Genomic DNA, 144,179 nt, shown 5'->3' with positions numbered 1-144,179 from the left:
TCACAACAGTACCACTGGATCATATTGAGAGCCTTGCATCCTCACATAAGTCTGCCGGTCTACAGTTTGTGGTCTTTATTTCCTGCACTGACACTGACGAAGTGAAGATGGACAGAGAGACAGCAGGAGTCCATCACGTGGAGCTATGGGAGGAGACTTTGCACATGCACTTGTGCTATTGATCCCAGACCGTAACTACTTATCAGGGGGCTGTGAACAAGAGGCAAGGCCTATTCATATATTAGGGCGTAATATTCAAAAAGTCCTACTAAAAGGTCTAAAAGTGCATTTCATGTGTTACCTGGCTGCCCTGCATGTTTTCTGATATTATTTGAATTTCAAGTTAAACGTACAATATTATTTTTAGGACTGTCCTGCAAAGTCAGAGCAAGGTATTGTGCAGTTTTTGATTTGGACATAGTGACTGAAGTGTCTGATGAAGTAGGAGGAGCTGAGGGCTGTAACGTGTCCTACTATGTGACGTCACAATATTTGTTTCAATAGTAAATATAGTGATCCACAATCTCCAGAGGGGCTGGGGCCCACAGTATGTGTGGGTTTTGTTCTGTGTGGCTGTCTTGATTTAATCTATATGATGAAATTGGCTTGTTTGATAACCCTTTTACTGTGGTTGTGTTCGTCAACTGTGTGTATTGTACAAATATTGTATTGTAGCTCTTTTTGTGAGCTACTGTAATCTAGATCCAGGTATGCACTGAAATATAGTGGGAATAAGTTGAAGCCAGATTGCAGCCAGCTGGCAGATCAATAGTTGATCTTGTTTTACCTTGGGCATCATATGATCTAGACTGTGGGCTATAGTATGATTATTGTGGTTATGTGTTCAGCAGAAATACCTTTGTGTTTGAACTCAGGGAAATAAATTAAACAGTGTTATAAGACACCACAGTAATTCTCAGGGTTGACCTAATCATTTTAAAATGTGTAATAACCACGTGCAGCATTAGGAGTTGAAGACAAAAGTAAATATAACAAAATTATAAACTAAAAATAAACCAGCAACCTGGAAAAATAAATAAACATAGCAAACTAAACTAAACCATAAGGCACACAGGTTCTCTCATTGATGGAGGCAACTGTGTTCCAGTTTAAATAACAGCATTCATTTCAAATTGCATGAAGCTGGAGTTAGAACTTTTGATTGTTATAATGTAATTCACTATAAAAGGACCAATATACTGTAATTTCATTCACTTGAACAGTTTACTTCTTTATGTTCACCAGTTACAATTACTGTCCTCCTATTTCATTACAACATTTTATTAAACAACATTTTAAAGTTTAGTTTGGGGAAGTTTAGGACAAGAAAGAAAAAAAAGGCAACGGCAAGACAGCAGGATGCACTGAAGGGTGTAGCTGATTTAAACCCTATAAACTGAGAAATAAGTGACATTAATGTACAGCTGGTTGAAGTAAGAATTTAAACATACCACTTCAAAGCTTGCAGCCATGCTCAGTCAGTGACATGAGCTCGGCCAGGCCATGACACACACGGACCCATCAGCACATGGGGAGCAGGCCACTACCCACAGCAGAGGGGCCATGAGGGTTGCAGAGCAGAGCCAGGCCCTTAGCTACACCTCTGGACTAAATTTACAACAAATAACTTATATGACTTCACATAAATGTAAGAACTGAATTTCCTAAATCAACTGTCTTACCTAGCATCATGGAGGACAGGTCAGACACAATACAGAAGGTGGAAGTGAACAACTCCGAGGAAGATCAAAGACTGCTGGGAAACCTTATAGTTTTTGCTCCACTGCCACCTGCTGGTTGCTTCACAAATGGCAGCAAAACTGTCCCATGGATGTTTATAAATATAAAATATGGATAAACATATAATGAGACACTTAAGCTTAGCACGGGTAGGCTGAGGAAGAGTTTATGCTGGAATGTAAAAGAACAAATGGCAGGTTTGAATGGCTTCTTTGGTAATTAGGGGTATTGGTGCAATCAATTGAAATTGTATCCCTGAGATGAAATTGCTCACTTGTGGCAAGAGTTAGCGAGGGTTTGCGCACAAGTCCGAAGGTTGGCAGTTCAATCCCATCTCTGACCTTCTATCCTTGGGCAGTGCACATCACCGACAAAATCCACTGTTTGAATGATATGTGGTATGTGAACTGTTGGTCAGGAGCAATGTTTCCTCTAATTTTTCACGAGTCTGAGCAAACACACAAACTCCCTGAGCGGTCCCATGGACCACTGTGAGCGACATCAGACGTGTCCACTGTGGTCATGCTGCATCACATCCATCCAAGTTAAATGGTTTATTAAAAGAATCAAATTACCGCATTTACATTTCTGTTATAAGACTTTTAATTAAGTACTTTAGCCACTTATACAAAGAAAATGACAAAAATCGTGCTCATGATCTGTGTAGTATGTTAATGCTATTGGAAGTATAAATATTTCATTTTAACTATGGCAAAACATGAGTCTCCAACCAAACCAAGACAACTGTAAACTCCAATGTTGAAAACACACTTAACATTTTTATGATAAAGCTCTGACTTGTATTATGAGTATAAGCCATTGCGTGAAGCTTTTGATTGATTTTTACAACTCATAAACTAGTGACAGTCAATGACCAACACACACTGAGAGGAATCTGTATCTGCACAGCTGCTCTATTACTGTACATTTATACAGTACATCATATCAAAACACAATATAAAATGTATATTTGTATATAAAATATATTCAAAACAAGTGGTATGGGTCAAAATAAATATATATTTACAAACCACACACTGCAAACAGTGAACAAACACACACTGGAAACTAAAAATACACTGTACATGTGACAGTGTGACAGAGGTTGGTGGATCGAGTCCCGCTCGGACCAACTTCTGTCATGACAAGACAACTCGCCCAAGTGGTGTGTGATGATTGGTGGTGGTCGGGGGGCGCAGATTGGCATTAGCTAATGCTAATGATTACACATAATACACATTTGACCCACAATTAAGTCAATAGCAGAATAAACCACACTTACCGATCATGAACAGCATCCAGTCCATCAAATCATCAGGTCCCTCTGCTCCTGAGTCCATCATGAGATCTTCACTCGGTTCCACGAACCGCTCCGGGTCCGAGATGCCTCTAGTTTAACTTGTACAAACATCCACAGTGTCCTCGGTCGCGTACTTCCTTTCTTTTGTCCGTTTCGTCATGTTTAAAACGCAAAACTTCTGTAAAACAGTGCGTAAAATTACGCAATTACGATTTTTGCCCGAGGGCGGGCCGTCGGAACGTTAAGGGGTTAAACACTTAGCATCATTAGCATCATTAGCATCATTAGCATCATTAGCGAGTCTTCACTCCACATCGGCCACGTCAGCAGTGCGCAATTGCGCACGCGCGCAGCTTGGAGGGAACAGTGGTCGGGAGTGCCTAAGGTCTGTGAAAGGTCAGTAAAATAAATGTTACATTTGATGTGAGATATTATGTAGAAGCATTAGTTGTTTAGTTGTATTAGCATTCATTGTTTCTGTTTTATATTTTAATATTAATGTGTAACTGGACCAGCTCTATACTCCATCGGGTCCTCGAGGGCTCATGGGAGTTTGCCCAACCAGTCCACATGTGTTTTGTGGATCTGGAGAATAGCATGTTGGACTCCGCCAGGGCTGCCCTTTGTCACCGGTTCTGTTCATTATATTTATGGACAGAATTTCTAGGCGCAGCCAGGGGCTGGAGGGGGCCTGGTTTGGGAACCACAGGATTTCATCTCTGCTGTTTGCAGATGATGTTGTCCTGATGGCTTCTTCGAGCCAGGACCTGCAGCAGGCACTGGGGCGGTTTGCAGCCGAGTGTGAAGCAGCTGGGATGAGAATCAGCTCCTCTAAATCCGAGGCCATGGTTCTCGACCGGAAAAAGGTGGTTTGCTCTCTCCGGGTGGGTGGTGAGTCTCTGCCCCAAGTGGAGGAGTTCAAGTATCTCGGGGTCTTGTTCACGAGTGAGGGAAGGATGGAGCGGGAGATTGACAGGCAGATCAGTGCAGCATCTGCAGTGATGCAGTCGCTGTATCGGTCCGTTGTGGTGAAGAAGGAGCTGAGCCCAAAGGCAAAGCTCTCGATTTACCAGTCAATCTACGTTCCTACCCTCACCTATGGTCATGAGCTCTGGGTAATGACCGAAAGGACAAGGTCGCGGATACAAGCGGCTGAAATGGGTTTCCTCCGTGGCCGGGCGTACCCTTAGGGATAGGGTGAGGAGCTTGGTCACACGGGAGGAGCTCGGAGTAGAGCCGCTGCTCCTACACGTTGAGAGGAACCAGCTGAGGTGGCTCGGGCATCTGCTCAGGATGCCTCCTGGACGCCTCCCTAGGGAGGTGTTCTGGGCATGTCCCACCGGGAGGAGGCCCCGGGGAAGACCCAGGACACGCTGGAGGGACTATGTCTCTCGGCTGGCCTGGGAACGCCTTGGGGTCCCACCGGAGGAGCTGGAGGACGTGTCCGGAGTGAGGGAAGTCTGGGAGTCCCTGCTTAGACTGCTGCCCCCGCGACCCGGCCCCGGATAAGCGGAAGAAAATGGATGCATGGATGGATATTAATGTGTACACCACAAATAACAAACGAAAGAGAAAAGGAAACTATTAAGACAATGAATCGCAGATTTAATTTCAGATGGATTCTTACAACAATCTGCAATGCAACTTCAAAAATATAAAACCATACCAACAGCATTTGCTTCATTCAAGGCCGTTTTGCCTGACGTCAGAGAGAATTTGCGGTGTTAGCTGAGCACATACACACATCCTCTGGGCAGGGAGGAGGTGTCTCCTAGCAACTGTCTCCGTGTTAAAGCAGTGGTCAAGACAGTATCATACACAGGTCTAAACTACACTGGGTTGGGTCTGTTAAGCTCAAGGATACTTGCATTATGGGATATGAACTATCTGAAACACTTTGATTTTTTTAATAAGCTTTTTAACACAATATGTTGAAGAAAATCAATTTAAACATGTTGACACAGTCATTCTTTATTTACCTCATATTAAATCACAGGCCATCCAGACAAAGTATATACTCTTTTATAAAACAATAAATTCCCCATGACTCCAGGACAGTAAAGCTACACACATGATGTAGGGCATAAATATCCACCCTGGACTGATTTACATTGACTGAGCATCTTCAGATGAGCTGGACACACCCCTTTAGATAATAAAGTCCATCAGCCATCACAGGCCCATCACAGATACAGCTCAGACAAGCCCACACTGCATTAGAGGGCTGCTTTAAACCAATAGCTGCCATTTAAAATATTTGAATCTCAGTACATATAAATTACATTCATGTTATTTACAACTGGAAAATGTATTTTATGCCTCACCAATTTAATGTATTGACACTTTTATAATGTATGAATAAAAATAGAAGAAGAACACTATTTATGAGAACTCATTATACTGGATGTGTGTTCGGAAATTACAATAACATGCAAACATACAACAGCATGCACTGTCTGTATGGGAGAACAAAATGTGAAAGGTTCTATATAACAATCCCTCTGTATCTACACAATTGGCTTTACAGTTTGTCAATCTGACCCTGAATGTTCTGAACTGATTAACACTTATTTAACATTTTAGTGCTGACTTAAATATTGTCTCTTTCATTGTCATAATGATTCACTAAAATGCAGGGCCCCAGTGAAATAAGTGATTTTTCATGTGATGTCTTACTGTATCTCACTCTTCCACTATACTGCATAGGCCTGTGTTTGTGAGGCTACGTGTCCTCCCATAGTGTAGTCTCAGCAGGGACTGCACTGAGGGGGTTCACAACACCTGCTCCTTAGATACAGGACCTCAGCTGGCTGCATATTAATTAACAGTCCGTAACACAGTTTAGTGTTATGTTTCTCCTTGGACAAAAGATGGTAATGATCACACCACTGACTTTATAGAGATCGATAGGTAATATTAAACAAATACAAAAACATAATGTGTTGAATTTTGGAAATTGCTGGGTAAAGTAAGAAACATAATCAGGCTTTATTTCAAATTGAATAGAAGAAAAATTCCATATGGGTTAGGCCCTCTATGATGCTCTGACCCTCTTGGATGTGAGTGGGTCAGGAGGAAAATACCAGGAATGTTACAGCCCCTTCCCCAGAGACTGTTCTGTGAGCCCAGAGGTTCATTGACAGAGGCACAGACCAACGCGTCATCTTAAACATGGCCTTTTGAAAATACTTGCTCAACTGAAGGTCTCTATGTGTCCACAGCTTTTTTCCCCTTTACTTGAGAAGTTACTGCCATCTTCAGGAAATGTAACAAATTGCAGACTAGAGCAAACACCCTGCAGTCAGAAAGTCTTCATTTGAACATCACCCTCCCCTAAATAAATAAAACATTAAAGGTCCTACATTACGCAAATTAACTATTACCTCCTCAAAAACATACCTGAAGTTGTTTTGTTTCATTCACACATGTTTGAGTAATCCTTTATTATTAGGCTGTCCACATCTCCTAAGCTCAAAATACTCTGTTCCACCCGATTTTCAACTTGACAGCTGCATTTTACTTTTTGTTTAGTACAGATTGTCAATTCCAGGGCTGAAATCATTCAAATGATTCTAGCGAAGGTGTATGAAGTTTAAAACACAGTGGAGCACTTCCTGTATTACCACATGACATCACAAGGTGGAATAGAGTGTTTTTCTGTTTGAGAGAAAAATTAATCTTAAATATGCAAGGTGTGTGTGTTCACCAAGTATGTTTGTGATGAGGAAACATTATAACATAGATCAGAAAATAGCATAATATTGGCCCTTTAAACTGAACTGTTCCAACACATCTTTTCACAAATTGTAGGTTTTTCAGTCCTGTCTACATATATTTGCAAATGTACACAAAAGAAACTACAGTGCGCAAAGGAATGTTAACAAGCTCTATTGTGAGTGACTGAATGAAAGTGACATCAATATAGTGTGCAGTCAAGTGTGAAGGAAAACAAGTTCATTATTTCACTTGCTAGCAGCCTCATGTAGTCAGATGCTTTTGCTACAACTTTTCTCCATTCTTAAAGTTATTTATGGCTAAATGGAAACACAGGAAATGTATTTTTAAGTTAAAAAGAGGCCTCCTACTGTCTTTGCAGCTGCTTCTACAAAACCCTGTGAACTCTGACCGTTACGTCTCAAACGGTTTCAAGCTGTATACACATAAAAAGACACTTAAAAGCATACACTGGGCAAAAAGGCCTGGGTTACTTGTGTGAAACTCGATTTGTAAAAGATTTAAATTTATGCACTTTTTTTTTTTTGCTGGCGGGTGTTTCTTGTCTGAACCAATCAGAAGAGGACAGAAGAAAGAACAAGTTTGTGCAAAGAGGCGCTTATCTGGTGTTTGTCCTATAGATGAGCGGATATGTGTGAAGCAAGAAGCATGCAAAGACTCCCAGAGAAGATAAACATCTGTTAAAAACATCAACCCTGATATATTTGAGTGTCACTAAAAAAGGTAAGCTGCAAAGATTATGTAATTAATCAAATACTGTCCATTCTAAGGTCGTTTGCATTGCAGTCTGTCCTAAAGGAACACAAAATGGGAACAGATCATAACAAGAAACATGATGGTGAGGCAAAGGAGGACAAAGATGCAGTGCAGCTTCACCGGCAGATCGGCCTGCTGCCTGCTGTGTGCTTCATCGTTGGGACAGTTGTGGGCAGTGGGATTTTCATTGCTCCTAAGGGTGTCTTGATGAACAGTGGCACAGTCGGGCTATCACTGGTGGTTTGGGGTCTTTGTGGAGTCCTATCCTTGCTCGGTAAGATGCACCTCAGTCTCATCTTTAAAATGGAAATACCTGTTGTGGAATTTCTAATAGTAAAAACCCTTAAAGATATGAAATCAACAGAAGTTGTCTTGAATCAAAAAGTCTGGTTTATTGAACCAATTGTGCACAATCGTCAAAGAGCTGTTATCCCTAGCAGTGTCATCTCGCCCTCAGCTGACAAATGTAAATACATACAGACAATATTTATACCATCAAAACAATCTTGCCAGTTTAATCTAATCAAAGTGGCTGGAGGCCGCTAGATGCACAAACAAGAGATACACCTTATACATAACAGCAGATGATATTACGAAGGTTAGGTCGAAAAGATCCATAACAATACAAATAAAGATTTATGCTAAAGAAAGCCTTAACATACCCAAATTGCTATGTTATAGTGAGTAAAGCTCAGTAGTGAGTAAAAAAATCTTTGTTTCTAGTTTTTTATATATTTTTTTTCAAATTTTTAGACTGTTTTTACTGTATTTGCATCCATTTTCATTAATTATCTCTGTTTGTTATTCTTGTCCACTAAAGCCCCAGTATAAATATTCTAACTGCAAATGGGCAGCATCCAGTTCTTTCTAGTACCGGTACTTGATTCTTGCTTGTCTCTTAGGGGCTCTGTGCTATGCTGAGTTGGGCACCACTTTCTCAAAGTCAGGAGGCCATTACACTTATTTACTGGAGACACTTGGGCCACTCCCTGCTTTCTTAAGAATCTGGTCTGAGTTTTTCTTCATCAGGTTTGATCATATTTAATACACATTTCTATTATTTTACCTATTCTTCTGATTCCTTGATAAAACGCAGTGGCTCTTGAACACTTGGAATATAAATAATTGTTTGTACCAACAAGGAAAAGGACATGTAATGAAATTTACAAAAAGAAAACTCAAATGTGTCAAGGTAATTTGATTAAATGTGTTTTCCTATTTCCAATATGCCATTGTTTGTGAATAAAGAAAAGTCAGTGAGACTAATTTTGATAATAAATGCTGAAAGGTGCATAATAGATTGTTAATACAGTCTTGGCCAGATCATAATTGTAAGTACCATTAGTGGAAGGGAATAACACAGAAAATGTAATATATGTTTTTGAATGTAAAATTAAATGTACATATCCAGGCCAGCTGTTACATCCTATGTGGCATTGGCATTTGGACGGTATGTGGTTGAGCCTTTCTTTACTCCATGTGCTGCTCCTTCTGCACTCATCAAAGTGGTCGCCATCCTGGGAGTGAGTGAGTGCATTATTCTGTGTATAATAGTGTGTGCTACATACAAACCAGTGTAAAATGTGGTGTTCTAAATCTTTTACAGCATTTGTTGTGGCTGTAAACTGCTGGAGTGTGTCAGTGGCTTCTCGAACACAAGTGACCCTAACTTTTATTAAGATGTTTGCTCTAGTCCTTATTATCATTCCTGGTATCATCGCACTGGCCAAAGGTACAGATTAAGACTACTCTATTCAGAAGTAATTTATATATTTATAATGCCAGTTGATAATCATAATGCACTGATGCATGTGCCATATGTGTATTACAAAATAATTAAATATAAAAAGAAATATAATATTAATGACCCTTTCAATTTCAGGAAAGACTGAGAATTTTCAGAATTCATTTCAAGCTGAATCTTTAACCCTGGACAGGCTGCCTTTGGCTTTTTATAATGGTTTATATGCTTATGGAGGCTGGTAATAGAGTATCTTTTTATGCCAATACCATATGCACATCATTTACGTGGTAATTTTGATGTTTACTTTGTAGGTTTTATCTCAACTATATAACAGAAGAGGTTATCAATCCAAATAGGTACTCAACAGTATTTCCCCTTTCATGAAACATTAAAGCAGTTAAACTAATTACCATTGTTTGTGTTTTGACAGAAATATCCCCCTGGCTATAACCTGCTCCATGGTGACAGTGACAGTCTTCTATGTGCTGGTGAATGTAGCATATTACACTATACTGAGTCCAGCAGAGCTGCTGCAGTCTGACGCTGTAGCTGTGGTCAGTATTTCTTTCTAGCATAGTCATGATCAGATATAAACTATCAGATACAAACTGAGTGCCCATAGCTGTTCCCTCTGCTTTTTCAGACATTTGCCAACCGGGCTCTAGAGGGTTTGTCCTCTGTTATTCCCATTCTTGTGTCTGTGTCATGCCTCGGAACACTTAATGGAGGCTTCTTTGGAGTACCCAGGTATAACTTTATTCAGAGAACAAAGACAAAATACAAAATCTCCCTGCGTGCTATGTTTATGTACCGAAACGACAGTTAAACAACAGTTAAAATAACTTAAAGTGCATATGGCAGGTTCATGTTTAAGGATTAATTATAATAAGAACTTGTTTTGGTGGGATAGAACCTGTGGTAAATATTTATCATTTTACATCAGTCAAGTGTCAGTTTGTGATGAAAAGTGAGGAAATTAAAGTCCAAAAATACAAACAATTATTGGTGAGTTGTAAAACAGAATCCCTCTATCTATATCACACAAAATGCCTTCCAACATTCATTCATTGTATTTTTATTTGCAAATAATAACTATTGTGTAAATAAGACAAGCTTTGGCCCTTGTTTACAGTATGGTTGCCAGGTAATGGAATTATTTTGACATATCTGTGACATCCATAGAAATCATGACATCCGCTTTCTTTTATAAACTTCAGTAAAATAGTTAAAAGAGGGTAAACTAGAAAATATTATTTGTAACATTTTAAATTACCTTAACTATATTTTAATGAATAGTGTAGTTTAACCTGTCTAATGGACTTTTCTGTAAAAAAAAAAAAAATCATTCTGTGTTGCAGAATGTTTTTTGTGGGAGCCCGAGATGGTAACTGGCCACCGATATTTTCTATGATTCATATCCGCAGACACACACCGTTACCAGCTGTACTGTTTCTGGTACCCAATTATAAAAACAACTAATGCTGTACACTATATGCATATCTTGGTATATTTGGGTAACAGTGCTATTTGTGTCTCCACTAGTATCCCTTGGCTGTGCTGATGATGACCCATGGAGACATCTACAAGCTTATCAACTTTGCCTCCTTTCCTCGCTGGTTCTTTCTTGCCTCTGCCACTTTGGGAATGCTCATACATCGGTACCGCTTCCCCCTAAAGCCAAGACCATTTAAGGTGACTGCATGTTTAGCTCAGACAAGAGCGTGGGAACTGCATAAAGTAAGATATGATACTTTGGTCCCATAGGTGCCAGTGGTCATTGTGGTCATCTTCACTGTAGTGTCCTTCTTTATTGTGGGTTTCTCCCTGTACTCGGACCCCTGGAATACAGGCTGCAGCTGTGTGCTCACACTGAGCGGAGTACCAGTCTACTATATGACTGTGCAGCGCTCTCGGGTGCCTCTGAGATTAAGGCACTTCTTTGGTATGTCACAAAAACAAAAAGATTCAACTTTTAAGTTTTTGCTTAAAATATGAAAGGAGAGAATACATGGCTTCAGCTCTGTAATTTTAGATGTTTTTCTTAAAATAGTCTGTTTATTATCCTCTAGATCTGTGCAGCAAGCATCTGCAAATTCTCCTAGAAGTGGTTCAGCAGGACGTCCAAACATACTGAGGGTCCCAGAAACGTCGAGCTGCGAACACATTTGGCCTAAATGTGAATATTCTTTCACAAAAAGATACTGTTTCATTCTAATAAAAGTGCACATTTTTACAAATACTTCAGTTATGTCAGCTTTTTGCAAATTTTTGATGAGTAGAGAAAATCCAGCTGCACCCAAGTAAAGTCAGTAGCACTAGGATTTATTGCAGACAGAAAAAAAACACCTGAAACAAGGCACCCATGAAACACCATAATATGTCCCTACCATAATTGGCTCCTGGACAGAGCCACAAATATTGTTGAAACTTCAATTTAAACAGCCTCATACAGTATGCAGCTTTTTAAAAAGGCTATACGGTTGTTGTTGATGACACAGTATGGTAAATGAAAGACTGGCAAGTGATACTGCATGTGTTATCCTTATGGAGATACAGCCCTAAAGGTACTGTCCTCCTAAAATAGTTTTACAATAACACATTGTTTTCTAGTACTAAGCTCTAAGTCTACATCCTATTGCTTCTAGGGCTTTTTGTCTTTTTTATTTAATTATTATCTTACCAAATCCTAAAATATTTCATAAAAGCTAAACACTATATATACACAATTGGACAATTATATTGTTTAACATTTAAAAGATTAAAATAAAGTTATGATATAATGTGCAAATCAAATTACAAGTAAGCATACATCTGAGCTAGCATTTCCTTCAACAGTAAGGTCAGAATTACAGATTGGACTAGGATGCAAGAAAATGCTGCAAAAAAAAACAATACAGACAGAGGTTAAGGTGACACAAGAGAACAAAATCAAAATACAAATAAAACCTTTAGTTGTAAGTGCAAAAGAAGAGTTTTGTGACTCAAATAAGCAGAGAAACTGCATGAAATCAGCTTTAAATAAATCTGAAGACCACTGACCATTGACAAACTTTCAGTTTTGTCCCACAAATAAACATGTAATTATTTTAAGTGTGGAATAAATTCTGACCAGCTAATGTTGGCCATTCCCAAGTCCTCATCATCCAAACCAGGGAAACTAATGTCCACGAGGATCTTGCTGAGGCTATCGTTCATAGTGTCGAGGACCAGCCCTTCTGTGACCGAGTGCTTAGTGGGCGTTGCTCCTGTTGCCTGCAACAGTTCTCTGGAACAGCCACTGGGGAAGCAGTTCCTCTGGGAATCCGGTGTTCTGGATGTTGTAGCTGTGAGGAGCTCTCTGGGGGAGCTGAACAGGGGCAGATCTTTAAAAGGCGTGCTGCTAAAGCTAAATGTGGTGTAATCATGTCGTGGAGTGACTGCAGGACCTCCAGGTGTTCTGATGGGACTGAAGTCCAATACAGTTTGGCCATGTTTGTCCACGGGGGTCACTTTACATTTCTCAGGGAACATATTACAAGGTGGTTTACTTGGGGTTGAAGAGGTCAAGTGGTTGCTACTTTTAATAGGTGTTTTAAATGACAGTTCTTGGTTAAGGTTTATATTCTCTTCGTCACTCATCACGGTATCTGGGATGTCATTGAAAGTGGAAATGTCTGACACCACCCCAGAGTCTAAAAAGGTGTTACCGTGGCACAACAAGAGAGGCTCCTCATGCAGAGAGTGCACAAGCCGCTGCTTGCGTCGAGAGCTGCTGGTGGGCTGCTTAGGAGTAACTTTAGGAGTAGCACTATTAACGGGAACTTCTACTGCTTCTTCTTTTATATCCACACCAGACACATCATCCATTGACACCTTTCATAGACACATAAATGCAATTACATTTACTGTCAATTTAAAATTTATATTATATTACTACATACCTTTGGGGCAATTCGGACTTTTTTGTTCCCTCGTGAAATACGTTTATGCTGAGAACCTGATGATGAGGGTGGCATGTACACTGATGAGGAGGCAGGAAGCTGGATAGGCACCAGATATGAGTCTGTTCTGGGAAGAAGAGGCTTCATTTTTCTCTCTAAAACAATAGTTTAAAATTAGATTAGATTGATGAAGAATATAGTTGCATTATACACAATGATCTCCAGCTCACCAGTGCCAAATGGTGTTTTCTTGAAATTCTGACATTCATTCATCATTTTTTTCTGTTGCTAATAAAAGGTAAATGAATTAAACACATCTACAAATGAAAATGACTTTCTTCCTAATCTTAACAACAACAGACTGCAACAGACTTAATACATAAATCCTACGTTTCTACATTGACTTAGTAGCCAGCCAGAAGCAAAAACATCATCTGACTTTCTGTCCCTCGCCTGACGTTATGTTCCTGCGTGGAGGAAAAAAATAAACTGAAACAAATTTTTGTGAATCTTACTTGATTAAGAAAGAAAAGCATTGTCGGTGGACCTGGAACTTTCAAAGGGTCAAAATCGGGCTGTGAAGAAAGTTGTCATAATAAAAAAAGGCTAAATGTTTTCAACAAACACTTCACTATAGAAATAGTACAGGTGTATAGTATAGTGTGCTAGTTGTTGTGCTTACCTTGTATACTTGATCAAGAGTAAGACATCTGTTTGCCTCAGGCCGGATTGTCCAAAAAGAAACTTTGCCATCAGTTGATGTTTCACGAATAAACATGTCATGCAATGACAAATTGTGTCGAATAGAGTTCTGTGGTCAAAGAAAATAATGACAAAAATTGTTCAAACTGGCTTTAACGTATTTACATAAGACAAATTATTATAATAATTGCAAGTACCTTCCAACCAGGTTTTGCCACCTCTCTAAAGTAGGGGAAATGGTTTTCAATCCACATGTAAATCTCTTTAAGGGTCATTCTCCTGCTCTGTTTGCTATTGATTGCAAATTGGATCATGGCCATATAAGAGTATGGTGGCCTCTCAGACAGAGGCGGCTTAAGAGACACTTCTACATTTTCTTGTTTATTACAAGTCTGCAAAAAGTGTAACAAAAGATAAATGTATTATATATCACAAAGTGTGACTTGTGAAATAAAATGGGAAACATCTCACCTGTAACACCTGGGAGACCTGCAGCTTTTCCTTGTCAGTAATAGGTTTGGTTGGATGTTGTTCCAGGGAACATGTGTTCATTCGACCCAACCACTGAATATTTGTAAGACTGTCATCTAGTGGGCCACACTCCATATCTTTGCCTACAATTATGCAATGAAAAAATATAAGTAAAGTTAAAAAAAAATATAATTGATGATTGAAACAGATTGATGAAAAATGGATGCACTTACAGGCTTTAATGGCATTAATGTGTTTAACATTCTGGACATTCATCTGTCTATTAGTAATTTCTGAAGATAAATTATTTTTCTGCAAGGTGAGATGAGAAAAAGATCCATTGCTGTTGCCATTGTCCCCGCTTAAAAGAATAAACTTATTTGGGCCCTGTGCTCCACACTCTTTGCCTTTGGCAGTGAGCACTCCAATTACATTCTGAATATCTGCAGTCTTTGGGACAACCACCACCTGTGTAGCAGACATGGAGGGGTGATCCATAATACAGACACCATTAGGAATGCACTGAGTGGAATTTGCCTGTGAAGCATCTTCAGTTGCTACTTTATTAGAATGCAAAGCTGGGCCTGTGTCATTTTGCTGAAAAGGTAGCTTTCGCCTTTTTAGTATCAATGGTCTCCTCGGGCTCCGTCTCATTGTCATCAGATTACTCCTCCTTGATATTCAAGTAATCCTGTGTAACAATGACAAAGGACAAGACTATTACAGCTTGTAAACAGTTAGGTTATGAGAATGGAATGTAACGTTAGCCAACATCGGTGAAGCAATCGTCCTAGTTAACTACATATAATAACGGAAAACAAGGTTAATAAGCTACATTACATGTTTACCTGACACACGAGTGCTTGCTTGGCCGTCTATGAAGCTTTAACCAAAATTTAAACAGGATACATTACTGACTTTATACTTCATCGAGTTTGCATTTTCCACACCAACCGTACCAAATATCGCGACTATCTGTGTTTCCCTGACAACTTTTGCTTCCAGAACTATGGTCGTTAGGCCTGGTGTGCTAGAAACGGTAAATTTACAACAGTAGAGGCCTGCGCGTGGCTCGCAAGTTGACTTTGGTGGAAATCAAACCGGTCAAACACACTAGGACCGAAATGCTACATTGTTACCCATTGAGCTGACACTGGCAATGTACATTAGCATAACATTTGCTTCTTCTATGCGTTTGAGAGCTTTCAAAAATACATTTTGAATTAAGGGTGATTACTGTTTACCCTTAAATATTGCGTGCAAAATGAAAATGATCCACTGCATTATTTATAACATCTTCATGCGTGCGCGATCAATATGTAGCTAAAGCTGTAAACGTTAGCTTGTCGACGAATACTTTGCTATGCACATTTTATAACGAGCATATTACGCCTATAGTAAGTATTTAGTCCAAACCTTCATATTATCGTTTGCTTTCGCGCAGGCATCTGGACGTGGCGCCTAGTGTCTCTTGATTCTTATAAAAAATTATGCTATCATGATTATTTACACGCCGTTCTGTCCATCCTGAGAGATTTTTGAATTTTGGCGCTGTGGGTGTGGCTTTTGCTTATTTATTCACGTGGTTTACCTGCGCCAATAGAAAGGCGTTTCAATATTACGCCTCCACCAATCAGATTTGGCGACAGTGCAAACCGGGAAATGGATAATACAAAACAAAAGTAGAGAAACTAGACATACAGCATGAGCAGCTAGTGAATAATACCCTAATAATACCACGCTTCTTGACGAGAGTCTGTATGCTCGCTCCACAGCTTCATCACGTTTGTTTTGACGGTGTAATATTTGGTAAGTGTGCAAATGCGCAGGGGGTGGCGACTTTCAAATAAAGCCTGATACCAACCTTATAACATTAGCATGTACTCAAAGCTAGATTAAATCGAGCAATTTGAATGTTTTCTTACATTTTTACAGATTCTTCAGGCATGCTTTGCGTTAATGCCCCGAAAGAAAATAAAGACGGACAAGCAACCCCTGCGGTTCCTGGAGCGACCTGCAGGGGAAGCCAGAGTCCAACACAATGTACCAGAAGTGCGGGCTGCACTCAATCCCAAAGATTTTTTCAAAGAGACACAAGAGCATAACGGATCAAGTCTAAATTCATGGGCAAGTGTAATGTATACTTTTTACAAATTCATCACCGTGGACATTTGGACATTAACTTTTTTAGTTTTGTTTTACTTTATAGGTAAACCCACAGTTTGATACATCTTGTGCTACACTTCAAACTAAAAAAAGAAGAAGATGCCAATCCACCACGAGCATCATAGGCAACTTCACTCAGCTCTCTAGAAAAGGCAGTGTGTGCAGTAGCAGGTTCCCAACTTTATTATTTGAGAAAAGAGAACAGCACAGTCAAAAAGAAAAAAAGAAGGCTTCAAATGACTGTTCTTCTTCAGCTTCTAATGAATCATATCACCAAGCTTTCTGCCAAAATACAAATGCTGTGTGCAATGTGCCAAACATGGAAATCTTGCATCAAAATGATATTGTTAAAGTATACAATGGAAGTGATTTAAAGAAAAAGACTACACCGAGTCAAATACAGTTTTTTACTGCAAGTGAAACATCTTGCTTGTTACTCGAAAATCCTTCATCACATCGCTCCAAGGACTGTACCAATGCTGATAATGCACCAGTGCAACTAAGTACAATCAAACCAACGATAACAGAGAAATATTCTACCTACTCACATTTACTTTGCTCTCCCCCAACATGTACTCCACCAGGGAGCAGGATTCTGGATACTTTGGCTCCTGACACACCAGAAAGAGATTATGGGGTCAAGGTGACATGGCGACGCAGGAGAAGTTTAATGCTTTTGTTGAAAGAGAAAGGGCATTTATCAGACTCGGATTCAATTATTCACATCTGATCAAGTTGTGGGCAAAAATTACCTCTCTGGTTTTGATGTATATACTTAATTAAATGAAACAATGTTGACAAAAAATGCTTTTTGATCCCTTATGAGACTACATGCCATATACAAAATATAGACATTTAAGACTTCCTAAATAATAAAGAAATCAGATTATGAAATCACAAATGAATGTTTTAAGAAAAAATAACCAATACAATGTAGTCTAAAGTAGCCTATTTACTATGTATAAATATTGTAAATCGAGAAAGAAATGCGTTCTGATGGAATTTTTTTTTTTTTGCAACACACATATTAACAAACTTTTTGCAGATTAAATAAAATATCACAGTCCTCCACCATCCATGCATAGATGCCAGAAAAACTGCCCCTGAATACTCCACGTTCACAGCCCTTGCTCACTTTTCCTCCATGCTGGTTAAGCCAATCACCGTAGACATTACTAAATTAGCAACCAATGGCGTCTCTCATTACTCAAGCGTTCGGTAACTAAGGAGAAAGCCTCGAGTTTCTTTTAACGGCGTCTAAAGTGAACCATATGCACACGGAACGTCCTTAGCAACCGCGCTCAAACATGAGTTACTACAGCATAAGGTAAGAGCATTTTACATTGGATTACATTTCTGCCATATCCAAATGGGAAAAGGGCACGGACAATGTAGCTACCGTCTTTTTGTCAAAAACTTGGGGGACGCCCACAACTTTTAGAGGGGCCACTGTGAATAGAAAAGGCTGTGCACGAATAAGCTAGCGTTAATGTTAACGTTAGCTCCTATGTAATACGCTAGCACCAACATGTACTGCGATGTATGCGAAAAAGTCTGTTATTGTAAACGGGAGATCATGATTTGTTTGTGAATTCAACACTAAATAAAAGCACACACACGATGTTAGTAGGTCAACACACAAAAAACTGATGATTTAGACAGCACTTCTTAGAGTACACACATGGAAGTGTACAACATGCCATTTGAGTGTCTTGTTGAGCTTTGTGCATTGCTTTGTGTGTGAATTAAGCCAATCCAACTGAGCCACTAGTTTTAACTATACGTAAATTATATTAACTAACTAACAACTGCTTTACTGGTACGTTAGTCGGAAGACAGATCTGAAGCTCGGTCCTCAGTCATGATCTAATAGACACTGGCACACAGAATCCTTTGCCAGACGTGTTTGTTTTCCTTTTCCTTGTGATCCCCACTCACTGGATCATACACAGGTGTGGAGAGTACTCTAGGTGTATGATGCGGCTGCAGAATTGGATGGACTACAGGAGCAAGGAGCAGAGGTCATCTTTTACTTTGCAGTGAGATAATATCAAAGTGGTGCCCAGCCTTTCCTGTTCACTTCCATTTTACCACATTGCTTGTGTAAATGATATTTGGCAGCAAAGATAGAAAGTGGAATATTGGTTTTCTCTGTGATTGTGTCAAAATTCATTTTTATTTTACCATTTTTGAAATAATAAAAAATGCAAGCAAAAAAAAAAGCAATTTCCAAAGACAATTAACCAGCAACCTGTCGAGTCAGTTGGCAGTGTGCAATTTTTTGTTTAAAATTTTCCAAATGAAGAGAGAGAGATCAGTTGTCATTTTATCAATATACTTTTATGTCATAGATCAGACTGTTCATCATAACAGCCAAATAGAGCAGATTTCTCTGTTATGATTTGTGAGTCATGCAGCCGCTTGTTTTTTTAAAGTCAGCTAATGCCTGACACGACTGGAACCATAACGTATCCGTGAGCACAGGGGAATGTGTTATTATCAGCTCTTGTAGCTTATTTCCATGTTTTGTTTTCAGCTCAGTAATTACTCCCACTGGTGAGCATTTCCCTAGCTTATCAGTTGACGACACACCATTTAAAATCTGTTGCGCAGAACAAATGCGAAGCAATTCTCTCTTCAGTTTTTGCCTTGATTTTTTTTCACTGACTGAAGGAAAAGAAGTACAATCCTACGGTCTCTTAGCAACAGGAGGAAGGTCCTTGCAACACGTCACATTTTTGACAGAGATTTTCTATTGACTTCTTAATTCTCTACCAACCGTTATATGTTCTGTTGAGGTTGAGGAGTACGATGTGTGACTCTAATGCTTTTAATTTGCAGATATTTGCTGTATTTTTTGTTGGGTTGCTTATTCCTCCTTATCTTATTCAAATGTGTCTTCATTAATTCCTAATACTTTGGCTGGTCTCTCCTGTGGCAGCATACAGTCCGCCCCAGACCTCAACCTGCCTTATGTCATTCCCTTGGGTGGGACAGAGCTACTCTTTCTCCGTCACTTAGAAGCTGATATCTTTGAAGCGGCTAGGTCTGCATGAGGTTAGGCTGAGTCAGGGATTCAAGAGTCCGAGTTTGTTATAACCCTGTTGAGTGTGTACAGTAGCATTTCTGGAGCAGACACCATGGATACAGTAAAGAATGGAGGATGTCAGCCTGTCTACAGTCGCTGGTCATACAGGTAGAGCTGCACCAGCACACATTAATTGTCGTCTTTGAAAACAGTATCTATTTTGACTGCTTTGTGACTTTTGTACATTCATAAATGTTCAGTGATACTTGTGTTAATGCTGATAAAGCTGTTCGACTAAACAGGCAAACATTCTGTGCCTCTTGCTCTTGTTTCTGACTCCTGTCGTTACTTATTCAGAGCACCAGGCCGAGTTGTAACCAGAGTTGTCCATGCATGTTTGTTTTTTTTCACTTTTAGAAGGCATGTCTCTGAATTTGTTATAGGGTCATTGGTGTTTCTCAGAAGTTATTTGAATCTGTCTGGGGGAATGATTGATTATATATTAAAAATGTCTTGTTATGTCAAGCCTAAAACAAAAAAGCATTTGTATTTTTTTTTTTGAAGCAGAGCAAAGATAAAACACTGATCTTACTATCACTATATTAAAGGGAAATTAGTTGGAATCTGTACATAAATGTGCATACTTATAAATAATGGTTAAATGACCCTTATTTCAACAATGCTTTATTTGGGTTCTAGTGATTGATTCCAGTAAATCTTCACATCACGGTGCTAAAGCGTCCAATTACAGTGAAGCAGGTTAAAGGTTTTAATCAATGCTGCTGGAGGTGAGCTGTTGAAGTCTCCATGGATACTCTGTCTGACAAACAAGGAAAGGACAACAGCGCTGTGTCCTCTTCTTGTCACCCAAGCTGTGATGGACTAATGAAACATTGATCAATGACATCTGTGAGCAGAAAGCCATTTATGTTTGTTTTTCAGGAATGCATACGTAGATACATATATAAAACAACAGCAGAAGTTTCAGGTTTAAAAGTGCGCTCACAAAGGTATATCTGACTTGTATCTAATCTACACTTGTTTTGTGTTTTACAAGACCCTCCAGCTCGGCCAGCTTCTCTTCTAATTCATTGGAAAGGTAAACAGACACAGTTTACTACACAATTTTAGTACAAAATATTATTAAGTGACGTCAATGTATATATTTTTTTTATTATTAAGCAATCTTGTCACCCAGCAGTATTAATATAAAAGCTAGCTCACTCAACACTATTTAAAGTTTCCAATCCTCTCTTTTGGATGTGCAGTTCTTCCTCTCTCCTTGTCTCTGTCACAAGCAGATGTTTTCAGGTGGAGATGACATCCCTCCTAAGGACTGTCTGTTTCCCCACATTATATGTAACTCAGAATTATACAGACGTGGTGTGACTTGGGTGTACAGACCTACCCCAGACATAACATATTCCTGTGGTACATTTGTAATCCAAGATGGTCTCCAGCTGCCCTTAAATGCTCCATAACAGCAATTTGTTGAGGTCCTTAACAAGCATGTCATTACCTGCACTGCACACTCGAGCTTTAAATAGATGGAAAATTGAGAACAAAGTAGGGTGTAACCAAGGATTAGCGATTCCAATCAGATATGGTTAGCCTTTGAGAGATTGGCTGTAATATAAAATCCTTTTTTAATCTTATATTCATAATCTGTGGTATTAAAAGAGCCACTTTACAGCAGTTGGCTACTTAGTGCTGTTATGGCAATTAACAATGCATTCATTCATTCAGTACATGCAGTCACATATGCCATGGTAAATGTCTGCTAAATATCAAGTTACAATATATTTTAGGTTTTTATTTACTGTGTGTTAAGTACTGTACTGAAATCATTGAAGAATTAGTTAGTAATGCCATCTACTGGTAGGACACAGTAAAACCATGTGATTGATGATTTGACTTCTGCAAATGTCTGACTTATCTCTACAGTGGAATCAAAGATGAAAATGCCAGTCTTATGCAACAAAAACTGAAAAAACAGGTAAGGTACATACATTAGTTTTGTAGATCAAATACTTAAAAAAAAGTCTACTTCAATGTTTGATAATGGTGTTTCTGTTATCTCATATGTTTCAATACATACTCCAGTTATTGTTTTTGCACAACTTGCTAATAGGTTATTTTGGGCCATCTGTCTGCTAATACTAGTAAAGATTATATTGCCAACCAGTCTATTAAAATTATTGGTGGAACGCTAAAGGCCAACATTCTCTTAGTTGTGATAACATGGCAGATCGCCCTTCATCCGAGCTCTGGGCTTTACAGATGACTTGCAAAAATGGGATGATTATGTAATTTCAGATATTTTGTGTGAACTTAAAACTGTCTAAATGTAATGGCTCAAACATTTGTCAACCACTTACTTTGCTCTTGCTGAGGCAGGATGTGCTGTAGACCCAGTGTGGAGTCATATCCTGATCTTGAAATGCCATGCTGATGTGTCTGTAAAAAGGAATAGAATAATACAATAGGCTCTCCTAAAATATCTTAGAGGAAGTGGGAGGTTAAACACACGTATTAAAATGTAATACACCACTGTTAGTTATACTTGCCGCAAGTATGGAATTATACGTAAGTACGTGCATATATTTGTTACATATAACCTACTGTACAATGATCCTTTTTATTAACATTTGTGTATGAAGTGTTTACTACTTCTTTGTTTCGTCCACAGAGGGCCTTACTGGAACAGAAGCAGCGACGGAAGCGCCAAGAGCCCCTCATGGTTCAGCCCAACACAGAAGCCAGGCCTCGGCGAACCAGAACACGCTGCGGAGAGGAGCAGGCTCCTTTGGTCGAGTCCCACCAGAATATAACCAGAGATGCCATCATAGACGGTAATATACAAACTATACAACTCAAGATTTAACATCAAAAACTAAACAAGATGGCAAAATGTGCTACATGTCCATATGCATTAGCAATAAACATATCAAAAAATATTCTATCTACACAACCCAAGAACCTGCTGATCTCTACTGGTAAATACATACACCACATTATTAAAATTGTCAGAATAGTTTGAAATGAACACAAAATTTAGTGTTTAGCAGCTTAAAATGCATTGTTGAACGCTGGTTTAACATTAAGCTAACTGAAAATTCATTCATTCATTGTTTTATGTTTTATATCAAATATATTTTATAGGGAAGCTGACAGTCGAAATCTTTCAGCTGACACACTCTGACATTTTAGGTATAGACGGACCTGCTGCCATTTTGGGTTCAGAAACCACTGAAGTTGGAAGAACGCTTCAAATCGTGTCAGTGGGCCACTCTCAACATCAGCCTGAGCCACAGAGTCAGCCCCAGTCCCCTTCAGCAAATGAGCCCGACGGGGATGGAGACACAGAATCACTACTGGAACCCAAAACCAACATACAGGAACTTCTACAGAAACAAGGTCTGGTCAAAGTCAGAGCAAAGCATTGGGTGAAAAGTGAAGTGAAATATGTCTAATTATGGCTTTGGCCCTCTTCTTGGTGACAAAAATGAATATCTCAAATAGGTGTGAATATGTGTTAAAATCTTCACAACAAGAATTCCCCACCTCTAAACTTAATATAGTTGGTATAGAACTTGTACCAAATCAGTGACACAAAAGTCATACCTTAGCTTAGGTCCTTTAATTGCCTTTATCATCCTGTATCCATGGATTTCAGAATGATGAGAAATTATGATTGTTGCGAGTCACAATTTAATAAAAGATAACACTATCTAGCATTAATCTAGCTGAAACCCATGAATCAAGATCATTTGGGTTTTCCAGTTTCCAAAAACATTCCAACATGTTCCAAATTGGATTTTCTCCTTCCAGGGCTGTCTGACACTATGAACTTTGATGAAGCCAGTGAGCATGAGGACGATTTAGAAGATGGACAGACACATTCTCTGTCGCCCCAGGCAGACGCCAACAGGCCGGCGTCTGCGGCTAGTGGGAAGGACATCCCAGTGAGTAGAATAGTACTGCACATTTTCTAAAATTAGAGTGTTGTGCAAAGAATTGTTTAGTCTATGTTCATCTTTTCACACAGGAGCTTGGAAGCCCTGAGTCCCCCTTATCAGACAGTTCAGTGATGGATGTGGCTAATCTAGAGGAGTTTGTGTTGCGTCCTGCACCTCGGGGGACCACTGTGAAATGTAGAATCTCACGAGACAAGAAAGGCATGGACCGAGGTCTGTACCCCACTTACTTCATGCACATGGAGAGAGAGGATGGTAAAAAAGTAAGTTCTCTTGCTCTTGAAATGGATTTACAACTTATTTTTACTTTGAGACTTCATATTGTAACTATATCGCCCTTTCAGGTTTTTCTTCTAGCTGGAAGGAAGAGGAAGAAGAGTAAGACATCCAACTACCTTATCTCTGTAGATGCCACAGACTTGTCTCGTGAGGGAGAGAGCTTTATTGGTAAACTGAGGTACTTGTCTTTACTAATGGCACTTTTGTTATCTGCAGCTTAACACATGTTGAAATATGAAATACTTGGAATATTGTAACTAAATGATCATTTTCATGTATCAGGTCCAACCTTATGGGCACCAAATTTACAGTTTATGACAATGGGACAAATCCTTGCAAAACGCCTGGAGCACTGCTTGAAGAGAGTAACAAACGACAAGAACTGGCTGCCATATGTTACGTGAGTGAAAGAATGTACTGAATTTACCGTGTCCACACAGTCAGATAGTTACAATATGATTTCCTCCATTTGACAGGAGACCAATGTACTAGGATTCAAAGGGCCACGCAAGATGACTGTTATTATACCAGGCATGAATTTGGACTTTAAAAGAAAGCCAGTGAGACCTCAAAGTGTAAGTATAAACTCCTACATTTGAATTTAGAGGGAAAGAGTAACTTTGTAAATATTCACATCTATAATATATTGAATATTTTAACACAACAGGAGCAGGAGAGCCTACTGAGCCGATGGCAAAACCACTCAATAGAGGATCTCGTAGAGCTGCACAACAAGGCCCCAGTGTGGAATGATGACACTCAGTCTTATGTGCTAAACTTCCACGGCCGCGTCACTCAAGCTTCAGTTAAGAACTTCCAAATTGTTCATGACAATGACCGTAAGTGCCACCATTTCTTCAGGATGTTATAGTGAATTCATGATGTTTGCATAGTTTTAAATTGTGATCTATAAATTATGTTTGTCTCCCTCTAGCGGATTACATCGTCATGCAGTTTGGCAGAGTAGCTGAAGACATTTTCACCCTGGACTACAATTATCCTATGTGTGCTCTTCAAGCCTTTGCGATTGGCCTGTCCAGCTTTGACAGCAAGTTAGCATGTGAATGAATGAACTCAACTTCACATTCAGGGTCCTGTGGTAGAACTTTTGGAATAAGCCGGAAACGAGGACAAGAACGCACATCCACATTTAAAAGAAAGGAGAAATAAAACAGGTCCTTTAATCAAGCATTGAGATACTTTATGTCATAAAACTGTACGGTCCATCGATTTCACAGGGATTTTCCTTGAGCTGTGTGCAGTATTCAGGGTATACACTGTAAATGTACAAACACACACAAAAGGAGAGAAACAGTTTATGCTGTGCTGCTGGAGACAAGTGCTCTTTTAAACATGTAGAGAAACAATCATGTTCAATTGTGTGACTCAAAGTTATTTCTGGTCTGGTAGCATCTGATGTTTCTGATTTAAATAGATGCATCCAAATTATTATTACACTAACGTCAACTCTAGTGTAGGCTGTGTGTAGTTTAAACCATGCATAATTGGTATGGTTCACCATACCAACAGAAACTATACACTAAGTGAAAATATCATGTCCTTTTTCATTTTGTAATAGAAACCAAAACTCAACATTGTATTAATAATGTAACTGCCTGCCTTGTTGTTACTTAATTTGCCATTTATTGGTCTAAATTTGACTGCCTTTTGTCTTAAGTGTGATGTGGATAACCTGATTTTTAATGTCTGTGTTTTACAAGTGTGTTTTTTTAATCTAAGTTTGCTATTGTGGGGAAAATGCAGATTTGCACAGATATAGATATGTATAGATATGTATATGTACAAAGTATTTTATCTGATATATAGGCAAGTACTATAATGTCATGTTTATGTAACTGAATAAGCAAAATAAAATGTCTAATTTAAAGAGAAACTGTTATTTTACATTGGTTTTAAATTTGAGAAAAAACAAATGCATCAAATATACCAGCAGAATATGTGTATATTGCCACAATGTGTCCAATATTGTAAATAACATCGCACATGCTGGTGTAACAATCTATTAAATAACTTTGAACTTACTGGAGCTAATTGAAAAAGATATGCTATACAGTACATCTACATTAAATCTCCACACTGAATGGTACAAATACAATCTTGCACAGTTCAGATGTAAACTAACCTGAATGTAAAATAAATAAATAAACTTTATACAATACTATAGCCAATTTAAACAATTCTTGCCCGTTTTTGATGCACCTTGTTAGCTGACACCACAGTATTTTTATTTTATTTTTTTTCCACCAGGGTTTGAACGTGAGGTGGGACGTCTATGAAGGCATCACAGAGTTCAACATTATTGTTTCTAATATGGAAAAGAGCTAAGGGTAGGGCCACAGGAGGCTTGCATTTGGCCCGATGTTGGAGTTTTCATGGTCCTGTGATGGAGATGTGAGTGTATCTGGTGTCCTAATGTTGCAGGTATCGCAGTAACACACATGCGCACGTGCTGACCATGAAACAATGACCTAATGGCATCTCACACTGGAAGACTGGGGCTGGACAGATTTGTAATTGAAGCAGAGAGTTCTTTGCCGACATTAGTCAGGCTGGATTAGTCAGGGATGGGAAAATAATCAGGAGAAACTGTAAACTATGTGATCAGTCTTTGTTGCGCCATTATGGATGCTGATCATTTACAGTGGAATGCAGCGAAATCAATAGTCAGCCTAAGTGATTCTAGTCTTTCTATGTCACAGACTGAAAACTACACAAGAGCAGAGGACATTTCCCTCGTATACTTGTAACTTTAGCAACACTAGAACAACAAAACGACCATGTGCCATCTTGTTCAAAGGACCAGTACTGCGCACGTGGCGTCAGTGTGCACCCTCACCGTGCGCCACTTCACTTGGAGCCGTTTTTTTCTGGATGTAGAAAAAGTGAAAGTAGGTTGAAGTTGTTTATCCTCTGTTGCAGTAGTCTAAGGCTGCGTTGGTTCTTGATTGGTAGCTTATGGTTCAAGTATAAAAATATCATCTTTCCTTTGGCGCATATACTAAAGTTATACTAGATCTATATCAAGGAGTTCAGCCAGACCAGATGACACTGCCCATATGGCTTTCATGTAGTTTGGCTCACTTATGACTAAACTCTATGGGGCTCATGTAAGTATGTGGCTCATCCTCTGAATGTCATCATAACTCGACATACCTGTGGCTAAAGTGTACCCCAAAATGTTTTTACTCATTCACAGCTGAGAAAGAGCACACCCAGAGCCCAAGTGCCTACTGTAGACATGAACTATCTCTTTCTTGGGTAATGCTTGAATAAAAGGCTAGACCTCAGCAAAAATGCATGTTTATTTTGATGATCATAACAAACCAAATATATGAAAACAATATGACACCTGTGGCGACCAAAATACTATCAACAGTAAATTAATAATATTTTCTTTTCTTTTTTAATTTTTTTAGATAATTATAATATTTATTGTATATTAAAATATGTATTTAAAAAGTGTCTGATAAAATATTCATTGCCACAGCAGAGTGTGCAACCTAATATTGGATAACAATATCAAAACACTGTCAGATGTACCGGTAATAATGAATATGACAACCAGGCTGTGGTTGACGGTGAAACAGTGTAACTTCATGTATTTCATGATTAGAAAGGCATTAGTTCTTGAACTTTGACAGAAACACAAAGAGGTTCTACCTTTAAAGGACACTGTTGGCAGCCCACCCAAAAATATGGGAAAACAGTTTCAGTGATGGCATGCTTGAATGTATAGATGTGTGTGTTATCATGTGGGTCATAGAAAGACACTCTGCCTCTGTCACAATCCAGCAGCACTCTAATCTTCTCCAGATTTCTCTTCAGGGTCAGTCGTGTTAAAGGAGAAGTCCCAGCAAAGTACATCTTGTGATAAAAATACACAGACAGGTAACCATTCTTGAGCACAGATGACACCTTCTCTTTCCTTTGGACAGACTGTTTGGCGATGCCCACCACCCATGCAGTGTTATTTCCTACGCTGACATCCCATGCATGTTTGCCTGAGGTGAAGCCCTCCGAGCCTAGGACCCCCGTGTCAGGGTCGAAACGCTCTGGGTTGTCTGGGATATTCTTCTTGTTGTCGCTGTCATGGACACTGCTGAGGTCATCTGACAGCACGAGCCAGGGGGCCGCCGTGTTGGGGTCCAAAGTCACTGGGGCTGAAACACGACAGACTGTCAGAACACTGAGGTAACACGATATGACCATCCCTCGTTCACCATCCCCTTTTATCAACATCAAGACATCTCGTTCAAGTGCCCAATCATAAAGTTACAATTACTGTATTAACTTTAAAATTCAAACACTTGTCTTGTATTTTTTGGCTATGTTACTAATCGTAAAACTTAATCATTATACATACTGTATTTAATGATTTCGCTCATCTTCTTCCATACATGATATTTAAGGGAGCCCAAATATTTTGCCACATCTATGAGAGCACCTGGAGCCATTAATACATCCTCACAATGAATGGTGGATCTGCAAGAAAAACAGCAATGGTTGAAATATTGTAATTGTAAATGTAAATATTGATTAAATTGTTGGATTTTTAGAATATCTCAATTGCCATTATCAGTGAACAAAACTCAGAAATTAGTGCACAGTATGTCAGTATATCTGTATGGTGCAAACTTATAATAACTAATAATGATTTTAGAATGTAATACAGGGTATTAATAGGCATGTATTACAATGAAGGATAAGCTAAGTGAATAAGCGAGGAAACAGTATTATAGTTAATAAATTTCCTATCTCTATCTCAACAAGTATGTATAGTAGGTGTGCCTTATAACCGACCACAGTAGAGGGTACCCTGTCAAAGGTAAATTAATGAAACTATACTGTAAAATACAAAATAATTAACACAACCCTCAAATTAAGATGAAATAAATATTTGAGTTTGTAAAAAATCTAGTTCAGTACCTGTCAAGTGCGCTTTTGCAGTTCTGAAAGACAATTACAAACACAAATACAAATATCAAAACCTTATCATAAATACTACTGTAGGTGAACTGTGTTGCTATACATACATTAAGTATAGATACACCATTCAAAGTCATCTGCTCCTCCAGGGCACTGATACTGTCAGACACAGCCTCTATGTTTCTGGACATTTTTTCAGCCTTTTCTCTCATTGCTCGTGTCTTGTGCTCCCGCTCTCTCCTCAGAGATTCCACTCTGGCTGCCTCCTCCGCTTCCAGAAAACTGTGCAGAATTTGAAACTCCTCACGTGTTTTCGTCTCAACTAGTTGTGCCTGAAACTGAAACATCACATGGCAGGTTGCTGACTGTAAATATCCCAAGTACAACACCTTACCTGTATGTGTGACTCACTGTCCTCATAGACCTTCTTCATGTTTTCAAAAGTAGCCCTCTTTTCCAGCAGTGACTCTAAGGTTGACTTCATTTTGTCCTTTGTAGAGAAAAACAATGTAGATGATAAAAGACTTTTTTAAATATGACTGACAATGTCTTCTTTATACATATATGTTTCTCCAATGGCAGTACTGGACAGTTTAACTTAAATTTTATGGACATATTGAATAACTTTGTGTTAGTCCTTCGCAGGTTGAAAATATCTTTGCTGAGTTTAGATCATTGCTTATTCAAAATTTGAAGATTTAATTCTGGCTTGCTTATGGCTTATTCCTGTTTATTTTGTCATTTTCTCTGAGATCACAACATTAGCAACAGAAGGTTAATAATAGTATAAAACAATAACTATATATCTTAAGTACTTGGTGTGAATAGATTAAGAGGCAATGCTGAATTTACCTTGACATCGACGACAGCCTCACTAACAGGGCAGCAGTCATGTTGCTTGTGTCTCTTTGAGGTGTGACAAACCACACAAATCGGCACTTTGTCAACGAGACAAAATAGTTTGAATTTCTCTCCGTGATAAGGACACATCTCCCCTGGGTCACATTGCGGTGGTCTTTCCCTCTCCTCTGCATCTTCACTGTCCTGGATATAGGACTCACACAGGTTTCTGAGGGTCAGACTGGGCACAGGGTCGTCAAAGCTCTCGTTTCGACACAAGGGACAGTCTCTTCTGGGCCTATTCCGGGCCCAGTGCTGCTGCAGGCATGACTCGCAAAAACTATGGCTGCACTTGAGCACCACAGGGTTGTTAAAGATGTCACAACAGATTGGGCACGATATGTCAACTTCAGAAAGAGACAATCTGCCTGCCATTCCCTTAACTGAAAATGAAAGCATAGGAAAGGACTGAAAGAGCACACAATGTCATTAGTCTCATACTACATGTTTACAGTCAAAGTCACGTTTAATATTTGGCTTATACAACACTTTAAACTTATATAATATTCTGTTGGGTTGACAAAGCATAATGACGCAGTAAATGATAACAACCTGGTGCTGATGATCCTGGACTTGAGACAGCTGTTTACGTTGTGCACTTCCTGGTTTGTGCGTCACAGAAGTGGGCGGAGTTACTGGGTAGGGAATTTTAACTCTTTAGTTGCCTAACAGTGCAGAAGTCTGTAAATACGCTTTATTCTTGTGTGTTTATAGTTGTTGGTTATACTTTAGTAACTTACAACTCATCTGAATCTGTATTTGAATTTTTTATTTGTGCCACAATGGACACAAGGACAATGTATGAAGTAAAAGGAGTGACTTTATGACTATTTATTAATGCATATTGCTATAATATTTTATCAGAGGCAACACATATTTTAAACAGGCTCCAAGTGTTATACTCCATAAAACAAAAACAAAAACAAAAAAACTTGACTTTAGACCTTGGAGGCAAATTGAACCTCTTCACTTGAGTTACTCCACTTTGATAAATATATGGTGCAATGCCTGTGCAGCTATCCAAGTGTAGAATATTTATTTCTCATTCTACCCGCAGCTGTCCCAATTCACTGCCAACGTTTTCTGATGAACTGAAAGTTGCAGAAACTTTTGATTGGAGGAGGGTCACTCTGTAGGAGCTCAGTCATCAATGAAGGCAGATAACATGCTGCTCTGAATCATTTGAACCTCTCACAGTTCTGATTAGAGCCCTCTCCTCCATCGCAAGTCAGAGCAAAAATTACTCAGGCTATGGTTTAATTCATTTGTGAGAACTGATGAATCTTCTGTCTTTATTGTTTGTTTAAAAAGTGGAGTCAAACAAAGTCACGTTGGAGGGCAGTATTGTTTGTCATATCAATTTGTTGAGCTGCCATTTACCAACGTGTTTGCAGAGGCATTGTTTCTTTGAGTCACCATTAGTCACTTGTCTGCACTAAAGACAGTATTAGAATAAAAACAAGCCATTACAATTAAAAGATCATCTTGCACCTCTTAGGCTGTTCCCCTTTTCCACTAAGCATCACTTTTCTGTTCTGTTCTGACTTTGTGTCTTAAGCACTAAAACATCTAAAAATCACCTCCATCGCTTAGGCCTATCCTCAATTTCATTTATCAGTTTTATGGGTATTCTATTGAAATGATTGGCTAATTCAGGTAAATATATTGCTCTAGAAAACAAATTGATGGTCTTCTTCTCATTTCCTATCAAATATAATGGATTATTCAGTTGACTTTTATAAATGTGAATCAGATATATGATCTATTAATCTGAGCATTTATCTATTCATTATTACTTTGACAACAACCAAAATGAGTCATTTCTAATAATCTAATATGAAGAGTACTATATAATTTTACCACTAGATGTCACTGTGTATCCAAGTACAGCTTGGTCAGCTTCACCTCATTTTCATATTACACTGGCACTGCAGCAATGATAAGAGAAGTTCTTGTTTGGTCCATTTATATTGTTTTTAAGTTATTTCCACATACTCGCAGATTATTTGAGCACGCCTTTATGTGGAGTGCCTCACAAATATGGCTACTTGAAACCTGAAGTGGTTAAACACATTTACCTGCCTGTCAGAGCCTGCAGCCCCTTGTAAATTGGTTGTCAGCCGGTGTGACCAGGGCTAATAGTGATTCATTATTGCTCACACCCTTCTTGTGCTCTCAGAGGTTCATCTGAAAGGGGATGGAGTGGGGGAGTGAAGTGAAAGGGGGGTGGATGGTCTGTGTCAATCTCCCCGAACTAATGAGTGCAGGCAGCCTAACACAGAGCAGAGACAACCCCAGCCAGAGCTGTCTCACTGCCTTATACTTCACATAGGACATCAGCATCACTTTTCCCAGAGTTCAACTGCGAGGAGTGTCCACAGATGGAGCACATTAAGTTTGAACGAGGGGCTGATGGTAATAACAATGTACAACAAAACTGACCAAATTCAGCAGCATGCCAGCAAATGAGTGGGAACTTGGTGATAGAACTCATACAGTAGCAAAGTATTACTCGGTGGCAGTGGTTAGCACAATCTTCCCTCACAGCAAGAAGCAAATGGGTTTGATTCTAAATGGGGATTTACACACTTTTCCATTACTTTCAAAAACACGTGAGTTTGGCTTTATGCATTGTCTCCCCTATCTTTATCTCATCTACACAGTTTTGTTGTACAACTTGTGTGTATAATGAGAAATGAAGCGTTTTACCTTTTGCCATGATTAGACTGCTAGAGGCTGGAGCAGAAAATAATTCACCTCTGTTTTTATTAGGTTTTAGGTTTAGCAAATCTGTGCGAACAAGAGCCTCAGGCCCCTGACAAAGGCCAGTATGTCACTGAGTTAACTGTTTCTATCAAAGTTTAATTTAAATTTAAATTCTTTCAATTAGTGAAACATAAGGGCTGTAATTGTTTAGCAGTTATGTGAGACTTTAAGTTGCTCAAATATCACACATTTGAATTTAATCTTGATTTAAAACATTTTGAAATCATACCTTTTGCAGTATTTGTTATGGAAAAAAGCAATATTAGTACAATTCATATTTCAATTAACAAGTAACCAGTGAAATAACTTATAATAGTTTATGGTCACCAGCATGTCCCATCGGGAGGAGGCCCCGGGGAAGACCCAGGACACGCTGGAGGGACTATGTCTCTCTGCTGGCCTGGCCTTGGGGTCTGACCAGAGGAGCTGGAGGACGTGTCTGGGGAGAGGGACGTCTGGAAGTCTTTGCTTAGACTGCTGCCCCCGCGACCCGGTTCCGGATAAGAGGAAGAGAATGGATAGATGGTTAATGGTCACATTTTTATATTGCACTTGTCCAAGGACACAACAGCTCATTAATTTTTGGGCACTGGAATCGCACCATCAATCTGTGGGTCAGTGGATCTGATTGCTCTACCAGTGATGTTTATATCGAGATCAGGATTCAAACTGAAAATGTCCACTGACTGCAGGCAGTACAGTAAAATTCTGTTTTTTATGCAGAAACTTTTCAGATCCGTTTTCTTTTGCTGAGGTGATTAAAGGGAGATTAACGCACTGTACATGCACTAACCTTGCCCAAATGCAATGCTTTCATATCCACAAATATAGCTTGAAGGAGATGATGTTAAAATATTCAGAAAATGGTTACATGCTATAGCTGCATCACAATTTGAGTTTAATTATTCTTGCTCTGTATGGTAATAAGGCTGCAATCTCTGTTGAAATTTATGCATGAAATAATTACAATCAAATGAAAATAAGGAACAAAAAGATTACAATCAGTAGGTAGCATGTAGCGTGGAGAAGACGCTAGTATTAACCTCCTTGTTTAGTGGTAATTGCTGCCCATGATACAAAGGAAACAGTGACAGGAACATCAGAGCTCTATTAGATGTTGCGGCATCATCTTTTTGATCTTTTGCAGATTAAAATAATTCTGACACCTCACCGAATCACTTTCATGCTCTCCACAACATGACTCATAAGCGGCGGGCTTCACTGTTGTCAAACTCTAGTGCAAGGAGGCTTTCATTTTGTAGTCTTTCACACATGACTTGACTGCTCCATGTAAATTGGATTATTGCAGAGTTTTCAACGGTGCTTGCAAAAGATTGTTACTTGAGATGAGGCACATGCTTTTTTGGTTGTGTTTACATAAAGGTTTAGTAATGGTTCAACAGTTTGATTTCAAAGTTTACTTTTTTGTCATCTTTTATCCTCTTGCATGCTCATGAAAATGTTGTGGCAGAATTCAATTCAGAATCCAAGTCAGTCGATGTGCATTAAGAGCAAATTACTGTGGACTGAAGAGCACATCAGAGTACAAACATTTTTGTGTTTGAGTTCTCAGGCTTTTAGTCATGTGCTTTTTCACACAGGTTTAAGCAATTAAAGAGACAGTACATAAGATATAGATTTGAGAGTTCATAAACGTGATCTATCTGTGTCACCAGATACGAGAAGAGCTAAATATAACTTTTACTAACAACTGTAGTGCTGATGGCTTTGTAATTAGAAAAAAACAAAAAAAACATGGCCAAGTTGTTTATGTTATAATTGAATTGATATATATATAACTATTACAACAAACGCTGTACACAGAACAGTGCCACTTTGCCAAAACTTTGAATTGATGGTTTGTGTCAAAAATGTTGATTGATATTTATCAATATTAAAATGAATGATAGAAAACATTTATAATCATGATCATGTACTGAAATTGGCCAAGATAGTAACATTATGTGAAATGCAAAATTGTGTAAGAATAATCCATCACAGATTAGACTCGCGATGTTTTCTATGAACCAAGGTCAGAAGAAGATAACAAGAGCCTGCAAAGTGAAATTCAACTTTAAAATTTTTCACTGGATGACTGGCTGTTTTTCACTTTATTGAATGCTATGTCCAACTAAAACAAAAATTGACTGACTGATACATTGGGCAAATATTTACACTTAGTGGATGGGCTATTCGGCCTTGAATCTCCAGCATAGGCCAATATTTTGTTTGGGCTCCTCACCTGTTAAAGGTCCTATATTACGGAAAATTGATTCTTGTCAGCTTTAAGCAACGTTATAATGTTGACACAGCTCAGAAAAATATAATATGAGCCCTTTCAAATTAATGAAATAAAGGTTTATTTGAACACTTAAGTGAAAAAAGACACTGCACAAAATATGACGGAGGGCTGTGGATGTGCACAAATTGTTTCCATAGATTTTTTTTCTTATAATACTATTATTTGGTATAACAGTGCAATGTCTAGACAGGTATTGAGTTTCAAATCATATATTCTGGAGAAAATAATAAAAAAAATATTGGCAGACTGTATTGGGCATGGGCTGCGCTGGATTCTCAAAAAATGGCAGTCAGTCTCTTGCATTGTTTTTGTCTACATATCATAGTCATCAACTGCTTATATGTCAATAATTTATTCAATGACCCCAGTGTTAGCCAAGATTTTAAGCAGCCCATCTCTGGAAGGTCAGAGAGAGTATATTCTTGGCATATTCAGTGGATTTACATTGTTTGAATATATATGCCAATGGCTTCTTAGCATAAGGCTCTCCCAGGCTCTCCTCATTCACAGAAAAACACCGTTATATCAGCGATGCTCCTGCTTACTTGTACACACACCCCTGTACCTTGCGTCACAACCCAGCATAGTTTAAAGGAGTGACATCAATTCAATAAGCTCAGGCTGACAGGGACACAGCAATACAGCCCCACACAGCTGCACACTCTATCTCTCTGTTAACTCATTTCCCCTCCTGGCTTCCTCCTCTCTCCACTGTACACCCAAGCTCAGCAAACCAGAGTGATGACAATTTTGTTTTAGCCGGATGAATCTCCTGTCTCTGATGACCCAAATTTTTATGATGTTTTTTCTCCCGACTGCTGCACTATCAAGAAAAATGGAATAAAAGAAAGTGTAGAAATAGTGTCAATGTCAGGCAATTGCTCAAACAAATTCTCTTTTTTTTGGAGTTCTTGGAAGAGTGGGTTATCTCGACTTTCTTAGGAGATTGACGTATCAAAAGAGTGGCGAAGTGGGATCCTCATTAAGATTAGATCAAAGCGGAGAATAGGCGGCTGCAGGACCAGGATGACCACGCATTGACTAGTCCTATGTGGGTCATTTGATTGAGTTAATGCCAGAGTGGCCCGTCACTGGTGATGTGTCAAATTTGCAGTGGCGTGACACAAGAAGCTTCGGGCTGGAGTCAGGGATCTCGCTTTCAAAGTCACTTTATTAGGCTTCAATCTTACTGGTTTAGCGCAGCCAGTCTTCATCTAATATACATTACTTTATGCAAATAGTTGTTTAGCTGTGTTCTGATTGAGATGATCTGTTTTACATGACTGAACTCTAAGTAATGTGTTCTGTCATTTTATGTTCTCAATTATTTTAGTGTATAGTTTAATCTGTATGGAATGCACTGACTGCCACAAAGTATTTAGTCTTTACAAAGAGATAGGAAATCCATGGAAAGGGCAGGGATATACATTATTTATCAATGCAAAATGAAACCTGCTTTGTAGATGTTTGTTCTGATTAAGGTTTAAAACATACTGTTCATAAGTTATACGCTAAGTTATTAGGATTTAAAGGTAATATGCTGGTACGATTATTACCTCAGTGCCTGAAGAGTGTCTCCACAGCTCATGACCCTCGCAGGATCCTTCTGCCATATCATTGTGCCTATTAGAGTCAGATGACAGCTCCCGTCCTGCTGGCTCCTTGTTGGGGTGAAAAATTAGATGTGAGTTAGTGCATGAAGCCTCACAATCCCTCAGTGATGCTTGTGGTTTATATTCACATAATACAGTACCTACCAGCAGAGTACAACATATTCAACGGTGGTAGAGGCATATTATGTGCTTGATAACAGACCTGATATAACCACGACTCGGGCGACAGGATCTGCTTTGAGAATACTCAGCGGATGGCGTTTTGTGTCTATAAATCCCACACTCTCCACTGGTTCAAATATTGTGCTTCCTGGCAGGACTCTTCTTTGACCTCATGGCTAATTAACATTCCTGGGGCACGTCTCAGTAACAACTCTGAAAGATTACATTAATATTTCTTATCTTGCCTGCAGGGAGGATTTGAATGATATAAATCCCAGTTGCAAGAGAAAGGGATTGGCATTTTGGCCTGACTTAAAGGTGTCCAAGGAGTGTGTGACTGGTGTAATCCTATCATCTGGGCCGTCTATAAAGCGCATACTCTAAATACTATCTAAGGATATGCAAATGTTTCTATCACCACATTAGGGCCACAGCTGCCACCAGCAACACTACCACCACCGCCCACATGCCACTGCGTCATCCCTTACCTCACGCACAGACAGCAGCAAAAACAGCCATAGTCATTTTGAGTGAGTTTTGGAATGTTATTTTACATTTGTGCGTAATTGTGTCTGTCAATCATAATTACCACTAGCAACTTATAAACAGTACTGCTAAGGCTGGACATATGACATAAAATATTTGATTTGGCTTTCACTGTTAATTTCTTGAACATAAACAATACTTATATTAAAAGTTGCTGTACCTAGTTCATTTAAAACAGTTTATAGAGATCCAAATGTATTCCTCACTTACCTAATGCATCCCTAGCATCCTAATAATTCACTGCAATTACTTTATAAGCGCTCTTCACAACTTTCAAAGGCCAGAGCAGACCGCCACAGTAAAGCTAACTACTATTAGAATGCCAAAAATGCTTTTTGTTTTGCTGAGAATAAAACACTGTAGATGCAGAAAGCAGAGCTGTCTCATTTTCACCCTGAGAGCTGTTTCTTCATCTGCACTGGGGCAAATAGATTTTATTTAATTTAATGTAAAATAAATCAGGTACTTTAATCCAGAAATATTTAATGCAAAATAATAGTCAAATCTTCTTCTCCTACTTCTCCTTCTTCTTCCTCTTATACTTCTACTTCTTCTTTGTCTTTGTCTTCTTCTGCTTCTTCTTTTTCTGCTTCTTCTTCTTTGCCTTCTTCTGCTTCTTCTTCTCTTCTACTTCCTCTTCCTCCTCTACTTCTTCTTTGTCTTCTTCTGCTTCTTCTTTGTATTCTTCTACTTCTTCCTCTTCTTCTTCCTCTTCTACTTCTTCTTTGTCTTTGCCTTCTTCTGCTTCTTCTTCTCTTCTACTTCCTCTTCCTCCTCTACTTCTTCTTTGTCTTCTTCTGCTTCTTCTTTGTATTCTTCTACTTCTTCCTCTTCTTCTCCTTCTTCTTCCTCTTCTTCTGCTTCCTCTTCTTCTTTGCCTTCTTCTGCTTCTTCTCTTCTACTTCCTCTTCCTCTTCTACTTTTTCTTTGACTTCTTCGGCTTCTTCTTTGTATTCTTCTACTTCTTCCTCTTCTTCTCCTTCTTCTTCTACTTCCTCTTCTTCTTCTACGTCTTCTGCTTCTTCTTTATCTTCTACTTCTTCTTCTGCTTCTTCCTCTTTGTCTTCTTCTTATTCCGCTTCCTCTTCTTCTTCCATGTCTTCTGCTTCACTGCTTCTTCTTTGTCTTTTTCTTCTTCTTCCTCTTCTTCTGCTCCTTCTTTGCCTTCCTCTTTTACTTCTTCTTTGTCTTCTTCTTCTTCTTCTTCTGCTTCTTCTTTATCTTCTACTTCTTCTGCTGCTTCTTCCTCTTTGTCTTCTTCTTATTATTATTCCGCTTCCTCTTCTTCTTCCATGTCTTCTGCTTCACTGCTTCTTCTTTGTCTTCTTCTTCTGCTTCCTCTTCTTCTTCTCCTTCTTCTGCTTCTTCAAGCCTCACCCAATCTAAACATGTCCGCCCATTGAAGTCACTGGGCCGTGCTCAATGGCACATGTCTCGAGTTTAACCTTTAGTGTCGAGATGCATCCAGTCCTGCCCATCCTCCATGCACAGCTGAGCTACCCCCCATGAGCTGAGAGCGAGGGAAGCGAACGCTAAGGAGTTAGAAAACAATTAGAAATCACTGAATCCCAATGTTGAGTAAAATTTGGTTTAATATTGTATTAAACTGTGGTGGTCTTCTCTCCAAAATACCTTACATTGTATTTAGAGCATCGCATTAGACCTTTTTTTTTTAGATTTGTAGACTTTTGATTTTATAGATAATAATGTTTACCTCACTTTTACTCACATATTTAGTCAGTTTGTCTATGATAAAGCCTAAAATAACCTTGGCAAATAATTACAAAATGATCTGCTCCATGTGTGAGCCCAGTCTGCTCAAAGTCCTTAGAAACCATATTGACTCTGTTGCCTCAGTATTTTTAATTTGAGCAGAGATCCACAGTGACATATTCTCAAGGCATGACCTGTTAAAATGACAGATCTTAAATGTGCTGCTCTATTCATTTTCACAATGTTTGCCAAAGCTGCTGCTGGGTGAAAATGAGCCTACATTCCGTGTGGTAACCAGGTCTCTTCTCCTTCTCTCTTATATATAGGTTAGCTGAAAAGATTTAGAGGATTTGACTATTGGCCATGTTGCTGGGAGACGGGAGGGATGAATACAATGACTGCATCTCACACTTAAACACATACACATAAACACGGAAATGGTTTATGACACTATTTGTGCCTTATTTATATGACATTTATATAGATTAGGATGCTGTGTCCAGATGGCTTAGCTATATATTGCATTTAAATGTCATCTTACAAGTGCTAATGATTTTTGTGCATTATTATGTGCTTGGAAGCAAAAATGCTATTCAGAAAAATGGTAGCTCATGAAACAAGTGGAGAAACTGATAAGACACTGTTTTATCTTTGCAGTTTCTTTCAAGAATCAGAGACACAGAAACCTCTTCGAGTGCAGCCAGCCTCCACTCAATAGTGATAACAACAATTGCATAATGAGACTATCCTGAAGCTTGGCCGAGTTCTCAACTTGAAATCACAGGTTGTATGTGGGCGAATGTGAACAATATCATGTTTGAAGTCATTTTGTTTCTAATATTATTCAGTTAGAATGTCATTCTTACAAATGTCATTAATAGTGCCCAATGAACTCAAAACGCATACACTTACCGTGAATGTCACTGCTGATTAATATACTCGACTGTCTCTTGTTGGAAGCACGCAGTGGCACATTTTCATGGAACAATAGGACTAAGGATGTGGAGAGTTTGTGCAGTCGTCCTGAGTCAAAAAGTTGTCTTTGTGGTGGTCCCGGACTGAACATTTATACAGAGAATTGTCAGGGTCAGATTGCAGATACAGGCACAAGTGCATAAGTAGTAACACAGTGACAGACCAATGTATTGATTACAAAATGTTCAATATCGGCACAGATATCCAATATCTTGAAAATGTTATATAGGTTGGCCCCAGAAATGTCTGTTTGGGCACAAACTGAGTTTATAATATTTTTTGTATAATTCTCTATTGGAAAATGGCCAAAATGGGCCCTGCATATCGTCCTAAAAACATTGGGAGCTTAACGTCCATCTGCTGTGCGGGATTCTAAAAATATGTATTGGCATCAGCCATGAAAAAAATGGGTTCATAAAAGGATACAAGCATTGCAATTTACTTCAAGCTGCACCTCTTCATGTTCCTCTTCAGGTGTCTATTTTGTTCTCCGCAGTACAAGAACTATCGTTTGTAATATTGACTTGTGGAGCTCTCCAGTTGGTCTGCCATGAGAGGTCCTTAAGACGCAGCAGGGGCTATAATCGACCATTGATTCATGGGTTAGGGAAAAATGAGCAGCACCAAGGCCCTCTCCATTTTGATAAAACAATGATGTATGGTAGGTGAGAGCTGGGGTAACAAGCTTAGATAATTGTTTTGTTGGACTTCCGTGGTGACCGTAGTACAGCAGAGGCATTCAAGGTCAGGCAGTAGTGAGGGTTTAAGACACTTGTGACCATAACTGTAGTACTGATATAGATATTGTCACTGATATTCCTGGCCAAACTCTCCTGTTATTCACACATTTTTACATGGATGTGATCAAAGGTGAACTATGGACACTTTTGGGATAGTGTTGTAGGTCATATGTAATTATTAGCATACAGAAATCTTTGGTGTTTTTCAGTTGCTAATTAAATGTGAGTATGTGGATATTTTATTTTTAAGAATACTATGTTTTTTGAAAACCATAGTATTCTTTCTAACATTCAGGCAGTTATGGGGGGTTAAAGTCATTCACCTTCATCTGTTTAGACCAGGAAAGTAGAAATCACAGCACTGCTCAGATCTATTCATAATATTACCATAAGACGGTATGGACATGAATAGGAGTAGTCTAGGTGCATGTGACCAGGCTCATTCATGTTTTTATTTTATTTTTTTCCTAGCATTAAAAAGGCTAAATCTCCAGCACGCTGCCTTACTTGCAACACCAGTGATTCTATTTACAAAATACAAATGTTTCAGCTTTTGGGCTTCATCTGGCAAATGGTTGCACATAGATGAGAGCCATTTATTCTGTTAAAATGTGTTTGTAGTTAAATTGTCTTTTTAAACATTTGACACATGGAGGCTATAGTTTTATGGTAGAAATAAAAGTATATGTTTATAAGCAAAAATGAGTTACAATAATGAGGTCACTTTCAGAGGTCTTTATTGTAATGCTTCACATTTTGCCTGGTTATAAAAGCCAGCTCTGCAGGACCTTTGGTAACAGTTGAAACAAGCATTAAACATAACACTCTGCAATGCAGTCATCATTCTCACTGTTTTTCATTGGGCTCACCAGGACAAATTGTTCACTGCAGAAGCCCATTTAGGATGGCCACATGTGGCTTCATTAAAGGAGAATGTTAATGAAAAGAGCTGAGGATTGTAATTAAAGTCTTTATATAGGTTTCTCGTTTTTTTTTTTTTTTTTTTTTTTTTTTTTGGACCTCAGTATTAATTCTTAGTTTATAAGCTTTTTCTCCATTGCCATGAGGGCCTTTGTGTAGCTCTAATATACAAACAAGTCAGTCACATTTAATCAAGATTGATTCAATCTTCTCAAACCAAGCTAATGAATTGACTTTTGGAATCAAATTGTGGAGGTAGTGTGAAGCCAATCCCCAGATTGAATTAAACACTTATGTGCTGCTGCGGGATGTGCTGAGCTGGCTGTTATTGGGCTATAGAGGAGTCTAACCTCAGACATAGACTGTAGACGATGTGGGCTCTGTTGTCAGATAGACTTGTATTTACTTTAGTGCCTCCTGGATTGACAGTAAGCACCTGCAAAGGCCAGGACGAGTGCTCGCTAAGCTGATGTGTGTTTACACGCTTGGTCGACTCGCAGAGAAGCCCTCAACTGGAGTAATGAGGCCGCTGTGCCTTGTGCCAATCACCTGCATTTTGTCTGTCTGACTCAAACCATACACAAGACAGACAAGAATCATGGGGAATCAATCACTTCTGCATATGGTCCTAACCAGAGGCTCTCTCATCTCCACTACTGTTTTATATGAGGAAACTAACAGAGTGGCTGCTAAGATGGAGCCCTTTTCTTTGGCCCTACAGAGGTTGCTGGTGATGAATTATTTTCTCATCGATTGATGCTGTAGGCTCTACCAAACTCGGATGACTGGCGAAGTGAGACAGAGATATTTTATTATGGGGATATTGATGTCTAAATTCACTTAAGTACCATCAGGTCGGCCAGCTTTGTACAGAATGTTGTGTTAAACCATGGCCAGAGTACATCCTATGAGATAATTGGAGGTTTTCAGATTATGTGATGATGTCATACTTGGAGATGGGGAGGAGGCCACAGTTTTCCGTATTGATTATATTGTATTCTCATAAATGCTGAACCTGAGCCTGTCTATTGGTGACTACTCCCTAGAATTTTAGCAATATTCATTTTCGCTGCTTGTTCCCCATCTGTATTGAATATTATTGGTATATAGAACGTTGGGATGTCATCTGAAGCCCAGGAATAATTTTACATATACAGGATGTGGAGGAGGTGGAAGATGTAACTACTAGTCCTATTTATAGAACACACACACAAAAAATAAAAAAAAAACAAGTTCATTCCACACAATCTTCCTTAAGCTCATATTAGCAAATAAATGTTACTTGAGTTGTTGACTAAACTCAAATCTGAACTACAGTAAATGCAACTTCACTGCCTAAAGCACAACAAAGGCCACACGGTGCGTTTATTGAGTGTACCCTTTCATTTCAATTGACAGATAAAAGAAGTGTGCAGTGCAAACAGCCCTGAGCTCACTGCTACAGACCAGATGACAAATCAAACAGAGACGAATTCTCCCTCAGGGCTCCGTCTCCATCAGGGATGCCACCGATCCTGAACATTTTTCAGTCTGCGCTAACCTGATGTTTTCTTTTCTTCACTGTGGTACCGTGTGTATGCTGACATCTGCTTACATGCACACATATACAGAGATATGACCCATATGACACCGGAATGATTACAACAATGAGCATAAGGAACATTAAAGGGCTTAAAATTGTTATTTCACCGTAGAAGTGACTAAACAATGACTGTAACTAAAATGCACATCGCATTTTAAAACTAGAGACGAGAACTAATAGCAGCTCTGATTATTATTTCACGGTTCATGGGTAACACATCAGTCAGTAGCCAGAGCAAATTGTGGTCACAAGAACTGCAGCTTTATAGATGGTTATCACATTTTATAATTCACTCAATTCCTTATGCTTGTCCATTTTTACATCTTCTGACATGTACAATTTGCATTTATTGATTTACTCATCAGACAAGGAGCGGAGCACAAACTTACATTCATGGACAAACAAAAATAAATAATGGACATTTTTAAATCTAAAATGTACAGTTGTAATCTGTAGACACGCAGAGAACATGCAGAACATGATTCATTTATTCATTCTTTGCTACAAGACAGGGTTTAATTGGTCTCCCTCACACTTCTTTGACTGCGGCCCTGATTAATAAATACATAGATTCAAAATTCTCAAATACAGAATCAACTTTTATCCCAATACTCTATACAGTACTGTCTATGTGGAGAACTGAATACATGTCACTCAATAGACATTTGCTCACTAAGCTTGCAACTGCAATTCCCAATATTGGCAATGCGTACTGTCCTCAAGCCAGGGACTTTTTCCACTGCACCTGTATGTGAGGAGACACAGTATGACAGCTGTTATATTTTGGCCTTTACAGAGCATACTCGGGCAACAGTAGCTTATCTTTACTAAGTTTGACTGGAGGAGAATAATGCATCAAACTGCGCTGCATAAAAGAATGCATTATAAATCCCTCTAGCCTATATTCATCTTCACCAATGCAATACAATGATTTATTCTTTTTCCGCCTTCATCTTTCAAATAACTACACGCGAGTTCAAATCTTTTCCCTTTCTAATCTAATCATTTTTAAAGAACAAGACATTTAATAATCTTTGCTTTTGCTGTGTGGCAGAAAGACTGAAAAGCTATTAACAGGACATAACACCGTCCATAGAGGGAACACAGAATTAAGCTATTAGAGATTAATGAGTTTTTTGGGGAGCAGATGACTGTGAGCCTGAGACTGTGGGCAACAGGGAGACGAATGGAGCCAGCGCTGTTATTCACATACGCTGTCACGCTCCGGCAACCCCACTTCTACTGTTTGGGCTCTTTCTCATTAATTGTCATTCATAAATTAGCTTTGGTCAGTGCCGAGACAGCACGGTATACAATGCAGCTAGTCATGAGCGTAGTGTCACTCTGTATTTATCTGTCTCTTGTTTCATTCAAATTCAGTCCGCAAACTTCTGAAGCAAAACCAAAATAAACCTCAACACTGTTTCGTATTTACATTTGTTTGACTTCTAGCGGCTGGCAGAAAGGCTCACCTGGAAGCTTGTCTTTACTCCCTCGGGTGCACCGGTTTCCACATCGTCATAGCAACGTGTCAGCCTAATAAATCAGTATTCATTCAGTGCCAAGTGATTAGCTTGCTAATCAATAGAATTTTGCCATTTAATTGCTGATGCTAAAAGTGTAACATTTCTAATTAGCTTCAAATGAGTTTTAAATAGAGATTAAATACTGCATTAAGGCCTGAATAATAAGCACGACCACATCACAAGCTGCACAAGTAAACTTTGGCCTCATGTTGTGCTTCCCCCGTCGTGACACTGTTGAAAAGTAGACACAACACTGGAGAAAAATATTCCAATGTGACTCCAGGGGATTTCTGGGATGGTCTTGGAAAAGTAAAACTCACTTTATTTTATTGGCTGGAGCGTCGCCATATAAATATTAATATCTAACAAAGAGCTTATGCTTTATTAATGAAATGGGTCTTTGTGTGAAATTAAATGGGCATAATCGGATGCCATTTGACCCTTGTGTTGAATAAAAAATAGATATTTAAATTTGATCTAGAAATAAAGGTTAGGCTTTCATAACAGTGGTGACCCAGGAGAATTAACTCAAGTGTTTGTGTTATAGTCGACAGGATGTACAACAGACTTGCAAATCAGGTGAATTTTACATAATTATAGCGGTATGTGCAGCTTTTCCTCAAGTACGTTTTAGCTGCAATCTTAAAAAGGCTGAACATCTGTTTAACCCAACACACCCCTTTCAATTTTACTTGTTTGAAATGGGATTAAACAACATGGTGCTTATTATAGTATTAATTGTAGCAGTAGCGATTGTTTTATTCATGTTTTTTCCACAATCAAGTAACATGGATGAGTAAGATATCCTTATAGTATCTTAAACGGCTCATATTACACTGTTTTCTGATCAATGTTGTAATGTTGTCTCCCCATCACAAACATACCAGGAGTTGTGTTTTGTTTCATTTCATTTGTGTAATATAGGAATACTTTAAATAAGACAAATGATGTTTTTTTGGTGTTACGTAGCTCTGGACAGGGGCAGGTTACTAACGAAATACTCAGGACAGTACATGATTACTCAAACATGCATGTATTACTCCAAAGACATCTCTAAGTCCGGCAATGATGAGAGGAAACCACCGTAAAATGCTAAAACGCTCATATACGTTCACTTTGCATACATGCCTCTTGATGTAATTTGTTTGAGTACAGCTCTTGAATACATAAACCTGTAGTCACTTTCTTATATTTATTCTTTTAGAGATTTTCTGGGATGTATCTACTTTTTTTCCTCTAAATCCTGCCTCCAGATGTAAAATTCCCCTACGTAAAATGTATTCACAACTGCCTGACCCTTATACCCTTATACAATGTCCATATTTATTTATAAGAATTACATGGTGTGTGAGGATGCTAAAAGAAACATAACACTATTACCCTCTGCTGTAAAATGTAATCTCAATCTCACTGAGGCATGTTGCACCAACTGAATATATAAAAATAGAAATAGGTGCTGAAAATGACTTCCTTGCCCTATCACCCAAGCAGTTCCTTTTGTGTATTGACTTGGAGGAGAGAGGCACGGCTGATGTGGTGGTTAAAAGCAGACGTTCTTTTGGACAGCCTGATTTCGTTTGGTTTCATCAGACGCTGTTGCAGACGAACTCAGTCATAGTTCTGCTCCTTTCACTTACCAACGGACATGCTCTCAGCCAAAAGGGCTCTGCCCCTTCATCCTGACGGCACCGAGTTAAACTCAATCATGCAGACCAGACCGTCTTGGATTTTAGACAAAGATCTTATTATTATTCTAACTCTTACTTTGGATCATTTAGGTTTGACGTTCGAAATATTTATATATAATTTTCATTCAGAGATACTGCATAACAATTTAACACATGTGTTAGTCGAGACTATTTTATTCTAACACATTTTCAAAGTGAGCCATGGTCAGTTTAGGCTCCCATTAAAAAGGCATATACATTGTAGAACTTTGGGGAACAATAACTTCACTATTTTCAGCTTTAAGACGTTAAAGACTTCATTCATTTTGAACAAATAGTTGATTAAGAATGATTAGTGAATGATAGAATGATAGTAACTACTTCATTAGGGGCTTAGGGCATTAATGAAGTAGTTACTATGTCTGAACCACTCTTTATAGCATATTATGAACGTGCTTTATTAAGGTTATAAATATAAAATGCCATGATATATAAATAAATACATTCCTGCCCCAATTCCAATGAAGCTGGGACACTTCATTGGAATTGAAACTTAAAAAAATACAGAATACAATGATTTGCAAATCCTTTTCAACCTATATTGAACTGAATAAACTGCAAAGACATGATATTTAATGTTCAAACTGATTAACTTTAATGTTTTTATGCAAATATTCACTCATTTTCAATTTGATGTGTGCAATACGTTCCAATAAAGTTGGGACAGGGACAACAAAAGAATGGGAAAGTTGAGGAACGCTTAAAATACACCTGTTGAGAACATTCCACAAGTGAACAGGTTAATTAGAAACAGGTGAGTGTCATGATTGGATATAAAAGGAGCATCCCCAAATGGCTCAGTCTTTCTCAAGCAAGCATGGGGTGAGGTTTACCACTGTGAACAACTGTGTGAGCAAATAGTCCAACAGTCTAAGAACAATGTTTCTCAATGTACAATTACAAGGAATTTAGGGATTTCATCATCTATGGTCCATAATATCATCAAAGGATTGAGAGAATTTGGAGAAATCTCTGCACGTAAGCAGCAAGGCCCAAAACCAACTTTGAATGCACGTGACCTTCGATCCCTCAGGCAGTAATTTATTGAAAACAGACATGAATATGTAAAGGATATTACCACATGGGCTCAGGAACACTTCAGGAAACCATTGTCAGTTAACACAGTTCGTCGGTACATCTCCAAGTGCAAGTTAAAACTGTACCATGTAAAGCAAAAGCCCTGTATCAACAATAGAGCCCGAGCTCAGCTGAGATGGACTAATGGAAGTGGAAAAGTGTGCTGTGGTCTGACGAGTCCACATTTCAAATAATTTTTGCAAATCAGGGACGTCGTGTCCTGCGGGCCAAGGAGAAAGGACCATCCGGATTGTTATCAGCACAAAGTTGAAAAGGCAGCATCTGTGGTCTGGGGGTGTGTTAGTGCCCATGGCATGGGTAACTTACACATCTGTGAAGGCTCCATTAATGCTGAAGGATACATACAGGTTTTGGAGCAACATATGCTGCCATCCAAGCAACGTCTTTTTCAGCAAGACAATGCCAAGCCACATTCTGCACGTGTTACAACAGCGTGGCTTCGTAGTAAAAGAGTATGGGTACTAGACTGGCCTGCCTGCAGTCCAGACCTGTCTCCCATTGAAAATGTGGTGCACATTATGAAGATCAAAATACGACAACAGAGACCCTGGACTGCTGAGCAACTGAAGTTGTACATTCAGCAAGAATGGGAAGGATTCCTCCTGTAAAGCTTCAACAATTAGTGTCCTCAGTTCCCAAACACTTATTGATTGTTGTTAAAATGAAAGGTGATATAACACAGTGGTAAACATGCCCCTGTCCCAGCTTTATTGGAACATGTTGCAGAGATCAAATTGAAAATGAGTGACTATTTGCATAAAAACAATAAAGTTTATCAGTTTGAACATTAAATATCATGTCTTTGTAGTTTATTCAGTTCAATATAGGTGCATGCAGCAGTAATATAAATATTGCAATATATTTAAAGTAGCAACTTCTTCATGGTATACAACCCTTACCTACTGCCAGTATGCAGGCTTTGGGGGAGGGAGGGAGGGTCTGCAAATGGATAAAATCCATTATTAATGGCATTGAATCTAAGATGGCAGCAGTGGGACATGGGTGTATGTGATCAGTGGGGGGTATGAGTCATACTAATTACTGGCCATCAGTAGAGCTGATGCACAACACTCCAGCAATGAAATGTGATGCTCCACATGTAGAATAGCACTGTCACACATTTGAAACAGAGACAAAGGGTTATTAATGTGGGTTGGAAGTAAAAGTTAAATAAATGATTTTTTATTTTGTGTTGTCATTTACTGTACAAAGTAAAACCTCTCATTGGCTCACCTTCTCTGATTCAGTGATTCATCATTCAATGAACAATGATCTTACACATTGTTCATATGGATGATGACTAATTTTTTACCTTCACCATGATTTTGATCTACACCAAACCACAGTCATTTAGATCATTAGCTTATTTTTTTCTTATGTGTATCCCTTAGATATCTGTGTATTCCCTCAGTCGTCGAGGTCTGATCCATAGCAAAAAAAAATCTGTCAACTGGACAAATCATTGTAGGCGTGAAGACATTTCTCTGCTCATCCAAGCCTTCTTCAGTTCTGGTCAGTGCTGGTGGACACTGCCTCATATCTATCTGAAGTCAGGGGCTATCTACACTAAAACTGTAAAAAGCTATTGTCTCCATTTTCAGCCTTAATGACTCTATTCAACCTTTAATGACCCTGTATTCTTCTCTTTGTTTCTGTTTGTCTTGGGTCTGAGGATGGAATCTGTGAAAGATTGCGTCTCAGGCCCCCATTCCTGTTAAAGGAAGGACTATCTTTCCTAACAAAAATAGTTTCTTTAACTCCACTCTCAAATCATGGGGTTCAGAGGAAATTTTGTCTTTTGCGATCATTAGATACTGATTCAACATCTCTCAATTTGTTATGCAATCTGTGGTTACAAATAGAGAGTAATCATGCAAAAGATGACTGATCACGGTTGCTTCATTGTTTGTAATATAAAAAAAATCTAAGTAATAAAATTAAAGATAAAGATTTTGCATTTCCAGCTATTCCTAGTCTAGACATTAGCTTTAAACAAGTTTATGGCAGAGAATTTAATCAAACAGAACACAATATTATAATAACCCAATACAAAATACTACTTAAAGGTTCACTGTGCAGCTTTTCTGTTGGAGGGTCCACCACCTCCATAGAGATGATATGGCTTTACTTGGAATGTTCCACAGTTTTTACATGAAACGTATCTTGCATTTATTCAGGTTTTTACTGCTGAAAAATATCTCTTATTGTGAACGGGCTTGCCTTTCCACGGGTCTCATACATAACCTGGTGCATTCTCATTTTCCTAATAGCATACTTAGGCTTTGGTATACTACTTTTGAAAAACAACATTAATGACTGATTTTGTTGGCTCTCTGTCCCCGACAGCTTTTGAATATGCTGCACCTGTAAATCACCATTACGGCTCTGACAGAGCACATTGTTATCACATTCCCATTGACTCTCAATAGCACCTTCACAATGGATCCTGGCAGTGAAACAGCTTATCTAATAATAATGAACTAAAGCTACAATGAGGCATTTTGTCTATTAGAAAATGCTTGTGTGCCAGGCATTGAATCAATAACCCAAAACATAAAAGCTGGGCTCAGGGGTGAAATACGGGGTGGGTTGCGTGTGTGTGGACTCGTGGTGCAAGCGGGCACTCTGACATCAGTATTGTGCGTGGGTCGGCTGGACTCGCCTAATGGTACATGCTATTGATTGTGGCTGCTGTAATCTGTCCATTTTGCAGCACGGGGATAGAGCTAGTCTATAGGGTTATCAGCCATCTGCTAGTCCACTCACTGAGAGGATCCACAGTCTATTAACACAATATATCTAAAGAAACATCAGCTCTACAGCTATTCAAGCAATGCTGCCTCGAAAACTTTAAAACATGTACTTTTCACTTCATCTGATGTTCCATTGTTTACTTTTTGGGCATTATGACTGTTTGTTTTGGGATACAATAATATAAACTATTTAATGTGCAATGTGTTTATTAGGCATCTGTTTTATGTCAGATACCCTCCCTCACACACCAATACACGCTTTTCATTGCTTATTATCCACATGCACCATTAGACATTGTTCTCACTGGACAGTCGTCACAGAACTGACACAGTGAGTCATGTGCACACATTTTGAACAATAGCTCTGCCATTGTGTCCTCTCTGTGTTTTCTTTTGTGAATTCTGCTGCAGACGGCATAACTCAATTTAGGCATTACTTTGTAGTAGCAATCATATCTATTATAAATTGTCCCGCTATAAACCAATATTCTCATCTAATGATTTATACCAACACATATCTTTAAAATGCTTTTTTTCAATGGCAAAACAACAAACAAAACACTGAAAACAAATACCCTGCCCAGCTGGTGTGTGTCAATATATATTGATTGGTGTGAAGGCACTTTCCATGGATCAACAACATATTTTATATAACTGTGAAGATGGACAGCCATTCCTCGAACAGTGGTCAGTTTGAGTTCTGTTATTCTTACTATTAAAATGTATTGAATTCTTTCTTTGGCCTAATATGTCTCTGTCTGTCCCGACAGACTCACTGGCACTTTGGCTCTGCTGCTCCCCCCGTCTTCTCCATTCGTCATCTCACATGTTGTCTCTGGTGTGAGGCTGAGTGCTAGGCAGGACGTCCCAGGAGTGACCTTGGGGGTAATGAGCTCTTGATCACGAGTCAGGAAACTGCATTGGACAGCCAACCAAAGTCTCTCCCACACTCAATACAACACACTGACACGGAGGGAGTACACAGGGACCGCACTGCACACACACAAATAGTTTTGGAGAGGCTGAAGCAGAGGGGCACAAGTGCAGATGAAAAGAGCTCACAAAAACTACTTCTCCAAACTCTGATACAACTACCAGACCTCCGTAATAAAGTAAGTGTTTTTCCTCCTCATAATTCACATGGTAGAGATGTGGTGAGGGCACGCTTGGGCGGCCAGGTGAACACAAAAAGGTTTCAAGCCTTAATTGCAGCCGGAGAAACTCAAGTGTGGAGTCTGAGAGCATCTTTGGTGGTTTGAGTACAAGGTTCCTTTGATTATACTTCATATTCATTTATGTTTACAACTTACAATGCCAGTGGAAAAAATATGTTCTAAAGTTCACTGTAAGAAAGTCTGTACTTTCTGGAGTTGAGAAAGTTCATTCACAAGTTTCACTGGTGTTCAAAAGTCTAATTTGCATTAATGCATTTGTCTTAATGTGTTGCTTTTGGTGACTATTACAACAGCAAAAAACACTTTTGTTGACATGCTTCTAATAACTTATTAGTTGCTCTCTCATTTAAAGCAGATTTTGCCGCAGCTGCTGATGGGAGATAATATCCATATGAAAACATAAAAGATTATTAAGCAATGCGTAGACTTGAGCATTTAATGCGTAGAGGCAGTGCAGATGGGAGGTGGCTTGTAGACATACTGCGTAAACAAGTGAAAAATCCTATTCATGAGCAGCCATAGGCTACGGGCTGTGGTCTTGAATTATAAACACAAGCATTTTTCAGTAATTAGACTTCAAACGTCCATATGTTTTGTTTGTTGGTGCTATCAGCTAAATAATACAAGCCTATTTAGTTTGTCAGTGCAGAGAGTGGGTTGAAGGCCAGTGGTTCCCAGGATGTGCTGATTTGGGTCAGGCCTGACTGGAATGACAAACCCCAGGCCACCGTATTGTACCAGCGCTATACCCCAGCAGACCTGCTGCTGCGTTGCCATGGCTCTGTCCCGTCCTGGTATAGCAGCCCACCATGGTCCAAACAGTGGTCCTCTCTGTCTTATGGGCTTATGGGCATTCCTCAGTCAGACAAAGCATCCCGGCTCATTCTAGCTCAAAATGAGGTATCCGCTCCATTTGTCCACAATCAGCACATGGTGTGGTCCTAATGAAAGAGTCTGTGAAGATTAAACAGAGGTGGAGATGAGCTTGAGAAAGCAGCTATGGACAGGACACAATGTGATTAGACTGGAGGGCCGCCAGTGGGGCCAAACTCATGAAAACATCTTTTAAAAGTTGTGGTGCAGGCATTTTCATTATAGGATGGCCACTTGGACCACTTTAAGAGACATTTTACACAATCTGCCCTTTTCTCTTGTTAAACACTTACCCCACAGACTCTACCACGTGATCACCTCTATATGTCACGGCCAAGCACAAAGCTAGTTCATTTCCCAGTGTGTCCTCAGTTCTTTAAGGCGGAGCAGCGCAATAAGGCAGAGAATTGACCTGTTAGGGGTGCAGCTCCAAGGGGGGAGGGATGTGTGCGTGAATAGACCCATTCCTGGTCTGTAGGGCACAGGGAAGCAGCAGAGAAAGAAGGGCTAGGGGGGTGACATCAGTGCAGCCCTCATTGAGTGGCTGGTTTATTCTTGTGGGGTACGCTCTGACCCCTCATATCTGGAGTGAACAGAATCAGTGGAGCTGAGGTCCAGGGGGTTCCATAAGAAAAGAGAAGGAGAAGAATGGGAGGAAAAAGTAGAGAAAGGAATGCCAGGAAATATGCCTTGAAAAAATATTGCACCGTCTTAAATGTCATGACGGCTATAAAAATGTATTTATTGGCATGTTGAAAAGATTTACCAAGACATACTCTTTAGCTCAGCTATTCCCATTGTCTACCATGCCCTGATCCCTTTATTGATCGGAAGATTCCCCTGGGCCAGTAATTATTCACATTCAAATCAAAAGATTGTACAGCAATACTGATTTAAGGTGCAAATGTCATTATATGAGGTTGAAGCTTTGGTGGAAGCACTTCAAAAAAAAAAAAATTAAAAGATGAATGACATCCTCAGATATTTTGAAAATGTTTATTTAAAAAATCCACGACTAACATAAAATACTACCTTGCACCACATTGTAGCCCCAGGGCCAACACAGATTAAGCTTAATCTGTCAGATAAACCATTACAGCATAAAACCATAATTATTCAACAAAGTGACAGACCTATATAAAACCGTTGCTTTTGCTGCATCAGTGTAAACAGATGTGCTCCTCAGGCTACACAGTCAGTCCATGAGAAATGTATGTAGAAATACCAAATGGTAATGCAAATGTGAATATGGCACCACTCCACTGACATTGCAGGAAAGGCAAAAAAAATCCAAAACAATCAAAGTCATGCTCAGATAGTCAAGCCCCCAACCAGAGCATGTTCCCTGGTCCTCCACGAATCACATATGCTCTAATATGCAGGGTTTAGGTTTGTGCTAATATGACAGGTTTTCATGTTTAATTATTACTTGGTTTGATGGGACAATACCTGTAGTGTGTGTGTGTGTGTGTGTGTGTGGGGGGTGTGTGTGTGGGGGTGTGTGTGTGTGTGTATATATATATATATATATATATACACACACACACACACACCCCCCCCCCACACACACACACACACACACATATATATATATATATATATATATATATATATATATATATATATATATATATATATAATGTTATTAACTATGTTTTAGAGAAATTAATAGTCCTGTTACCTGTAACCTTTTATATGCAGTGCACTTTAATTAGTTTTTGATCGCACTGTATCTCTCTACTTCTGGTTTCTTAACTCTCCAAAGGTGTTTGCTTTTTTTTTTTTTTTCTTGCTCAAATATTCTGTGTGTGAAAAAGTATCCTCTCTGATCATCTGACTGACGGCCTGATGTGATGTTTCATATAGTGGCTCAGTTAATGATATCCTAAGGCTTTGCGGTTGAAAATCAGTGCACTCATTAGTGTCCCCTTCAGTCACACAGCCACCCACCCACACACCCACAGACACACACGCACACAGGCACGCAGCTATGTGTCCTCGTAAGGGAGGTCACTAAAGAGAGAGGGCAAAGGGCATCAGATACTATGTTGTACAATCCATGAACTGCCAGATATGGAAATGCTTATAGACTCAGTAACTAGCAACAACATTCAGTTTAAATTATATTGTGAACTACTGTAAGTAGGCAGGTTGTTTACATCTTTTGAGCCAACAGTGTATTTTCTTTGTGTAGTAATATATAACTAATATATGTTTTAATGCATATATGCTATGTACATTAAAAAGTAGACATTTTGCATATGCTCAAAATAAAAAAGCATTCAATCAAAAATAATCAAAATCAGTCAATCAGGTGAACACGTAGTGAAATGAATGCTATTTTTAAAATGTTTTCTTATGGCCAGCAAGAATTACCCTCCTCCCCTGATGCATACACAGTAAGTGTGTGTGTGTGTGTGTGTATATATATATATATATATATATATATATATATATATATATATATATATATATATATATATATATATATATATATATATATATATATATATATATATATATATATATATATATATATATATATGCTTAAAGTTGCATTATGTAACTTTTCTAATGGAGGTTTTGTCACCTGCTTGTTTGCATGATGTTATTGCTTTTCCTGGAATGTTCCAGAGTATGGCATTGCACTTGACTATTTAGCATTTATGTCATTTGGTTTTATTGTGATTGCTCACAAATAGGCTGTGTTGCCACCACCACAAATTTTCCAAATAATCGGTTGGTGGCGTCACCAGCTTGTTACCACTGAGATCGATCTGTTTAAAGCCATGCTGTGGAACATTCCCGGTAAAGCAATTGCATCTCCATGGAAAGAGGCTAATTTCACGTTGGACCTTTACAATGACAAATCCTCCTCTAAATTTCACATTGTCTTTGAAGATTGACAGATCCTTTTTTTTATATCATTATAATTGTTTTCATTTATCTTGATATATATCTCCATATTTTCTAAATGCTGTCTGCTGAGCTAGACCCAACATCTCCCACACACATAACCCTCAGAGCTGGATTTGTAAACATAATAGGTCTTAATGTGCTGCTGATTTGTTACTACACTAGCAGCTGTTAACAGGAGATTTGTACCAAGATACTGTCGACATGTTGTGCAAATAGCATAGAGGGAATGAGGATCCTTTGGGTGCTCCCTGCCAATAGGAGTGTGTGTACAGTCTTTGGAGTGAGAGGCGCAGGGGAGAGGCTACTGTTTGTATTTCTCTAATGAACTGATGATGTTGTCTTGCTCACACAACATGTCATCTGAGCAACAGCCAGGCGGAGCCATGCTGAGTGAGAATGCATCCTGCTAATGATTAAAGGAAGAAAAGTGGGTTACATTTCTGAGTAAAGAAGTCTGTACTCGTGGATGTGACAAAATGCTAGAAGGCTGGAGCCTGTCTAGAGGTAGTTTGGTAAAATAATAAAGCTATCTTTGCTCAGTGAAGCCTTTGTAAATTCATTTTGTAAATTAAGTTGTGCCCCATAAACCGCTAACATGGACTGGACTTGGACTAATTGCTTGTTGTCTCTTGTTGCTGTTGGTTCTAGATCTAATTGTGTGTACTGAAAAGGCCAATTGGGAAAAGATGTGGAATATTGTAATTGCTGGCCAGTTGAGGACACTTTAAGTGTAGTGCCACATATAGGACTCCCTTTGTACCTTACACACTTTTATTTAACTGGATACTTTAAATGAGGAACTTTCCATTTACAGACCATATTAAAATACACTATTATAATGAACACAGCCCTAGAGTTTTATTATTATTAAGTGGTCTCAGTTGCACTTCTGTTTTGAGGTGTGGCCTCAGACCCGGCTTGTTAGCACTTGGTGCAGTTTGGTGTATCGTGCTGTATTTTTCTTTCCTCCATTAAGGTGAAGAACTAGTATTGGGGGCTCACACTGGGAAACTGTGTGTTACTCAGACAACACAGTCTCATGTACAGATAAATACAGAGCAAAGTGGAAGGGCATCCGGGTATATAGCCATTTCCATAGCCTGTACATACACAGACATATTACCGCACATCAAATAAATACTACGCAAACAAGAATGGAAGTTTCCCCTGATAACTGAGCGTAATGTTTCTCAGAGTTTGAATAACAGACTGTAGCCAGTGTGCTCTTAGCAGTCTATCTAATATTTTATTGGTGCATGCAGAGAACTTTGCGAATACATTGGCCAGTGCTACTATACTATATATTTTACTACTTATATTATAATTGTTAAGTGTTTTTAGTCATTGCAAACCAGTTTCCTTTGCAGGGCAATCTATTATCTACTACTATTACCAGTGGATCACATTTGGTATGAAGAGTGGGCAAGGCAAAGAGAAAAGCTTGTTATTTGCATAGTGACCTCTCTCCCCATTAGCTTACTCCCCTGTGATATGGTTGGTGATGCTGAATGGAAAGTTACATTGATTGCGGCCATTGCTGTGGGACATGTCTCTTTTTCTGTCCCAGCACTAATAGGATTGCTAATGGTGCTGTTAACAAATTAAGATAAACTTGCATGGTGGGAATGGTTTGCGCAGGTTACTGTAAGGCCCCGGTGTTTTCAGAGTGTTCCACTCACATTAAAAGAGTACATTTGTTTATCTGATGCAGAACATTTAGCCACAGTTAGCCGGAGCTTTTTCACTTGTTATTTATGAGGACAAACGCTGGGTACTGCTTGCTGTGAAGGGCAGATTTTAATGCTTAATACTCAAATTATTTTACACAGTTCACGCAGACTCCTAATGCCAAAGGGGGCGGCGGCTAATCCTTGGATAAATCACAGCAGGTTTTAATCTGACCCACAGTTTTTGCAGCTCGAGGATGTCTTAATGTTTTTCCCTCGAGGTGTGACAAAAAATCTAATGTAAAAAAGTGATTGGTGGTGACAGGATTAGATAGGCTGATTGCTTTGTGCCCACATACCAGAATGGGTGTTTCTCGTGTCCTCTGTCAGGCTCGTAGACTGCCAATCACCGTTTTTTCTTTATAAAACCTTTATATTTATTATGTAAAGATAAATATAACCCAAAATAACCTCCCGCATGCATCTTTTGTTGATGTTGATTATTTAATAATATCTTCAAAATGATAATTTGATAAAATGTTTTGGTGTCTATAGTTTTGGTGTCTTCTGATTTCAAACAACAGTAACTTGGGCTTATCTGCCATGCCATTAAACCCATGTGTTTTTGTAAGATTATTCCATTTCTTTTATATAAGTAAAAACATGACTTTGATTGGCATAGTTGTGATTGTGATAATAAGAAAAAAAGCATAAATAAGTAATTTTATTCAACAGATTTCCTTTTTATTAAACATGTGCATGCAATTTCTGAGTAAACATTGACAGAGTATTAGGTAATTATTTTAACAAAGGATAGAAATCTGTCATTTTATCCACTCAGTGGCAGAGGTGCAATTGATTAAAATGAGTGCGAGTGAAAAGAGACGAGCCAGGATGATTAGTCAAATACATTAGTATTCCACATAGAGCGTGTGCAGAGACAGCCGGTCTGTCCAAACAAACAAGTGCAGAGGGGGAAGTGGGCGAGCCAGTGTCTGCTCACTGTGAGATCACATTCCTGTGTCCATAAACACCAGGTCAGAGCTGTGGCTCGGCCTTTGTCTCAGCTGGAGCGCTTGGAGCACACAGAGGTTAGGAGGGCTGGTGCAGCAGCAGTGCACAGGCTGTTCCCGACAAGAGGACTGCACAGCATAGGGCCACTTCCACAGAGAACAAGATCAATGTAAATTTATACAGCTACATCCGGCAAGTGGTTTGTACCTACATATTTGTAATAGAATATAAAACAGAGCAGACTATGAAGATTCAAGGGTTATGGCAAAATCTCTAGCAGTAACAACACAGTTGAAAGTTGACAAAGTGCTCTCTTGGATGACTTTATTGTTTTACGCTTCAAGAATTTTAGATGAAGAAACCTATTTGCAATGACTACTTCATCATTCCTGTATATGTAGGGAGTGAACTCTCCACCTACTGAGCTACTGCTGCCGCACTGTCCTTTTCCTCCATGTAACCAGCAAACTGTGGGTCACATGCAGTCATTTACATAATTGCATATTGAGTTGACTATTGATCTGTTTGTAATGTCAGATACCCCGTTAATACAAATCTCTCCATTTATTCTGCTTTATCAGAGCGTAGCTGGACACTCAGTGTGTGACTAAAACAAACCACAACTTCTACCCAAGTTTTACTGGGGGGTGGGGACAACTTGGTAACATGAGTGTTTTGGATAAGCTGACATCAAGTCTTGCACTATTCTGGCACAATTGTCTGCTTCTATCTTCACCACACTGCTTAAATTTAACACATTACACTAAAACATTGCGTCAGTTTTCCACCATCCATGTTGTTTTTCACATGAAGACCTTGGTGTCTCCTCTCATGGCTCTAATGCTCTGTGGCAAGTTGAAAGGCCAAGTTTGCTGCCCGGGGTTACAGCCTCCGCCCCCTGCACTACCCGTGACCCCGCCATCCACCCGCCCCACAGCAGAGCACCCCTCGAGCTATCAGGACCTGGCATTTAGACAGTAGCGCTTCCCAGTCTCTTCTGACCATATAGACTGGTTTATGAAATGTGTGTCAGCGTTTATGGTTAAATAAGGCCTGTAATCTAACAAAGACATCATGTGCTTTGCGATGCCTATTCTGGTGGGGTGTAAATTTAAGTATAGATTAAAATTTGGATGACTGTAGAGCAACAGTGCTACCCAAAGAGGTGGCTTCAGGACAACTGTGATACACATTTACAAAAATACATGCTTGGTAATGTGCTGTTAGTAATTAAAAGCATTAAATAGGCTTTCGTACTTACATTAATAATGCTTTCCCAGTATGGCAGAAAGAATGCTAATCAACATAACTAACGCAATTTCTAAAATGCAAAAACAAATAAATAAACCATGCTGCACACCCCACACTTGCAAGTACCCGTCCAAATAACCCACTCAGCTCTCTAGGCCATGCTTGGATCAAGGTTAAAGATTAAGTTGCACCCCCGACATACCAAAATAATATAATGGTGCAGTATGTTTAGCCAGTATAGTGTGGACAGGTGTAAATCTGTTCTATCGCTACGCAAGCTTTGTCTGCTTTTAGGCTTATGCTGAGGTGTGATTCTTTCTTAGTGTTAGTCATCTGTGGCGTTACGTGTCCAAGGGTAATTTGAGGCTTTATTAAGTTTGTTTGAAGAGTTTGATGGTCTGCCAGAACAGCTCCAAAACAGGTGTTCATTTAACCTTCAAACAAAGTTGCTGAGTCCCGTGTTTTTTTTAATAATTTGCAGAAAATGTGAAGCCTGGATGCGTCTGTATGTAGAAGAAGTAATTTACAGCATGTCTGAGGCTAGTGTTAGATAAAGAGAATGAATTGTGTGTGTAGTGTACTATGTGGAAATGCCCTCAAACACAGAGCAATAAAAGAGAAAGATTTGCTTCGACCTAAAGCCGTGTCCTTGACAGTTCAGGAGTGTCCAATCTTCCACTGTCGGCCAATCTCGGTAAATAATTGCGACGCGGTTCTGAGGCAGCTGAGTCTAAGTGTGGGAATACATATAGTGCATCTGGTCTTTTCACAAGCAATGTTTGAGTCATTGAGGGCTGAGCCTGCCAGAGTGCTGCTGAGTGACAGTATCATTCCAGGCTACAGAAAGCCAGTTAAAAATAGCATCTTTTGTTTGGTATTTTCTACCAAAACTAAACAGGTTATAGTGAAAAAAGGGAAGGACAATGATTTATTTAATGCCTGAAAAATTGCTACAACCATATCTTATTTTTACTGTGCCCTTGAGCAAGACTCTTCATCACCCTTGAAAGAAGGTTGTGTCAGATTGTGTATGACTTCTGCTATAAAAACTCAGAGGAGGACTTAGGGACATGATCTGCTGTGGTTACTCAGAGGAAAAAAACTAAAAACAGCACCACAGGTGACTTCATAATGTTTGAATGTTTTCTGTGCTTAAGTTATTCAGTTAGAAATAACTAATTAGCTTGCTATAGCACATCATTTACAGATGAATAGCTGAGTCAGAAGTAAAAAGCCAAACAAAGTTTGCCATCAGCACTTCCACCCCATCCAGTTTAATTAAACAAAACTACCAGTCGTCAAATCTTATGTCTGCGATGGCATACTTTTCAGTGAGTGTGCATGTTGGCTTTTTACTGTATCTTTCCAATGAATCAAGTCATATTTTGACATTTGAGTGAGTGAAGCTTTACATTGAAGGGTTTTTCAAGTGAGTGAATTTTATTTGGAGTGACTGTGGGCCAAGCGTCTTTAACAGTCCTGACAAGCCTTTGTTCTTTGACTGTTTTTATGTGTGATCCTCAGTTGCCCACTGGGGAAGCTGCTGCCCGCGCGCCTCCACAAACCTTTCTGTTTGATCAGCTTCAAACATATTTGAGCAATTTAGGCAAAGATGAGGCAGGTGATTCAAAGCCTGTCACTGGAACCGTTTGGGCAGATGAAAACACATTTAGTTTTTGCAGCTAAAAAAAAGAGCGATTTCTTTTTGTTGCACTGTCGCTTTCCCCAGAACTATTTTTTACAATAGATGGTATTTTTAGCTAAGCCCCTAATATGGGTGACACCTTTCATCTAGAGAGAAAACATTTAAAGCCGTTCTGTCTGCCCTAAAACCAAATCTATTTTTGCCTTTTCCCTGAGTAATTCCATCTTGCCCCCAGTAGACACAGTGTGCTGATGAGGTCATAAAAACCCTCATATATCTTAGCTTGGGACTGGCACAAAGTGACAGTCTTGGCACCCCACTTGATGCATTTCTGTTTTAACCATTTTAAAATAAGTTATTTATTGGCTCATTCTCAAAGTTGTAGTTGTGTCTTGCAAAAAAAACAACAAAAAAAACATTGTTATACATAGTTATAGTATAGATTTTTGAGCTAAAGACGGTTTTTGCATTGAAGCCCTGTACTGTGGGCTGCCAGTGGGACCTGCACAGTCTGCAAAGGAATTGTACCCACCACCATGGATTTGTTCTATCTCCTGTTCACTTCAATGCCTGTTTCAATCATAGACGTTTATAGTGGTGAGAATTTTTGCTCTTTCATGGGAGCTGGATCATCGGGATCTGGTCATTAATCTCGTAAATCTGCTCCAAACATAACGTAGACCACATTTACCCTTTGAAATAATATGTCATCTAAATAAACCTTTGACTTTCAATTTAAAAACATGCAAATACATTTTAAAGTGCAAAAGCCTGTCAAGTCATGTTGCCTAATCTGCTTTCCTGTTGTTTCTAAAGTTTGTTCACCGCAAATTTTTGTAAAAAAAAAAAAAAAAAAACATAAAAAGGAAGCAGTCTGTTTTCAAAAATAAGATCCAATTCAAACCTTTCATGTTACAATGCCATTGATCATGAACATCCCATCTCTAGTTTGATAGCATTTTTAAATCACTGCTGTGCCCCATGCTACTTGCCACTTTAGCTAGGGGACAGATTTTGGTGACACCTTTCATTCCAAGAGAGAAAAAACACATTTAACCAGTCTGTCTGTTGGCCCTAAATCCACATCTATTTCCCCTTTTCCTCCAGCAATAACATCTCTTGCCCAGTAGAGGCCAGTGTGCTGCTTGATGAGGCCATTCACTCAATATGACAGCTCTGCACTGGGAAAAAATAGCTTTTAAACACCATAATTTGAAGGTCACTGCGAAAAGAGGGAACCGGGGATATGATTCTGTCCATTGGAGCCAGAGAATGTGCAGGAAATCAATACGACATTGAGTCACATGAAACAAAGACACACGTGTTGTTTGGCAATGAGCTAAAGTATGCATTAAGACCATTGTCCGAGGTGCAAAGGGCGGTTCGATAGTGATGTGAGAGAGGAGTCGTGTCATTAAAAGCAGCACAGTGACATATACAAGAGGTCAGACTGTAATGGGGAGATTAGGAGAGCCTTCTACTGACTCTTAAATTCAAATAAACTGTGTATTTCTTAGTGTAGAAGGTAGAAAGTCCAATCATCGCTTCTCTACAAAGCCATATTTCAGAGACCCACCTGCGGCTGTATAGAAATAAAGTTAATGATCAAAGGGAAGGTCCAACAAATATAATCTCAGATAAACTCGGTTATTTCCTGCATATACACCCGTCTATATAAGCCTAGAGCATTCACCACTCATTTATGTGCGCCGGCTGCAGAAGGCTTCAAGCGCTCTATTATAGGTGAGCCTAGACCTGAGCATTTGTCCATTACCTCTGATAAAAGGCATCAATAAGCTTCAATATATATTCATTTACTACAATAATATACAAAATACTTTAACAGGCTTTTCTTATTTGTATGCCTGCCACCAGAACGCAGTGGTCGCAGTGACATCGCTGTCTGCTGAACACGGCTTGAGCTCAAACTTAGATATTTGAGCTGAAAACAAGATAGACTTTTCTAATCCAGTTGTAACTTTGTATCATTCTCTCTCTGAAAATTGTGTGCAGGATAGTTTCAGTATTTTAAAAGTATGTTTTCTTTGTTGGACCGTGCTCTGCAGAAAACTTTTTTGGTCCGAGTCCAAATAGGCATGGGACGATACTGAAGTTTGGTGTATTATTGATTATTTACGATTATATCACTATAATTATTGAAGTTGCTGATAGTTTAAAAATGTTATGGATATGAGTCATTATCATTTCAAAACTATCAAGAGGCTCCGTGTTGATTTAGCACGTTTAAAACAACTTCAGCTGACCAAAGTGCTTCACATAAAAGTCAGCGTCACATAAAAGTCAATAAAAAGCAAACATAAGACGATACAAAGGAAAAGAGCAATAAAACACCAGGATATCCTAGTGCTAGTGTTAAATGCCAGGGAGAAGAGGTGGGTTTTCAGTCTGGTCTTAAACTACGTTAAAGACTAAGAGGGTTTGAAGTGTTGTAGTTTGCTAGTTTGCTATAACTGTTATCCAGACATTGTTTTTTTCTGGACATTCTGATGAAATAACAATAACGATTATCTTTGTTGGCGATTTTCATGATTGTATAACGTCCCACGAATGATTTATTTTTATCACGATAAACACTGTTATTGTATTGTCCCATCCCTAAATCCAAAATGATAAATGCACACCAAATACTTCCACTTATACATAACCTTGTTGTTGTGGTTGCACTACCTGTTTTAACTTTGTCTCCTGGTAAAAACAAACATATGACAAATACAACTGGAGAAGATTCCCTCGCCTTTACCTAGCCTCTGTTTGTTCTTCAGACTGTTGTAGACCAAGTGTCCGAAGTGTTTAAGCAGAATAACTGAAAGGAAGAACGAATCCCCATCCGAAGACAGACACAGAACAGTGTTGTGCAAGCTGCTGCAAAAACCTTGTCTCTCCACGCTCTGTCCACTCTGGAGCAGCACTCAGTGAATATTAATCCACCCCCTACTCTTTTCCTTATACTTTTAACATTGTAAACACTTCAGAGATGATTTGACTGTCTTTACAGATGGGAGGAAGCTACAACAGCGCAGGAGGAGGTTTTGACGACTCAGCGATTGAACCTACAACTTACTATTATTGTAATTTTAAAATCAATATTTATTTTAGACTTCACAGAGTGTGGTTCATCTCAAGAGCTGGCACTGAGAGCAGGATTGTTCTTGTGCGATGTGAGGTGAGCTTGTGTTTACCTTTGTGAAGCTGCTGTAATCCATAGTTTTGTTCCATTGGCCCGAGGAAGAAGCTCAATATGCTCCAATAAAACAAAGCAAATTCACTGTATTTGCTTTTTGACATGAGACAATAGCACTTCATTATCTTCTCTACACTTTTTTTGGAGAGAGAGAGAGATTCTGCGATCACAGTAGTTTCTCAGATAGAGATTTTACACTGAAATAAGAATCCTGCACTGTTACAGTTTTAACAAAGATATTACAATGACAGCTGAACTTGCATTGCCAGTGCATAATCCTGTATATAGAGGACACACACAAGTTTTACTCATTCTCAGTGTACGGGACATAGGCTGAGCAGTTTCCCCATGAGGAGCAATACAATATTCTGTCTATACAAAAGTCTATCTGGACAGGCCATGCTTCATGTGAAAGCTCCGAACCTCCAGAATTCACTCACTAAGCAGTAGAGGCTGCACTTGCACTGATTCATGATTTAGAAAGAGTTCTTTTAGGATTTTAGCATTGAAACTGGCAACCCAAATTAGAAACTGTTGAGGCTCATTATGCTTTTTGATTGGATAATTGTCTTGAGAACCGAAACACCACCAAATCACCAATCAGAGCAACTTGGCTTGCTTTTCCTGGAATGGTTCTCAATATAGCATGAACTAGATCTTATTACAAATGTTTTTTATTGCTAAAATACCTTGAAAACATGCATTGTTATTCTGGGTTTTTCTCTAACAGATCTGTAAATTGGCCTGCTGCGGTCTCCATGGAGATAGATATGTTAGATGCCATACTGTGGAACATCTCCATGCACACAAACTAGAAAAAGTTACGTACTGCAACATCCTTGTAGCATTTATTTTATGACACATGTGGGACATTTTATTTATCTGGACTGTCAGCTTTTATACTTCTGACTTGTGCTGCAAACGTGGTATATGTATGTATATGTTTCACTTATTTTTGCACTTCTCAAGAGCTAGTTTTTACTATTAGTTATTATTACATGATTCCTATGTATGTATGTGTGTATGTATTTATTTATTTATATTACGCATTGGCTAAAAATAACTAGTCGTGACGTACCTCGTGCCAACCTCCTCAGGGTACAGCCGAATATCTAAAATCCACAGCTCTCAGGTCTTATACATTTCAACTGGCTGACATCGACAGTCTCTTGTGTGAGGAGCGCTGGTGGCGAACTTAAATTGACACATTTTCAAACCATGTGGGTGTCTAGAACAGAGTATATTTTGACCTCTCTTTCATATCTGCATTTATGGCATTTTCATACATTTTAATTATTCAGTGTTTTTTTTTTTTCCCATAAAAATGTACAAATTGTGTGGGCATCCTCAGAGTGCACTGGCTCATGATTCCTTTGTGGCTACATATGTCAATGCCACACATTTTCAGTATCATCTAATTGAATTCGTTTCAGATCAAGAGAGCTTAGAAGCACTGATGCCTTAACGGGAAAATGGAATATTGTAAAATCTATCTGGTGTACAATGCATAGGGAAAGCCTTTGGGATTACTGGTAACTAGGTCCGACTGTGTACCAGTTAGTTGTAGTTGAGTATAATCCCTGAACTCTATGGGGAAATGTAGGCAGTTAATCTAAGAATCAATGTATAAGTCCTGAGGAGGAGTGTAACTGCTGTCTGCTGTTACTACGTGAGATACAAGGCTCAACTGACTATGTGATGGTCCATAGGTTTAACCTGTTTTCATTACTGTTATCAATCGAGTCCGGTAGCCCATGTGCTCTAAGGCTGTTTATTGCCTCTCATCCACCAGAGGGCTTCAGAATCAAATCACCTCCTTTGACCACAATTGCCCCTTAATATCTCAAAATAAACTGAAGGCCTGTACAGTAGGAGTCTACAAAAAGAACGTGTGAACTGGATCAGTCTTTTCTTCTCTCTCAGTTCATGAGGAAACAGTACTTGTATTTGTTATGTATAAATAATAACATGCTGCATAATGATAATATTTGAACTAATGCATGCTATGGTCTAAATTGTGGTAGAACTAAAATCAATAGAATAAATGTAAAAAAACCAAGTAGTAAATAAAGAATGCTTATTTAACATTTATATTTATGTATAAACTAGTTTTGACTAGATATCACATCGCACATGTTGCAACTGCTGTCAAAATAAACCCCTCAAATAAAAAATGTAGAATAGAATTCAAAGAGTTGCACGTTAATTTATATTCTAAAAAACTTTGATCAAAGGATTTGAGGCAGCTATAGACCTCACACAGTGTGAGCTGGTGTGGACAGCTGTGTGGACTTCAGAAGAAAGCTGTGTACGGCTCCTCAAAGAGCACTCCCCTGCACATTCATAGTTAAAGTTTTATTGATTCTGTGAATCGTGATCGCAGTCAAACGTCTGTTCTCTCCTCCTGATGCACAGTTCGACCTGAGAGACTTCTCCTTTGGCTGTTTTTACCTCCACACACAGACACAAGTTCAATGTCAACTTCTCAACCATGTGTTTTCCAACTCATTTTTCATTGTTTTCCACAGGCCTTAACTTGAACCCTTCAGACACTGACAGTTGGGCTTGATAACATGACAAATCATATTTCATGAACGCTAAAGATTTTTCTTATATGTCTCTGAAATTCACTAACAGCATTGTCAGAGTTGTCACATACTTCCCAATGTATTATTATGTACAGTAAAGTCAACCAAACAATACAATCCTTGGATTTGAGCTTATAGTATGGCGTTTCAAAAAATTCCTCTTCCATTCTACATTCATATCATTCATATCAGCACAAACAGCATACATATTTGTAACTCCACTAAATGACTGCAGATACTCTTATGTTATGGTCTGGCATGCAGCTTATTTCACAAGCACCATATGAAAAAGTCCAGATCAAAATAATCCAGTTTAAATGTCCCTTTCATTATCAAACAGATATTTGAATCAGATTTTCAGTGATGTTTTTTCTTTATCTCCTACTGCAAGACAAGTCCTCTTCTTCTGAATAGGAATCTCAAGACTTGCAGATCCACCACACACAGCTGTTGTTGATTCTCTCTTCAAAATAAATCAGGTCTTTTTATTCTAAACAATAATACAGTGACAGTGATTGTTAAAGCGAAGAGAGATCCACATTATGTGCAGTCTTATTCCACTACAAACTGGCTGTTAGTCTAGCAGATACGAGAGGACGTGTAGAGAGAGGGGACGACAGCTTAATCAAAAGGCAGACAAAACTCTCCACGCTGCATGCAAAAGCCTGTTCTCACACAACACTCTCTAATGAACTCAAGGTGCTCTGAGTGTCTAAGAGTAGCACACACACACAACCACACCACTGCAGCAACAGAGAGATAAATACTTCTTATTTAATTAGACCGACAACTCTGAATGCGTGCCTTCACATAGCGCCCATAGAAAGAGCCTTGGCGATGAGAGCGGAGCTAAACAATGGCGGGCTGCAGGCTGGATGGAGGTGTGTTTTAGAGCTGTCAGGTGCATCACATTGCCCTGGTCCTGCAGCCAGACAGACAGGCAGCGCCGATGGGGAAGGGAACAAACCGGACTATTTCTGAACAGGAGGAAAAACAGAAAGAGGGTGAGAGCCAAAGCATTGATAAGATGTCTCCTGGAGCAGTAATGGCCTCCTATAGTGATTTAGCTGTGCAATATGGGGGAATGGCATGGATGAAAAATAAGCTACGGCTGAAATGATTTCTATTAATACAAACCAAAACGCTTTAAGAATTTGCCTTCTCAAGCAATTATTCTCACACAGCAGTCATGAATCATTCTGGTTTATGTATCTTTGTAAAAAGAGAGGGAAAAATACTATAAAAATCCACATTTCCTAATTGTCTGGAGTGCATGTTTGGCGTACATGAGTAAAAGACAGAGACGTCATGACAGGTCATGTATTGTTCTATTGTGTTTTTCAAGTAATAATTAGCAGGTACCTTTCCTTTAGGCTGGAAAACATCAGCAAGTCTTTTTTATAGTTGAAAGATACTACAACATTTATTTTGTTACGTTTTAAGGGTTTTCCATGTGGTGAATGGCTGCCACAGCATAAGCTTAAATGCTTGAGCAGTTATTATTGTGTTCTTTCTATTATAGAGCAGTATAATGTCATTGCATTTCCCACTAAGCTCTTGTCCACACACACAGAGGCCTACACAGTGACTCACGCAGCAGCAGTGCCGCACATGCTGTTTTGTTCCGGTGCGCACCTCCCTGGGGGATCCTCCAGGGCTGTTCTAAGAGATAGCAGGGACCTTCTCCACACTCTCTCTCCCCCACTGTCTGACCTTTACAAAACACAAGTCAGAAAATGTGTGGCATTTTCCTCTAATCATCGCCACCTAAATGCTTGAAAAATAGTCCTGAGCCTCAATTAAGGCTCTATATGCCCCGTGAGGATAGATCCTCTGTAGATCCAACGCCTAATCGTTATCAAAGCAGCTGGATTTAGTGTGCCGCACCATCGCGCACTTAACCTGGCCTTTTTCCAATACATTTATCAGTTTGTCTCCTTAGTAAGGCTCCATAAAGCTCAGTAATGCTTTATTCTGTGATCTTGTTTGTGGCTTCAATGATTGGCTGAAAAATGCTTGACTTTGCAGCCCTGTCTGTGCTCTAGTCAATACTCTTTTGAGCAGGTATGCCTCAAAACCTGAGCTCAATGAAAACAGAAGCCAAATAAATCCCTTTCAATACATCTTATGCTTAGGTGAGGCACGGCTCCTCTGGTAAAACGCTCTCAAGTAGATTTTTGGCTGACTTTTCTCAAGGACACAGACTAAGTTTCCTTGTGTTACAAAACAAACACCTTCATATCATGTAAATGTGGTGCAGAATCATCAGTAGAGGTTCAAAATTTCTTGATTCAGAGTCGTTCTCACCTGTAAATAAAAACAGAAAGGGTGCTTTTTCTTAAAATACCAGCTTGATCACAGATATTTGGTAAAATTATTTTTTTATGTCAATGAAATCAATCATTTCAGCAAATAAGTTCAAAATCAACCTGTAACTGTTTCACCAGGATTTACAGGAGATACACACATATTTTTTGTAATGTAAAACATGCAAATTAGTACTTATACTATGTACATGTCTTTACTAATGTTGCTGTTCACTTTTAATTAGATCCACAGTTCTAAAAATATTCACAGCTTTGGCGTTAGCGTTCCATCAATTAGTTTCAGAGTGAAAATTGGCACCATTGTCAAAGCAATTAACAATCTTTTGAGTGATGAAAACTACCCCAAATTGTGCCTACAAACAGTAAGCTGAAACACACAACTTTACCAATATGTGAAGTTGTGGCCATAGCTAAAATTGGAGGTTCCCTGAATACTTGTTTGTTCTTGTATTCTAGTTTGAGAATCTAAAACATTACCATAAACAATATAAGATGTGTTGCATGTGGGTTTCATTAATATTTCACCATTCTATGCAGTATAATACATATCTAATCCTATAAACAAGGTCATTTAGAGTACACTAACCTTGGTTCACATGTTAGACCAAAACATTGTACAAATGATGCGTATTCCTCTGGCTGCTGTAGAAGAACTTTGCAGAGATACACATGGACAACTCAATGAATATTTCACTATTCTACTTGAATGACAAACACAAATTATGAATATGACCATTCAAGTGTGTTTTGGGTCAAATTAAGTCAGCTGGGTATAGTTTGGCTTCCCTTGACCCTTTGCAGCCTTGTATGTAGCATGGAGGCTGTACTATACATGATAAGATGCTCTTTCCCCATTGACCTCTCGTACAGTCAGTCGTGCTTTACAGTGTAGTGTGGTTGGCAATGATCCCTGCTTTTACTTTGCAAATGAAACTAGTGGAGCGTGGTGTGGCGTTTGAGTCTCATCCATGAAAAACCGCAGCCGCAGACAGGAGCACTATCGTGATCTCGGCTTCATGCCCACTGCTCTAACAGGTTTACCCTGGCTTCCATTAATCACCGCAGATCTAACAAATGAATGGATTAAGTGTGTTTGACTGAGCATGTACACGTATGCAAATCAATGCTACAATACAGAGGTTTGCGACGCATAAGACCCACTATATTTAAACGGAAAGAATGTTTTCCACAATGAAACACACAATACGCATGTTATGATGGCAGGTAACTAACAGATGAAGAACCGGGCGTAGAACAAAAACGGGAGCGTGGAGAAGTGTCCAAAAAGATGAACATTGAATCATTATTTTACAAAAAACAATACTGAAATTGCATACTAATTAAATAACTGGATAATACAAAAATAAACTATAAAGAACTGAAGACTGACTAAGGTCGCTGCAGCAGAGGACCCACTGGTCTCTGGTCTGGTGGTGGCTCCGGGCTTTTATCCTTTTATCTGGTGGGTGGATCTGGGTGGGTGGAGGCAAGGCAAAGAACAGAAGTAAAACTAGTTTGTAACAATGCACCTTTCCTTTTTGTGATTGTACCGCACAGACAGTCAGGCCCATGTGTCCTTAACTCAAGATATGAACAAGACAAATCAGCTGCCTTCTTTCCCCGGAGTTGCTCCCTCTGGCGTTAGCAACAGGTTTGATTGACAGCGTTGCTAAGTGCCTGCCCCCTGCTAAACCAGGGGTGCAGGCGGGAAGGGGCGTTACCTTCAACAGCTGCGCTCCAGATTGGCTCTTTAGTTGCTATGATACTCATGCTTGGAATTCGTCCCTATAACCGCTAGCCTCGATAAGCTTCAATTGGCTGGAACCGAACGCTTTGTCCAGTTTTTTATTGCTGGGTTTCAGATGACGTCACGACATTCTATAGGATAATAACATTTAATAAAGATGGAAGTCAGCTATAATCAATATTGCTAAAGTGCAAATGTTAAAAGTTAATTGGTCTAGTCACTAATTTAACTCATCAGGTTAAACATTTGTGCATTTACCTGTTAGATATTTAAAGGCAAAACACAATGTTATCAATGGTGAAATCTGGCTTCGTCCCCCCCATGACATTCTAGAAACTAAAATCCACCAATGACATTGCATTTACATCCCTCCACGTCGCTCCACATTCAACAACTCATCACCCCAAGACCAAGGACGTTATTTGGAAGGAAAACTCCATCTGCTGAAAGAACAAGATCAATGTAATTACAAGAAAGACTAAAAGAAATCCATTGGAATTATATTGATTCAAACTTATTATGGAGCAGAGGAAAATGGTGTCGACGCTGCTGCGGTGCTGATTGGGGTCTGACTGCGGGTTGGAGGACAAATTCCACCGTGAGGAAGCATCCACTGGTGACACAGTGATGGGGTGAAACGAGGTTATTGCTCTGGCACTGAGAGGAATAACAGGGAAAGGAAGGAGAAAGGTCAAACCAGAGATTAATTCAATTCAATGTATTCTTGTATAGCGCAAAATCACAACAGCAGTCGCCTGTGTTGATATGACAAACAGAAAATTAAACAAGTTATTGGTCAATAAAAGACGGATTGAATGGCCAGAGCCTAATTCTATATTACAAGCAGCTACAAGAGGCGTTTCAGATATAATCAAACCATCGCTATATACGCCTTTATTCACATTATGCCACGCTCAAGACACTAAAATAGCATTAGCTCATCCCATGTAACAGATAAAGGACTTTTAACTTTATCACAAAGTTAATATAACAAAGTGCGTCTCACCTTTTTTGAACGCTTCTGCCGCAATATGTTTTTTTTATATGACAAGCATGATGATTTTATATTCACAATAACTCCTTGCTATAGCGTTCTGATGGTAGAAGTCTGGTTTCATCGCCCAACTGAAACACTGTGCTTCACTCGTGCATAAACCTCTCTTCCTGATTGTTCCGACCTAGTGACGATGAGGAGGCACAGTCAACATTTCTGAAAGTGTAGCAGATTCTCTTTCATGTACTAGACAGGGATTACATCAGGCCTAATGAGGAAGAAGAAAGGCGCATTTTCGTATTTGATGTCAGAACAGAGTGGTACAAGGGGGTGTCACTATAGGTCCACTGTTTTCCAGCGGCTATTGGCATTTTCGCCTCCTCGGTGACCCATTTTGTTCAAGATCAATCGAGCAATATGAAGGTTTAGATAGGACTAATTCTCGTGGTCTTGACTGTTGGTGACATTTGGGTGAACTAACCCCTGTGGAACGAGGCTTTCACATAAGGAGCGTATCCGCCACCATCTTAGCCCACTGAGAATCACCTCATTTCAGTGGCCTGCCATTTCGAATGCTTCAGCTTAATTATGTAGATAACGAGACAGGTCAGAGCAAAACAGATCCTGCAGAAAAATACCCCGTCTTTATTGAAGGGGCTCAGGTAAAGGGACCACGCTGTTGTTCTGCAAAATAACAGATGTGCTGCCCCAAAGAATTGGATGAGATTCAACTTTCTTCTCCACTGTGTAGTACATCATTCTGTTTTATGTCCCTTTGGCCAAATACACTCATCTAATGGATCATTTACTATAAGCCTGCAGTGTAGATTGGTGTAATGTGAAAAGGAATCAATGGCAAACACTGTACTAGTAGTTCATGATGAAATATTAAAAACTGTCAAAAACCAAGTGCTTTCTGTTGAACTTCCTACTGTACGTCTGCAGTCATAGTGTTCTAACTTTGTACCAATTAATATTGGAGGAAGAAGAGCCTGTCTCTACCCCTCTCACAAATTCTTTGCCAAATGCCTTAAGTGTTGAAATGTGGAAATGTGTGTGCATCATCATTTATAAATAGAGCTTCTCCATATAGACTCTCTTCAACACCAGAGGCAAGGTAAGGATGTAATTGCCAAAGGACACTTTGACAACTGGTCTGGAGGAGTAAGAGTAAAGGTGCCAATATTTAGCATTGGATTGTAGAAGGTTCTGCTTTAATCTGCACCAATTAAAAATGTGTCCTTATGAAAACCCTTAGATATTTTTATCATAATCCAAGAAAGAAGAATTAGCCCGTACGTGCTTTACATTAGCCCTAGCAGCTTATCAGAGTACAGAGCGGTCCAGCCAAACATCCATTCTAACATGGTGCACGGTGGGAAGATGCTGCTGTAATGTACTGACCCTCAGAGAATGAGTCATCTTGGAGGACTCCCTCAGACATAAGAAATGGCTAATTCAGTTAAATTCCCACACTTTTTCTGGTCCAAAGTCATCAGCCCAGTTTCTCTTTATGCCTGCTCTGCGTCAAGAGCCTGTCGCACAGTATGTGTGGAGAACACTGTCTTATCTTCTGAAAGGCCACAATAGGTTTTTCTTAGAAAATGATCTTTATCACTGAGCTTTCATTGGGTTTGCTCTCTGAAACTCTTAGAACTCATTGTGCACACTTCCTGAACGTAGGAATGCAGAGATTTTAAACCCTTTCTTTAAGTAAGGCAATGAATCTTGACTTAAAAATGACTTAAAAAGAAACGACTTAATGACTTAAAAAGAAACAAAATGTTATTTAATCAGTATGGAGTCAGAACTGTCATATTTTGGAGTGCACCAAATCAATCTTGTGAACAATTTTGTAGATCCTGTACACACTGTAGTTCTCATCCGTCAGGCATGCATTTAGTAAATACAACAGAGCATTTGATCTTTTTGATAAATATTCACAAAAAATACATTCATGTTTGTCCAAGCCTACTTTTTTGAAGTAGCCCAGTTGTTAGAACATCTTCTTCGCTGCTAGAGGTTTGTAAGTTGGAATGCTCGATATGAGAGAAGCTCTGTAGCTCAATTGCTTGAGTGCTTGTCCTCTGGTCTGAAGGTTTGCTGTTAGATTTCTGTTCCCTGTTGGTCAGGTTTATATGTTGGTACTTGCTGGCTTGGTCAAAACACTTCTTGTCCGTCTCGCCCCCAGAGTCATATCTGGTGTGTGTTGAGTGTTGAACACGTATAAAAATCAAAAAGAGACCTTTTAGTGCAAGCTTTGCACCTTTGCAGTTTTACATAGCTCTTTTAACAAGTGTTTATTTTACATGAATGTATGGTCTATAGTTTTGTTTTATATATTAGATTCATGTCCATCTAGCAAAACTCAATTATGTCCAAAAGGGTCGACCTGTACCTGCTGAAACATGTAACTGCCCCATATGAGGAAATGGGTCTTTGGTTTGTTTTTTATATTGCTGAAAAGTTCACTTCTGAAAACCTGTCACATCTCAAACTTTGAACACATCTTATGCCTCTGAACGGTTTGGACACATCAATTATTGTCAACAAAAATATACAGCTTTTAACAACGGTTTTGATATCACTTTTATAAGAGTTATATCAATCAATGTAATCCAGTATCAAACACGTGCTAGGCTCTGACAGCTCGTTGGAGACACAGTGCAGACTGAAACAGGCTTCCTTACACAGCGGAGGTGTCACAGAGAGGAAAGTCCGGAGGCTAGAGCAGTGTTCCCATAAGACAACAGCCGCGTGTCTCATACCTCATGTGTGCAGCCAAACAGACCATTCTGTTAGCTTTACACACTTTACTGCAAGTTTGATCTTTCAATTATTTATCAGTCACTATAGACCAGACTTAACTGACAGTCAGAGATACAAACCCTAAAGCCTGTGTTTCAAAGCACACTTTTACTTAAATGTGTTCTCTAAATAAGTAACACATTTTTGGCACTAGAGAAATGGGCTACATGTGGTCCTGGAAGTTGTTGTCACAGTACAATAGCATTTTATGTGAAACCAATACTGCAGTAAAATAACGGTACATTCTATACATCTTTTTCTTTTATGAGTACCCACAACAGGGCACAAGCCTCAGGTGCCATGTGGGAGTATAGCCCTTGTGCCACTCCAAGCCTAAGTCAATAGAGAAGGAATTTGCTCAGAAGATAGATAGATAGATAGATAGATAGATAGATAGATAGATAGATAGATCGAGGCAGATGTAATGATCTAATTCTCAGTCATCAATAATGTTTTGAAGAATTTAGTTTTAAAATCCTTTACAATTATTTTCTGTTTCAGGATGAGTGGACAGAAGCTGTGCGTACTGCTGGTCGCTATGGCACTGCTGATGCTAACGGCGATGGCGGCTGAAGGTGGCAAAGCTGAAAAAACAGGTGACAAACCACGTCAACTTTGTAGAGGCTTTACAATAATAACTCTTGTTGTAAATAGGAGCACTTGTCTATAACTTACACAAGCTATTGAACCCCAGCCAAAGAAAGATTGATCCACTTTAAACAGAGAAAGTTCCCTCTCAGTAATTGCATTATGAAGTAGCACAACTTCTTGGCAAGACTGTGCTGATTGAAATGTTTTGTTGAGTTTGATTCAACTTTAGTTTGAAGCAAATGGAAGTCCCAAGGGTAAAAGTGTCTCTTAAGAATACAATAAATACAGAGACATTTTACAAAATATACTAATTGACTTCTCTTGTGGGGGAAAAACAAAATCCCATATTTGAGTTAAGGGAGAACAACATTAGAACAAACAATTACACTCAGCCTGGAGGTTCATTAATAGGTCCATGTGGGAGACTTGAAAAACTCATTTAGACTTCATGTTATTTCACCTAGAAAAAAAAATGCAACTAAATCTAACAGTCACTTAAAAACGAAAGGAAAATACAACTAAAAAGTAATTGTTGTGTCTAGACCTTACAAGTATCTCCTCTCAAAACCAGGACTGATAAAGGGTCCATCACAATCAGTCAATCACATGCATTTGGACTTGAACCTGGTGAGTTGCAAATGCACTCTGTCACTATGTCTGAGGTTTATTTTGTTATGTGCATACACACAACGCAGAGACAACATACATCTTTCTTCGTGGGATTTTAATGAAAAATATAGACATATATTTCTTATTAACAGGGAAGCGCAGGTCTGACTGTGGGGAGTGGCAGTGGAGCGTGTGTGTGGCCAATGTGGGTGACTGTGGACTGGGCACCAGAGAGGGCACCCGCACTGGCACCGACTGCAAACAGACCATCAAGACCCAGCGCTGCAAGATCCCCTGCAACTGGAAGAAGAAGTTTGGAGGTAAACTTCAAAACAGAAAACAACTTTTTTGTAAGAATGAGTGAGTGATATCACAACAGGTAACACCACGTCAAGCTGAGTTAATTATAAAATGATTAACATTCCTGAGAAAGCAGAAGAACGCTCTTTTTGTACCATTGTCTGTTCACGTTTGAGACTGCACTCTTGAATGCTGAACTGTCTCTCAGTGACAGGCCTGGGGGACTTTTGTTTTCCCACTAAAGGCTTTCAGGCAGCGGCATGCTGCTCGCCAATGAGCCTGTCAGGAGTGATGAACACACTGCGGCAAATAATGGGCCCGCTAACTGCTTATATAGATTACAGCACAAAAAGTTTTGGGCAAGTGGCTACCGTACAAGCCTCAGGCCTTTTCAGTTAAGAATAAAAAAGTTGTCATCTGTCAGGACTGGGAAAAGCCAACATCAGAGTATTGTCTAAATGTGTACTTCATAACAGAAGAGGTAAACAGAGCTTTAGAGACATTGAGAGAGACAGGCCAAAGCAAGGCCAGAACATGAGTCAGGACTATAGCACACAGCAAAGAGGAGGAGCCAGTCAGTGCAGTGGGAGTAATCACTGTCTATTCCTTTATATAACAATGGTAGTGACTTTTTGAGCTGTTATTCCAACTAATGTAGACTAGAGAAATGTTAACCAAACTAAAGGCCAAACACTCCAGTTTCTCTACCCGTTAGAGTAGAGTTACTAACACATGTTACTACCTCAAGCCTGTTTTACTCGACAGCATGAGTAATACCCCTTTAGTAGGATCTGTACTACCAAGACTAACATAAAACACTACTGGTCAGATAAAATATAGTTTTCTTATACTACACACATATAGTAGATTGCTTAAATGATGAGGAAACATTTTTAAAAGCTGATAATATGCCTGACAAACTTGTGTAATGCCATACTGTGAAAACACACAAAGAGGTTTTATAAATGAATACAATGAAATCGTTTCACTTTCCTATAAAAGCAGAATATCACCATACTTTATCCAGGATTCACCCACAAACCTAAGGCTTAGTGGGTCAATCCCAGCTGCTGAAGTTGTTTACTTGGACATGACACTTGCCTCTGTATTAATGCGGGGCTTGAGTGGATGATTGGGATTGGTTGTGGCTGGAGAGGGCTATTAGTACAGACTGACATTCATATTTCCATTCATCAGACGTGGGGCAGCTAAGAATGATCACAAAAGTAGCTTATTGCCAACAAGTGTGGGGATGAATAATGCAGTGTGAAGCGCTATATAAAGCAATGGATTTATGATTATTAGGCCTTATCTGTCTATGTGGGTCTCAGGAAGTGTGAATAACCATTTGTTTGCTTTAATATGATGCTTGAGAAGGGCCTTATTCCCTCAATTGTGAGAGGAAGTGGCTTCTTCAAGACAAATTATAGGTATGAAGGTGCAGAGTTTTGAAAACTGGATGCTCATGCAGTCCCCATAGTGCACTCGCTGATGTGTCCACTGTGCACTGCTTGCCTCTTCACCTGTCTTGTCACCTTGCCCTGTTTTCATTAGTGTCCTGGGAGTGTAAGACAATGTGACACACTGGAGAAATGAGGAAGATGTGTGAGTACATGGACAACATAATAACATAGTATTCCCTTATGGATCACATATACGTCTCAGATATACAGTAAAGACACAAAGAAATGTATAGTTTTAATCAGGGATGGGACAAGATCTCATGCCACAAAATCTAGGGTGACAAAATTGCCACCAGATTGTGCACACATGCTGAAAATGATCTTGTGAGATTTTTCCCCCATGTTTTAACATTTGGATTGGATAAAAAAGGGTTTAAGTTCTGGCGAGTTACATTTCTTGAGAAGCTGTACTTCCACAAATCACTGCTACAATGATAAAACAAAATGGTGAGGCCAAAATTGTGAACTGGATTTACAATTTATTTATTATAAAGCATGTCAAATCTGGTGTGTTTTGTATGTCTCATTCTCATAGACCCAATCTTGTGTCTTGTCTTGTTTTGTGCAAATTGTAATTCTCCTCACCCTTAATTTTAACTTTGTTCCAATAGACAAAAGCAAACCCTGATTGCATCTAATAACACATGCATCATGTGTTATTTCAGCTTTTCCCAATAGAAAATTCATGCTTTCTCACATTTAAAGTTTCACATTTTTGTAAACAAAACAAACTATCCATAAATCTGTATTTCCTTTGGCCAAATGGATATTTGTAATCTGCGGAGATTAGTTTTGTTGTCTCAGTTTGATTTAACTGAACTTGCAAATGAGCAACTGCCCCTAATTAGCTCTCTTGTTTTGGCTAATGGCAAATGCAGGACAAACATAAAATGCTGATATAATTTGATAAATGAACTAGTTGCCTTTGCTTTGGCCTGCGAGGGGCTTTGTCTTTGGAGCCATCTTAAATAACGCATCCCTCTGAGGCCAAATGTAGGGTGAGTCTAAGAGGTTTTTGAGTTATTGCTGAAGATTTTGTTGTCAAGATTTCTGGATGATCAGTGGCCGGACAAGTTTAGGTTACATTCATCTATTACGTACTTTGTCACCCGGTATGGGCTGTATAAGGTGAGGCTTCAAATGCAAGGCCATTCACTCCGATAAGCTATAAAAAGTGCATCATTTTTGCTGTTGCGAGAAGATTAGATAAGGCGTCTTTGAACGTAAAGTTGTATTGAGTAACTTTTGATGAGCAGAAGGTAATAGCTAAATAAATGGAAAAAAAACTCATCATGGCTATTCAAAGTATATGACTCACACTTCCTCAGGCTCAAGAGGCTTATTTTATTGAATGATTGCAATTGGTACCAATAAAAAGACAAGTATAGGCACTGAGATGTGTAATTTTACTAGGCATTTTTGCATCGGCGTCTTCACCGTGATGACTGCTTAGCGCTACTCTAGTGCGCAAAAGCATCTAATCAAATATCTGATTGTTTTCTTTGCTCAACAGGGGAATGCAAGTACGAGTTTGACACGTGGGGGGAGTGCGATCTGGCAACGGGGAAGAAGAACAGGACAGGGGTGCTCAAAAAGGCGCTCATGGATGCAACCTGTGCTGCGACGGTTACAGCCACCAAGCCTTGTGGGAAAATCCCCAAGACCAAGCTGCAAGGTAAGCCCAAGGGGATTAATCATATAGGCATCGACATGTTAGGCCTGTCAACAACGTATACGCCAATGTCTAACTGATGGATTGCGCTGTCTTGGAATATATACACAATCTTTGATCAGCAACACAAGTTATGACATTTTACTGTTTTAGAAGCAGGAGTGGCGTGAAAATGTAATTAAAGACATGTCGGAAAGAAAGTTCAGCAAAAAATATCACTCAAATGGGAATGTATTTGAATGACAAGTTACATTACACAAGAACATGCTGTTTGTTTGTTTGTTTGCGGCATTCCCTTGTGCATTGATGTAAGAAAAGAGTTGGCTGTCCAGTCGAAACTTGACCGCAGAACTTTGAGATTGTTTTGATAAAGTTTTCCCAAATTCAAAGCTCTGTGAATATTTTCCAACTTCACAGCTGGTGGGCTTGAGAAACTGCAGAAACTCTGGGGTAAATTGACCAGTGACTAGGGACAAACGAAGCAAAGGAGAGAATGGACGGATTATAGTTAGAACTGACAGATAATTGTGCATGTCTATTTCTATTTTATTACTGTGACGTCTATAAACTTCCCGTCTTGCGCTGTGTGTTTTCAAACAAACAATTATAAACGAGGCAGAGCAGCAGCGATCCTAATTTAGATTAGCGCCCCCTCAATCCAATAGAATCCACCTGTTAATACCAGTGATAATGTAAAGGTGAAGAGGTTAAATCGCTATTCAGGGATAATTACACGTCTTTAGTCGTTAATTACCGAAATAATCAAAAAGCTATTCGTTTGCTCTTAACGCAAGATAAAAACAGAAAGAATCGAAACAGCCGTATTTGCCGAGAGGTTGAAAAAGACCAAATGACGAAGAAGCACTCTGCTCATGTCAAGTGAGTCATTGACCTTTGAAAATTTGATAAACGCTATTGACCCGCTGTGAATTTTGCACTGTTCAAATAGGATTATGAGTGCAGACCGCTGCCAATGATCACACGAGTGCTCTTATCCAGCTCCGCAGACGACATGTGTGCAAACCATATTCAGATATAGAGTTTGCCTAACCTCACTGTGGCCAAAGCAAACAGACAGAGGCAGGTGAGGACCCGATGACTGGATAAGACAATGAGATGTCAGCGGTAACAGGATGTGAACAGGATGGTCCCAGTTCTAACGCTTCTGTCAAGACCAATATTTGTCTTGAGATTTTAGCTCAACTCTATGTGACGGATAAGGGACAACACTGTTTATTTTGACGTGTCGCCCTTAAGTAACGCAGTGGAAGTGTTTAGGAACTGCATCCAACACCTGGGATTATTTCCTACCAAATACGGTGCGTTAAGCGTTGAATTTTTATTTATTTATTTATTTGTTTATGTGAGTTATTTAGTTTGAGAGTGCTATAATTTATACTACTACATACAACATACACAGCTATTGAAACAGAATTACCACTTTAGTTAAAAGTGTTCAATAAAAAAATTAAATAAAATAAAAAAAAATAAAAAAAAATAATTTAAAAAAAGTAAAAAAATAAATAAAATATATAGTATTTTTTGTGCATTAATATTAACTAAAGATATTGAGCAGATTAACAAAATGAAGCATACAAGGATATTTCCCTTGACCAGTTAATACAATATGGGAGTCAGTTTGATTATGTTAAATTGCCAAAATGCTGAGCCCTATATCTTAGAAAACACAGAATGTATACTTGCATTATCATTTCTTATTGTTGGCTTTATAGAGCAGTAGTGCATATGCATATGATACACGAACAAATTGCTTGGTGAGTAGTGCGTATACCTGCGTTGCATCTATTCTAATGAAGGCCAACAGCATGGATGCGGAGTGACACTTGGAGAGGCGAGAGTGCTGGGGGCAGAGGGGAGCTGAGGGGGGGCAGGAGGGGGGCAGGAGGGAGCTAAGGGGAGCTGAGCGAGCATGACAGTGGCATAGATGAAGCCAGGCAGCCAGGGAAAGAGAGCATCGCTATCACAGCTAGGTGCTATTTCCCACGTCTGCCAGTTGGAAGATAAGCCCTGGAAAGCACAGGGGTTACTGGGAAAACCAAACATGGGATGATGTGTACGGGGGTTGCACACAGGGGGGCAAAATTGTCTTTTGAGTATATGGCAGAGGTACAGTCCATGCCAGATCACAGGGCTACTATAAAATATACAGAAAGAAGTGCTGGCAATATAGAGAGTGCGATGAGAGATGAGAGGCGATCTAACCCCCAGGCAGAAAGCAGTGAGGATAGGCACAACCTAATCTGCAATTCTGAATACCTAGATAGGATTTTCCCCCGGACTGTGTGGTGGGCTGTGCTGGTGGAGCTAGCATCTGTCATTTGTAGATGCAGGAGAGGAGACAATGCTAAGAGGTGTCCGGAGAGAGTGACTGAAGACTGGAGAATTGCATGTCTTGGCTGTCTAAGACCACGTTATACTCAGGCCCTGTGGAGCAAGAGAGTGACAGAAATGAAACATAATAAATGCAGCAGAAACCTCCCGAGTCCCCACCTCCTATGTCTGCAGATTCTAAAAGATTTTTGAGGTATCGGTAAAGAGTTTGTTGTCAGGATTTCTGGATGATCAGTCGTGGAACAAGTTTAGGTTGCTTTTGTCTATTACAAGCTTTATCATCCGGTATGGGCTATACTAGGTTTCAAATGTATAATTTCTGCTGTTGTAAGATTACACAAGGCTTCTTTGAACATAAAGTTGTATTGAGGAGAAATGAGACAATGATAAGAGGTGTCCAGAGAGAGTGACTGAAGACTGGAGAATAGCATGTCTTGGCTGTCTAAGACCACGTTATACCAAGGCCCTGTGGAGCAAGAGCTTGACAGAATAGAAACGTAATAATTGTAGTAGTCCCCACCTCCTATGTCTGCAGATTCTAAGAGATTTTTGACGTAAACATTTAGCTGTACAAGATTTCTGGATGATCAGTTTAGGTTGCATTCATCTATTACGAGCCTTTTTCAAATATAAGACCATTTGCTTGTAATCGTTGCTGTCTCGAGAATATTACATTAGGTTTCTTTGAACATAGAGTTGTATTTAAGAGAGAGGAGACAATGCAAAGAGATGTCCAGAGTGAGTGACTGATAACTGGAGAATTGCACGTCTTGGCTGTCTAAGACCACGTTATCTCAGTGCCCTGTGGAGCAAGAGAGTGACAGAAATGAAACATATAATAAATGCAGTCGAAACCTCCCAGGTCCCCACCTCCTATGTCTGCAGATCAAGCGCACTGGGTCTCCATGCCGGCTTTATCTCAAGCTAAAGAAGGTTGATTTTTTCCCATCAAAAGCATGCACTCAGATTGCATATGCTTCCCTGGTTGAGAACTGACAAAAGGTGATTTCTGCGTATCTTATTGGTCTTAACAGTTGTAATTAAGTGTAAGGCTTTACGGTAGTCTTTTATGAAGCAGTTATCTTTTACAGTGCAGTCAAAGGTTTAGTAATGGATATAGATAATGATGACACCTCCCTCACGTTTATAGTTTTGAGTAATGTATGACTTCTGTGATGAGTGGAAGTTAATGGTGAGTTTTTATGCTTTGGATATATGGACAGAGATGAAGGTGGCAAAGACTCATTAAGGGAGAAAGGAAGTAAAGTTAATGAACTGCATTTTGTCCACATTTATCAGGTAAATGAAGTGAATGTCTCATCGAGCAAGTTTTAGTCGCTAGTTTGCTGAGAAACTTCACTCAAACTACCCACCTTCCTTCAGCTGCCAAATTAACTCTCCATGGACAGAAAAGTTTAATGCAATAAAGTGAAATGTTCCAGGACTCTCCAGGGAAACAGTTCCTTTAACACTGTATGCTTTATTCACTTGACTCTTCAGCTAACATTATTAATTTATTTATTCTACTTGTCTGGCAACTCCAGAATAATATATCTTTTTTTATATATACAGAGTGATATCAGTTTGGTCCCCACATCCTCTGTTGCATCTGAAGCCTGGCCAAATGTGATCGTGCAGTCAGATTTGTTTATTTTATTTTTAGTGACACATGTGAAATGAAGGAGCTCATTGGTCACCTATGATTTACAAAAAAATCTGATTTCTCTCACCTTAAATTAACCGTTTAGTGCTTCGCTCATTGATTTTGCAGAAATTTGCCATGTTTTTCAGCCCCCTGTGATACTTTTTTCCTTAATTTTTTCCGATTCTGACGGACCATATGTGCCTCCGATTGGCCAATCCACCTGTCAATCACGCCCACTCACATCTTTGCAAAATATTGAAGAAGTGTGTATTCTGGATCTCAGGCAAGGGGCAGACAGAAAGCAAAACATGAGTCTGATCCACAGCAGTCCTATGTTGAGATACTTGAAGTTCACCAGCTGTACGTATAAAATACAAATTGAAAGGCTCATACATGGTTCAAACTGTTTTAAATGCATGTAAAACAGAGAAAGTTCATTTAAACAGTTTACACTAATTGAAAGTTATGTCTTTTTCCTAGCACAGTCCTAGTATCGAGCAAGTTTAAAGCACTTTTCACAACTTGCACAGGCCAGAGCTGAGCATTACTGCCTGTTTATTATGTATATGCTTGAATAATTTTTGTATTTGTTGATGTTTCTCTGGGCTTGCTGTTTTTCATGATGGGGATTGTCCTATTGTGTCCTATTGTCCTATGCAAGTACAGCAGACTCGCCCCAGTCTCACACATGCGACACCACTGAAACATAGTGTATCTTCTTTTTGGTGAGAGGAATCTGCTGACAATAACAAAAGACCAAAAGACCAAGACGACTGACTCAAATGAATACAAGCAAACAAATGGGTTGGAAGAGCAGTCTGGGGGATTTGTATGGACGAGAGAACCCGGCATGTCAAAAAATGTGAGCACAGTGTGTGTGTGTGTGAGAGAGAGAGCTGCTGAGGTGACAACAACAACTGATTTAGACGAGATCTCCGTCCTGTGCATTGAGAATATTAAAAGGCTTGGACTCGGTTGAAATCTCATTGACTAAGCATACCTTGTTTCCGTTTCTGAACTCCCCGGCAGCATGTCATTAAAGGATTTGTGAGTTGTGGACGTGTCTTTTTAAGATAATCCATCCACATTAAAACTAGTTCAGCCAATGTCTTTATATATATTGAGTTTGCAATGGGTTTGAAATCTTTTGACATTGCTTTGGAGGTGTATTTGTGGTTTGTTTTTATCAGTTTTCTCCACGCAGGTCGGGGTTAGTCATCAGAGAGAGGGAGATTGTGCGAATATCATATTTTGATGTGAAAGATCAAAGAAATGGACAAAGAAAGTCCAAGTGGCTTCTTGAAAGATACACAAACTTAAAATAAGGCTGCTCTGCACTAGAAAAATATGTTCTATCTCACTTGTTTATCTCTTTCTGCAAAAAGGTCAACATTGTAAGTGCTAAGTTAAGCTAAATCAAATCTTTTTAGTGTTAAGTTATGTATGTTATGTTATGGCACTTTGGTTTTATTCATAATTTTCATTGGTCTGTTATTTCAATAGATAGTAATGCATGAAGTGGTCATCCAGGTCAATACTCATGTTGTACTTGTGTTGTGTCATGAGAGCACATTTGCTGTATTCTAACATACGTAAACTGTAGATGTTACAGATTTGTAATACATAAATAATGATTATAATGCCCGTCTCTCAGGGGTGAGTCCATTGTCCTTACAAACATTTATTTTATGTTACATAAGGTAAAATGCCAATATCTGTTATGTGTTTTCACTGAGAACACAGCTCTCAGTTACTGTCAAATTTGGTGGCACAACAATTGGATTGGAAACTGTCCATCTTAGTAAAGTGTTATTGTCTAGGAAGTCGATTATCATAATGTTATTGCAGTGGAAGCAATTGAGGGTTTGGATATTGCTATTGTTGATTCTGTGGTAACAATAAATGAGTTATGTATTGTCTAGCTATCATCACACAGGTATTGCTTTGCAAGTGATATAAACAATGGAATTAATGGTAAATGAGAGCTGGAACAAGACATTTAAACAGCACGACGTGTTGTAATATCAAAATATGTAACCCAATACTGGCAACTCCCCAAACAGTATCTGCTATATTTCTCAACATCTACTTTGCAAACGGCTGGCTTCAACTATTACCTCTTAACTTTAACTGTTGAATTGTACCACATGTGACAGAATGTAGTTTGTCTGGCTGGAGATGTGGTTTAAGGTGAGACGTTTGACATTTTGTTTTGCTTTACAGATGCCAAGAAGCAAAAGAAGGAGGGAAAGAAGCGAGACCGTGCTCAAATGGACTAATGCCTCTGATACGACCTGTTACACCTGTTATACTCATCTTTGTATATTCTGTAGTGATGGTAGAAGTTTATAGGCATTTGTCAAAGTAGTGTGTAATCCTTAGTACAAATAGTGTGTACATGAGAGAACATGAACCAGTGCTAATTGTGCTTCTTTCCCTTTCTTAAGGGATTGGTTTTACCGCTGCCTGACTTTAATTCCACAAATTCTTTGTTCTATAGCACAACTTAATGAAGCAGTTTGCTCAAACTGAAAAACCTTTCAATGCTTACATTTCGTATGTAAACACACAATAATGGATTGTTTTACATTGGGGTTTAATCATTTCTCTGCATGGAATAACTTCTGAAATAACTGCTCTTGTGCTGCCTCTGCATTTTTGTACCTCAGTTTATTTGTACTGACCCAGTCCTCACACTCGGGTGTAAAATATTAAGATCTGTTTCACTGTGGCCCTCATCTTTATTACCTGTTAAATCTAATAAAGTGGTGTAGACAGAGCCTTGTCATTCTTGTTTTAATAGTACACACATCTTATTTCAAACACATTTGATATATTTTATTGGATATTATGGCACATGTAAGCACTTGATGCAGCTCCTTTATGATGCCATAGGTGTAGAGGTGATATTAACACTCAGGTTAATTGTCCAGAACAGATAATCAATCAATGCCTTGTGAAGGAAATCAATATCATCATTTCTGTACAGAAGTTAGTGGAGTGAGGGAGCAGGATCATTGGGGAAATCAGGGAGCACATTCAGATAGCTATCTAACACATGTATGTACAAAGGGCTTGCATCTCAATTACATATAAGTTATCTCATATAGATATATACAATGCAAACAATAGAATCATTTTAAATTCATTTCGCTATTGCCAGAGAAGCCACAATAAGCCACAGTAAGTGAATACAACATAGACATCTACATACAGAAGCAAATCAAATATCAAATATCTCTTGTTCAGTATGTACACCACAGCAAACTGCTGACTGTCAGATTCATGTATGAACCATCTCAGTTATCTCAAATGAATATTCATTTGGGTTTAGTTATGTTTAAAATGTTAATAATAAAAACTGCCCATTTAGGTCATCTAATTTCTCAACTTGTGTCTTTGCAAAACCCAGATGTTTCAGGTGAGATGAAGCAAAAGCAGAGCCTTTATGTTTGAAAAATGCTGTGTCTTGTTTTTTGTGTTAAATACTGTACCACCTCAAATCTTTTTGATGTCTAAATGGTAGATCATTTTTAATTCAGATAAACTTGAACCCATCTGTATGTACATGGCACATTTTGTAACATTACATTTATAACTGTACAGTGATAAATCAAACACATTTTATAAAAGGTGATATAAACAGTGTTTTTAATTTGTCTATGTAAGTCTTTGGAAGCCTGTTACTGAAACTGTTAAAGGAGTAGTGATAGATTATCCACATGATGGAGTCATCCCTGATGTACGTCATGTTAGTCCAATGGTATGTCATGCTCAGGCGCTATCTAAGAGCAGACAGCATGGACACACACACACACACACACACACACACACACTGGTGACCTCCATAATGTTCCTACTCAATGCATTTACACATGGAACTAAAAGATGAAAATGAAACCAATCAGGCCAAATGGTTCTGTAATTCCATTTATGTCTAAAAATGTGTAATTGTAGACAATTTTTTATTGTATTTTTGTGTGAGACAAAACTAAATGATTGTTCAATCTGCAAAATTTTATTGCCTTCAAAATCAGTCGAGGAATGTGAAATGAAACCCACAGGCAGGGGAGCTCAGAGCTGAACACGCACACACACACACCCACACACATGTCCACACACACCCCTACATGCGCACACACCCCTACACACACACCCCTACACGCACACACACACACACACACACACACACAGTACAGTCACACAGAAAGAAAGGCAGAATGACAAGCTCCTTAATAGGCCTCACAATGTAACAGGAAGTGCACCTCTCAGCTCACACAACAGGGATCCAACATAAAAGAGCCATTTGTTTATGTCACCCTGAGTAAGGCACTTGAACGTCTTTGTACAATCTGGCGATATATTTCTAGTGAGAGATAAAACACTGATAGTGAGAACATTCCACTGTTTCACCTTCGTGTGACATGCTTGAACTAAACACAAATGATTCCTGCAAAGGCTCCAGACTGAAGCCAGAAAAGCCTAAGAATGGAAGTTCTCTCTGATCAGTGTGTGTGTGTATCGTCTCCATAGAAGGAGTGAAGCCCTTTGACATTAGCCGTATGAAGACGAGCCCGTTAGCTCTGACGGCACATTATGATCTGTTGATCACAACACTGACAATGTTTACTGTGGTCATACTGCACAGATGTATATGAGAGGAGAACCTGTAGAGATGAATGCGATGATGAGCGGCCTCATAAAAGTAATGGTTATTATCACACCCATGTGGGGAGCGAAGGGAGGTGATGTTTTACAGCCAGAATGAGAAGTAATAAAAGCTCACAGGGGAGGGTAAACAGTCTTAATACACCATATTTACAGCTCAATGCAGCTTTCATCTGGGAGCCTGACTCCAGAAGCCAAACCTTTGGTTGATCTGCTCTAAACCACAGTGACTTCTCCAAACATGGTCTACATTCATCAAGGCCCCTGTCTGTGGACTATGTCAATGACAACTGTCCTATTCCCCTACCTTTGTCCAACAGCAACAACGTCTAAAAAGGGATTCTTATCCAGTCTGAACTCTACACTTAAAGGTGCCTCAGTTACTTTGGATTGTTTTGGACTTCTGCTCACCGTTTTATTTATTTATCTATCTTTATTTTACTATTCACAGTAGGCTCAACACTGTGAGAATACCAGATACATACTGCATTTCTTTCAACAGTAGCTTGCGTTTTGCTACATGTTGTGTATGGTTGGAGAAATGCATACAAGCATGTCAACGTGTGAGCTTCATCTTGGCGTTTTGAGATGATAAACCCCCAGCACCTCCCATGAGCTGACACCCATGCATGTGCAGCTCTGACTTGGACCACCCCTGTACCAGCGGGCCACTTACTCCCTGCTGGTATCACTCAGGCAGCAGCTTAGCAAAGATTAATCAGATCTGGTGGAAGGCTCTCTACCCACTACTGAGATGTGTGACAGATGTCAGACAGGCATGGCTCCACTTATCACAGTGACGGATGCTTGGATGTTCAACTTGGATGCTTGCCTCTGTTCCTGCTGAAGCTGCTGCCATAGATAAACATGGGCCAATCTGTGAGCATACTGTACTTCACTGCACATGCAAAAGTGATTGATACGGTATCTACTTTCAGAGTTGACTAAAATAGAAATACCATAACACTTTTGACCACTTTGAACAACAACAATGCCCAAAATGTGCTTCATTAACTGGATGTAATAATGTTTGAAGAAAAGTCCTATCTATGTGAGACTTACATTCCAGACTTCATCTATGAGACAAAGACGGCCGCAGGTTCTGAGTACGGTGGTGGAGGCTGGGCACACATAGACACTTGCACGAGATGAGCATGTAATTGGCTGTTCTTTAATCTCGAATGTAGGTGTCCCATAATCTGATCCGCTTCATGGTGAGTTTTCATTATACGATCTGTCCCACATCTGTCTTTAAGTAGACAGCCTTCAGGAGCATTATTCTGTACAAAGCAACCTCCCGCTGCCACTCTGATACATATTCATCACTTTCAAGTATTTATTAATGAGGCTAAACCAGGGTTATGTCTGATGACAAGGGGGTGTGATCTCCCTGTGTTGCTGACGTCTCAGAAATCATCTCTGCAAAGAAACAGCTATATTATTATGATGTTAATGGTTTGCATTTGAAGAGTAAGACATTAGAGCGAAGATCCCGAAATCACTGAACAACGTATAGTTGAATATAGTTGAATTTTGCATTCAGTTCATGTACTTATTTAGGATTTTTAAGTTATTTGTATTATTGAGAAAGCCTAATTTAAGTATTATCTTCTCCTTATATTGAGCTGATAAAGAAGGTCCTAACATGGGACAACACAATAAGATGACTTTATGGAAGATTCTTTATGATACACAAATGGTTCATAAATTCATATGTTTCTAACTATAAAGACAAATATTAAATTCAAATTTCATCAGGCAGCATTTCATGTTAAAGCTGTGGTACCTGATTTTCAAACCATGAAAGGAAAAAGAGTTCCTCACACCTCTCACAAATGCTTTGGCACATCGCTAGTATTCGCATGATTTTTTTTTTTTGGCCGCTAGCACAACTTTTTCAGATGGAGAAGTGAAGCAGAGTGGACTACTAAAGGACAGCCAATCAGCTCTCATCCCATATAAAGACTCATGTGGCTCGCTCTTACGATTCTATTATCTATAACATACTTGATGAACACAGAATGCGGTGATGAGATTTTTGGCACAAAATTATGCAGGAAAGTGACTAACGTTTAAGAAAAAAGCTAATTCAGCTTTAAAGAGACAACGTGTAACAGTGTATAAATAGCCCTTATTTAAATCACAAGGCCATAACCTGTGATCTGAAGTTAACTCCATTCCAGGAGTGCACAGACAAACCCAGTCACTCAAATGCAACACTCACCACACACCAACCACAAGAGCTAGGTCCACAGCAACCTACAGTATAGATAACTACATAACACTAGAGAGGGGTGGGGCTAACCACAAAACATCATCACAATCTTAGCTCTGAGCTCCCAGCCCTATGACACAATGACTGATGAGAAGTGTAGTAAATGTCAAGGTACAGATCATGTCTTTTACAACATTATCATGAAGTCTATTGAAAGCCACAACCCATCAAGTTCATTGTTATATAATGAATTTGTTGATTAGATTCCTGTATTTAACTCTGCTGTAACTTTTTTTTTTTGTTTCATCTGTATTTTCTACATGACTTTTTACAAGACCAAACTTTGAGGATGCTTCCAATTCACTTGTTATCAGTATGTACTTGTATATAGAAGTTTAGGATGAAGATACAAGTGTATAACTGTTGTGAACTACTATGCTGTGTTATCTTCAGTGGAGTAATGCAGTTTCAACATACTGAATTAGTGTACTGCTGGCAGCTAGTACTGGAGTGCTGCTGTCCTCTGAGTGAAAATAGTCTACATGTTGCTGGTTGGATGTTCAATGAAACTAACAGAAAAGAAGGTAGGCCCAGATCGGTAAGGATGCACCCATAGATTTGACACAAACATGATATGTACAAATATATACAAGTATCTTTACTGAACTTCAAACGCAGGAGGTTTGTAAAATTCAGTCAGCCCTATTTTCCCATGTTGAAGATTGTGTGTGTTTTTCTTAATCCATACACTTTCTTCCCCCCACGTCTCCCCCACACTTTTCTTTTTGTCCTAACTCACATGTTAGAGCCTACACCTTTAAATAACACCACACTCTTCATTATCATGATCATTAAATATATGTAAAGTGCTACAACCAGTTATTGAGAGAGAAACAGAGAAATATTAAACTAAAGATGATGTAACAATAATGAATTTGCACTCTTTCTCACACTACTCACTCACACATGGATGACACACAGAGGCCCATAGTTTAACCATCCGCTCACTGTCCTGCATCTATCTGGCCGACCGAATGTTTTTGTACTGGCAAAGCAGAAGATGCTTGAAAGTCTTTTTGAAGGTGACATTGCAGAGGGCGTAGCAGGCCGGGTTGATGGTGCTGTTGATGTAGCAGAGCCAGTATCCGATGGTCCACACAGTGCTGGGGATGCAGCTGGAGCAGAAGGTGTTGATGAGCACCATGACGTTGTAAGGTGTCCAGGTGGCCACAAATGCCACCAAGATGGCCATGATGGTACGGGTGACTTTCTTCTCCCGTGATGGTGCTGCTTTTTTCTTCTTGTTCGGTGGCTGCTTCGTCATCTTTACAATCTTTCGGGCCACATGGTTCTGGCGCTCTGCAGCTGGGACAATCTCTACAGTGGCATTGGATGTTGGAGTGTAGAAGTCACCCTTAGGTGATTTAGTTTTGATCTTGATGCACGTCAGCTTGGATCCCCCAGCCTTGGCGTGCTGACGTGGGACGGCCTGGGTGGTTTCAGCAGAGGAGTTGGGTGCACAGGGTGTCACCTCTTCATCTTTTTGGTTGGACACGGCTGCACTGCCAGAGGTGGAGTCATTGGAGCTCTCTTTCTCCTCTCCTGGAGCACAGTTCTCCCGAGGAGAGTCTTCTCCCTCTGCCTGCTCACAGTCAGCTGTGCTGGAGGGCCCTTTGCCGTTCTGCAGTTTCCCATCCTGTTGGTGGCCCCCATCATCTGTGGTCTGACTCTGACAGTGGCCTGTGTCCTCCCCGGGGACGTTGTTATTTGTGGGTTTGGGGGTATTGTTTCTACTTTGACCTGGTGACAAGGGCTCAGGGGTTGCTCCTGCTGTTTTGCGGTTATCCTTTTTTACGCGGCTTTTGCTGGCTCTGGAAATCTGCCAGTAAAGCTGAATCATGATAATGACAGGCAGGTAAAAGGCCGCGATGGCCGTACCAAACGTGACAGCAGCATTGGAGAAGAACTGGATGTAGCACTCCTTCTCGGGAACTGTTCGTCCACCGACAATAAACTGCCAGAAGAGAATGGCTGGAGCCCACAGGATGAAGGAGAGAACCCAGGCTGCTGCGATCATCATTCCAGCCATCTTAGTGGTCCTTTTAACGGGGTAGCTCAGGGGCTTTGTGACACAGAAGTATCTATCAAAACTTATAATGAGGAGATTCATAACAGACGCATTGCTGACCACATAGTCCAAGGCTAGCCAGAGATCACACACTACCGGTCCGAGCGGCCAGTATCCTATCACTATATAGACTGTATACAAGTTCATGGAGCACAGTCCAATGATGAGGTCCGCACATGCAAGACTGAATAAAAAATAGTTGTTGACAGTCTGTAGGTTCCTGTTCACTTTGATGGAGAGCATGACCAGGATATTTCCAATAATTGTAACCAAGCTGAGAGAGCCGGCCACCAGCACAATGAACACCACCTCCACGGTCTTGTATGGGCTCGCATTCTCCTCCCCAACCTCAGTGTCATTGCCCTCAGAGGTGTTCCAGTAGGTGAAGTTGAGCACATCCATGGCATTTGGTCTTTGGATGCCACCTCCTACACAGATGGAGCCTGCACAGAGAAAAAAGCAGAAAAGAACCATGTTTAAAGAGAAGACAGTGTAGTTTATATTTAGTCCTATAGTCAGTGAAGAAACCGCAACAGCCTTGTGATAAATATTTAGCATTCAACACGGCAGTGCAGTGTGCATTTCATTTCAACACATATAAACATTTATTGTTGCATGAATAATACCTGATAATGGTGGCTATTTTAATAAATTAGCTAATTAGGGACATGGACAAAGTATGTGGCAGATACGCAAGCCTAGATAATTAATCATCCCACTGGACCTCATCATTATGCAAACAAAACAAAATAGCCTATTACAAACACAAAACAGCGCTTGGTGAATAAAATATCATATAAAGTGCTTTGCAAGGCAGGAAATGTAACAATCATATCTGTGCGTATTGTTCTTTAAAGAGTGGGAAATGCTTTAATTATGGCCAGCTTCAAAGTTCAATGAAGACATTAAAGGAATTACTGAAACATATCTTCAAAGTCCATTTCCAAGTTGTACTTAAAAATCCTCTTCTCTGAGCTTTTTTAAGTTTGTTTTATCCTCCAGTGACCCTCCTCCTCCCACTTTTAACCTTAACACAAGCTGCTTTGATTTATACACTGTTGCATCCTGGTCTTAAGCATTTTGAGTCATAATAATAGCTTTGTTTCTTGAAATAGTTCACTACTCCTCCAATACACTGATTTTGTCTTTGTATTTCACTGTATTTTCATTACGGCACAAATGTGTATTAAAAAGGAAATGAGTGAAATAATGTTAGCATCTGTGAGTTAGTAAAATACAGTCCTGTCAGTTGAGGTGACGCGGTTTATAGAGTAATTTCACTTATTCATGCTGGCAAAGAACAAGTGCTGCTGAGTAACCAGTGAATATTGACTTATCTACTGGTGCAGAAATCCCTGATCATTGCATTAGTGATGGAGCTAAGCTGAGCTAATCCCCATAAAATGTCTAAGTTGACCGATTCATGTTCAAAATCACTAATGGGACACTCTAGTGGCTCACTTGAGACCAGAGGAAAGTACAGTGGATTATTAGATGGTCAATGGAAAGTATTAAGTCTCTTTCCTGTCCCTGTTCTCATGCATACATTTCACCCACATCTGAAATCTTTGTAGATGAGTTCACCTTCTTTTAGCTATAATATCCACTACAATGAAGTCGTTCAAAGTTACTAATGGGCCAAATGTCTAAGGAGTAGTAAAGTATAATACCTGTTTTAGACTATTAGAACTTGCCTGGGATCTGGGCTGATTCACTTTGTATTTTCTAAGATCTCTCAGTCTGGTCACCACCCCCTTGTGTCCAGTATTGGAGGAAGTACTCAATTTTGCTACTTAAGTATAAGTACAGATACCAGAGCAAAATAAATAAATAAATAAATAAATAAATAAATAAATAAATAAATAAATAAATAAATAAATAAATAAAGTAAAAATAAAGATATTACATGAAAAAATCTTACATGAAAATCTAATTAAGTACAAGTATTTTGCGCAGATTTTGAGATCTAATAAAGCTTCAAATGTATTGACTTTGATAAAGATTTGTACTGAATTTTGTTCACCAGAAACAATGAAAATTATAATTTTTGTCCTATCTGGTTTTATTTGCATATTCTTGTTTGCTCAAACTGCAAAATAAATAAATCCATCAGCTTTTTCAGCAGGTCTCAGACAATAATAAAAATACTCTTTTTCTTTTCAGTCCACTTCAAAAATGTAGTGGAGTAGAAAGTACAGATACCTTCTCTTCAATGTAGTAAAGTACAAGTAAGAAATATCCACTTTAAAATCTACTTAAGTAAAATGAAATACTTAAGCACAATACTTTACTCTTTTTACCTTATTATGTTCCACCACTGCTTGTGTCTCAGGCCAAAGTCAGATCTGTTCAATCAGGTTAGCTTGTTTCAGAGACACATGGGAAACAGAGGAGCTCATTGGTCATCTATAACTTAGAATAAAATCACCTCATCTCATATTAACAGTGGTTAGTGGAAAAACATGCAGTCTTGGCTGGCCAGGCAGAATTAGTACTGCAGCATTTTTGAACAAATAAGCGAATAATATCACTTATTAAACTAATATAACAAAAATTCAGTAGCTTAAAATGCAATGGTAAATAGCTGACTAATAGTGCCATATTTTCCTCACAAAAAAACAAAAAGACATGCAATTTTTACTTGCCTGGATACAGTACAGTGTATATGAGCAGCACCACGTAAACAAACACTTTGAGGATAACCTTGTATGAAATGGATTAACACTCGTGTGCACCTCTGACATCCACATACATGTTTGACTGGAGCCATATACTGTTGTTCTGAGATGAGAGAGGTAATTGTGCGTTAACCCTTGTACTTACTCTAAAGTGTAGTTATGGAACAGTAGATTCTGAGGGGACGGGGATAAATGAGACTTGTACTTATGTATTCTACCAGCTGACTCACTCTAGCTGAAAATTGCTTGCGCCCTTTGGGAAGTAAAAGGGGCCAAAATCACTCTTTCCCCAAACTTTGTCCTTATCCGATCCCATATATTTACTCCACCACACAAGACTACACAAGAATACTAATTTACAAACAACAAACAAATATCCTTAAGCTGCTTCATGTGCTTCTTTTTATTCATGCCCAATTAAGTACCAACACAGTGCAGTGGCTTTCGTATGAGAGGAGTTTATATTTGTGTAAAAAGGGTGACTATAGAGGACTTATGTGGCAGAAAGTGCCTGTGTTCTCCTTATTACAGACAGAAGCTCATCAAAAACAATTATTGGTGTAAAATATGTAGAGTGGCAAAAATTAGAACTTTAAAACATACATCAAAATATAACTCTGCTTGGTAGAGTGTCTGAATATATACAGGTAAAAGAATTGGGAAGATTTTTTAATAAATCAACTCAGCTCAGCTCCTTTTTATAATAAAAGTATGGCGTTTAGAGCTTCAATTCAAACAGAATTGATAAGATAATGTTAATTGGGTTGGTTTGATCTTAGTTTAGCCCTGATTGGTCTTGTTCTAGTACTGATGTAGTCCTGGTCTATTCCAGGTCCATGTAAATGCAGTTTTAGTCACATGCTGGGTCACTTCAGGTCATTCATTTGACTGGCTCTTATGTCCAGCTCACTATTCCTCTCTTTGAGCATTGATCTGAGGTAAAGCCCATGGCACTTGGCCCCCTGCTTTCAATGATTACATGCATTTCTTCACTGGCCTGTCCACAGGAGCGTGAGGGTTAGACCTCCGTTTACTGCTATTTGCACCGAAGCATGAACTGAATGCAAACTGACCTGCAGCCGCAGAGCTTTGCCACCGGGGGTGGACATCTTTTCAGCACTCCACATTACACTTATGGATATAGAAAACTTCAGTATCTTTCATAACCTTATGTCCAATATGATCCACTTTATTTGAGAACAAATACCACAGAGTGATGGCAAACACAACAATAAACACACTACAGGCGCAGTGTTCAGAGTAGCTTACAGCATCTATATTTTGTTATAATGTCATGTAGAAAATGGTTGAACGAGTCTTCAGTTTACAAAACATTAGATATTTCTGAGGAGGAAACGAGATTCACCCTGATGTCAATCAAAGCAAAACTGGCTGTATATGAAACATGCCCACATAGCAACTGAAACATCCAAAAATGAACTGGCATCACTTTCCTCTGGAGTATTTATTTAGTTGATCATATCCATAGATCTATACATCACAGTGTGTGCATACCCGACATTCAGTGTAAAGCTACACAGAGGTCCTGTGATGATTTAGGGAATCCTAAAGCTTGACATTCTCAGCAGGAGGATTTACTGACCATGGTTTAATGTCAAACTACATCATGGTACAAGTGCATCCGAAATCATTATCATTATTGTGATGAGAACAGACAAAGACTGTGCTTGTGAATAGAATAAGGTAATTGATATGAAACAACCAAAAAAAATCTCATTTAAGCCATGAAAAAGATGTCATCATAGCGCACAAACAACCAAGTACCAAGAGACCTCCAGAGATGCAGGTGCCTAAATCACTGTAATACGACTGGAGTGAGAATAACAATCAGGAGATTTGAGCCTGCATATTTAAAGCAGATATGACTTTTCTGCTTCTATTTCTGGCAGATGAAGGCAGTTTAAATGTGTAGCAACTGGTAATGTAATAATGACCACTAATGTGAAACTCTGCCTTCTTTTCATAATTGCAACACCAGGCTATCACTTCCTCAGTGACCTTTACATGCTTCTTTACATAAATAATATCAACTATATTTGTAATTTCCTATCTCTAGCAACATGAATGTCAGTGTAAGATGTCCTCTATTGTGTGGCCGCTCCCCCCTCGTAACTGTCTCTCACAGCAGACTCAGATAAGCCTATTGATATTCTTCCTATTCTTAGAGTACAACCTCCTCTTCATGCGTGAAAATTGACAATGCCACACAGGGCTTCTGCTGTTCTGCATTTGAACCCTATACGACACAAACTATAGGCCAAAAGCGTAGATTGTGTAAGATAAAATAATTCATGGTTTATGTTTATCTTTTATGAATGCAGAAGTCTATTCAACATATTCTCAACATATGTCAATAGACAGACAGTTTACTTGTCGATGCAGTTGACAGGAAAGCTCAAGAAAATATCACACATCACATGAAATTAATTCACAATGGAATTCATGCAACAGGCCTTGATCAGGTTGCCTGGGATCCAAGCTGGTTCTCTCTGTATATTCTCTAGAGGATGCTCACACCCTCCTCTGTATCTCAGGCCAAACTCAGAAAGAGACATCCAGGTCATCTATCATTTGGAACAAAATCTAACTTCTTTCACCTCAGATGGACAGCTTAGTGCTTCAGTGATTATAAGGACTGGTGTGTTTTTGTTGTTAAGTCTCAATTGTCAGTCTATGTACATGCGAGGCATTACAATTATTGAGGATGACTTGCTCTTGCACAATAACCTTAGACAACATTTGCTCTATTATGCAGCCCTGCAATAGTGCTACAAGATAAGTAGCTTTAGCCTATTGTTGTGTCAAAAGAGCATCCTCCTAATGTAACTCCAGCCCGTTCCTTCTCCACGTTGCCGGTGGGACCCCCCCTGCTGTCTGTGCGTCCTCATACTATGCATGGCAATGAGCTGGCCTGTAGTGTCTCTGTGTGCTGCTGGCTCATTACAGTTTTCACATGAAGTGGGGCCATGGATGCACTCTCCAATCCTCTCCGTTCATGTGGAAGCTCAGTAATCACCTCACGCAGGTGGAGGAGAGCCCCACAGTGCTGCTCTGGGCCTGTTCTCACCGGCTTTGTTCAATTAAACCCTGCTCTTACCAGTCACTGTGCAAAGACCGTACTTGCTCTCCTGCAAAAGAGCAATTTTATGGGATGTTAGATCTGTTATGTAATCTGCCTTTTTTCATTCAGTGTTGTGGATCACGAATGACTCCATGAATGTACACCCATGCTCATATTACTATAGGTTTGATTTTCAGCCAGTATGGGGCCTTTAACTGTGGAATTGAATTATTATTTTCCCATTATGTTTGTATATAAGTGGACTTTTTTTCTAGACATTCCACTATCAATCATGAAAACATATATTGCATCCAGTACGGTGTGTTTGTATTTAACTCAAGCCTTATATGATCATTCAAGCATTCAGTCTGCTTTCAATGGTTTGGAGAAGCAGTAAAGAAGGCTTGAGCTCTGACAGTACTAAAAGTGATAGTTAGGCTACACTATGGTGTGTTATGTAGAGTAAGGGGGGGCATGAGAGGCTGCCACATGCCAGGACATAATAGTGCTCTTTGGCTTCCACTCTGTGAATCATCATACCTTTCTAAGCTCTTGTAATAGCTGTGCCAACATCACCGTCACCCCTCAACTGTCCTGTCCTCATGCGCCTGCATGTGTCCTCCTGTGATGTATCGTGCTGGCACTGTCCCTTTATACAAAGCTGTGGGGCTCATTAAGATAGAGACAGATAGCATAAATGGAAAAAAGGTGAGGAAGGCAGAGGGACTGAGATAAAGCATGTGACGCTTGGATTTGTTCCACTTCATTGTTTCTAGATTTGAGCGCCCAGCCCCCTGTACGATTCCTTCTGAGATTTGGAGTTTAGCGATAAAAAGCAACAGAATTATGGTGCCCTTGGACAAGTAGTTCTATTTACAGCACATATTGAAATTTGACATTGGATGCAAGCTTCGATACACCGTTAGCACAGTGAGGAGAATATTAGCTTTAGTTCAGTACAGACTGACAAAACAGCTAGAAAATCTAACATTTAAAAGTCGGCAACAAATAAATACTTATATCAATGCAGAGTATCCATTGCTACAATTTTTTTCTAGTGCCACCACTAACATCATTTCTATTACTCAGGCATACTATAATCATAACAACAAACTATTTTGCTGTTTACATCATATGACACAGATATGTGGTTAGAGGACTCCTTATTATGATTATCAAAATGCACATGTACCAATCTTGTGTTTACATGATCTTTATTGCATTAAGTACAAAGGTAAGATTTGACCTTAACCAAAGGAGGGTATAGTTTATTTTTCTACAAATATAGAGGTAGCCAATATGCCAAAAAAAATTTATATCACAATGTTCCTGGAGCCTGATCAGGATTTCACAATTATCCAGCCCTAAAGCCTGACAACACATTTAAGACACACAGTTTTAGAGCAGTTCTCTGCTTCTTGCTGCATATAAATGAATGGCACTATGCTTAAGCTCTCTGATTCTCCCATATATTTCTTAACTGTGATCATCAATTATACATGTTGTGCAATTTGCAATCTGCCCTCTTCTTATTTGCATTGCCTCAAGAGCCTGTCCCGTCTGGAATAATCATCTATAATGCCTTCTCTTTAGTTAAATGATATTTGCAAAGATAAAACACTGAATACTGATTATCAGTGTTCATTTTATTGAATAAAATGGCACAGAAATAGCTGTGGGGTGCTTTGAACACCATAAGACTTTTGCTGTTCCTGCTGCATCATCAGAATCACAGTTACACAATCCTTGACTATATTTGTAAAACATTTAATGTGAGCTGTAACTTTGATGTTCTCCTGCCAAATCATATAAAGCAACCTCTACAGCTCTGTGTCCTGTCTTTCCATCAGCACCACTGTCTCATATGCAAACACCACAGTCTAAGGTGATTCCTGTCTGACCTTATCTGTCAGCCTGTCCATCACCAGAGCAAACAGGAGGGGCTCAAAACACTCTTCATTCACTTCCACCTTCACCTTCAACTCCTCTGCAGACCTGCTCTACTGCTCTCCACTGTCTCAGAGCTCTCAGAAGTCAAATATATTTTCTGTACTATTGTATCAAGTGTGTCCTTTGCGTAATAAAGCCCTGTATCTCCTGTGTCTGAGTGACAGCTCCATAATACTTTTTGGAGGCATTGCCACTGGTCTTTTACACCCAAAACCTTGCTATTAAAAAATTGCACTAATTGGCATTTTTCATTATATCTGGAGCTACAATAGTGCCTCACATCCCAGCACAACATAGCGCCTAAAGCTGTCACATTGCTCGGACTACACATTCATTAGTGGACCTGACAGATGACAGATATTTTGTCGAGCATGCAAAGAAATGGAGCCAGAGGATATGTTCTGTCAACTCTGATTCTGTTAATTGGAGAATTTTGATGCTGCTCTTCCCATAGGCAAATATTATGAAAAGGCCAGTCTTTGACCCACTTCCACCATTGACAAAATCCTTTGCTGACCTTTTCCTTCAAGTGTGAACTGTGTATTTAAAACACTAGTGTGGTGAGTGCCCTTTGGCAGTTATATCTCACGCAGAAATGGTGTTTTTTAATGTCTCATTTGATTATGTAATGTGCGCGCATTTGGTCACTTGCTTTTCCTTCATTAGTATGATGTTTAACACATCATATGAAACATGTCATTTGTCCCACAGCACTACAGTGGCTGGATGATAATACTAATAGGTTTCTAAACAGCACTGGAATATGAAAATGGATGAATGCAGAGAGAGAGGGAGATTTATCCTCACTATATCAGTAAAGTTTAAAGTTGCATTACACAATTTCCCCACTGCAAATACCCTTTCGCACATGGCTCGTATTCACAGGCTTGGATTTTTGATTATGTGCATGGCTTTACAGCAGCTTTTAGATGGTAAAGTGAAGCAGTGTGTAAAATAAATCACACACACAAATGGTGGGAGTGTTTTACGAGGTTAAGTTGGATACCTCCACCTGCAAAAAGTTTAGGTTGCAAATTAGAACAGAAATACGTTTGACCCAACCTATGTCGCGAATCCAGATGGGAAAACATTTGAGAAAAAAACTTTTATATTTGCAACCCATGAAAACACCTTTTTAAACACAATGACAACATGTGTTCAACAGTTTGATTGTATGGGACCTGCAAAAGACAGTTTTCATTAGCCTCATCTCTGACCCTAGAAACCACACCAGGTATACATCATAAGCCACGGGTGTCTGGGGACTTACTGCAATTATTGCCAGAGTTAGAAAGGAGTGACATTAGAGCTAGTGTAGCACTTGTAAGTTTGTGTCAGCAGTGAAGATTGGTTAGCCCCATCTACTATACCCCCTGTGTATCGGTCTGGTGTCACATTCACTGCACGTCACTCATCTTGATTAACTGTCAGGCTACAACACGCTACGCACAAAGAAATCTTCTAGCTTACACAATGATATCCTCTAGTGATGATGGATATAGTAGTATTAAACTACTAAAGTACATCTCACAGCTGTAAAAATTACTACTTTAAAGGCCCTGTACCCATTTCCCCTATACATATATGTAAATTCATTGTATAAGCAGCTCCTAAGGTCAAAATAAGTCCACTGTTTACTTTCTGCGTCTAATTCTACTGCTTTTTATTGACCAAGAACCAGGAAGTATGTGGTTAGCATGCTAGTAAGGTTCACCGTGACACCAAAACTCTGCTCTGGTCTCAGAAAGTTGTGAAAAGCGGCTGTAAACTCATCGTAGTGAATAATTAGAACGCTCAGAATACATAAGCGAGGAATATCTACTTGTGTTTATCATGTTTTTACACGTTTTTACACGTAAGATACCAATGAAACGTGGCTTTTTGCTGAGAAAAAGCGTGTAGTCATTTTCAAGTAGCAGTTGTTTTTTTGTTTTTGTTTTTTCCAGATAACAGCAGCCCAGGGTTGCAAACTCAATTGACAAATGTTGAGCTAAGTTACGCTGATAATGAATGTGCTCAATATGCTGCTTGTAAGCCTTTGTTTATGTGCATATTTCCATCGTAATTTCTGTTTCCTAATTAAAATAAAAGTTGTACGTAATTGCCTCGAAGAGAGATTAGGCTACAAGCAAAGACTGAGAGAGAGAGCATCCAATACATCCTAAAAGACATCAGAAAGACGATAGCAGCTGGTCAGTGCCATGCTAATTACAACACCTGCTCCGTAATGTCTAAACCAAGCCTCTCTTTAACTAATTCAGGTTTACTACCACACAAATTGTTTAATACCAATAAATTATGTACAAGAAGGAATAATACGCTGTTCTGCACTAAATTAAAAAAGCTATTCTTCATGGCTGTAAGGGGAAACTTTTAAAAAGTGAAAACATTAAGGTAATGAATCATGACATGTTCAAACAAAGTGGGAGCGTAAGCCGAAGATAAAGTGAGTGTCTTTTTTATATGAAAGATGGAAAGGAAGGATGATATTTTTTACCATTTGACTACTCTTCTTCAGATAATATAGACAATTGTACTGAATTGGTACATTTTTACAGCAGATAACCTTCCTGATAACTGTCCATTTATTCTGCTTTAGGAGAGACATAAAATATACTGTAGCACTGAAGATACTTTGAAAACTTACTTTATAGAAATGTGTCTTTCTTTCCTAAACTTTGTTGCACATCACTGTTTAATGCCCTTATTCTAAAGAGTTGAACACAGAGACTATTCAAACCACTTTGAGATCACGATCCACCATTTGGGAGCCCCCGGGACTGAACAAAGTGTCAAAAGTGACAGTGAAGAGCCAGATGATTCCAGTATTTCAACTCGTCTTGTCTAACTTTGGCGTGGTCTATAATTTACTGCAAGCAATTTCGATCTCTTTGTCGTAAAATGATTCAGATGACTAGCAGTTGTACAGAGAATGATTGACCAGGGTTAAAGGGTAAAGCCCATGAGAATATAGTCTCATCTGTCTCAGCTCATCATTATCCAGTAATAAAGGTTCCACGCAAAGAAATAGTGGCTCACACAAAGACAGTCCATTATGATGCAGGCAGATGGAGGCTCATATAGACCAAACTGCCTGTACTGTACAATTTGTTTCAATAAAATGTCTAGATTATGTATAGTCATTATACAGAGTGTCCATAAAGTCTCTTTACTGTTTAAAAAGTGTATTACAAAGGCAACTGACAAGATTTTAATGTCTTTCTTATTCTGTAAAGCACTTTGATTTACTTTGTATACAAATTGTGCTATACAAATAAACTTGTCTTGCCTAAGATATCTTAATCAGACTGGTTATTTTGTACTCAGTGGTTTCCAAAGTTTTTCATCTTATTTAATACACCTCTATATGGGAGCTATTAGTCACACGAAGCATCAAGATGGTACTGGATTTCTTGCCATGTTCGTGTTGCAGAGCCTCATCAGTGTTTTGCACTCACATCTGCTGTCTTTTGCTTTAGTTCCGTAATGTCCCATATCTTTGTTCAATACATGATAGTTTTGTTGAGTCTGTGTATCTGATTTTGTCTCAATAAACTGTGATACACATTGTGGCTTCTCTTGAGGAGTAGCTGTTTCTCAGGGGCTCATTCAAAATAATGCCACTTTTATCAGCAGGATGCATGACATAGAAAAATGCAATGTGATTAAAAACTTTAACAGGGTGGCCCAAAAGTCACTGACAGTTGAAATAGATTCATAACTCTTTTGTTTTTAAATATTTTAATTTTATTTTTTCAGAGCATTTAGAACTACCCTTCCGACATTAATATGAGCAAATACAGCAAATATAGCACCGAGGAAGGAACCCTCAGTGATACTTTGAGTCACATGGGTCAAATTCACAAACTCAGTGGTGTTATCATCAACATTTTAATACCAGAGATGCCCCAAGCGTAAATACCATTAAAGGAATAATAAGTCGTTTTCAAAGACAACGGCAAAAATCTTGGACGGTTCAGTTTACCTACTGCAAAAATTTGGTGAGTATAACTTAAGAATTATAAGAGCTATTAAAGATTTAAAAGTGCTGAGTACAATAGAACAACTCTGATTAACCAGACTGTCTTCAACTTCCTTAGAACCAAGTGTAACTCAACTCTTAATAGCAGGACTGCAAGAATCTTTATCAGGAATCACCCCCAAATCTTCTGATTCTACACCGTGACAAAGAATGCATAGAAGATTTGTCTATTTTTTATCTATTTTTAGATCGCTAACCTTCAACATTTCTATGGCCAGTTTTACCTATTCAATCCAAATGTCAACCTGGAACATTGTCCTTCGTCTGTAGTCAAAGACTGCTCACAAAGACGGTCACAATACAAAATAATATAATAAAGAAAATAATAGGTTACATTCAATTAGATTTTGGTGAAGTGTCAGATTCACTGCCATTTAAACGTGGGACTGAGTGGTCAAAATATCAGATGCCTCATTTGTTACTGGTTTACCACTGTTGAATCTTAACACTACAATTTAAAATGTCTGTAAAATATCTCCCGTTTAATAGATAGTGGATTTTATTTTATTTTGTTTGCTTAATCCTAATTTGAAAAAGGGCTTAAAGGACTCAGCTATGATTAGATGTAATATCCACTTGTCTTTATCCACAGATATTGGCAGACAGTGCGTTTATTCTCCTTGCTCAGCCCTACCATGCTCAGGCCTCCCTCGAGAATGAAAGGGTTCTACCAAAGATGCAACCCAACCAAAGAAGGCATTTCATTTAAATGGAGAGGTTTAACCGTCCTTAAAACAGCTTCCTAAACCGTGTTTGTGTAGTTTAAGGCGTCTGATTGGTTTGTTTATTCTCTGTGTGTGATTCCTTGAGCCTCCCCTGCTGTGTTGTGCTAAATGAAGTGTGGACTACAAAATGCACACTCAAAACACAAGGTGGGGGTGGGTTCAGTCTCCAAGGAAACCATCCCACAAAAATAATTGATTCAGTTTGTCCCAAATTACATTATGAATTTCATATGTAAAGAGTGTGATTATGTCTTCATCTTGAGTGAGACTTTTTTTTGTACAGGAAAATGAATGGATGCGTTTGTATGGGAGTATACAGTATGTGAACAATGGCACGTCAAGCAAAGCATTACAAACATGAATCACTGGTGTAAAACAAAAACACTTGTTAAAAGGGGTGCCCAAAGTTGTAGAAACATTCTTATAAAATCATAAAAAATAGATATGCATGAATACATATACTATGTACATTCAGTAATTAAAAAATATAATATTCCTTTATCCATCTTTATATCTTTGAATGGAACATCAGACACATGTTTATCCTGATCATCACTGGAGATGTTACATTAGAGTCTATTTTTAGTTTATTTTTAAGTCTATTTTTTAAATAATTTTAAGCTATTTATCTATTATCTTGTTTTATTGCATGTACCATTTTCCTTCTGTTCTTTAACTGTGTGGTGGAATACTGGAATTTCCCCACTGTGGGACTAATAAAGGCATATCTTATCTTATCTTATTTTCATTGCCAATATGTTCCTTCAACCCGCTATATTTATCCACTGCACCAAATTATCAACATTTACAATTTTGCATGCCCCCATCTGAATGAATGGTTAATTTACAGGAATATGAAATGAAATAAATGAAACCCAGCACATTAGTGGGATACTGAGTCAATTTCCCTTTGAGCCAGCTGCTATTTACCACTGGTGTGTCATACATGTCAGACATACTGGACCACTTCTTTGTTTTGTAGCTGTTAAACAGCAGCATAATGTTCCAAATCAGCCGCTCCTTCCTCTCCTTGTACTTTGCATGTCTCCTGCTCAGCTGTGTCCATCTCCTAATCAGATTATATTTGAGGTTGTTGGCCTAATCAGTGTAATAAAGGGTCTCGGAGAGCATTGAAGCCCATTACAGTCATTAGTGCAGCTGAAAGAGGAGCTTTGTGAAATGTGGCTCATCACCAGAGCTCAGGGGCACCGGCGCGTCCATCTCTCAGGTGAGTGCATCGATCTGTTTACTCCCTCATGAGCTGGATTTAAGAGTTAGGAGCTAAAAGCTAACGCTCAGTTCTTATTCTAAAGGGCTGTTGAGTAACGTCTTCACTCCACAGGGAAGAATTACCACTTTGTGTCTTAGGAACTCCCCTGGCACAAGTACAGATAGATGTGTAGGGTGAGAGGCAGAGAGTGTGATGTAAGTGGAAACAGGTGAAAGTCAGTAAAAAAGAATGTTGTAAAGAATATAATATTAAGTGAAACTTAAAATGCATTTCAGTAAAATTGCAGTGACTTTATGTCTTTGCATAATATGGCTTCTATATCTTTGTTTTTCAGTTTCAAATGATAGTTGATGATGTATTCTGTCTATTTTTTCCCAATAACAAGTCATCTACATGAATGTTTATCAGTTATATTGGGAAATAATAGTTTTTTCCCCAAAGTAAATACCATTCTTGAATTTTTCACAGCAAAGGTAACTGATCCAGCTCATAAATTCACTTTGGTTACATCCTTGTTTTTTGAAGTTTTGACCGAGATATTGTCAGAGAGAGTTCTTTGTGGCAGAGTCCTGAGTGGTTTTAATCTGCTGGCCTCATGCTGTCTTCCTTCCACTGCACACTGGGCATGATAAAACACTGCTAAGCGCCGTGCGCCTGTGACGGCAGGAAATGCAGCAGCACCAGGCCAGTGTCCAGCTGGAGTGGCGCGGCTGGACTCCAGAGGACTCCAGAGGACTCCAGAGGCCGGATCAGGGCTAAGCACTCCGCCTTTTTGACTGAAGAACTGTGCGAGGGTGGTTTTTCTAATTTAAAGTGCAAGATTAGCAGCTGTTTGGGAGGCTGCAGACTGTCAGTACTACAAATTCAAGAGCAGGGTCAAACAACAGAGTTTTATTCTGTCCATCTTGAGGCCGTTTGTGCATGCATATGTAGAAAAGATCAACCAAGTACTCTCTCACTGGAGCTTTTTGAAGAGACAACTATTGATGACCTTCTAACTAGGAATACATTGGAGAGTTAGAGTACATCAGACATCTGTACAAATTAAAATGAAAACCATAGATTAAATGAATAATATTCAAATTGATTAAGGCAACCTTTTCCAAAGGTGTGTATCGACTAATAGCGTGAAAAAATAAGATTTACAGGTGACTGGAGCCTGTTCCAGTCACTACAGGCTTTACCCTGCACTGGTCAATCACAGAACAGTGCACATCTCAAGAAGTTGACATTCAATTATGATGCACAGCACATAATCTCCAGTTTGAGCATGGCACATACAGCCTTTGCTATTGACGTAACAACTTTACAGATATTAAAGCATGTCAAACTGTCATTCAGTGATCCAAAGGAGTGACAGCCATCCCCCATCCAGAGTGCTCAGATGGGACCTCTTCTTTCTCCTTACATTTAAAGAGCAGCTTGAAATTATTTCTCATGTAAATTGGGGGCAAATTTGACAAAAAATGTATGCTGTACAGCTTTCACTAGAACTTCAATCACTAAGTCCAATCATTCAATCAATTCCGTTAAACTTTCTTTTCTTTTCTTTTATATTTTAACATTCACGTGATAGATTGTAAGAGGGATTGGTCAGAAGTACAAATATTTATCACATTTTTTCTTAGTTTATCTTGAGCAACAAATGGAAGTGCACTGTGTATTTCTGACAGCACATACTTGTAAGCTAAAGGATGCAGACACAACCGTTCTGCTGTGGGGTGACTTAATGTCATTATCGGGGTGTCAAAATTAACCATGTAAATATAAGCCTTAATTACAGTAAGAGAATGTGCGGGCTGCATTAGACAGAGATTAACAAGTGTAAACTTTGTAAGCCTAACCAGATCTGTCACTCAAACACAATGGGATAAGACGGGATGGCATCAGTTTACACAGATATTGTTAATCATCTGAACAAGATTGAACAAGAAAGACTATAGTATAAACTTTTTTTAAAACAACAGCAAAAAACGGCATCAACTAATATTGCTCCTTGCTTGTTTGACTTCCAATGTTTCTAGTAACCCTTTTTTTTTATTGTGATAGCCTTCTCTTCACAAAATATGTAAAAATATCTAGAAGATTTCAAGTTCTATGGTCCAACTAAGATATTGGAGCACCATGAGACTGTGAAATTACACGGACACTGGATTTTGATGGAATATAAGATCAAATGTTTGCAGTGTTTGCAATAAGCTCTTACAGCCATACATCTGGAGCGGAGGAGCCGATGTGACTAAAATGAGTGAGCTCCTGTCTCTCTAAACATGACAAGTGTCCCAGCCCTCACAGTTACTTTTACGCCCTATAGCTGTCTTTTTCCCCATGTGGGCCTCCATTCATTTTCATCACACATCACATACAAGTTGACGTTTCATTTGCCCCACTCCCCCGAGAATTACCCTGAATCAATGGCAGGCACCTGAACGACCTGGTAAATCTTCCTAAGTGGCTGCTCACGTGCTAAATCAACCAAATGCTGCATCCTCTGGAAATATGTTTACACTGCATTAATCGATCTAACATTTATTTCATTAGACGTGTTTTTATTGCTCAAAAAACCTCTCTTCTGCGGCGAGCCAAGTAAGATCTGACTTGTACGTTGGCCTGGTGAAGTTACCTGCTTGTCTCCATGGAGATAGATCAGTTTAATACTAACCTGTGGAATCTTTTGTTAAGGTTACAAGCATAGACTGTATAAAGACGTGGACTAAGGGCGTCTGAAGTCACCTATAGCATTCGGCCCCAGTCAAATACAAGTTCACTGAGGCTAGCATTTATACGGGTGGAGCGCATTTCCATATTTGAAACTCTGACCAGGAGTATCACAGCAACCAAAGAGCCAATCCAGAGCGAAGCTGTTGAAGGTAACGCCCCTCCCCACCCACAATGCCGGTTTCGCTTAGCAACGCTGTCAATCAAACCTGTTGCTAACGCTAGAGGGAGCGACCTCGGGGAAACAGGCCCCTCATTCGTCTGATATTAATGTTCATATGTCGATTTACGGACACAATAGTAAAGTAAAGTTAGAGACAGAGGGGTGACTACTGAGTTTTTCCATAAAAAGTGAGTTGGAGCCAGAGTCGATGAAGCCGGAAGCGTGATTACTTGATTACTTTCTATTTGCGCGGCGGTTAGCAGGTTAGCTATGTCCATTTATATATACAGTCTGTGATCACAAGTGAATGCTTCTCATTCCATGCCCAACTCTACAGAAACTCTTTGACAAAGCTAGTACAAGAGCTGACGCAAGCAACGATTTTCTTTCTCACTTTTGCCATTACACTGTGATTAATTGACAATGTTTTACTCGTGCAGAATTATGTGTTATCTCAGCAAAAGCAACTCAAAGTGCTAGCATTTGATGTATTTATTCACTCCAAGCACTGTATGTCCCCACCCGCTCACCATTAGTAATTGATTGTCAGTCAGATTTCCCAGCATGTCTTAATCATCATCCATCTGAAGTATTGATTTGCTTTTACTACAGATTGACAGCTCCGATATGTGGTGTGCCCATATGTAGAAAACTCGGGTCAAATTAGAAACTTCCATGTGTTTTAGATGATAACCAAGACTTAAAAAAGATGATTTAAACAGGGCTATTAATCTTTGATGGGCCCATATGGCACCTGACGGACTGGCTATGCACACGGGGCTGGCACCTAAATGAGCCATCACCTGTTCTGCGCTGGCATTCCTCCATGTTTCTGGTAAGACCTCTGGATTCTGCAATTTTTCTGGTGCTGAAAACCTTGCGATTGGTGAATGGAGCGAGCATAAATCAAGGATGTTACAGTGGAAGCAAGAAAAGATTTGCATTCACAGCTTGAGTTCACATACATTATGAATATAGTATACAAATAATCATTGCGTTTTTGCTGTAGGTCTTAAATGCATGACAAGAGTGAAGTTGTGCTTTATGGAGAAGGTGAGAATAACCAGTTTAACCTGTGTTTATTTCCCTTTATTTCCAATACCAGTAGTCAAAATCATATATCTGTCATGTACACCACAATATCAAAAATCTTGTCTCCTACCGTAAGAATGAGCTCTTTAAAAGTCCCATATTACACAAAATTAACTCTTTTGAGATTTTAGCCATGTTATAAGACTGTTACCTCCTCAAAAACATGACTGGACTCTGTTCCACCTTTATTTCAGTAAAGATTGGCAATTCCAGGTCTGACACTATCCAAATTATTATAAGGTGTTTAAGGTGGAGATTAAAAACACAACAAAACACTTCCTGTATTATCACATGACATCACAAGGTGGAACAGAGTGTTTTCAGTTTGAGAGAAGAACTCAGCCTAAATATGCATGAGTTTGTGTGTTAAACATGTGTGAATGAAACAAAACACAACTGCAGGTATGTTTGTGATGAAGTAATACTATAATACGATCAGAAAATAACGTAATATCGGCCCTTTAATGAAAGATATGAGGGCTGTACCGTGCTGTAGACAAAATAAACTAACTATTCTACCACTACTGCCATTCTTGTCATCTAAACTTCATCATTATATATATATTTTTTTTATGTATTTTAGTTTGTAACCATAGTAAAATATGTCGACTCATGCTAAAAGTGAAAATAAAGTTTCTCACTCTGCACTCCACCAAAACCTGCTAAGCTATTTAAAGCTACTTAAAGAATACAGTGATGTTATAGAGACCAACTAAACCTGGAATGAAGCTGAGAATGGTTCCTTTGAGTTGCCTGTCAGTGGAGGTAATATTATTGAACTAACAGTTTACAGAGTCACAATGCGATACAAGGTCTTTAATCCTGTAATAGAAACCTGTGCTTCTGCTATTGCCTATATATATTCTGAGGAGAGAAATGAGGCTTATCTCTGAAAGAAAGTGGCCATCCATCAGCAATTTCTCCCAGTTTATCAGCCAGCCCAAGTCCGAACGCACAATGATGTCGGGCATTAATCAAATGCTGACACCTCACATTCACAAAGAGACATGTGGCCTTTGGAGCTGCCCATATCCGGTCACCGTCCTGCCCCGGGAATGTGTGAGAGGGAATACGAACTACACTTTTCTCCGGGGGAATTGTCTTGCCCAAGGACACAATACCACAAACTTAAAACCACCAACTTTCCAATGAATTAGTGTACTACTGCTACGCTAGTTTGTCATATTTGGTGTCTTGTTATTATCGATCACGTACTGTTATGTAGTAGCGTCAATGGTTTGAAGTAGCGAAATAGTCAATACTGTTATTAAAAGCGCAATAGTACAGAAGAGAAAGCTACTCCATGGCTCGTCTCTCAGACTCCCCACTGACCACTTAGTTCTGTGGTTTTTACTGAGTACTATTGATGTACTGAGTGAAGAGACATGCGGAAGAAAGGTTGAACACCTCCCCGTCCCGTGAGAGATCTCCCGGTCGAAACGCTGGTGTGAATGTGATAAACTGCTAGGCATGTGAGTATAATGTGAGATATTCAGTCACGCTACAAAAAAAGTACTTGTCGTTTATAATAGAACACGTCCGTGAACTTTGTCTACTCTACTGGATACAGAGACGTAAAGGGCCAGATGCGACCTTGGAACATGTCGGTTTGTTAATTCAGTAGCAAACGTAGAGAGGAGTACTTTTAGTTCAACTGTACTCACTTTACATTTGAAGCAGAGCCACCTTTCAACACTCCAGAATAACTTGTTCATGCTTCTTTCAAACCCGTTCCACTTGTGTAACATAATGCAAAGAGCTGGCACTACACCTCTGAATCACAAAACACACACACACACATCTTCCCTTTGGCTTTGACACTGCTCTACAAGAAAACGCTGTGAATCTCTTTTGACTCCAACCATCAACACAGTGACAAATGTTAGTAGTACTACAATAGTTACATTTGGCACACTCCTTCTCCTCTTCTCAGTGTAGAGCAGCTGCCATCTCAAGGAGTAAGAAGTCACCTAGAAATTTGCGTTTTGCTTTCACTGAGTGGCCATAACATGTACGCAAATGTTGCTTTTTAGAGAATGTGTGAAGTGAAGTGGTACATTATAATGTTATTGATATGTTTCGTATTGCTCAAAGGGATAACATACACAAAAATAATCAAAAAGCAAACTTTATTGTGATCCATGCAGCCGCTAGTCCTATAATACACAAAGAAATACAGCAAAATACTACTTTGGAAAAATGCACATCATAGGGCAGGGGTGTCAAACTCATTTTCACAGAGGGCCACATCAACAAAATGGTTGCTCTCAAAGGGCCAGATTTAACTGTAAGATAAATGCAACTACTTTTTAATTTTGTTATTTTGTTGGTTTCTATATTTATGACTTTTTCGAGTTGATATGAAAAAATGGCTGTGTAACGGTGTATCTCCTGATAAACTGATACTTTAAGACAGTTATACCTTTTAATTTACTTTGTTGCGGGCCATATAACATGACCTGGCGGGCCACATTTTGCCCATGGGCCTTGGGTTTGACACATTTGTCATAGGGGGTTAAACATTGCCTCCTCCTACAGGTTGTTTAGACAAAATGTTGTAGCAGCTGCTGAATGATGGCGTCCATTGGAGTGTCATTTAAATACATTTGACCCTGTTATACATGTGACCCCATTACCAATACAACCCAGCTGGTATTTGTTCCAGTATTACCGTTGTAAACCTGTTGCTTGTAAACACTTGTGCTGTCCTTCACACTCTCCTTCCACCCCTTAAGTATTTTCACCTCTGAATTATAGTGCTTGTGGTATTTATTTAGCACTATCTGCAATAGGAGACATGTAAACAGGTCTGAGACGGATTAATAACATTTTGATTACTCCTTTTATCCCGTGCATTTGCTGATGATCACTTTTCTGCATCTTATAAACCATCAAGGTTTTAAGATCACAACTTAATCTCAGTAAGATAACACACTGACTATTCTCCTGACAATGGGTTAATTAGTTTAGTTATCTCTTAAATTAGGTTTATTATCTCGATCACACAAGACAGTTAACTCTTTCACACATGGGGAGAGACATTTAGAGTGAGATAGGCGCTTCTTGTGGTAAGGAAAGACATATTTAGAATGTAAATTACTATAGATGCACTGATCCAGATCCTTCAGGCCAATGTTCGCATAGATTGAGTTTTGCAGTACAAACTGATAACATTGTAATTCATAATGCACAACGAGGTGCTTTACATAGGGCAAAAAAAATGGAGAAAACAAATCATAAACTACAAAACTGACTTGGCGTCGAAGGCCTGTGTGAATAAAACCGTGTTTAGCCCAGATTTGAAAGTTAAAAGTTTTATTGTGGCCCGCAGTTCTGTCAGTCAAGTGCTCCCAAGTTTTGGGGAAAAAAATTTGAAAAACTGAAAAACAGGAGGTCTGACTGGTAGGTACTGGGGCAAGGCCTGGAATGGATGACATTGAAGATAAACAAGACCTGAAAGGGTTTGTACCTGATTTATTTTCCATGTATTTAATCAAAATTTGTCTTGCCCCAGTACGGATATCTTGTATACACAGCTCTTAAAGCAGAACTAAGTAACTTTAGCTGTAGCGCTCCCCCTACAGGTCGCTTCTGAGAATGCACTGTCGCAAACACTCCATGCTCTCCACGCGCCCCCTCATCGCTCAGTTGAGTGCTTACATTTGTTTTCACAAAGCCAGTGAATACTGTACACAGCAACATGTCTCAGGTGGGTAATGTTATTTGACTTTATCTTATACATAAGCCTCTTGTAAATATATTGTGTACATGCTCTGTGAGGCACGACATGGATAGTGACGGTGGTGTAGATGTGGTTTGGGTTTGCCAACGTTTCCAGGTATAATCAGAACACAAAGTTATTGAAAGTAAATACTATGTAAATAAATAATAACATTCAAAAGTCCCCCCGAAATTCCAAATGGGTTTATCTAACATGAATGCGTTATTTACGTCAGCACATTACAGAAGTAACCCCAACGTGACAAGCGTTTGATCACACGCAAATGCACTACCCTGTTTGATGATGGATATGAAATTACTCAGAGTCAGATTAAATTTGCACATTCCTCTTGTTTTCCCACTGACAACAAGTGACACTAGTTGCACATATGCTGCATGCAGATATACCTGCTTACTAAAGAAAACCATTATTCCAGGTACATAACTAGAAAAATGATACCAAAGTAATACATAAAAAACTTATGTAATCAATAACAACATGTCCAGATCTGCATCACTCTCGAAGCTTTTTCTTTCCTTGAGCTATATGCCTCAAACACCTTCCCCAGACTGACTCATGTGTGAGCTCTGGCCCTGTCCGATTCACCTTTTCTTTTCCTTGCATCCTCGGATAATACAGAGGTGAAGACATTTAGCATTTCTGAAAATAATCTGTTCATGAGACAATCTGTTTGAGGACTAAGCTCCACAATATGACACAAGCTCAAGGCAGGACTTTAGAATTATTTGGTCCAAGCCATTGCAACGGCTCTGCAACAGCATCATATAAACTGAAGTACATTATAAGCATTAGGTTATATTGGCCAGTCAAAGATCATGATTTGATTGGCCTGACCCTTAGTTACACCCAAGATAGTAATGTTCCGGATAAAAACAAAGTCCCACACCTGAAACCAGTGAGGTAAATCACAGTAAATCACTTCTTTTTGTAATTCATCAAATATCTTGTGTATTTTAGTATATCTCACAGCCAGGACCACACAATACATAACTACAGGTAATGAATAGCATTGAATTATGACCCCATTTCCAACCGTCAGCTAAACACACTGCTGTGCTGGATTCCCTTCACTAATGCTACACTTCAGATGTTTCTATATTTAAAAGGCATGTGACTAACTAATCACTTCTTTTCTCCAGACTGATCTTTTGATGTGTTGCCAGCATGCTTGGCAGTCACAATTCCACTATATAGATCTTTAAGTCATGCATAATTCAATTTTTAGGGCAGCCTATTAATACATAAACAGACAGGCCATGTATTTGGATACTGCATGACATAAATCTAAGAACATCTGGCTGTAAATAACCGCTCGTAAATGCACACTCAGCCATATTGATGATTTTTTTTTTTTTTTTTTTCCTCAGGATCACGTGTGGCTATCAAACTGATATTTGGAAATGTCCTCCGCCAATTCTCAGAGGACTAGTCAGAAGACAGAACTGTAATCAATGACCTGCTTCGAGTAATTACTGTTTACTTTGCCTCATTATTCTCCAAGCTTTGATTAAGCAATAAGCCTCCTCTTTGAAGAATATGTGGCTTTAATTGGTGGTTGCCAGGTTACATGTATCCAATGCTTGTGTTATATATAATGCTTGTTGGGTAATAAAATAGAGGTCAGGAAGTGAAAGACCCCAAGCTGCTGTTCTTGACCCCTGTCTTTTTAGCCTATTCCGTATCGTTAATTGTCTGAGTTTGCGCGCGACAATAGAAGATGCTTCATATGTTGACATTTAAGAGCTAATTAAAAACAGCCAATCGAGAAGTGATACGCTATAGGGTCAGGTATTCATTACAGGCAGGTGCAGAACATATGCTACACCTGTGCAAGTAGCGTACTGCAAATTAGCGTAGCAGCAATAATCCCAGCTGACTAGCAACTGAATTAGTGAGCAGTTACATGGATAAGAATGTGTTAGGATGCTATATAAATATTAGCACCACTATGGGTAATATCTATTGTGCGTAGTGCTGTCAACCTGAGGAACATTTAGTTAACAAATTGAACATATTGGAGCATTGAACAGTGTAAGAAGTTGGTCTTGGAATATATTTGCTTGTTAATGTGCACTATGCTTGTAGTTTCCATTGCATTTACAGTTACCCGAGGCTGCGTGCACTCGCCTGTCACATCTAACTAATCAATTCAGAATACGCCTTTCAGCCATGTTGCAGCTCACCAGCTCAAAGCCCATGTATGGAAGGAACAAATACTGCTCAGATGTAAAATACATTCTCAAAAATCAGAATCATCTTTGAATGCCTGTTAAATTGTGAATGAGAGTGAGATTATCAGTTCACTTTCCTATCAAAAATTAAAAACGACATGAAAAACACATCAAGTGTTCAACCCTCCCAGAGAGCATTCATTCAAATGTCCTCTAAATCTTTTACAACGAGGGACAATAACATCACATTTTACACGTCGCTTTCAGACACGTACAGAGACATGTTTTGACACGCTGAGAAAAAGGGAAAAATTCAAAATCCATCCATGATTCAGAAACGTTAGATGCAACAGAAGACAGGAAAGTTATTTAAAGAAATGCTGGTTGCTTTGCTCTTGTTTTCTGTTTAAATCTTCCCAGTATTAAGACTTATACATTACAAAAACATACACAGACAATATATAGTTTTGCATCGTATCTCATAGAAGAATATTGTAGTATAGAATGTGTCTGTTGTCCAGTGCAACAGTAATTGCGTTTCATTCCACCTGTAGGTAACACGGCGGAACCACGAAGTCGAATGAAAAACCACTGAAGCATAGCACACGTATTGTTTTCCCTTAATCCAATTGCTGCATTATTTGTTATTATGAGGTCCTTTTCTTTATTTAGTGTGATGCCTTTCCTTGACACAATTTTCATTCTCATTGTTCCCACTGTGCAGCCTCTAAGCATGCCCCATATCTCGATTAGCCCTCCTGAAACACCCGTGCAATTTCCTGGAAGATTATAGTGATGGATTTATGCAATATCAATCAGAGCAAATGTGGGGGCTTGAAATGGCCGTTACACAATTGCCACGCTGTGTTTTTGTGTCTCGATGGTCAAAGGGAGAGATAAGGGTAAAGCGTGTTTTGTTTTGTTACAGCAATTCCTCCACGGTACGCATGATTTCTTGTAAAACATAAAAACACAGGTAATCAGAAAATAACGCTCTGACACAAAAAAGTACAAAAACATAGAACTATAACAGCGCCAGTGAATAGACTATGCACTTTTATATCTTACGATGACAGAGAAACAGCTAAATTGCTTATTTGCTTTTTAGTAAGCAAAAGTATTACTGAAATGTACTTATCCATTTATTTTATCAGAATCCCTTACACACCAAATGGACCTAAACTGTGATCTAGATTAAAAAGAGGTTAGCAATCAACTACTTTCACTTTAATACTCTGTAAAAATATAATTCTATGGACCTCCCTATGGTCCTTATGGATTTCTCCTGTAGGATTACAGGTGTAAACAATTGCGGTCACTATTTCCACAATGCTGGTCATTTGGCAGAACAATGCTTATGTCCCCATTGACTCCATAGAAAAGCCAGCAGTCTTTCACTTGCTCCCTTCAACAAGGCACTCTCAATGAGGTCACATTCTCCTGACCCTGGGCCATTATTACCCTGTAATCATGTATTGTTGTGTGCTGTTACATTTGTTATTTCACGTTGACAACCAAATGTTAGAAGAAAGCAATTTTGCCTGATGGATGATCATAACACCCTGAGAGGTTATATCAGTTTCATGCCTGGCTGCTGAATTATGCACAAAGAAATCCTCCATGTAGCACCTGATTTCTCAAGTGCCAGTCAACCTGCCTTAGAAGAGCACAGCCTTTCTATCAAGTTTACATGCAGGCTTTATATGAATTTCTTTAGCATTAACTTGTCATCTTGTGTCAACAAAGGTGTCCATCTATACATTACAACAGTGCCATAAAAACGGTTGACATATATTTTTAAGCTGTACACATGATTCATGTAGAAATCAATGCGTACCACTTGGCAGGCCCATACTTTGTCTATTGGCTGCAGTAGCGACAACGTGTCAAAATAGGTCCCCTCAATCTTGTCACTTTAAGTGCAATCAATATTTGCTTCCTCAACAATCGCACACACCTCTGAATACCAGCCCCGCCACAGCCCTCTTTCACACGAGCCAAAACAATTTCATCAATAACCAACTCCAGCCTCCAAACATCGGCAGAGATGAGCAAACCTGAGAGGCAAAATGAAACAGTGACAACTGAGACAACTAAAAGCACACACAGAAGAGCTTTTAATGGACATGGTGAATCTGAAGATTTTTTTCTTCAAAAATATATTTACATTAGTGTTATTGTTAGTCACTCTTCAGTTGCCACAGTGATTAATCTGCAAGGCTTTTGCAATCTGATGTGTAATAGATCATTTTCAGATTTAGTATTTGCCGATGTACATTTTGTCCTCAGAAACACCATTGTGGAACAATGCATGGCCTACCACTGGCTTGCAGATGCCCTCAATCTGCTTTGTATAAAAATCTGCCTCTAGCTAATACAGTTGTAAATTTAGCTTTAGTCTGCTTAAAAATTAAACAGCCCAGGATAGCAGCTTGATACATGCATCTAGGTGCTTGGCCCATGCAGGGAGAGATAGCGTTAATTGCCTGGAGGATTATCAGACATAGACCTCCATTCCCTCATGCATATTTGACACTTCCAAGCACCACTCGCAGGCTCCCATTGCAGTTAATGGATAGTGTTTGGCCCTGCAATGCATATGTATTAGCTGCTAACTTATGAGAGGGTATGTGGGCAGGAGCACTCCTGTGAGTGCCTATCAGTGTAAGCTTGTCTGGCCCTGATAAATGGAGCCGGCTGGGGTAAACGTGGGGCCGTGTGGTCAAGCCGTAGTTTCCTAATTGGGGAGATGTCTTCCTTCCTTCCAAAAATTGGAGTTGGCTTTTTGACTGTATGGTAGTGAATGTGACAGCTCACTGAGGGTAAGCCTATGTTATGATATATGCTGACAGTGCAAAGACATTGCAAATTTAATACAAATTCTAATTTTGTAAAATGCTAAGTTACTTGGTACAGAGTTGGAATATAATTATTTTACATCAGCAATCCCTATATATTTTGTGTATATATATATATATATATATATATATATATATATATATATATATATATATATATATATATATACATGAATAAAAACACTCAAAAGCCAAAAGCTTTTTTAGCCAAAAGCTAAAAGCCAAAGTTGCTGAGGCAGTGGCACTATTAGTATATAATATTTGTATATTTGTGATATAATGTAGTGGTGGAGACTGTATTAGTTGTTCAACACTGGGGTGCATATATATGTTTACTTAAGTCATGATGAGGCCTTTATTATAGTCGATAGAGAAACCTCCTTATACACTGAGTCACACATCCACAACACCAGAGATACTTGTTACCTCTCCATCTGAGATATGCCTGTGGGCAGCAGGGCTGTGATGAAGAGGAGGACCTCTGGACCCATAGACCATCATCAGACTGTGGTGTGTGTAGGTGCCATTGCAGCTGATAAAGTGTGCTTGCGTTCCCAGTGTGAGTAGTGTGCCTGTTGATTTAAAGTGCTTGTATACAGAGCTACACGTCGTCACTCTTGTCTCTATTTGGTGCCATGCCTGTGTAACACCTGATATGATAGCTTTTGGACGCAGTCTCTGGAACATGTTCTTGTCAAATATAAAAGTCAGATGAGGTGCTTTACTCGATCATGCTTCATCAAAACGAATATATACAAAACTGACAGTGCGATTGAGGCTGTGCCCAAGAGTGCACTGCTACTGTAAACTTTACAGACTTGCCACAACACCAAGAGCAGAGAAATGTTGGGCTGAAATAGAGTTAACTAAACATTCAAGTGCTACTTAGCTGCAGAATATTTACTGGACTGTCAATGCTAGACTTTTGAATTGTATTTGGTATGTCTGCACAGGATGCTTATCTTTGTTGAAAATGAGTCTGCATAACATAACATAACAACTTACCTTGTGTGATCTCTGTTAACCTTTTCAATCAGGGGCACAACTATTTGATAACTGCTGATCAAAATCTAGGTTTGGATTCAATTATTGCTACTTTTACCATCGTTAAAGCCACTCAAGTTTCAGTACCTTTTTTTTTTTTTTTTTAAATCTAAAAATCTTGTAGTATTGACACAGCATAATTACTCTTTTAAAATGATGTTGTCTTTGAACGTTTCATTACTACATACTAAAAGTGCGTTAGTACTTACAGAAACAGTGGAGTCGTCCTCAAGCGTTGTGGTTGCAGAGCTTTGACATATTTTGGGAGTGTGTGTTTACTGTAGCACCAGCGAGGCTCTCTGGACTGAGGAGAGATAGGCGTCTGGCTCCAGTCTCATGCACCATTGCCATGTCTGCTGAAAAATGGATGTGGAGAACAGTGAATAAACACGGAATGTAGAGTCTCTATAAGTGTTTCAACAAATGAACACTTTTTACCATATTGGGGTCCCAGTGTTCTTTGTGAGTTGTTCATGGAATTCAATAATTTATCTATTACTTATTTATAGTACTTGAATTATTGTTTTTCTCTTTTTTCCTTATAGTCAGAAACGTGCTATATATTTGTTTAGTGCGTCTGTATATTCCTAAAATATCTACTTTATCAAAAAGAATGTCACAATTCCTTCCAAAATCATACAGAATATAGTTCAATGACAAACTGTACAGTCTTTAATATAATATTTACATTATAATAATACAGCTATAGATTGACACTATTGGGCCATGCATATGATCACTTTGTCAAGAGAAGCTTAAAGTTCACTAAGGACCAATATTCATACAAATTGTCCTGGGCTTTATCTCAAAGGACATAAGCCTCCGGGTAAAATATTATATGAAATTCAAAAATAGCTGGTTTCAATGTAAATTACTTATAAAAACCCCCACGATATCACTGAACTACAGTCTTGAGAGAGCACATTATAAGTCCCACATCTCGCTCATGTTTAATGCATGTTTAAACTATTGTTCCTGGTAAGTAGTCTTATCAAATGTTTTATAAATGACTGCATGTATTACACTATTACAAGCACAACAGCCCAATGTCATAGTGGGTTTTGAAGTGGAAGCACACAGCTGAGTTGTAAAGTTGAGGAGGTGACAGGAGAGCAGATAAAAGTGTAAGCCCTGCAGTTGTACTGTTTGGTACACACAAGTCTGTTTAGGAGATGCGCTGTCAAGATAACAAATACGATTTAGTACTGCCTCCTCAAACAGAACGTCACCAGTTTTTGTTATAAAATCTCAGGAAAGGTTGTCAATGATCCGAAGTATTTAGAATTAGAAGATGCATACATTTGGGGCGAACATACAAATATCTCCCATATCTGCCATAAAGTGACTGTTGTGTGATGTTGGTGCTGTGCAATAACAAAAATAACCATCTCCTTTTGTCTTAATGGTTTCATTTGTGTATTAAAGATTTTCAAACTCCATTATAAACATATTGCCTGATCCCTTATTGTGTAGGCAAACAATTCAAATATCTTCCAGCCATCCTGTTTTAAGTTAATGGAAATTATTCATGAGATTGTCATGATGATGCGGCTTGAACATATCTTGCAATTCCTGGACATTGATGGCAATCTTCTCTTGCTGATGGCCAGTTAATTCCCCTGTGAGTGCGTGCTCTGATTGGCTGTGAGCTGATGGAGCCTTACATAAGTTTGTGTGTACATTTAAACTGGAGTTAGCATTTAGGAGTGCATTAGAGCAGTGCAGTCCTAGAACTGAGCCGGTCTTATCCAAACTCCATCAAAGTATTCTCAAACTGAGCCTCAGGGGAGCGATTCACCATCATCTATCTTTCATGGTTTATTTTTCCCTATTTCTGTTAGTTCTCTCTCCTGGAGTTTGTTATTCATCAATTCAAATGATCTATCTGTTCATCTTTTTCCACCAATCAGTCTATCGTGGGAAATCTATCTCAACATTTAATATGAGTCTTAAGTGGAGAACGTAATTTATATTTATATTTGTCTAGTTTCTGTGTTGCAGCTGATTGGGGGCCCATTGAAAACTAACGGGAAAGTGGGGTACACTTCACAGACATACAGTTAAAACCAGAAGTTTGCATACGCTATATAAAAAGACACATGCACTTTTTCTCACCTTCTGACATGAAATTACACTAAACTTTTCCTGTTTTAGGTCTCATTTGCTCGCACATGCCTTTTCAGTTCTGCTCATAAATTTTCAATAGGACTGAGATCAGGACTTTATGATGGAAACTCCAAAACATTCACTTTGTTATCCTTAAACCACTTTGAAACCAAGTGAAACCAAGTTTGTCAGTATGCTTCAGCTCATTGTCCATTTGGAAGACCCAATTGTGCCCAAGGTTTAACTTCCTGCTGATGTCTTGAGATGTTGCTTCAGTATTTCCACATAATGTTCTTTCCTCCTGATGCCATCTATTTTGTGAAGTGCACCAGTCCCTCCTGCAGAAAAACAGCCCCACAACATGAAGCTGCCACCCCCGTATTTCACAGCTGGGATGCTGTTCTCAGCCTTGCAAGCTTCCCCCTTTTTGCTCCAGACGTAACGATGCTCATTATGGCCAAACAGTTCAAATTTTGTCAGACCACAGGACATGTCTCAAAAAACTAAGGTCTTTGTCTCTATGTGCATTTGCAAACTCTAATCTGGCTTTTTTATGTTTCTTTTAAAGTAATGGCTTCTTCCTGGCAGAGTGTCCTTTCAGCCCATGTCGGTACAGTACTCATTTCACTGTGGATAATGACACACTACCAGCTTCAGCAGCATCTTCACAAGGTCTTTTGCTTTTGGTCTTGGGTTGTTATGCACATTTTGGACCAAGGCACATTCATCTCGGAGACACAGAACACTTCTCTTTCCTGAGTGGTTTGATGGCTAGACATTCTCATATACTTATACTTATGTGTAATAGTTTGAACAGATGAACATGACACCGTCAGGCATCTGAAAATTGCACCCAAGGATGAACCAGACCTGTGCAAGTCCACAATTTTCTTCCTGATATCTTGGCTGATTTCTTTTGACTTTCCCATGATGTTACGCAAAGACACAATGTGTTTCAGGTGTGCCTTCAAACACATCCACATGTGTGTCTCTAATTAACTGAAATGTTGTCAATAAGGCTTAAACCCTGGGGCCGTAACAAAATTGATAAGAAGCTTCCAAAAACATGACATCATCATCATCTGGGTTTTCCCAAATGGTTTAAATCCATAGTAATGCATAGTCTTACTGTATGTAAACTTCTAACTTTGGAAAAAGTAATGAATAATTGTCCAAAAAGAAATCCTTCTCTCATTATTCTGGCGTTTAGCAAATAGAAATAATTTTGGTAATCCTAACTGACCTAAAATAGGAAAAGTTTAGTCTGATTTCATGTCAGACAGTGAGAAAAAAAGCATATGTCTTTTTATATAGTGTATGTAAACATCTGGTTTCAACTGTATATCCTTAGTGCTATATAGGGTCAATGCAGCCACAATTACTTCTATGTATCTGAATGAAGTACAGACCCCCTACTCAATGGTTTTAGAATTGTTACCATAGCAATTATCAATTTAATCCAAAATTAGTATTAATTTTTTTTTTTTTTTATGGAAAAAAGTTCTGGAAATGTGACATATAACAGGAAGCAGAAACCTGTTCACTCAACCCTCAGGAAATAGGCCAAACCGCCGCTCGATATTCCACCATTAATATAAAACATGCAATAATCTTCCATCATCACATCACAAAACATATTTACTTAATGTCAATGTCATCAATCTGTCATAACATTAAATTAAAGGCCAGGATGCCAGCTAATTGTGGCTGCCATAGAAACTACACACAGGCTAAAAGTGCAGCCCATTAGAGACTAGACTTGTTAATATGGATATGGTGAAATAGCAGTTTTATGTCTGACTCCGGGATCTCTATGTGAGAGAGTGGTTTCAACTGTCTTATAAAGAAAACATTTCACGCACTACGAACACAAGTGCTTCGAATAGACCTTTTTCAATAACACCATCCTCCAGTGTTTCCATTTTTAAATAGTTCGTAATGCAATTTTCTAGTACTTGGTGTTCCCTGAATGCAACTGCAGGGGCTGTCCTTAAAGAGTGGGATGCTGGAATTGCTTTATCAGCATCGTGACTGCCGGTGGGAGGGGATGCCTGTGCAGTGTGTGATCCTGGTCATAGATCTCGATGGACATCTCCACGAGCTCTTCATTATGTGCTCGGAGGCTGCGGCCCGGCCCGGTGGGTGGGGTAAGTTGGGGAGGGAGAGGGGGCACATGTCTGGATAAAAAGTCCTGATTATGTAACTGTCTGAGCGGATGCCCGTCAGCCTATTTACTGTACATGCCAACGCATCAATCTTACACCGACGCAGCATTTCTTTTCTGTGTATGGGGCCTAGGCTTTCAATGCTCGTGATAGATCTTTATGCGCGAGTGCCGGTAAATGTTTTCCCTATGCGCTGATTGATTAAGAGGGTCTGATAATAAGGCAATGAACATGCACAGACAAGCACCGGCATTCATCACGACGTGGCATTGACTCATAACATTGGTCATATGCTCCCGAGCCTGACTTACACGCTGATGTTTCATTTTGTAAGACTACAGTTAATCATCAAGTGAAGGCTGGACGTAAAGGTTTCCCTGTTTGTGATACGCGTTTATGACCAGTTATCAAATTATGAGGTCACGTGTGCTACAAGAGATAACGATAAAATTCTTTGCATGATCCAGCTATAACACTGTATACCGCTTTATACCTTTAGCGCATTAGTTTAGCAGTTGCATGCGACTTTCTCTCTCCTCTGCTCCAGTCAACTTTCAAGCTAACGCACTGCTCCAATTATCAAAATCAAGAAAAAAGAGTTGACAAATCTACTTCTTAAACTGTATTCCCACAAATACTTTATGACCTGGTGTTCTTTGTTGTTTATCACTCAAGTATCACGTTGAATTAACTGCAGCATGTTGTCACTCCACTGTTCCTTTTGTGCTCCCATGCTGCGTGATGAATGGGAACACAGTGGGCATGCCTTGACTGAGACTGCTGTTTCATACATGGATAAGATGCACTAGACTGCACAGCCCCTCTATCTGTGCTTCACATCAGATCTCCTCGTGAGCCCTATTTGCCTTTTGCTGAGTAGTTTCCTCCCTTTCCGTCACCAGCAGGCCCTCTTTTCATCTTCCCTGTGTGCTGTGGCTTTGCTTTGCCATCACTGTCTCATAACACAGTCTAATCTGTTGATTTTACTGGTAGTAGACACAAAATGCTTACTTTTTAAGGTTGCCAGAGTGGATGTGGCTGGGCGGTTTCCACAGAATCAACGAGCGAAGCACTAAACTCTGTTCATCCGAGGTCAGAGAAATTTCATTTAGCTGCAAAATGATAGATGACCAATGGGCTCGCTCGTTTCACACGCGTCACTGAGGAAAAAATGAATCTGACGTCACGGTTACGGTTGCTCCTGGATGTCCCTCTGGGTAAAATCATGTTATTCTGGACTTTGCAAAACAATTGTGGTGATTATCTATTAAAATCTCAGTGGATTTGATAGAAAGGTGTATGAATGCACCATGTTTTCTGCTTAGAGAAACAAATGGCTCTAACACGTTCCATTATGAGCGCTAGTAACAGACAGGTGGCCATGATGTTACGGGTTCATCTTTCCTCCTTTGTTTATCTGCTTATTTCTACTGTGTTTCTCTTGCTTTCATCTTCTTGTTGTGAACATTTGGTACAACTTGTTCGGACTTTCTTTTTTTTCACAAAACGTGTCAACTCAATGGAAAAGTATCCAAATAATTCAAGCCATAATAATAAATCTCTGAGCTCTCTCTAGCGTACAATGAATCTGTATCATGTCCACCATGATACAGATGTGGATGTTTTGAAATGTTTCACAGTATGTCAGTAAATGCATCATAAAACCAGAGAAGTTGCATAGTGCACCTTTAACCTTTAAGTATAATGTCATGGAGAATTGTATTATTGTGATTTTTCCTTTGTACAGTTTTATTAAAAGTTTTATTACTGATGAAAGTAAATGATACTGAGATTTTACATTCCACAAGTTCAAGTTCATCTTGCCAAAAGATAAAATGTGAAGCTAATGGCATAAAAGCTTGTTGAAGGACAGTGGAGCGGAATTTTTTTTTTTTTCATAGATAAACTTATTTAAAAGAGAATTGTGTCACAATGCAACCATCGGTAGAGAACACGTATGACTTTATTATTGTGGCACCTGTTGGTTTACACAATTCGATAACAGACATAACAAAAAATAAGTTTAAGAATTTAAAAGATATTGACTAGGGCCAAACTGTCAGGGCTGCACTACTTATGCTCAGAGGATCGATAATGAACCAGTGACAGGTGATGTGAGTAGTTAATGCTGTCTTAAGTCTTAAGTTTCAAAGGTAGTGTCCAGATCACTACCTCTGAAACCTCTAAAACCTTTGCTACGCTGGCTCATGGCGCCATTCAAGGTCTAACATACATGTGGTGGGGTTATGTCAGGAAAGTACTGGGTATGGAGCATATGTTGCTTCATGATAAATGTATTTTTTTGCATTTCAAATTATATTCATTTTGAACATGAGATATCATTTGTGAAACGCTTTGGTATGAAACTTCTACTTTTTGACAAACATAATGATTCTGTCAGGATTGTGATGAATAATCCAGATTGGTGTTTCTTTATTGCAAACATTGTTTGTGCTATTCCAGAATCTGCATGCAGTACCCAGCAGGCTATATAAATTCTAATATCCTTTGTGGGATGGGAGCATGGGATCTACTGCATATGCAATGAAGCTCAGTACAAATGCTATGCCCGTTCTCTTGTCTGCAATTTACTGCATACATAGCCCATGGGGGAGAGCAACAAGCAGTTTAAAAGTGGACGCGCAGGCTCACGTGACATGTTGAATAAATAGAGATAAGAAATAATCCGCGCCTCAGACACATTCATGCTACACAATACAAGAGCAATAATGGGACACTTTATCTCATGTGGCGCACTATAAAGACAGCATCAGTGGCATTGTGGACCTCACTGAGGCTATTCCACATACACACTTTTCTTTATCTGAGATTCAGACAAATTTTTGTGTGTAATTTAGGCCTATGTTTGTGTAAATTTCAGGGTGGATTACAGCAAATGCATCAATAATCATACACAGATCATTATAGTTAAGACTGAACTAAAATTCTTGCCTTACTTTTCCTGATTTGATCATTTTACTTCCTGTTTGGAAAAGTGCAGCAGATGTCTCAGAAGTAGAAGTAACTCCATAAATTGTGTCCCTGCATTTTAGATGGAATCTGTCATGTGCACTTTAGGTCATGTATTTATCAAACAAGTATCTTAATATTATTATTTTTGTCTTGCAATAAAGGTTAGGAACAGAACACAATACATTACTGTGACTTTTTATTTTTATATTGGTTCTTCTTAAACAAATCGGCAGTACTCATTTTGATCAGTTTCACTTTTTGTTTCTTTTGTGTTTTCAAAGGGATCACCAATAATAGGTGTACCTTTTTAGAGAAAATGGCATAATTATGAAGTAATTCTCAAGGCTGTGCACTCATTGTTCCTCCTTATGGATAAAAGGACTGATCGAATATTTCTGCTCCAGTATTGGAATACACATCATACAGTGAATTATCTTCTAAATTCCTTCACAAATCATCTCACAATCCTAAGGGAGGCAGCATCCCATAGTCTCTCTCTCGTCTAGATTAATACTCTGGCTTTTCTTCAGAATTGATTATTTCACTTTTTCCGCTGTTATGTTTTTATCTTGGCGCCGCAGAATGGTTGTGTGCTGTCAGACTGAATTGAAATGCTTCAGGTGTAGAGGGCTGCACAGCTAGAGAGGCCTCCTTCACTCCTGCTCTCCACTGATAACTTCAACATTTGACCATGTATTGTATTGCCTATGAAAGCACGCGGCCACGCTTGCCTATAAATACATTTTGTTCTCGCATGACTTTGGACCTTTATAAAACAGCATAAATATGAAAATAAGAAGTTCAGGCTACATTAACACATCTTTTCTTATGTCCAATCTGCTTATTTTGCATATACAGGTTGAACCATTAAGTGTGCAGGGACTTTCTAATGAAATGCCATTTGAAAGACATCTACTGCAATCAAGTTTGAATTTCCTTTTTCAAATCGTCAGCACTTTGAATTTAAGGTTTGACTTCAACAAAGGAAAATGGTTTTAAATGGCTCTATAATGAATTAGTCAAGCTTGAAAAGCACTTTCAGTGTTGGACAGAATGGTAGCCAGACCTGGTCCTCCGGTTGAAAAAGATCAGCTTGCATGCACGGTGGTTTGTAACTAGGTTACGGGTCATTCCCCTCAGCCCCCCTGCTATTCACAGCCCCCCACCATTTTTCTATTTTGCCCTCTGAAGTCACGCTGTAGTGATTCTATATAAAACATATTTACTTGAGAACAACATTTTAGCTTAGCACTGCTTGCCACTTGGTGTTGCCTTTGTGCATATAGCATATCGTACATTCAAAAAGTATTTCATGGTGTGTAACAGTGTAATTGTACAATCTGAACCTAATATTTTGTACCATTAGCAGAGCTGTTATTTTATTGGTATATCGCTATTCCTTTTTCCTTCGGATGCTCAAAGACTATTCACATTTTATTCATTCACTCCAGAGCTGCCCAGGGGTAGGCTGATGGAACCAAGGATGCCAATCAGCGCCATCTGCCTCTCCAACTACCACCATCACTCAAAATCCACCACATGCATGGACAAGGTGGGTGATAAATGTTCAAGGACACAAGCAACGAGGGGGGCAAAGCCTGTGACCAGTGAGCCACTGTCAGCCACAAGTACAGGAGTGGTGACTGTTGAAAAAGAGAGGAAGAACTAGTATCAATAGAAGTATTACTAAAAGTAGAAATAATGTTAAAATATCTTGGTTTTGCATTTCAATATTATATGGTTTTATATATATATATATATATATATATATATATATATATATATATATATATATATATATATATATATATATATATATATATATATATATATATATATATATATATATATATATATATATATATAAATGTCCCTTGATAAGAGCTATGTTTTAGCTTATGAGTCTCATTTAAGTCTTATGACTTTGCACTTGTAACATACACAGTGATGTATTACCATACAACATCCAGCCCGCTCCTGTAACCCCTATTGCCAATTCCTGACTTCACACCTCTGCTATTTTCCGCAGTGATTTTGCCGGATAATAACAGTCACAAATCATCTGCAGGCGGGTGGAGCCCGTGAAATGAATGTGCCTTCATTCCAAAACAATAGAGGTGCCTTATGAGGGTGCTCGTGATGTCATAACTTAGGTGGAGCACGGGCAGGTGGACCTTGGGTTTTGGGTACAGCATCAAATGACAAGCGAAAAAAGACAGCTTAATCATTACAATATCACAGAAGATTGGGAGGTACAGGTACAACATGTCCAATATGATCAGTATGCTACTAAAAAATTGACAAGTCCAACTGTGAAAGCATCTTTCCAAACAAGCTGTGCTATCTGACAATCTCTCACACTGGAGATGTTTTAGGTAATAGTAGCAGTTTAGTTTAGTCCAAACCTGCATAAGTCCCATGACAAGGTTGAAAAGTATTCATGATAGTGATGGAAGCAGACCTGATGGTAAGAATAGAACTAGTGGTAGATGAATATGCAGCTGCATGTGGTACTTCTGCCTCACTGCAACAACTGTTAGAATTAAAGGCCCTGTACCTGATTTGTTTCCAAAGTAAAAATAAAGTAGAGTGCCTTTAAGTGATAGTTGTAGTAAGTAAGGCCATGATTTACTCATGTAAAAATGTGAATAAAAGACTTATTGACCTACATTCACCTTGGTTTTATTAGAGAGACACTGAGTAATACATTATTCATGCAGCCAAGTAACATAATGCTATTAATCTTTTCCCGTTTTTCAACAGTAAATGAGTAGGTTGGGTGTCAGTGTGACCTGCCAACCTCATCTGAACACTCTGATTAAAATGAATAGACTGTGTATTTTTCAGAGAATAGGCCATACAGTATCCATGCAGCTCATTTATTCTTTTGATTAATTGCTCTTTTCCTCATTGACATTTCCATAGACAGAACAGAGGTTAAAAACACTTTGTATTAGACAATTAAAAAGGAGGAAAAAGGTGTTTTGCTCACTTTAAATTAGAGTGAGCTGACAGAGGACTGTGGCTTAATTGGATATTGATTGACTTGTGTATGTGTTATGGAGTGTCATATTAGATACATAATCAAATGGGCCATAGCTGAAAATGTTTTATTATCACATTTTTATCGTCAACTGTTTTGTAGTACCAAGCGCAAATATAGTACAAAATACTTAAGACTGAGCTTAAGCGATTTCGTTCAATGTGCGTCACGGTGTCATGGTGCTATTATAGTCTAGCAATAACATTAATAATGAAGCCTCTGTAATAATATGGTGTAGATATATAGTCGTAGTATAAATATATACACTGGTAGTAGTAGCATTATGTGTACAATATTAAAAAAAATAAAACCTTCCCTCTTAATGGAAATGAGCAGAGATGACTAAGGAGCATAAGGAGCATGGCATATTAAGAAATTGATTGACTTGGCGCTGCTACACCTGGTTCCATAAAATCCTCTATCCCTCATACACAGGCTGGTATTGGGTTATGCATTTTTCAATAGGCCCTTTGCATACTGGTGGTGGTGCGTAGAAACTCACCAGATCCTTGCCTTCACTTCAAAGCGACAGGGCAGGGAGGACCTTTCCATGACGGATGGAGATTTGCTGCCTGTGACTGCTGGGGAACCACACCACTGGAAAAGCCTCCTGTGCCATTACACTGCCATAAACACAAACAAAAACACAGACTGGAATAAGAGAAAAGGAGAAGGCATCGTGATGAATGCCTGGTGTCATCTTGAGCTCCGCAAGTTGTTTGGTGGTGAAAAGCAAAAAGCAAAATAAAAGAGTAGGACAGCTATGGACAGCACAGAACAACAAAAAACATTTTTCTGTGAAATTATAATTTACCTAAAGTGGCAAACAACAAGGTGAATGACATGTAAGTCACCATATTCCCAAGGTCATTTTTATAAGACAAAATACATATTCACTGATGGCCAAGTAATGGAAGCTCTATGACTAACAAAATCTGATTTTATAAAAGAAGAAGCCCATAATACAAAAGCAGATATGACTGTTAAGGGAATGATTTCCAAAAATAACTTGGCTGAAAAGAATTTGGAGCCCAGACAGGTAAAATAACATTGGAGTTGCTATATATTATTGAAGTTAGATGATTTATTGAAGCCAAGGGAGTGCTGGTGAGCTTTGCGATAGCTCTCCACGCATGGCTGCTCAACAGGTCTCTGACAGAGACTGACAAGGTAAACGCAGAGATGGCAGGAAATGACAGGAAACTCCCTGAGTCTGCCTCATGTGCGTCAGCTGAGGTCAGCATCATTCGAGTCTGACCCAGTCTGTGCCAATCGGTCCATGTAAATGTAGCTAAGCACAATAGCAGACACTGGCAGAGAGACAGATGCGCACACCTCTGCAGCAGCCTGCCACATCTCCAGCTGTCAGAGCACACCATGGAGGTCACAAGAGGTCACTGTGGCAACCGAGGAAGAGCAGCCACAGTCCGACAGCCTGTCACTGCTGCTGACAGCCAGATAGATGGAGCAATATGTGAGTGAGGAGAACTTTCCCTTTTATTACCATGCTTAGTCTCGCACTGTTCATCATTGTAATCTGAGCAAAGGAGCAGCTCATTTCAATGAGTTCATCTGTCATCTTTTAAAAGGCCTTTACAAGAATAAGACTGGTTGATAATTTTTGATACAGTTTTGACCTAATGACCTACTCCAAATAGTGTTAAATTTGCACTGCATTTAAAAAAAATAATAATGGTTTTACTATTCATTAAATTGAAATACATTTATGGCAGAAAACATGATCATATACTATTTTTATTTGTAATATTTGTAAATTTACAGTAATTCCTTTCTTACTAACACACCCTCATACTGCAGTGGTAATAGTAATAGTTTAGTAAATACAGAATTACAAAGCCCTTTTCATTATTAGGGTTGATTTAGAAAGTTGCCCCCTATTGGTTGTTAGTAATTGTAATAATAGGTGCCCATAGAACTTATCCACATGAGCCCTCTTCAGCTGTGGCACCAGTCAACATCACATGAACCCCTCACTCAGAGCTACCAGTCCATTTGTGCTTTTACAGGGTTGATGCAGCCTAAAGCCTGGCACATTCATTTGTCAAAGCTGTGCGTCTGGAGCAGGATCTGATCCCAGAGTCAACATTAACATGCTTTTTTTCTGGGGCAGCGCCTTCATTATTGAGCTGCAGCTATACGGTGAACTAGACCATTACCGCTCTAGATGGAGAGAGCGATCTGGAGAAAGGAAGAAGAGAAGGAGATAGGAAGATCAGGAGAGGATATAAGAAGAGTGGAATGATGGAGTGGGGGAAGTATGCTGGAATGGGAGAGTGTGAATGAAGGATGCTAGGAAAGGAGAAAAGATGTGACCAAATAAATCAGCAGCTAACAGATAATTGGACGAGCCTGCACTCCAGAGACCGCCGCAGCACCATGAAAAGTGACACCGTGATTTGCAATTAACTCCAAGTGAACGAATGGGGATTTAAGTTCCCTTTGGTTTAATTCCAGGAATGTGATACCTGACAAGATGGTCACCATAATGAATCTGTTAGACTGCAGGAATCATTATTATCATTTAACTTGTATGATAGTGCCTTTCTCAGGGGAGCACATGCGCCAGTGTAAGACGCACAAAACAGAGACAATTAGTAAGGTAAGTTGGGAAGGTACAATCAAAGAGCGCACACCTTTAAAAATGACAAGTTGAGAAGATGAACCAAAGATGTGATTTTGGTCAATAGTACTGCTTCTAAGCGCATTTTGACAGAGATTTTTTACTTATGCTTGTGCAGTTCAAATGACATTCAGTAAATAACTTCCCACAGTACAAAAATAGGTCTGTGTTATGTATAAGTGAATCAGGCCCTCAAAGACAAACCTGCTTAAGTGCTGATGATTATTGAACAAAATGTCAAGGACAGGCTTATATTTAACAGTGAGAGAGAGTGTTTTAATTGATGCAGTTCATTATGGGAGGTTTAAGTATTGGAGGAGACAGCAGACATGGTAATACAGGTACAAACAGATGTTCAACGAGTACTTATGCAGGTTGTCAAGGTCATCTAATCCAAACTGCATTTACCTTGTCATATACTAAGTGGTGGAGAGATCTGTCGGTCTGTGTTGGAAGAATAACTAACTATTCTATACCTTTTTTTTAAAATTTTCAACAATTATACAACAATTATACAGCTATAGACATAAGCGCACTATCCAAAAATGTAATGAGAAAATACGCAAGCTGTTCTCAGTAAGTCAAATATTAATGTTACAGTTATGCCGTGATTCAATCCAGGCAACACAATACTGTATATGGACAGAGATACTTTTTCAGCTCAATACTTGGGTTTATATGGATTTATAAAAGCAATCCTAAACTATACATTTCCAATATACTAGTAGGGCAAACTACAAGTCTAGTGTCTCAGCGGAAGGTGCTCTCCAAAGGGTTATCTTCTTTTGAAAATATATGCTATGCTCATGTAGTGTGTATATCAAACAGACTGAGTAGGCAGGAGATGATGCAGCCACTGACCAGCAGACTTAGGGACCGTGCGGAGTATGAGTCCTCTGAGGAGGATTCATGGACCACTGGGACCAGAGTTTGAGTGATGGCTCTACAAAACCACAAAGACAGCTCATGTTTGTCGAGAGGCTTTTCCCGGGAATGTCCTTTATAATATCAAGTTTGATGGCTGCCGCAAGGATTGGTGTATTAGTTTGCTATGTCTGGAGCTGTCATGAATGATATTGTTCTTACTTTGCAGATAGACTATAGTATATACAAACATATTTTAATTTATTTCATATAAGTATGTGCAAAGGGTTGTTCAAATTTTCAAATCGAAGGTGCTCGCTTGCTTGACCTGGAATATGAAATGCAGGTAAAATGAAAATAGGCAAATAAAGAACAATCAAAGGTTCAGGGAAACTAATACAAATAACTAATAAAAATAATAAGATTTGAATTTATCTTTTGGTTGGAGAATGCAAACAATATCAATAAGGAAACTGGCTTTTGCTCTTCATCTGGGAGTATAACATCATCAAATTCTATGTTATGTTAATATCGTGTTTCTATATCCATGCTAATAGTTTGCAATTATCTAGTGACTTGGGGAAAAAGCGCCTTCTGATCTGGCCATAGTGAGTGACTGACTAGCCTGAAAGCGGACAAATTGGAGAGAGATGGGCTGACCTTGTGCATTCTCTTCCTGGCTGACAAAATGGAGACAGGTAAAGGGGCTCTTCAACACAGTGTACGGCTTTTAACATAAAATTTACCAAAGAAACGTTTTTTATCTCTTGTAGCCAGTGGATTTTTTTCTCCAGTGTCCACTCACCTCAAAGGTCATTGTGTAACTCTGTACTTCAGGGTCTGTCTGCAAACATCACATCAGCTCTGTTCTGTGTGAATGTAAATACACCGCCATCGGCCTGCTCTAGACCAGATCCCCAAACTTAACCAGAAAAGAGATACAAAAGTTGTAGTAGTGGATATGCAGTTTGAAAACGCTTCGCGACTCGGCCTGTCTCTTCTGTATGATCAGACATGCCCTTTGTGACGATGACTGCTTTGCGAGGAGCTTGTCAAAAAGGCCATCAGAGAGTGTGAACACAGGAGCGGGGCTGTGCCTCTCTCTCCCACTGTCTGTTTGTGCTCCATTGACACACTGCGGTCTCTGGACTCTGTCGGCAGTCCTGTTTCTGTCAAGTCAAATAACAGCATTTCAGATGGGCTCCACGCTCTGACACTGCGAGCGGCCTCCACGGGCACCCGAGCCATCTTCACCGAATGCATACATAAGACTTGAGGAATTCCTACAAGTTTTCATAGCATACATAGCACACTCAAGCACCAAGAACTTTCCGAGTGCCCACTTTTCCTAGCCCACTGGCATTTCTTTGCAAATGTCAAATCATTCACCTGGAACGGGTAACGCAGACCTTCAGGGATCTTCTTTGAGAATGTCAAACCAAACCATGAATCAGTACAAAGCTTTGGACAGACTCCAGACCCGACTACTGGCCTCTCGGACAGGAGTAAGACATCCAGGTCCTGCACGTTTAGTCACACTGCACTTTGGTCACATTAACTGGTTTCTATTCAAATGTGAAGGGCATCTTAGAAAAGTTTGTACAGGATTTCAGCCAGTGGTGGAGGAAGTACGCTTCTGTCACTTAAATAAAAGCACAGATACCACAGCCAAAAAAAAAAAAAAAAACCTCAAGTAAAATATAAAAAAAAAAGTTAATATCTACTTATGTAAAAGCATTAAAGTACCTGTTTAAAAAAGAGTAAAAAGTAAAAGTATTTTGCACATATTTTGAGATCTAATAAAGCTTCAAATGATGATGGATAAAGATTTGTGCTGAATTTTGTCCAACACGAACAACTTGAATCGATTGTTAATTGTAGCTGTTTTTATCTGTATGTTTTTTTTTGCTCAAACTATAAACATATTAAAGATCAGCCTTTTCAGCACGTCTCAAACAATAATAATAATAATAATAAAAAACACTTACTTTTCAGTGCTGTTCAAAAATGTAGTGGAGAAGAAAGTACAGCTACTTTCTTCTAAATGTAGTGAGGTAAAAGTAATAAGTATCCACTTTAAAATGTACTTAAATAAAGTACAGACATGTAAACAATGCACTTAAGTACACTTACAATCCACCACTGATATCATCTGAAATAAAATGTTGTTCAAGTAAGAGACCTTGGTTATCCAACAAAAAATGTATAAAGTAAAAATAAATTGCTCTCTCTCATTGAGCAAGTTATCAAGTTATGAATAAAATAAGTATGCGCAATTATTTATCTATATTCAAAAGTGTATATTTGTAGAAATATGGATACAGGAAATTGATACTATACTCTAAATATATAAAGATTTTCTTAAGTGTATAATATAATAAGTGTATAATCAAATTGATAGTTTTATGTTCAGACAATCAACAATCATAAGGCAGCCATAAAGAAAGACTATTTTTCTTTCATTCCCACCATATGTAAGAAGTCAACATAATATTTAAGAGAGAAATTGCATTTCTGTGCTGTGCCAGCCCCACACTGCCAGTTCAGCCCTTATTATCTGGGCCTATATCATATAGGTATAATGCTCCCTACAACAGAAGCACTTTAGATTCTTATGTACAGACCTCTATTTGTTTCATACCTTGTCGGTTTCAGCTCCACTCTGCCGCCTTCCCCAGAAGGGTCAGGTGGTGTTGCTGTGATGTGTCTGGTCAGCTCCAGCTATGATACTTGTTGCTCTCTGTGCCTGTGACCTTAGCCTTGTCCCAATCCCTGAGAGTGTTTTCCCTCTTGCAGTCGTCTGATATTACAGACTTAAGTTGTTCTTGGTGGGCTTGTAGCTTAATGGCTCGGGGCATGGACTGCAGAACGAGTGCAGAACTGTGTGGACTAGACTGGGATGGACTATACTCAATGTACTGATGGTAAATAAACTTCTTCTGCATCACAACTCCAGCCTCAGTTCTCTACTTTCAACTCTCAGGCTACTTCAATTTATTCCACAACAATAACGCAGCCATTGATTCTTGTGATATAGTTTTAAATAAACCAGTAATGCTTATCTAGTGGAAACATCTCTTGACCTTGTTTCTTGCCCGATCTGCTATAGCACTGTAAGCCAGTCATTTCCTCTCCTCCCTCCCCCAAGGCACAGCGAAAAACAGGGCACTTGTCGTTTCTCCTTTTCTCTTTTAGATGACAAATAAATCCAAACATGCCGCAGAACCCCATCAAATAAGACGTTGCTATTTGCTACTATTATCTGGACTTTGTCTTATGTTTACTCAGAAAAAGACAAGCCAGACACAGTCAATAAATGGTATTCGCTGACCACATACTAGAGTTTACAATACCTCGGGGCAATGAAGGCAGACAGGATGAACCCAGTTTCACCTGCAGTAATAAACGTGCATTATGGGAAAAGCAAAAAAAGAATAGAAAGTACGATTTGACGCAAAATAGCAGTAACTGTCAATGATTGCCCCTGCACAGGACGGTAAGATCCAAACAGGATACATGGTCCTTTTAAGACTTATTTCAAGTCTTTCCAGCAGGATGAGAATGTTTAGCTTTCAGAGCTTCTAGATCACGGGTCAAGACCAGTGTTTATTTGCCACTGCTTTGTGCTTTGTGTCAAGATCCTGCCTCCAAAGTGTCTCTAATTCTAACTCATTTAATGAATAATATTTAAAGGAATCTCGGGACAGCTTGGGCATGCTTGTCTACAATTGTCACTTAAATTAAAAAAAGATAAATGATGTAATTCATTTCTTGTAAAACTGATAATTATCACTTCTTGGTAATTAGGGGTTATTGTGGTTTCAAGAGTCTATTCAAATATCTACAGAGATTTATTTCTTCCTGATTAATCCAAAAGTAAATCTGGCATCGCACATTCACACTTATCTTTTGGTTAATGGGCTTGTGAAAGACACTAGGGAGAGATAGCACTGACAAGCGCATTGCACTGACAGTGCTTTACAACTAGAAATTGGGAACAATGAATGTCTTTATCAATGGATTTTTAATTACACTTCCAACTCAGACACAAAGGGTCACAAGTCATATCCAAACTGGGGTGGGGAGGGCATCTGGCATAACAATTACGATCAATATGGTAATTTGCGCACAGTGAAGTTAAACTGTATGTGGTACGAGTCAAGCGGCAAAGTGGATACAACTCTCACCTCACAGCATGAAGGTCCTCCCTTGAGTGATGTACTTTCTGACACAATGTGTTTTTTTCCAGGTACTCCAGTTCCCCCCATCATTCTAAAACAGGTACACAGCTAGGTACTCCACACTAAAATGATGCTAAATATTCGGAGATAGATTCTCGGGCACGGAGCAGCACTGCTAAATGATGTGTCAAAAGCAGCTGAAAATGTTCTCTTCACAGGTGATGCATTTTAATCATATTTGGGGTCCATTAGAGATGAACAACAACCCTCATGTCAATTTTTTAAAAACGATTCCAAGTAAATAAAATATACTATCGAAGCTGCAGACAGGGATGCTGAGTAATGCTGTCATTTGATTGCACAATGCACACAACAGTTTTTCTGACAACTCTGGGAAGAATAAAAGAGATTGTGATAACTGGTGACAGAACAACAGGATGAAAGTCTGTAAAGGACAGTGACTCACTACTGTCATTGAGTCCATGCTGCCTCCATTTGATAGAACCTCCCTATCTTAGCTTGGGGCAGATCTGTAATTAGAACAGACAGAGAGCACAGGACTCCACTTTGACCACTGCTGTAAGGTTCATCCAATAAGCCTGTATCCATTATCTTCTTAAATCACATTTTCTTTATATTCTCTTGGGCTGAGAACTAAGCAAAACAATATTATTCAATGATAACAACAATATTATTGGAATTAGTAGATTTTGTGTTCTCTCCCAGGACATATATAAGAATAACATGTGACAGGGTGAGACAGCTGTGAACTGTGTGCAGCAAATAATATATAATATATAATATATTTATTTATATAAAATGTTTATATCTCGTCACACTGGAAGTAACCACCGAAAGCAAAACTCTGATTGTCTGTGTGTGGGCGGTCCACCCCCAGATTCAATTAATGGTTGTGTATTTTTACGATGTGCTAAAGGGTTTGTAAGTGTTGCAGAGGAGTTAGACAGATTTAAATACTTACTTATCCATGTATTTGTCTCCAGTAGGTTAGACTACTGTAACGGCCTGCTCACTGACCTCTCCAAACGCACATTAAGACAGCTGCTGTACATCCCGAACGCTGCTGCTCAGGTCCTGACTAGAGCCAGGAAATACAAGCACATAAGTACAAGTCTAGTACAAGTCTCTTCATGGTCTAGCACCAAAGTACATCTCTGACATGTTAGTGCCATATGAACCATATCGCACTCTGAAGACTTCAGGGACCGGCCTCCTGCTGGTGCCCAGAGTCAGGACGAAACATGGGGAGTCAGTGTTTCAGTTTTATGCAGCTAAAACCTGGAACAGTCTTCTTGAAGATGTTAGACAGGCCTCTACTTTGACAGTGTTTAAATCCAGGCTCAAAACGGTTCTGTTTAGTTGTGCGTATGACTGATGACTGCTTTTATTCTGCACTCTGCCCTTTTAATATTAAATTTATGGTGATCAATTATCATTTTGATTTCTTTTATTGTGATTTTAATATCTTTCATATTCAGTAAAGCACTTTGAATTACTTTATGTACAAACTGTGAACTTCCCTTGCTTACTTCTTTCTTCCGCAGTAAGAAAATCAGGTATCCCAGCTTTAAGTCCTTAATTTACCACACAGCATTTTTGTCACATCCGGGAGTACTGTATATATGACATTTTAGGTCAGAATCAATTTGCTGGCTCGCTTCAAACGAGAGGCCAATTGATAATCAGTAAAGCTAAAAACACAGACCTTTTTCACTTTTTTCTTAAACCACATTTTACTCCACCTCTCTCTTCTTTGGCATTTGCTTCAACAGGTCCCAACCTCCTGTTCAAATTTAAAAATACATCTTTGCACATCCTTGTCCTGTCCAAATACCAGGCGCTTCTTCCTCCCGGTGGCTAATTGCTTGTTAGTGCTTCTGGCCTGCTCCAAGAAAAGTCACCCAGGGCTACTTCAAAACCACCCACACACGCTGCATCTGCCACAGCACAGCCAGACACGCAGGACCCCTGTAATGTTCACATCGTCTACACAAACTTGGGCAGGGTCTCTCTCGTGCCCCATTCATTGGTAAAATTAACCAGACTATAAATTCTCTGCTATTTTCTGCGTCCAACCATGACCCCACGTGGCATCAACCCACGTAGCACTTTCATGTTTGGATACCCCTGGATCGGATCAAACGCTTTTGTCTTGTGTCTTACAATTTCCTGTTCGTGGACAGATTACACCTGCTGGCAATTAGAATAGCCCCCTGTCGACAAGCGTGATGTGAAGGAGACAGGGGTGCTGAATGTTTTATAAAGCCGATGAGAACAACGGGCACTGGGCTTCAAGTATCAAGCTGCAATTACCTGCTGTGGAGACTTGGAGTAATTAAGAGCAGAAGATGGAAACTAACATTACGAAGAAAAAAAACATCACTCAAGGTTTAGAACTTTTTCCTCTATTTCGAACTGAACACAGTGACAGTGAGTATGTATGTAAAAATCATGTTGATCATAATTTTTCAGTGTATGACATCGATATGGGGGGTGTTCATTTGCTTGGAGTCGTTCAGCGTTGACCAAAAATGGTTTTCTTTTGATAGAAATTGTATATTGTCATGGTAACCTGTTTTGGTTAAGCGCACATGCCCTTAGTCCATCTCTAATATTTATTCTGTTTTGGTACCTGAAGTGTTTTGATTCAGTAAACGTTGAGGGCCAACACAAGGAGAATTACTTTTTACACTGGATAAAAGCAGAACCTGTGTGACTGTGAAAGTTCATGTCCTCCACGTTCCCCATTATCTCTGGATTAGCCAAATACGCTATAGCTTATCATGTGACGTCAGAGAGACCAAATGACATGAAAAGAACTGTGTGGTACATGAGGCAGAGGTAATACAGAGGAAAAGACCTGGAAAGAATTACAGTGAACTCAACTGGGTCAACTTTACTTTACTTTTCGATAAAGTTTATGATTTGTTTTTGAGTTTGCTTCTCCCCTGGATCATACACCACGGTTTCTAGTTTCCATCTCAACATGCCCATTGCAGCAGCTACTGACCTCACACTCTCTCTCTCTCTCACTTCTTTGGGTGTTAAGACAAAGACAGATTACCAACAGAAAAGCCACAGTGACACGGGGGGAAATGATGATGTAACTGCACTATTGCAAACAGAGATGCACAAGAAAGTGTGTTTGCCTATACAAAGCACTAAATAAAGTTATAGACCAGCACTGACTGTCAACACCTCACAACTAAAGAAGCCGCGGTTGGTCCAATATCTCCTTCTCAGTCAATGTAAAACTCATCTTACATGTTTGCACTGCTTTTTCTAAAGATTTTCATAAATTACAAGGTCTGTGTTTTCCTTTGAGAAATATCACAACACAATGCCGCATCTCACTCCATTATTCCAAGTCCTTTGTTTCAAATGTAATTACACAGGTTTGTTTTGTCTAACTCTCTTTGTCTGTGAGATAACGACCTTAAAGAGGAATCTTCCTCCTCCCATCTTTTCCAATCAATGCCACTCCATGCAGTGCTTCACAGCCCTTCATATTCTGAAGCTGTGCAATCACTCTATGTCTCATATAGAGAAGAACTTAATGCTGCACTGGCCATTTGGCCACTAAAATGTAGATCACTGTAGGAATTGTGCAGATTTAAACTTGGATGTAGAAAGAGCATATATCATGTGAGTCGGATTATGATTAAAAGCCATTTAGGGAATTCTTTTGCAGGCATATACCTAGATATTGGGCATGTAAAAGATTTCGGCAGAATCTTGAAACCTATTCTTGTGTTTCTGCTCAATTACACCTTCTTTTAACAACCAACCAATGGCGCACAGTTTCCTGCTCATACGCAGAGCAGAAATAACCCTTAAATTGCGTAAAATAAAATAAATAAGTGTGTAATGATAGAAAAAGAACGCGATTATAGCATGAGCACAGTGCAAATAGAGAAGCCTGGTGCGGTTGAAAGCGTGATAATTAGACATTCCTTTTTGTGTGTGCCAGCTACACAGATTCACTAATGTGCACCGAGCAGCCACTCCAACAAGAAAGCAGCTTATGGCTACAGAATGAGGCGCCCTACTGTCTAAATTTAACTTTTGACAAAAAGAACCTTGTTTTCCACATCTGCCAAAAACACAGATTTAGGAGCATGTGCGCAATGTATTTTTTATGCGTCACAGTGCTATATTCTTGGATGAAGCTGCTGCACTTCTATTGTTAGACCACAGGGGGCAATAAAAACACTAATTATGTATCTAATAGGCTACACAGAATAATAGTTTTCGATTCTAGTATATCTACAATCATTTGAAACAACCACCACAAACATGAACAACAGCTCATGGTACTGAAATCTGTAATATATTATTCACCAAATGAAGATGTGCGACCTTGTAAATGCCCAAATTCCCAATCCAACTGCATTAAGCCTGAAAATAAAGGTGTTTGTGTGTGCGCATGTGTACAATTGTGCATTTAAACAGTGACCATCCACAACATATCATTATAAGACAAGGACAACTTGGGCAAAGGACAACTTGTTCTACACTAAAATTATAAGTACTTTGCCAAACACAAAACATCGACTCAATCTGCTTGCCATTTATGTGCAAAAAGTAATCCTTAATGAATATTTTCACTAAAACTTCCACCATTACAGTTTTATGCGCAGTCTGGTGTGCCACATTTGTTTACTTAGTCCTATTTTTCTTTTAACACCACTTTTGGTCCATGGTGTACCTTCTGGACTCCTGAGTGTTTCTTATCTAAACAGCAAGAGTGCGAAATGGCGAGGTCTAAAAATACCTTTCAGGACAATAGCTTTTATCTCCATTGGCATGAATCTGGTGGTAAAGGCACTTAAAGCAGAGACTCCTGCTTATAATTGGTTTTACATAATTGTTCCGGTAAAGCCAGTGTTTTCCAGTCTTCTCGTGTACAGCCAGAGTGCTTATTCACACAGCAGGACACTGTCTGGCACCGGTCACAGGGCAAAGGTTAGAGCTACAAGTGAATTTACGGCTGTCAATCAAAACTCTTCATTCAGAAAGTCCTGTCATCAACATCTGAAGATAAATTTGATATTACAAATTGGTTAATAACAACAGTAATGCTTGTGTTTGGCCCAAAGGCAGAAAATGTCACCTGGCTCATTCCCTGCGCGCTATCCCAAGATGGAAAAAGGGAACACACATTCCGCTCATTTCAGCCACGTTGTTTCTAACACAGCCAAAGTCAAACAATTATTCATCAGATGTGTGTTTACTTAACAGGTGTAAAATCTCTCTGTGTGCAGGATGCCATCTCACCTCAGAAGATTCTTACCTATCTTAAACAAAGCCACGGTCTAACATCTTTTTCATGACCAGCCTGAGCTTTGCGTCTTTACGCACAGCGACAACGATCCATGGCACCACAGCTTATCTCTAGATTTTCAGCGTTATGCAACTAAAGTGACTGATTTAATTGATTTTAAAGGCAAAATACAAGAAAATTAAAACATGAATGAAGAAAAGGCAGGGTTAGGTAATTGAGCAGGGATATTATCGTTGAATAAAGCGACGTGCACAGTCAGCTAAACGGTACAATTAATAGTTGTTTTTTCATAAGCATGTTTAGTTTAGTTGTGATAAATCCTTCGGTTGTAAAAAGGGATGCAGAGGGAATATTTAGGCAGAGCGCACTTATGATAATCTCTTAAATAATGAGGAAAAACATTGTAGAAACGCCATTGTTTTTGCAACCTTCAGTCCGTGGCACAGTGCATTAAACCAAGGCAAATATAACAGGTGATGTGCGCTTTAATTGGCGGGGAATGCGCTCGTCTGTGTGCCATTTGGCACAAGGAGTAACGGAGCGAGCGTAAAAGTGACAGTTTTTCTGCTCCATATAGATTTCTTATAAAGCGAAGAGAGTGAATGCATCAAAACAAACCAATTAAAATCGTTCAACCAAGATATCCATTTCTATAGAAAAGATTTTCATTCTCCAAGACGCATGGCGAACTTGTGGAAGATTGCAAAAAAATAAAAATAAAATACTTTTTTCAGGTGGAGATGTGCACTTTCAATTTATGGAAGTCCAGGTTGAGCTAGATATAGACAAGTTGCCATGCTTTATGTTCACTATAATATAAACAAATTACAGTTGCAGTGTGGGATATTGTCTGGGAAAAACGACGCAATACAAAAGATGAATCCATGCAGGTGACAGAGGGTGCAGGTCTGAGCTTACCTTTGCTCGTGCGGTCACGCTGGTGGCGCGTTCCGGTTCGCTTCACCGCTCCACGGCCGTTCCACCTCTGAGGACATGCTCGTGGAGAGGAGCGAGCTTTGAACAGAGAGCGCCTCGGCTGTGGCACAGAGAGAGGAGGAGGGGGAGGAGGAGGAGGAGAGGGGCGCGCGTGTGGAGCACCAGAGGAGAGAGAGGAAGACAAGCAGTGAGAGAGAAGAGACACGAGGAGCGAGATAGATGCTCTTTCCTATAACTTAATGGAAGTCGTTATCTTAAGGAAGAAAAACAAATGTCACGTGATGTAAGATAATTAACACAGACTAACAATCAGAAAAAAAGATCAGGATCAACACACGAGATATATATAGTTTTTGTATAGTTTTCTGGTAAACCTTTCACATTTTCCAGTCTATTTTGTTGGTTTTGTGTCAAAGAAATGTGGATATTTTGAAAAAGTAAAAGAAAAACCTGTTCTTTCTGATTCCAGACTGAACGCAAGACAGAAAGACCGACCAAAAAAGTATGCTTAGATTTATTTTACTTGA

General features: G+C 39.1%; 7 protein-coding genes across 12 annotated transcripts; 4 read left to right on the top strand and 3 right to left on the bottom strand.

Annotated features, from left to right (window-relative positions):
• The first annotated feature begins 3,349 nt into the window (after positions 1-3,349).
• On the top strand, positions 3,350-11,510 carry si:ch73-352p4.8 (cystine/glutamate transporter). Of its 2 annotated transcripts, XM_055231614.1 has the most exons (14): positions 3,350-3,436; positions 7,396-7,498; positions 7,562-7,805; positions 8,434-8,560; positions 8,943-9,058; positions 9,138-9,263; positions 9,414-9,513; positions 9,587-9,631; positions 9,706-9,829; positions 9,919-10,022; positions 10,634-10,730; positions 10,818-10,967; positions 11,040-11,217; positions 11,345-11,510. In XM_055231614.1, the coding sequence occupies exons 3-14, from the start codon at positions 7,583-7,585 to the stop codon at positions 11,407-11,409; spliced, it is 1,455 nt and encodes a 484-aa protein (XP_055087589.1). In that variant the 5' UTR covers positions 3,350-3,436; positions 7,396-7,498; positions 7,562-7,582; the 3' UTR covers positions 11,410-11,510. The 2 variants fall into 2 exon arrangements, with proteins under 2 accessions (XP_055087589.1, XP_033845219.1); XM_033989328.2 differs by lacking the exon at positions 3,350-3,436 and having other exon boundaries at positions 7,383-7,498.
• An 82-nt stretch (positions 11,511-11,592) lies between these two features.
• On the bottom strand, positions 11,593-15,919 carry foxm1 (forkhead box M1). The gene is made up of 9 exons (XM_055231616.1): positions 15,785-15,919; positions 14,602-15,059; positions 14,369-14,511; positions 14,095-14,289; positions 13,878-14,006; positions 13,711-13,770; positions 13,426-13,477; positions 13,196-13,350; positions 11,593-13,127 (listed from the first exon to the last, which is right to left on the bottom strand). Exons 2-9 carry the CDS (start codon positions 15,026-15,028, stop codon positions 12,357-12,359), a joined length of 1,932 nt encoding a protein of 643 aa, XP_055087591.1. The 5' UTR covers positions 15,029-15,059; positions 15,785-15,919; the 3' UTR covers positions 11,593-12,356.
• A 103-nt stretch (positions 15,920-16,022) lies between these two features.
• Positions 16,023-17,291, top strand: rhno1 (RAD9-HUS1-RAD1 interacting nuclear orphan 1). The gene is made up of 3 exons (XM_033989900.2): positions 16,023-16,177; positions 16,304-16,495; positions 16,578-17,291. The coding sequence occupies exons 2-3, from the start codon at positions 16,328-16,330 to the stop codon at positions 17,262-17,264; spliced, it is 855 nt and encodes a 284-aa protein (XP_033845791.1). The 5' UTR covers positions 16,023-16,177; positions 16,304-16,327; the 3' UTR covers positions 17,265-17,291.
• Positions 17,292-17,769: 478 nt separating this feature from the next.
• On the top strand, positions 17,770-25,709 carry tulp3 (TUB like protein 3). 3 transcript variants are annotated; one of them, XM_033989899.2, is made up of 12 exons: positions 17,770-17,861; positions 20,620-20,661; positions 21,507-21,558; positions 22,252-22,414; positions 22,773-22,979; positions 23,394-23,527; positions 23,611-23,802; positions 23,884-23,996; positions 24,101-24,218; positions 24,295-24,393; positions 24,486-24,657; positions 24,753-25,709. In XM_033989899.2, exons 1-12 carry the CDS (start codon positions 17,842-17,844, stop codon positions 24,884-24,886), a joined length of 1,446 nt encoding a protein of 481 aa, XP_033845790.1. In that variant the 5' UTR covers positions 17,770-17,841; the 3' UTR covers positions 24,887-25,709. The 3 variants fall into 3 exon arrangements, with proteins under 3 accessions (XP_033845790.1, XP_033845789.1, XP_055087592.1); XM_033989898.2 differs by lacking the exon at positions 17,770-17,861 and adding an exon at positions 18,950-19,730 and having other exon boundaries at positions 24,753-25,703; XM_055231617.1 differs by lacking the exons at positions 17,770-17,861; positions 20,620-20,661; positions 21,507-21,558 and adding an exon at positions 21,963-22,148 and having other exon boundaries at positions 24,753-25,588.
• Positions 25,710-27,328: 1,619 nt separating this feature from the next.
• On the bottom strand, positions 27,329-30,278 carry LOC117391705 (zinc-binding protein A33-like). The gene is made up of 7 exons (XM_033989589.2): positions 30,218-30,278; positions 29,618-30,048; positions 29,160-29,255; positions 28,873-29,103; positions 28,766-28,788; positions 28,203-28,321; positions 27,329-27,999 (listed from the first exon to the last, which is right to left on the bottom strand). The coding sequence occupies exons 2-7, from the start codon at positions 30,038-30,040 to the stop codon at positions 27,449-27,451; spliced, it is 1,443 nt and encodes a 480-aa protein (XP_033845480.1). The 5' UTR covers positions 30,041-30,048; positions 30,218-30,278; the 3' UTR covers positions 27,329-27,448.
• A 20,760-nt stretch (positions 30,279-51,038) lies between these two features.
• Positions 51,039-85,708, top strand: ptn (pleiotrophin). The gene is made up of 5 exons (XM_055231853.1): positions 51,039-51,201; positions 74,801-74,907; positions 75,652-75,819; positions 78,776-78,937; positions 85,155-85,708. The coding sequence occupies exons 2-5, from the start codon at positions 74,802-74,804 to the stop codon at positions 85,208-85,210; spliced, it is 492 nt and encodes a 163-aa protein (XP_055087828.1). The 5' UTR covers positions 51,039-51,201; position 74,801; the 3' UTR covers positions 85,211-85,708.
• A 3,769-nt stretch (positions 85,709-89,477) lies between these two features.
• chrm2a (cholinergic receptor, muscarinic 2a) lies at positions 89,478-143,738 on the bottom strand. Of its 3 annotated transcripts, none has more exons than XM_033990356.2 (4): positions 143,635-143,738; positions 130,228-130,348; positions 119,648-119,794; positions 89,478-92,385 (listed from the first exon to the last, which is right to left on the bottom strand). In XM_033990356.2, exon 4 carries the CDS (start codon positions 92,342-92,344, stop codon positions 90,833-90,835), a length of 1,512 nt encoding a protein of 503 aa, XP_033846247.1. In that variant the 5' UTR covers positions 92,345-92,385; positions 119,648-119,794; positions 130,228-130,348; positions 143,635-143,738; the 3' UTR covers positions 89,478-90,832. The 3 variants fall into 3 exon arrangements, with proteins under 3 accessions (XP_033846247.1, XP_055087572.1, XP_033846248.1); XM_033990357.2 differs by having other exon boundaries at positions 90,119-92,385; positions 119,648-119,791; positions 143,635-143,703; XM_055231597.1 differs by lacking the exon at positions 130,228-130,348.
• Positions 143,739-144,179: the final 441 nt, after the last annotated feature.

This window comes from Periophthalmus magnuspinnatus, chromosome 23 (assembly GCF_009829125.3).
Source record: "Periophthalmus magnuspinnatus isolate fPerMag1 chromosome 23, fPerMag1.2.pri, whole genome shotgun sequence".
NCBI classification, from domain to species: Eukaryota; Metazoa; Chordata; class Actinopteri; order Gobiiformes; family Gobiidae; genus Periophthalmus; species Periophthalmus magnuspinnatus.
This window is presented reverse-complemented; position numbering and strand designations above follow the sequence as displayed.

Coding starts and splice junctions, on each gene's coding strand:
- si:ch73-352p4.8 (XM_055231614.1), top strand. CDS start 7,583: ATGGGAACAGATCATAACAAGAAACATGATGGTGAGGCAAAGGAGGAC. Junction 10,968..11,039: donor TAAAGCCAAGACCATTTAAG/GTGACTGCATGT, acceptor TTGGTCCCATAG/GTGCCAGTGGTCATTGTGGT. Junction 11,218..11,344: donor GAGATTAAGGCACTTCTTTG/GTATGTCACAAA, acceptor ATTATCCTCTAG/ATCTGTGCAGCAAGCATCTG.
- foxm1 (XM_055231616.1), bottom strand. CDS start 15,028: ATGACAATGAGACGGAGCCCGAGGAGACCATTGATACTAAAAAGGCGA. Junction 14,290..14,368: donor AGGTCTCCCAGGTGTTACAG/GTGAGATGTTTC, acceptor CACTTTTTGCAG/ACTTGTAATAAACAAGAAAA. Junction 13,771..13,877: donor CTCTTGATCAAGTATACAAG/GTAAGCACAACA, acceptor CTTTCTTCACAG/CCCGATTTTGACCCTTTGAA.
- rhno1 (XM_033989900.2), top strand. CDS start 16,328: ATGCCCCGAAAGAAAATAAAGACGGACAAGCAACCCCTGCGGTTCCTG. Junction 16,496..16,577: donor GATCAAGTCTAAATTCATGG/GCAAGTGTAATG, acceptor TTTACTTTATAG/GTAAACCCACAGTTTGATAC.
- tulp3 (XM_033989898.2), top strand. CDS start 19,675: ATGGATACAGTAAAGAATGGAGGATGTCAGCCTGTCTACAGTCGCTGG. Junction 19,731..20,619: donor TACAGTCGCTGGTCATACAG/GTAGAGCTGCAC, acceptor GTGTTTTACAAG/ACCCTCCAGCTCGGCCAGCT. Junction 22,980..23,393: donor GGAACTTCTACAGAAACAAG/GTCTGGTCAAAG, acceptor TTCTCCTTCCAG/GGCTGTCTGACACTATGAAC.
- LOC117391705 (XM_033989589.2), bottom strand. CDS start 30,040: ATGGCAGGCAGATTGTCTCTTTCTGAAGTTGACATATCGTGCCCAATC. Junction 28,789..28,872: donor ATGGTGTATCTATACTTAAT/GTATGTATAGCA, acceptor ATTGTCTTTCAG/AACTGCAAAAGCGCACTTGA. Junction 28,000..28,202: donor GAGCGAAATCATTAAATACA/GTATGTATAATG, acceptor GTCGTGTTTCAG/CCCCAGTGACTTTGGACCCC.
- ptn (XM_055231853.1), top strand. CDS start 74,802: ATGAGTGGACAGAAGCTGTGCGTACTGCTGGTCGCTATGGCACTGCTG. Junction 74,908..75,651: donor AAAAACAGGTGACAAACCAC/GTCAACTTTGTA, acceptor TCTTATTAACAG/GGAAGCGCAGGTCTGACTGT. Junction 78,938..85,154: donor CCCCAAGACCAAGCTGCAAG/GTAAGCCCAAGG, acceptor TTTGCTTTACAG/ATGCCAAGAAGCAAAAGAAG.
- chrm2a (XM_033990356.2), bottom strand. CDS start 92,344: ATGGATGTGCTCAACTTCACCTACTGGAACACCTCTGAGGGCAATGAC.